General features: G+C 36.1%; 4 protein-coding genes across 7 annotated transcripts in view; 2 read left to right on the plus strand and 2 right to left on the minus strand.

Annotated features, from left to right (window-relative positions):
- The window catches only part of LOC128028810 (WSC domain-containing protein 1-like), a 17,883-nt gene extending 14,722 nt beyond the window's left edge, over nucleotides 1–3,161 (plus strand). Inside the window, exons 3-5 of the mRNA XM_052616145.1 lie at nucleotides 1–118; nucleotides 837–1,037; nucleotides 1,380–3,161. The exon at nucleotides 1–118 is cut by the window's left edge and continues 47 nt beyond it. Of these exons, the coding sequence (XP_052472105.1) occupies nucleotides 1–118; nucleotides 837–1,037; nucleotides 1,380–1,732 (672 nt within the window). The 3' untranslated portion in view covers nucleotides 1,733–3,161. The remainder of the gene's footprint in view (nucleotides 119–836; nucleotides 1,038–1,379) is intronic.
- Nucleotides 3,162–34,953: 31,792 nt separating this feature from the next.
- On the minus strand, nucleotides 34,954–76,472 carry LOC128028910 (arsenite methyltransferase). The gene is made up of 11 exons (XM_052616240.1): nucleotides 76,221–76,472; nucleotides 75,061–75,191; nucleotides 74,850–75,000; nucleotides 74,489–74,625; nucleotides 74,323–74,392; nucleotides 74,120–74,201; nucleotides 73,232–73,363; nucleotides 72,909–73,051; nucleotides 72,703–72,825; nucleotides 72,539–72,617; nucleotides 34,954–35,234 (listed from the first exon to the last, which is right to left on the minus strand). The coding sequence occupies exons 1-10, from the start codon at nucleotides 76,248–76,250 to the stop codon at nucleotides 72,540–72,542; spliced, it is 1,077 nt and encodes a 358-aa protein (XP_052472200.1). The 5' UTR covers nucleotides 76,251–76,472; the 3' UTR covers nucleotides 34,954–35,234; nucleotide 72,539.
- A 3,283-nt stretch (nucleotides 76,473–79,755) lies between these two features.
- LOC128028912 (nuclear receptor-interacting protein 1-like) lies at nucleotides 79,756–113,247 on the minus strand. 4 transcript variants are annotated; one of them, XM_052616242.1, is made up of 3 exons: nucleotides 112,960–113,247; nucleotides 98,550–98,610; nucleotides 79,756–85,231 (listed from the first exon to the last, which is right to left on the minus strand). In XM_052616242.1, the coding sequence occupies exon 3, from the start codon at nucleotides 84,882–84,884 to the stop codon at nucleotides 81,648–81,650; it is 3,237 nt and encodes a 1,078-aa protein (XP_052472202.1). In that variant the 5' UTR covers nucleotides 84,885–85,231; nucleotides 98,550–98,610; nucleotides 112,960–113,247; the 3' UTR covers nucleotides 79,756–81,647. The 4 variants fall into 4 exon arrangements, with proteins under 4 accessions (XP_052472202.1, XP_052472201.1, XP_052472204.1 ...); XM_052616241.1 differs by lacking the exon at nucleotides 98,550–98,610; XM_052616244.1 differs by lacking the exons at nucleotides 98,550–98,610; nucleotides 112,960–113,247 and adding an exon at nucleotides 89,585–92,182.
- Nucleotides 113,248–138,267: 25,020 nt separating this feature from the next.
- Nucleotides 138,268–139,766, plus strand: LOC128029538 (lymphocyte antigen 6D-like). Its single transcript, XM_052617372.1, has 3 exons — nucleotides 138,268–138,419; nucleotides 138,836–138,931; nucleotides 139,438–139,766. The coding sequence occupies exons 1-3, from the start codon at nucleotides 138,347–138,349 to the stop codon at nucleotides 139,518–139,520; spliced, it is 252 nt and encodes an 83-aa protein (XP_052473332.1). The 5' UTR covers nucleotides 138,268–138,346; the 3' UTR covers nucleotides 139,521–139,766.
- Nucleotides 139,767–144,179: the final 4,413 nt, after the last annotated feature.

Here is a 144,179-nt window from a genome sequence, read left to right on the forward strand (position 1 = left end):
CTTGTGGCTTTGTCCAGTTTTCCTGGTGCAGGAAACACCTGGGTCAGGCATCTGATCGAGCTTGCCACAGGCTTCTACACAGGCAGTTACTACTTTGACGGCACGCTCTACAATAGAGGTAACAGTATCACCACTCTACCAGTGATCATAAATATTAACGTTTTTAAAGCTTGCAAGCATCGTCACAAATCAAGCCTCTGAAAAATGTTATTGCACTGACATTGGATGTAATCATAATTTCTATCTTTTTGCACATAAACAGGTTGATGTCTTTAATGGAAAGTGGGCATTTAACCAAAATTCAATCTGCTACCACAATTTCATGGGATTATTTGCTTTACTAAGCACAAACTGCATAAAATTCCATTATTAAATTGCCATTATCATTAGGACTGGCTTAGGACTACTTTACTTTTTTTTTAAAGAAGTTTGGACTGATCTAAACAGTAACTAAGTTTAGTGAGTTTTTGGAATGATTTCTCAACATTTTTCATATTTTTCTTCAGCTCCTTCCATGCAGCTATTTGAGACCGCTTAATAAAATGCATTGGGCACAGCTGACCTTCTCTTTTCTTTCAAATGCCAAACTTTATTGAGGATATATTTTTTTCTATCATTAAAGAACTTGACTTGCCTTGAAAGTCACTGTGCCTTTTCAAATCCATCACAGAACCTGACACATTTGCCTGAGGGGGGCCGTGGAGCCCATGCCTGGACTAACACCGTTTTTGATGCAGTTTTTGGAACATATGTGTTTGGATTGAGAGGCGGCACTGAGCGGTCGCCACATGCAGTTGTCTGTATAATCAAATCCTTTTCTCCTCCCAACTGTGCAGGCTTCAAGGGTGAGAAAGATTATTGGAAGAGTGGAAGAACCATCTGTGTGAAGACCCATGAGAGCGGCCAGCGGGATATCGAGGTGTATGACTCAGCAATACTGTTGATAAGAAACCCCTACCGCTCGCTCATGGCTGAGTTCAACCGCAAGTGCGCCGGGCATCTTGGTTACGCTTCTGATCAGCACTGGAAGAGCAAAGGTATTACGAGTACAGTATAAGTTTAGCTCTATTTCGTTTAGTCCAAGAAACACATACTATGCATGTGTCAGTGTCTTTTTTATTATTCATACACTGATAATTTTTATTAAAATTATACATTTTAATTTAATAATTTATTTTATGTTATTTATGTGTTTTTTTAAAACTATTTAGCTTATATTTTTGTTTCAGTTGTAGTTTTAGCTCATATTTAGTTTTCATTTCTTTTCAGTTAGTCTGTCTATCAATCTGTTTATCTATGGTAATGGGATTATTTACGTAACATATAGTGCAAATCCTTTACGTAATGTTTCTTACCGTCCTACTTTCTCCTCCCTCTAGAGTGGCCAGAATTTGTGGGTAGTTATGCCTCGTGGTGGGCTTCGCACGTATTGGACTGGCTGCGTTATGGAAAGAACCTTCTGGTGGTGCATTATGAGGAGCTGCAGGAGTCACTGGTGCCCACGTTACGATCCATCACTTCCTTCCTCAATACCAGTGTCAGCGAAGATCGGCTCCTCTGTGCTGAGTGCAACAAGGATGGCCACTTCAAGCGCTCAGGTGCACGACGGCCCAGCTTTGACCCCTTCACCCTAGATATGAAACGGCTGATTGATGGCTACATCAGCACTGTGGACCAGGCCCTCAGAGCCAGCAACCTTTCTAGCTTGCCAAAGGAGTATCTCCCTAGATGATAAGTCCAGAACTAGAGTACAGGGCTGGTTGTCTCGCTCAAACTCCAGTGCTACAAACTATGATGTCTTGGAGCTATTTTGATATGTTATTTCCTCACATTTTGAGGCAGAAAATAGTGCCATTATGATGCTGTTGTGCTTTGAGATCGTCATGTTTTAACGGCGGTCCGTGGACCAGTCTGCGAAAGGAAACAAAGTTCAACTTTGTTGCCATACCATGGTGGATAATTATAAAGATTAGGTTTGATGACTGCAGACTTGACCTTGAGGCTCTAGTCAGAGGCTAATAAGTTCTCCTTGCTCTTTTGGGAAGAAACCTGAGTGCTTAATAACATTAGTCAACTACAAGTCACAAAAAGCCTAAATAAGCAACAGATAATCTGACATGTACTGTAGATGATAATGAAATGTCCACATGACCACAAAAACAACATCATTTTATTACTGTATTGTGACATTTTTGTTTGTTCACTTCGTAGAGAAAAATGTGGACTGTTTACAAAGATAATGCTATGATGTAATCTATTAACAACAGGCGATAACCACAGCAAAAATTATTTTAGTATTTTTGTCTTTTTTCCAGTAAAATATCTCAACATTCTTAAAACAAGATACTTTGAGAAGCAAAACTACTTTTTATTATCTGAAAAAAAAAAAGTTTTATCAAAGTTTAAAATTAAAAAAGAACAAATAGGGGAAGAAAAATAAAACCTTCTAATTAAGTTAATTTTTCTTACCCAATTGGCAGATATTTTTTCTTGTTTTAAGCATCAACTTTTTCTCTAGAAAATAAGACAATACAAAAACAAGAATTTTGCTTCTCAGATAAATGTATAGTGATTTTAAGAATATTTACATATTTTTACTGTAAAACAAGTCCAAAAATACTGAACAAGAAAATAATTTTTGTAGTGTGTTGAGGACAAGGTTGAGGACAATGTTATCAAGTATTGAAAAAGTCTCATTGACCACAAAACTGAATATGAAGTGTAATATTATATTGTTGGAAAACAGAATAACAAACACGCTTCCCTTCCAAACCTTCAAGATCAAGAAAAATGATATGGCAAACAGACGTAGAATATATCAGTGAAACAAAAGGTGACTGTCCCCATCCCGCTAGATTCTCTCAGAACGAAACCAAAGCTTTCAACTAGACTAGACAAGACTTGCCTTGCAGAATGACGCTAGCATGATGCTAATCCTCCCAGAGCTGATTAGCACGCCGCCAACATGCTCCAGATATGTCTGGATAAGCGCTGGTGTAATACTCTTTTGCACATTGCCAAACTGGGATCAGCTTCAGATTCAGACAATGTCACTGTAGTGCTAGTGGCAGGAATCCCTACGGGAGTCATTCAACGAGACGCGGAAAATCTATCATTCAAGGAATAGCATTATTCGGACTAAATAAAAAAATTGCACTGTTTGAGTTTGGTCCATAATTTAGTGAGTAGGTTGACGCAAAAGCCGAAGTGTGTGACTATAAACAAATGCACCCCACATCAGAAACTGGTCTGAAAAAAATGATAATAACACACCCAAAATTTCATCATTGGTTGAGTCAGTGTTGCTATGCTGGACTGATTGTTCAAAGACAAAGGATAATGTTTAATACTGTTTACACTTTTTGGATGAATCAGCTGAGCTGGGATGTGTTTTTAACACAGGAAAAAAAAAATGTTCACCAGAGATTGAAACATCTGTCATCATTTGCTTAACCTCATGCTGTTCTAACCAGTGTTATTTTAGTATTATTTATATACTAATTTAATATTTAGAATTTGCGATTTCTCCCCCCAACATTTTTCAGAATTCATTTTAGTTGAAGTAATATTGGTATATGCTTTTATTATATATATATATATATATATATATATATATATATATATATATATATATATATATATATATATATATATATATATATATACAGTATAGCTTTATTTTTTCTTCTCTTCTAGTTTTAGTACTTATTTCACAAAATATGTATAATTTTTGGTTAAATATTTTTTTGTTTAAGTTTTTCATCTAATATTGATATTTTATTTCAGCTTTAATTAGCCTAAATTAGCAAAAAATATTTTTACTAGATTTAGTTTAGGTTAACAGTCAGTGGGGTCCAAAAATAACACTGGACCTGATTGGTTTTCATTATACACACACATGCACACACACACATACACACACAGTTCTTTAAAATACCATCTTTAAAAAAAAAAGTGTGTGTATGTGTGTGTGTGTTCGATAAACTAAAAAAGGTTATACAATGACATGATTTTCATTTATAGGTGAACTATCCCTTTAAGCCTTAATTAACTATAAATTGTTACATTTCTTTGGCACCCATGACATTTGGCCCTAAGGATTCCTGAAAAGAGATATACATCAGAGCGCTTAACAGGGGTATAAATAATGAGCCCTATAAGGTTTAATGAAATATATCAGATTTCGCTTTAGGTTGGTTATATAAGCCTCTGCTTTGGAGAATAAAATGCTGTGCACCCCGTATGAATTATAAATGAAATCCTTCGCGCCCCCACTGTGATTTCCTGCAGGCTTGGTGCTGAGGTCGTTGTGTCTTGCCTGGAGAACTGTGACAGATTAATGTCTAAATGAAGCAGAATTTTATTTCCGTGCATATCTAGATCGCTGCAGTATACAGCACACGTGTAAAGTAGTGTGCAGGTGCCAATATCTTGTGTGTGTGTGTGTGTTTGCACGCACAGTCGTGTTCATGTTCTGATGCCTCATTCCGAATCCATGGACAAAAAAATCAGATTCATTCATGAATTACGTTTGCTGAACTGTCAACAGCAGCAAATAGGTTATTTTCCTGCCGTCCTTGGGCAAAGGAACAAGAGGCATAATGAGCTCAAAACAATTTTTTGGGGATTTTCATGAACTCTCTTGACATTGGTCAGACCCGTTGACTGCAATTCACTTGCGCAGATGCTATTGTGAGGGGCTGGCCCCCAAGGTTTTACTGCTATCGTGAAAACACAATGAATAAAATTCATGATGCAAGCAGGTGTCTTTTTTCATCTTCTCTGTAGTGGTGACAAAAAAATGTTTGATAGCATTAAGTCACTTGAATGTTTCAAAGACTCCTAAGATATTCAGAAAACTAAAATATCTTGAATTACTACTTCATCGTTTGCTGAGCAAGGCGAGCACATCATTTGCTGTCAGAATGAGAGTTCAAACAACTGATCACAATAATCCACAAGAAATCCACTCAACGCCAGTCTAGCAATTAACATGTTTGTAATAAATCCATCAAGATGTTTTTTTTATTTTTTTTTTATAATTTTAAAGTCCTCTATATTCATAATATTGCTTTCTCCAGTGAAAGTCATATTGTCTGAATCAGGAGAGAAATATGCACAGATCAAGCACTGTTAACAGGCAAATACCAATATGTTGATCATTTTTAATGTGAGTGGACATAGGGGATGGGTGTATTTTTTTCACTAGAGGAAGCATTATTATGGATTATGGACTCATATTTAGCTGGAAGCAACAGTTTAAAGTTAAAATCCTTGATGGATTTGTTTTGCACAAACAGGCAGATCTTCACTATACGACGTGTTAATTGTTGGACTGGGGTTGTGTGGATTGCTTGTGTATTATTGATATGTTTTTAATCATTGTTTGAAGTTGAACTCATATTAACTTCACCCATTCACTGCAGAGGTTCCACTGGTGAGCAAGTGACGAAATGTCTCCAAATTTGTTAAAATGAAGAAACCAATTCATCGACATCTGGAATAGCCTGAGGGTAAATACAGTACATCTCAAAATCAGAACATTTTTATTTTTGGATGAACTTTAACTAGCATAATGAAAGTGACATGATGTGTAGCCAAGTATGTTGTCCCATACTCAGAATTTGAGCTCTTTGTTTATCCGCATTCAGTATATAATATCCAAACCTCAGAGTTAACTTGAAAAAAAAAAAAGGTTCTTATAAAGGGAACTTAAAGCTTTCTTTCCTACGTTTTGTCAACTTTTGTATCAGACAGGGTGCCTGCATCTGTCTTGCATCAGCCTTTAATCAGTTTTTTTTCCCCTCTCCTTTATCAATGCTTTGAGCCCCCTTGGAGCACAGCAGTAAAAGGCCTTGCTGTTCATTCCCCTGTGTCATTTGAAGCTGCAGGCAATCTGTCTTTTAAATATGGCGACGTGCTTCTCTCATGGTAGCTGAAGTTCAGTGGGGCTGACTCTTGCTCTAACACATGCATATGTAAAAATCAAACATGTTTGAGATAAGAAGTCTTGCAGGGTGTATTTACTAACGCATGAGGATACAGAATGGTTAGCTGAATTGGCTGGTAGTGGTTATCCTCGCTTATGCTCCAAGGCTACAGTATGTGGCTTCTCTCTCTCTCTCTGTCTGTGTGTGTGTGTGTGTGTGTGTGTGTGTGTGTGTCTCGCTGCTTCATCAACCTTCCCGACCTCCCAGATCTAATCAGCCCAGGTCAAACTCAGCCAGGTGACGTCAGTTTAGATAAACTAATTGCTCTGATTGAACAGATGGACCCTTGATATATGAATTTTCATTCTTTCATCAACGCTGAAACTGAGAGGCATATTGATGCAGCCATAGAGATGGCATTTTAGCCTCAGCACCAGACTTTGCGTCACATTAGCATTGAAATGGCTTTCATTTCCAACATGCCTTATGCATCTTAAAGTGGACAGGCTCACACACACACACACACACACATCACATACACAGAATTCATATGCTGTTCTATCATTACGCTAATGGAATATTTAAAGCTCTAACCCGCATCTGTTTTTAATAACATTTACAAAAGATTTCCTGAATAAGCACAAGGACGTTTCCCTGAAAAGTATAATAATCACTGTGGAGTGGGAAAGGATTTGGTTCTGCTACAGTACATGCCCTTGGTGCTACAACAGTAGACCATGACTAACTCGTAATCTCCTCAGAACTGTAATGGGCACACCAGGCGAAACCCACACTTGTGTGCAGATGTACTGTAGCCTTGAAATGATTTCACAATGAAGTGATATTTTTTACATTTCAGCCTTTCTGAAGGGCATGGAGAGGAAAAAGCATATCCTTATAAATTGGCTTAAAAAAAAAAAAAAAAAAAAAAATATATATATATATATATATATATATATATATATATATATATATATAGTTCAGTGTCACTACACACAACCCAACTATTACACGTAATGCTATTTGACTGATTTTAATCAGGACTGCACTGCAGAGATTTATAGTTTGTTATGCAATACTTTCATTCCCTCATTTCAGAAAAACACACCTGTAACGTACATCAAGTCTGACAGTGATGAACAAATGAACTGCTTTCTAAGGAGGAATGTTTTAATGCATCATTGTTATGGAAATAGCAGCATGCAATCATCGGGCATTGTTCGCAATGACATCTAACCACAATACCTGCAACAATTGTCAAATCAGCTCTATAATCTGTAAAATAACACAGTTTCCACGCTCTCCCTTAAGTCTGATTTTATGCACATTCTAATAAGGTGTTTAAATGTCCTGCAATCCAATGAATAATGATTGCTTAGAAACTTCATTTAAATTCAGAGAGTGCTTGAGAGGTAGCGGTAACATAATGCATAGGGTAGGTCTGAATTGATAATCTCGTGAAGAAGCTTTGCCCTTCACCACCAGTACTGCGAGTTTCAAAGCAGCAGAGGGAAAGAGTGGCAAACGAGAGGCAGGGGAACAGTGCAGTCATAACAAGTTCTCAGTGAACCACTGAAGATCAAGCACAGGCGCCCAAAGGCACCTAAGCAAAGCATACAACCCAAACATCTCAGAAAGAGAGAGAGAAGGGAGCGAGGGTTGTGTGTTTCAGTTCCGCAGTAGATAAGAGATCAAATCCAATGGGGACTCGGTTTCTTTTTACTGTGTGGTAGGTTGTTTACACTTAAGGGGTCAACGTGAACTTGGGTGATCTTACAGATATGAATCATACCAAAAATGCCATATATTATATATCTGGTAATGGGTGGGCTTTTGCACAGCAAAATTTTAGAAACACATTTATCCAGCTGCATTTATATTAGATCATATATAATTAGCATACTGCAGTCATCCAAAGAGTTTTTTGTTTTGTTTTGTTTTTTTATCAAATGTACAGTGGTTTTATAAGAAGTCAGGCTCACGGTCAAAGTTTTATAATGAAGAAAAATGCTCAGGGAATAAAACTTTTAGTCCAAACCCAGGTTTAGTTATGCTAACATCCTTGTTTTGTTGATGCTCATCAGCACCGACACTGACTTTGCAGTTGCCTAAATATTAAACTTACCAGAGTGCTTCTTTGAATCACTATAACATTTTAATAATAGTAATAATAATAACTACCTACAACATAACAAATATGCAGGGGATGTAAAAATTCCCTGATGAGATGAACTGCTGCCTTAGACAAGAAATGTATTAAATCTTCACATCCTACACATTGTGTTGACATAATTATGTGATGAAAAACATCCATGCTTACACACATCTATAAGAGTATACAAGCTCACATCTGTTGAAAGTGAAAAAAAGTAAAAGTGACGTGAATCCAAGTATGATGTCCCATACTCAGAATTTGTGCTCTGATTTTTACCCATCCAAGTGCACACACACAGCATGAACACACACTCAGAGCAGAGGGAGGTTTGGTGCTTTGCTCAAGGGTCTTACCTCAGTTGTGGTATTGAAGGTGGAGGGAGCAATGGTTATTCACTCCCTCTACCCACAATCCCTGCCAGTACAGAGACCCTAACCCAAAACAATTGGAACTTGGTTTACAAGTCTGACTCTCACCGTTAGGCCACGACTGCCCTCTAGGATGAGGTTCCACTAAGATGCAGACAACATAATGCCGCATTATAGAAGGCATTTGGAAGGTTGCAGAATGCACACATATGGAGAGAGACAGAGAGTGAGCAGAGAAGCATCATTTAGCTTTGTCACAGAAAACCATTAAATCACCTGGTAGGGACAAAAAAGTCAACCCATTTTATTCATCCAGACAGTGCCATTTTTCACAGTGTGGACAACTACAGACACAACTTTGACAGGAAAATACTGTTCAGAAGTTGATGGATGTGTAAAATGTCTCTCTTCCCGGTGTATTTTCTCTATTCTCTATGCACAAGTCAAACTGAAAGATATATGGATGGATAAGGATAAATACACTATAAAAAAGACCTTTAACGAAGCAAATTATTGGCAAATCATAAAAAGTACAAATTAAGACATACTACGTAATTATTACAAGCAAAAAAAAAAAAAAAAAGTTGTTACACAAGTCAAAATTATGACAAGACAAAACTAAAAAAAGACAAAATCAAAATTATGACAAAGTCATAATTATGAGGTAAAAATTTAAATGAGCTAAAAAGTATAAAAGTTCTGATAATTACAGAAGTGGAAATTATGACAAAGTATCAGTATCATCAAAGAAATCAAACCATCACGTTATTGTTTTAATTTGTTCACCTTATCAAAGAGACAAGCAGCTCTTAAACTCAAACTGTGAGACCCATTCGGGTTAGAGGGCAAGATTACTGTCAAAAGCTGTTGATATGATGATGATGTCCCTCTGTTCAAACATAGAAGGCACCTGATGTTACTCATTAGGAAGAATCATCAAGCTGTAGACATCCACTGCATCTGACAGACTTCACTTGACTCTCTCAGAAGCTCTCGGCTGCACAAGAGCCCTGTACAGCAAGCGGATCCATACACTAAGATTGAGAGCTTTGCGAATGATAAATAAATACCAGTTTACTGGCATGACGGTTTTTGTGATTTATAGTAAAAATAAATTTTAATCTAAACAAACACATTTGCTTAATAAATAAATGACTCTTCAATTAGGGTGATATATATATATATTTTTTAATTATTATTATTATTTTTTTATTAGGTTTTAAAGGATTGATTGTAATAACTTTTATTGTCTATTTAATATTTTTGGTTAACTCATTTTTAGATTTTTATTTAATACAACATACATTAACAAATTTTTTAATTAGATTTTATGAATTAGATTTTTTTTATCTAATTCCAAAAGCATTGTTTTCTATTATAAGTTCAGTCAACTGACTGCTAGCTTAGTTGTGTAAATCTGTGTAAATTTGATACATTTTGATATACACTGCCAAAAAAGTTTTTTTTATTATTATTATTTTTTTAATAGCACGAAACTGATAAAAAAAATGATCAAATATGATCATGACAATTATTTATCATTCTTTTTTTATTATTTATCAAAGAATCCTGAAAAAAAATCATGATTTCCACAAAATAAATAAATAAATAATTGCAGAATATATTTAATATATTTAATTATAATATATTATATAATTTCCATAATTCAAAAACCATTAAGGATTGTAAGGCTGCATAATTTAGGCCATCTCGAACCGGGAACACATCCTCTAACACCCAATGCTCCAAGAATGGCATCCATGCTTACTATGTCATACTAATTTCGAGTTTACCATGTGATGAATCCCAGTCTTTAAGCAGAAGGAACTGGATGAAAATTCTAAATGCTATCAATCTAAAATTCTGACTTGTGATGCAGGCCTGGAATTCATCTTTGGAATAAAATCTTTATTTGTTAATTTTTGTCACTTATGGAGTTCATGTTCTTTGCCATCGTTGCCTGAACATTAAAAAAATAATAATAATAATTTTGATTGGTTGGGTATAGACATAACACATTATGCTGAAATAGTTAAAAGTGCCCTTAAATGAAGATTCATTCAAACATATTTGATTCAATGCAGAAGAAGCAGAAAGGGAGATGAACAAGCAAATGCCCCCTCAAAATAGTTTGACATGAACTAGTGAGCAGGAAGTGATGCGATGAGCATGCATGCCACTCAGTGGACCTCAATGGAGGGCAATACCCTGAAAAAACACACACTCACTGCTCAGAGAAAGACACTGTACCTTCAAGCCAAACTGTGAATGAAGAAACATTCAAACACTTTCTTGACAGCTTAACTTTGTTGATATCATTGCACTTCTGTGAGGCAGAGGGGAATTTGTGAACAACATATTTCTGTGATCTCAGCACATCTTAGGCCTGTTTCACACGGTACATAAGTGGTGCATAAGCTGCAGTGCACCTACACACTGGATTAAAGGAATAGTTCATCCAAAAATAATAACTGAAAATGTACTCAGCCTCAGGCCATTCAAGGTGTAGATGAGTTTATTTATTCACTGGAACAGATTTGGAGAAAGTTTGTATTACATCATTTGCTTAACAATGGATCCTCTGTAGTAAATGGGTGCCATCAGAAAGAGAGTCCAAACTGCTTATAAAACAAAATAATAATCCAAAAGTAGTCCACATGAATCCAGTCCATCAATTAATGTCTTGTGAAATGGAAAGCTGCATGTTTGTAGTAAACAAATCTATCAAAATGTTGTTTCCAACTAAAATGTTAGTCCTCTATTCATAATATTGCTAGTCCTCTAATATTGCTTCTGAATCAGAAGAGAAATATGCACAGATCAAGCACCAAGCGTTTTGATGTGAAAGGACAACAGCGTATGGAGTTATACACTGGGGGAACCACTGTTATGAATTATGGACTGATATTTTGGCCAAAAGCAAAAGTTTACAGTTAAAATGCCTTAATGATGGACAAAAATGCAGCCTTTAACTTTACTATGTTTACTGATGGACTGCAGTCGTGTGGATAACTTGTTCATTATTGTAATGTTTGCACTGTCATTCTGCCAGCACACATTCACTACAGCTGATCACAATAGAAAACTAAATTAAGAATGATTTCAAACTTCATCATCAATAATACAAATGAAAAAATTACATGGAAAGATGAACCACATTTACATCTAAAAGATGTAATCCACTTTTACATGGTTTGTTCCATCATCCACTGTTTAGTTGGAAACAACGTGGAAACGTAAACCAAAATGCTAAAAATCATCTAGATTCTGTCACATTCACTGAATATTAAAACATACGCTTGCGTTCAGTGGCGAAAGTCTGCGACGCAGCACCTTTCTGCTTGCACAGACTGCAGCACAGTGTGAATGCTGTGACCTGTTATCATGACTGGCAAAATAAACGTGTGCAGAGTGTTAGAGTTCAATTTACTTCACCATCGGTGGATTGAGAGAACTGTTATCTTTAAATCTATTATTGCATAAATAAAAATGGCATGTCTAAATCCCCATCGTTGTTTGAGTGCAGGTGATCCAATATTTAGCAGGTTGTTTCAAACCAAACAAATGCCAGTTTTATCGTTTGAAAATTACAGAATCAAGCTAGCCGGATCTTTTTTTTTTTTTTCAGTCAGCAGTGTTTTTTTTTTTTTTTTTTTTTTTTTTTTTAGCAGAATATGGTGACTGTTATTTAAAAAACACAGCTGCTGCAGTTACATTTCTGTAATTTTTTAATGCAGTTTGGTCATCATGTGTTTCAGGCCGAATCTCTTCTTGAAATCGCTTGTGAGGGAGAACGTAAAAAACTTCTAACATGATTAACCGCCAGGAAGCTCAGGTTGGAGGCATATTACAAGCAATTTTCTATTCTGTCAGAGTGAGTCAGAGCCCCCATGCTGAGCCCGTTTCTTTTCATTCGCTAGCTTTCCACAATGCTGTGTAGTATTTGACCTTGGTTTCCCCTTTTTCTTCTGCCAACTTGGAGGGGTTTGATGGTGGCACGTTGAGGCAGGTGGGAGTAATTATGCCAGACGTCTCCCTGGTGAGCTCTGCAAAGGTGGCCGGCCATTCTTTTCTCTTCAACTAGGCCAGATGACCTGCTTGATTTCCAGAAAAATCCAATTATCTTTGAATATATTACCTATTAGCTGAAAGCAGAAAGATGTAAAAGTTCTGTTGGGATTTTATACAGATATATTGAGACTGTACTTTTCTAGAAAATACATAAATAGTAAGAAAAAAAAAACAGAGTAAATATATTACACCAAAATACTAGAAAGGGTTGATATTATTTGCTAATTAAGTGTATAGTATAGCAATGACAACTCCCACATGAGAGGAGCAGCTGCCAAGAAGTACTGCAAAACTATTCACAGCTCTTTTGCACTCCTGACAAAATCGGACTGAACAGAGCCATATGGGACTGCCAAAGCTGTCGCTCACCTGAGAAACACTTAACAACCAGCTGGCGACAACCCAGAAGAGTTTATCTTACACATACTCTGTTACACACACAAGCAAACACATACAATATACAAAATAAAATATTATAGAAAATAAACCTAATTTATGTTATTATATACACACTGCGGTTCGAAGCTTTGGGGTTGATAAAAAAATAAAAACAAATACAAGATTCGTTCAAGAGGCCTATTATTAAGGCTGCAAACAAATTAAAAATAAAATATTAAACTGAAAATAATTATTTTCTATTTTTATATAAAATATTAATAAAGCTAAATTTTTAGCCATTACTCCAGTTTTTTGTAAAACACTTTGTCTTATTATCAATGTCAAAAAAAATGTATTGCTCCTTAATATTTAGCTTTATATAAATATATATTTGATGCCACCAACTAAGTTCAATATTAACTGGATGCCAATAAAAATGTGTTCTAAAATGTGTCTCTTCATTTTCCAGAGCATGTGACAAAAGAAAGCCCAAACAGCACAAACAAGCAGCGGTTATCTGTGTTATTGTGCAGGGGGAGGTGATCAGAATCTAAATGACTTCACTCCTACAGCTGCCCCCTCTGCTCTAGCTCCTCGGTCACTGATTCTGCTTTAAACTGCCAACGAGGAATTATTAGAAGTTGGATTCAGAGGCTCCCCCGTCGGATTGAACTGGCAGGTCATGAGGATGGGAGAGGAGCCAATAACCTTTCACTGACAAAAGTGCCTGTGTCACTTAGGAAAACACAACCACTCTTTAATTTAGCCCTCCTCCATTCGGGTGAGAGAAACAGCTAATCAATTAAGAAGCAGTGAATATCTGTCAGGGGACTTCAAGATTTGTTTGTCATTGAAAAAGCTTGGAAATGGGCGGCTGTAAACTATGTTTTAAAGGTACCCCATCCATCATGTTGGTCCTTGACCTGTTTCCTTTATGTAAAGGCTGTAGGTTGTTATCTATATTTTTGTTGTTCTTGTTGAAGAGAACAGCAGGAAAGTGATGAATTGGTCACACTGATGAAGCCTGTGCTGGAATTGTTCCCAGCGAGCAACAACATATTGCAGACTTGGAAAATGATTCAGTAATTCAGCTTGTAGCAAAGAAATTTCTAATATCACTTCTAAATCAAGAAGCATGGGTACAAATCGAGATTCGTGGCAGTGCCACAATGAGTTTCTTCATTGCTGGAATACACAAACCACTGTTTCTTTTTGCTGCAATGACAAAATACTTTGTGCCGGGCCACCTGAAATATTTACACAATTAACCTCAATCACCATAATGGCTCTACAACGGACAGAAATGACTGAGTGAGTCAGCCTAAGAGCGGAGACTTCGACCACTTTTTGTAATGAAAAGACTTGGCTGTGTTTCAGTCCCGGAGAAGCTGACCCTCCCCTCCACCTCTCGCAATCAGCGGGATGAGTGGAGGTATAGCTGGGATTCTCGATCGCACCACAAGAGCTTTACGACTCATTAGCCAAGAGACTGATCTGTGGCTGTGTGTGTGGACTGTGGAGAGCAGGAACATGCTCTGAATCTTAGTGGAGTCCTGGATGGGCATGACTGCGGGACCGGAGGAAAAGCATCTTGTTCTTAGGAGAGTTATGGTGACTTTGGTGTCAGTAGGCCTGTTCTGACGTGATTGAGTGCTCCGCTGGGTGCAAAAACTTTCTCATAGCTGACTGAGGATGTGATGTGCCCTGTTGGACTTTGTCAGCACGAGGCCAGACAGGTATAGTTGACAATACTGGCAGTTCTGGGAATCATTATTACATGTTGGCAGCTCTCATAAACTCACAGCACTCTCATCCGTCCCAGTGTGACAAGACAGTGTGAGACAAGACTGACAAAGATATTTGTTACCCTGGACCACAAAACCAAGTGTCATTGTCATTAAGTGTCATTTTTTTCAAAACTGAGATTTATGCATCATCTGAAAGCTGAATAAATAAGCCGTTAATTAATGTATGGTTTGTTAAGATAGGACAATATTTGACAGAGATTCTACTGTTTACAATGCATATTACTTATCAAAAATTAAGTTTTATTATATTTACAGTAGACATTTAAATCTGGTGTATATTCTGGCCAAGAACTTTCTATTCAGATGTATTCAGTGTGAGGGGTTCATATGAGTGACATATACATGAGCCGAAACACAGTCTGTTCATTTTTATGTGACATTTAGGGACAGGTAAATATGAAATTAACTATACGATACGAAAAGAGACTGCCATGCATCACAGAGGTTGTCCTGCAAACGTTCATCAACAAAGTGAGCCACAATGTCTGATTTGAGCACAAAGGACTCAAAGGAGCACAATCTAGTTATTTTCCAGTTAGTCAAAAAGATTCAAAAAACACATTGATATGTTATACTCTGAAATAACATTGCATGTTAAAATAAAGGTTTCCTGCTTTAATAAATTGTAATTTATTTAAAATGTGTTAGTAATTTATTTAATCTTCTTTTGGAAGGAGCTCAAGATTTATTATTATTCTCAATATCAATGTTGAGAATATCTGAGCTGGTTACATTTTTTTTTTTTTTTTTTTTTATGTGGAAACAGGGCATTTTTTGTGTAAATTTTTTCCCTTTAAGATGTTTTGACTATTGCAAAGTTCAAAAGAACAGCAGCTATTAGATTTTTTTTATTATTATTTCATATAAATGTATTTTACTGTTAGTTTTGATCAACTTAATATATCCAGCTGACTAAAATTCTTAATTTCTTTTTTTTTTTTTTATTATAAAACAATTGTACTTACCCCAAACTTTAGAGAACATATTGAAAAAAAAGATTGATTTATAAATCAATATATTTATAATTATAAATATAATTATTCAAAAAACAACATACTTTACAAATTGTTATAATTTATCGTTTTGCAACAAATGTACTCTTAATACAACAACAAGGGGAAAAAGCTGTAGGTGTTTTCCTACCTAAAATAGGCTGGTATTGAATAATTGGCCTATAGAGTATCTGTACATGACTCTAACAAAAGCTAATTATCCTAATAACAGTCAGCATTGATCCCTGTCTCTTCACTGTTTTGTGATCATCACAGGGGACGTTTAGCATGCAGAGCATGGCTCATCTCTCCTGAAACTTTTTGCTAATCTGTTTTGATACAAATATCACCCAGAAATAACCAAACTGTCTCAGTAGGAAGACTACACTGCTCAGATATCAGAAGTGATTCATTGTAATGTGTGGGTTTTATATTCACATTCATCCTTGTCAACAGAGATGTTTGTATTGATCCATCAGCGTGAGCTATTTCACTTGGTGCATCCATCTCCTGACCACAGTCTCACAAACTGAAATACAAAATAAATACGAGATGAATAAGAAGGGTGGGAGTTAAGTCAGGCTCTATAAAATAATGTAAATGGCAATTCTGCCATCAATTATTCAAAAAACAAAAAACATTTTACTTCTTCCATGGAACGCAAACTGGGAAATTTGAAGAATTTTAGTAGAGATTTAGACTCATCGAATGGGGATTTTCAAGCAAAAAGTACAGAAAGGGGAAAAAAGGGGGTTGAAAAATCTATTTAAATGCATATCTGATATTCCATATGTCTTTGGTCAGGGGAAAAGATGAAGTTAAATCATCTGGAAATACTATTTTTCTTTTTAAATGACAGCAGTCAGAATTGGTGAAAAAAACGCAGTCATTTTAGCATGAACTAATTTTAAAAGGGAAAAAAGAGAGGAGAAACAAAACAGTGTGTATACACACACACACACTAAATCAACTCACTAAAATGAGGCACATACTATTTTAAACATATAGAGTCCTGCTTGAAGCACTCATACAGATTTCTTCTCAGAATGCATGTACAATCAGCACAAGGCTGCTGTCTTGATGAAAGCCCTGCTTTGATGGGCTCTTGTGAAATTTTCATGCTTCGAACAAGTTAATCAGTTCTACTGAATGCAATCCATGAAGCCACTATGTGTAGCCATTTATTAAATAATATTTCTTATATTACACTTGTTTCAGTATCTGTATTACAGCTTAATAGTAAATGCATTAATTAGGAATGTTATTATACCTAATTATACCTAATAATATTATATAATTAGGTTGTGGAATTTTATGCAATTACAGGTGGCTGTTATTATTGTAACTCATATTATGTAATATTTATAAGGTGGATACTTTAAGGGAAGTATAACTGAATATATACTGTATATACAGGCCTGATATCATTTATATTCTTGTACACGAGTCCAGCTGAGCCTTCTGGTGCATGAAGTGATCGCAGAAATTATTTGAACTGATAAATAACACTTTGAAATGTCAGAATGTCATTGCAATAGATGCAAAATATCAAACCAAATCCCACAAACAACAAGCTCTTTTCTGTTTCTCAGAACCTTTATTTAATATTTATTTGAGCTGTATGGAAAGAACCTATATGTGGATATATGCGCATATATGAAACCTATATGCGGTGTATATGCACATATATGCTACATATATGCACATATATGATAATATATATACTGCATATATGCGTATATATGCCACACATATGTGCATATACAGGAAATATAGGTCTCCTGTATTGCTTCTTCATATCCACATATAAGCCCTATACATACAAGATATGTTTTCTATATAGCTAATGGCAGGATCTGGTCATTTTGTAGCTCATATCCCATTTCTGACTGTCATACATGATGCCTAGCTCATATTTTCTATTATCAAGGCAAAAACTAAGAATTAACAAAAAAAAATATGCAAGAACTTATGTATGTGCGAACATGTGAAATTGGTATCACATGTAATTGGCATGTTATGGAATTTAACTATGGCAATATATTAACATGATATACAGAGCCGGACCGTAACGGAGTACGTTTACTTGAGTACAGTACTTAAGTACAATTTTGAGGGATCTGTACTTTACTCGAGTATCATTTTTGGGGAGTACTCATGACTTTACTCAAGTACATTTGAGAGGCAAATATTGTACTCTTTACTCCGCTGCATTTCTATCCATAACCGTAAGTACCCATTACTTCTTCGGCCCCGTCCACATGGAGACGGACCCCCGATCTTTTTTTCCCTCCTCGTCTCAAGAAATATCGAGATATCCGCGTCCACATGAAACCAATGTAGTATACATGCCAGACCAGCATGTAGCGCTGTAATTCTGCCACAGATCCACTTAAAATGGAGAAGAAGACATGGATTTGCGGCGCGTGGTACACAAGCGAACATAGAACAATACATTTATTAATCCGTGTTAATGTTAGCGTTCAGTGTTTGTTCATGTTTTTGTTGCTGTCACGTGATGTAGTGGTGTTTGACTAGGGGCGAGACGTGGGCTGATGACGTCATATTTTCAGAAAATGTACGGAATTCGCCGTCAGGGTGAAACGTCATGACAGACCTTCAAAGAATAATATATATATAAAAAAAATCTGTTCATTTTTTTGTCTTATTTTTGTTCTTGTACTATTTGATTGTTCTTGTAAATACATAATGTAGATTTCTATATTTTGGACTTTTATTTCTGTTGCCTAGCAGGTTTTTTGTCTTATTTTTGTTATTGTACTATATTTTTATTATTGTTTATATGGACTACGCTGATGAGAGTGATGTTAACTGTGAAGCTTACACTGTGATGTACCTGAGAGAAAACAGAGATGACCATCTGATCTTCACCAGTAAGAAGAAAGTATTTTAAAGTTTGTTGTTTTACAGAACATCAGTTATATATGACATGATAATAAGGCCTCAAGTTAGGAAGAACATTTTAAGGAAAATATAATTATATTTTCATAATGTTTTTTTTCCTTCTCAAATCTTGTCTGTGGTGTAAAAACACCCCTGGCCAAATGGGGTGCATCTCTTCCCAGTTTGATAATTACTGTAGTTACCATGTTATGAACATCACATCACACACACACACACACACATTTGAACATGCATGAGTTATTTTATTTAATCTGTGTTAGTTTAATGGTGTGTGTGTTTTTTTTACCTAAAACACAGAGACGCTGATTGATGTGCACTTGAGCATTTCAGTGGGCTTAAACAGATCACTCTTTACAGCGGATTTAGTTCCCATACAACTGACAATTTTGACCTAAATATGATTTTAAATTACAATAATTAATCCTAAATTTCGAAATTAATAACTTACTTTTAGCAACATCAGACGCACGCGGCTCACAAGATCTCCCGGTTCTTACTTCTGGAGACTCACACTAAACGGTTCATTTGAATCAGTGAGTGGTCGACTCCAGAACAACTGCAATCGGATAATTCTAATTCATAAACGAATCGTTTGGTGTGATTTGCGATCCGATTTAAAAGTTTATTTTGAAAAGACTCAGTTCATTCATGATGAATCAGACACCGCTTCTGCGTGTCGGAGCACGTGATATATTATAGGGAGTAACGATATGTTTTATGAAATGTAGTGAAGTAAAAAGTACGATTTTATGCTTTGGAATGTAGTGAAGTAAAAGTAAAAGTTACTCAAAATAAAATTACTCCAGTAAAGTACTGATACTTGAACAATTTACTTAAAGGGGGGGTGAAATGCTATTTCATGCATACTGAGTTTTTTACACAGTTAAAGAGTTGGATTCCCAGGCTAAACATGGACAAAGTTTCAAAAATTAAGTTGTACATTTGAAGGAATATTTTTGTTCCCAAAATACTCCTTCCGGTTTGTCACAAGTTTCGGAAAGTTTTTTTCGAGTATGGCTCTGTGTGACATTAGATGGAGCGGAATTTCTTTATATGTGTCCTAAGGCACTTCTGCCGGAAGAGCGCGCGCTCCCGTATAGCGAGGCTCAGCAGCACAGACATTTCACCAAGGGGCAAGGAACTCGACCGGAAGTTGAAGTCGGGTGGGGGCTGCCATCTTTTAGCAGAACTTCACTTGCGTTAGCATTCCCATTGACTCCCATTCATTTTGGCGTCACTTTGACAGCGAATAACTTTACATCTGAGGCGTTTAAAGACTCTGTTTGTCCATTATTTATTTCTTAAGATACACGACAATGTATAAAGGGCTCCATTACCTTCTATGTTACATTATGGCCCCGTATAAACAGTTTTTGTAAAAAATAGGCTAACGATTGCGTCGTACAGACAGGAGGAGAAGCTCGCAGGCAATTAACTTAATATGGCATACTGGCGTTACATTTTAAAATACTATACAAAATAATTAATCAGAATACTTACTCCTGCTCACTCACGACAAAGAACTCCCCGCTCAAGCTCACCGTCTCTGCAAGATTAACGATGGCAGTTTGCACGCACAGCTACTAGAAGATTTACATCTGGCAGACAGGTTGGTGACGTCGTCAAGCTTCGTTTGAGTCTGCGCGTCAGAAACGGAAGTGCTAAAAAACGCTAAAACTGGGCTTCATTTGTCTCAGTTGAGTTCCAATGGGGTCGCTGTGTCCATTTCTTTTACTGTCTATGCATTTCACTGATCAGAGCGATTCACTGATCAGAGCGAGAGCGTCGCGAAATGTCACAAAAGAAGTGTGTTTTTGGTTGCCAGGGCAAGACAACCCTGCACAGATTACCAAAAAAAAAAAAACAGCATTAAGGGACCAATGGATGGAGTTTATTTTTACAGAGCATCAACGGAGTTGTGCAAGTGTTTTTGACTGTTCCCTGCATTTTGAAGATGCTTGTTCACAAGGCCCAGTTTGACGACGGATTTGCGTATCGTTTATTTCTTAAGGATGATGCAATCCCAAGGAAAAAGGGTCACTCACGATCGTGTGTTGGAACCGCAGGCGGTGAGTAAAACTGCTTCAAATATCTCTGCCTCCTTGTTAGTGTGTCCCCTCCCATGCCGAGACCCGGGTTCGAGCCCCGCTCGGAGCGAGTCGTTGCTGTTGCTGCTCTCGTTCAGTTTCAGCCTCTGGATCTGATTCTGGATCATAAATAAACGGCTGAATCTGACTGTAAGCCATGGTTTGTTTTGGATGATGGGTTTTCCCTCACGGTAATGTCACAGCTTCCACATGCTCTCAACGCAAAAGCCTACTCGTGCTCGTGATTCTTTGGCTCCGCCCACACGTCACGCCTCCAGTCGGTCGTGTTTTTCCGGGAAAAATCGGTAAAGACTATCTTTCTCTTATGAATATAACAAAACTAAAGACTTTTTGGATTTATGAAGGATGCAGTACTACTCTATATGTACTCAAGATTAACAGGATATTGAGTGAAAACGAGCATTTCACCCCCCCTTTAAGTACAGTAACGAAGTAAAGCTACTCCGTTACTGTCCACCACTGCAAATTTTATATTTGTCACATATATGAAAAACCTACATCTTTTCCATGTGGGATCAATTGTTTCATCACTTGAAATGCCAATTTTCACAATTGTATTTGCTTAAAAAATGTTTTGTGCCACTTGGTTTGATATTTAAGAAAAAAACAATTAGACTTGTTCAAGTGTGGCATGTGTCTAAATACTTTTTGGGGCCACTGTATATTGTATAAGTCAGATGATGTTAGTTGTTTGGTGGATGAATGGAAATTAGTAAGTCAAAAACTAAAAATTAGTTTGATGAATTGGCAGCTGAATAGGTATCAGTCTATGGGAAACCCCTTTTTAATATATCATCTTTATATGACTGTCATTTGCTGGCTAGTCTCCACATTCCCATGTCATTGCCCCCAGCTCTTCAACTTTATGAATTATTCAAAAATCACAGAAGTAAACAAAATGATAAAACAAGGGGAAGGACCCTGGCTAATGGCAGAAGCATGGTGGATCGAGCTGGAGGCTCTGTGTAGTTTAAACATGCAGACATAAATATGCACTCATGAATATTAAAGCACATGTATACATCCCCTAGAGATAGGAAGTATTACCCATTTATAGGGTATAGTTGTTTGCTTTCCCCTAGCAATGATGGATAAATTATTGTGGCACTAGATCTTCATTGGACAAATGAAATGTGGGTATTAATACAAAGAAGGCAGACACCTTTTCCATAATGATGTAATGCAGCTCAGTACCATTTCATTGAAAGTTAACAAAAGTGGAACTTTTGTGTACAACAGGAAAACAACTCATTGCAAAGATTGTTTATTATTGCGCTTGAATTTCTATATAATTACTATTTTTTTGTTGTATGGCTTCAGCCATAACACCAATTCAGCAAGTGATATTTAAAAAAAATAAAATCACACCTTGACCACATTATGACCATTACAAAAGACTCGCCCAGTAAACTAAATGAATAAATGTATGCTTAAAAAATCAATAAAAATAAATAACCTGAAGTTAATTTTTTTAATTATATATATATATATATATATATATATATATATATATATATATATATATATATATATATATATATATATATATATATATATATATATATATATATATATATATATATATATATTCACAAGAAAAAAACTATTTAAGTCATTCTACTTCAGATGTCATGTTTAATTCAATGTGTTACTTGCCTTTACTTTATGCATTATTATTTATTAATTATTAGGTTTAACGTATTATTACATTATTTGTACAATTTTCTAGCAACTTCTAATTTAAAATTGTTTCAGTTGTTTCATTTTTTTAAGGGCACCAACGATTTGAGTGATAAACAGTGTAACGCTGCTGTTTTGTTTTGTTATAAAAAAAAATAAGCCATGTGTTGTGATTGGACAGATAAAACATGCAATTTTCAAAAAAATAAGACTGCAGGTTAGATGTATGCTTTCAGCTGTTCATGAGGCTTTGGATTTCAGCTCTTTTCCATTGTTCTTCACAGGACTGGTGAAACAGAATGGAAGGTCAGAGAGGTACTGTAAGCCCTGTATATGCATAACACACACAGTCAGTAGCTATTTCTCAATGCTAATTCAGGACTCACTCTGAAAAGCAATTTCTTTCCTGGAGGACTCTTACAATATTTTTTACCTAATTGACCCACTTAAAGCTGGCAAATGATTTTCATTTGGAAATTTCCACTTCAAGAGTTCTATAATTAGCATTCCTTATAGGCCTAATAAAAAAGTTTAAGTGCTAATTGCACTCCTGTTTCCCGGCTCTCACAGTTAGTCTCAGACCATGAACCCTAGATGTGAAAACACCCTCTGGCATGAGCACATTTGAGAAGAAATTCAAACACTTCATTCAAGCATCTCTTTGTCAATAATTCATATCATACAGGAAAAATATTCACTGGTCGAATTAGTAATTCAGGTAAATTATGTATATAAAGGACTACTGTATGTGGAAACAGAACAGTAAGAATTCACAGAGCACATGTTAACCATTGATCAACTGTATTGATACCTGTCCTCAGTTTATCAGCTATATATACAAATGCATCTGAATAAATTAGAATGTCTTTAAAAAAGTTCATTTATTTCAGTAATTCAACTCAAATTGTGAAACTTATGTACAGTATTACATAAATTGAATACACACAGGCTGAAGTAGCTAAAGTCTTTGGTTCTTTTAAGTGTGATGATTTTGTCTCACAATTAAGAAAAAACAAAAAAAATTGTGAAATGCTAATCAGCTAATCAACTCAAAACACCTGCAAAGGTTTCCTGAGCCTTCAGAATGGTCTCTCAGTTTGGTTCACTGGGCTACACAATCACGGGGAAGACTGCTGATCTGACAGTTGTCCAGAAGACAATCATTGACATCCTTCACAAGAAACCACAAACATTCATTGCCAAAGAAGCTGGCTGTTCACAGAGTGCTGTATCCTAGCATGTTAACAGAAAGTTGAGTAGAAGGGAAAAGTGTTGAAGAATAAGATGCACAACCAACCTAGGATTGTCAAGCAAAATCGATTCAAGTATTTGAGTGAACGTCACAAGGAATGGACTGATGCTGGGGTCAAGGCATCAGAGCCACCACACACAGACGTGTCAAGGAATTTGCTGAACCACAGACAATGTCAGAGGCATCTTACCTGGGCTAAGTTGAAGAAGAACTTGACCGTTGCCCAGTGGTCCAAAGTCCTCTTTTCAGATGAGAGCAAGTTTTGTATTTCATTTGGACACCAAGGTCCTAGAGTCTGGAGGAAGGGTGGAGAAGCTCATAGCCCAAGTTGCTTGAAGTCCAGTGTTAAGTTTCCACAGTATGCGATGATTTGGGGTGCAATGTTGTCTGCTGGTGTTGGTCCATTGTGTTTTTTGAAAACCAAAGTCACTGCACCTGTTTACCAAGAAATTTTGGAGCACTACATGCTTCCTTCTGCTGCCCAGCATTTCGAAGATGCTGATTTCATTTTCCAGCAGCATTTGGCACCTGCCCAAAAACACCAAAAGTTGCTTAAACTATTTTCTACTGTGTGTGTGCACTTGGATGGGTTACTGTAAATGCAGAACACAAATTTAGAGTATAGGACACCATTCTTGGCCACATGTCACTTTAAGCTATAAATATTAAAATTGTATCATATTCAGTTGAGTTGTGTAAACTGGGGCAGCTCTTTCTGATTTCTGAGTGGCTTTTCAAAATAAACATTACATTTTTCTTCACAAACAGGTGCTTTTTAATTTTTGGCTCAGTATTTTAGGGATGTCTTCAAATGCGTTCTTTAATCTTTTAAAAGGATCCAGTTCTTTTACAAATCCAGGGCTTTTTTTTTAACACAATCAAGGAAGTAAAATGGGCAGTGTGTGCTAATCTGCAATGCAGGTTTTTCAAATAAAAAGCCATTCTAGCTCACTATTCTTAGACACATTTTGAAGGACCCATTCATTATGATATGCATCAACAACTTAGCTTGAGAGAGGATGAGTGAATACTTCAATTTTGAAAGCACTTTATTACTTAAAGCTGCAGTGTGTAATTTAAAAGACAACAAATGAAAATTATCTTTCCGAATAAGTTTCCTTAAATCTCTTCTTATCCCCGTCTGGGATATGAGAAAGCATTTTTAGTAATCATTTTGAATTGAATTAAGAATGCCTTTAAAATTCCATTTCAACTCCTGAATTTTAAATGAGGTATAAATATGACACATAATTGTAATTTGAATTTCATTCTATAGCAGTAGAATGAAAATATGTAGAAAATCTAAGAATTCATATCTAGAAAGTTTTTCCCGATAAACTGGATGGATGGATAAAACATTGGATAGAATGACAGAAATAATTAGCTAGTTCTATCTAGCGAATTAACAGAGAGTACGAAGGTAGATCAATGGATAAAATGATAGATCTAATGATATAGACAGACATACAGACAAATTTTGATTTAATGTCTAGATCACATTTTAAATGCTATATCATAATGCTGTGCATATGGGAAAGCTTTTAAATCTTGCTTATTGTGTTGTGTTGTTGTGTGCATCTTTGCTTTATCATGTAATTACAGCTTTTGCTGTCATGAGCAGGACTAAAGTGATCGGTTTCTCCACCAGAGTCATTTTTAAAAGCATTCACCAAGGCCATTCAAATCTAGTTCTGCATGCTAGGGCTTTCATCATCTATCAAATGCTCCAAAAAGCTTCTAATTCAGCCAGCATCAGAGCTATATTACCACTGAAAAGCATCCATCTCTGTTTGCTACACATTATATAGCAATGGTTGCAGACGCAGAAAAACAGACTGGAACATACTATCATTTCACTCCTGATCATTGCCTCATAAATACACACTACGGTATACAGAGTAAAGCAGAATGGCTGTAATCGCTTTGGTGCTTACTAGAAAACAAGGAACAGTGCACAATATACTTTCAAGGGCATGTGACTGATTACATTAACTGACATTAATCTTCTGAAAAGAAATCTATTCCTGTAGATATAAAAGATGAACCTAGATTCTTGTTCCAGCTTGTGACTGATATTCTGTATTATTTTGTGCAATGAATCTAAGATGCGTTCTACTCAGGTGCCTTCAAACCGTCAGGGACGCATCAATCTGAATTACAATACCAATAAGCTTATAATTATTTTCATATTGTGGCAGATAAATAGCCAATATTAAAAAATCAATTTTGACTTGAAATAGTTTGAAAAGCTGCAGATGTACGAAATGTAACAACATGTAAAATGGATATAAATTTTAGAAATTCCTTGCGATTAACATTGTGAAATATCATTTCAATTTCAATTTTCAATTTCAATTTAAAATAACAATTTTCTATTAAATTTTTTTTTTAATGCAATTTATTCCACCGGTGAACTTTTAGCCACCATTACACCAGTCTTAAGTGTCACACATCGCTACCATTTTGTTTACTTAAATGGGGAGTCATCTCATTTATCATCAGTAAAATATGGAGTGCCACAAGGATCCGTCCTAGGTCCCCTTCTATTTTCAATATACATGTTGCCCCTTGGTAATATTATTAGAAAATACGGAATTAGCTTCCACTGTTATGTTGATGATACTCAGCTATATATCTCAACGAGACCAGATGAAACTTCCCAATTATCTAAGCTAACAGAGTGTGTTAAAAATGTAAAAGATTGGATGACAAATAATTTTCTCCAATTAAATTCGGATAAGACAGAGATACTAATTATTGGACCAAAAAACACTACACAGAATCTTGTAGATTACAATCTGCAACTAGACGGATGTACTGTTACTTCCTCTACAGTCAGAAATCTGGGTGTTATATTAGACAGCAATTTGTCTTTTGAAAATCATATTTCCAATGTTACAAAAACTGCATTCTTCCATCTTAGAAACATTGCCAAGCTACGAAACATGTTATCTGTTTCTGATGCAGAAAAGCTAGTTCATGCATTCATGACCTCTAGACTGGACTATTGTAATGCTCTTCTAGGTGGTTGTCCTGCTTCGTCAATAAACAAGCTACAGGTAGTCCAAAATGCAGCAGCTAGAGTCCTTACCAGGTCAAGAAAATATGATCATATTACCCCAATTTTACAGTCTCTGCACTGGCTACCTATTAAGTTCCATATCAGTTACAAATTATCATTACTTACCTATAAGGCCCTAAATGGTTTAGCTCCAGCGTACCTAACTAGCCTTCTACCACGTTACAACCCATCACGCACCCTAAGGTCACAAAACGCTGGACTTTTGGTCATTCCTAGGATAGCGAAGTCCTCTAAAGGAGGTAGAGCTTTCTCACATTTGGCTCCCAAACTCTGGAATAGCCTTCCTGATAATGTTCGGGGTTCAGACACACTCTCTCTGTTTAAATCTAGATTAAAAAACACATCTCTTTCGCCAAGCATTCGAATAATGTATCTTTTAAATTGTGAGTGTAGTTGCATCTGATCAAAGGTGCTTTTTTATTCATTAGCTTGGGTTAAACTAATTTTACTTTGTTGGATCAGCAGCTATGCTAATGATGTCTGTATTTTGTTTCTATATTTCGCCACGGGATTTACATCCCGTGGTAACTAGGATTTACACAAGCTCCAGTCTGGATCCAGAACACCTGAGAAGAGATGATGCTGACCCTCAGAGGACCCCAGATGATGCTACCTTGAATCAACAAACAGAACTAACAATTATTGCTAAATGTGTGACTGAATCATATAATAACTTAATTAATAATATTGATAGTTCATCATCTAGCTGACTACGTCTTGTATTATTATTATTTATATTTTTTCTAAAATCCTGTCAAATGTGCACAAACTACTAGCTACTACTAAATATTGTAGAAACATAATTTTCTGTAAAGTTGCTTTGTAACGATTTGTTTTGTAAAAAGCGCTATACAAATAAACTTGAATTGAAAAAAAAAATTGAATCACACGTTCCTTCAGAAATCATTCTAATATGCTGATTTGGTGCTGAAGAAACATTTATTATTATTAACAATGTGTTACAGAATTCTTTGATGAATAAAAAGTTCAAATGACCAGCTTTTATTTGAAATAGAAATCTTTTATAACACTGAAAATGGCTTTACTGTCACTTCTGATTCATTTAATACGTCCTCACTGAATAAAAATATAAACTGCTTTTAATTAAATCTAACTGACTTCAAACTCCAATTCAGTACTTGATACACTGTGCATCACTAATTCTATCTAATTCTACACATCACATCAGCTATAAAAGAAAACAGCTGCTTTATATAAACTCCAGAAAAGTTCTGTCCTTGACAACATGGACATGGTTTCACACTGTGCTTAAAAGCCCAAAACAAAACATCACCCTGACACAGCTTGTCAGCTTGAGGATATCTTCCAGCCTGACCGTAACTGAGAGCCTGGTCTCAGCTCTCCTGGAGACAACAGTAAATGACACAGTAAATGAGTTTGGATGACACTGAGTGACAGTGTCATCTCCTGAGAAGTGCTCTGTGGTTTCTCCACTGCAGACCTGTAAATACATTCCGTATCTTCTCCTCCTCCTTTCTGTCAGATAGGCGAGACACCTGTTATGGAGAGGTCATTAATGACCAAACTGACTGCCTCCAGATCCCTCTTCAATTGTCACTCCGAATCCAATTTTGCCAATATGCACTGGAAGCTGGGCAAACACTGCTGGATCCCGTCCATCAAAAGCAGCTGGTGTTTGTTGACTCTGTAACAGAACAGAAAAGCAGATTATTTTTTACATAGGCTACATATGCATACATAATATGATCCAGTCCCATCTTACCTGTGATCCTGCATATATGTATATAACTTATTTTTTTATAGTATTTTCAAATAGAAGACAATTCTGTTAGGCTATCTAAACTTTGCAAAATTAAGCAAAATTCTGGCACAAATTACATCAACAATATTCACAAATGATGTATGCAACAATAGCCCGTAACACCATAGACTTGCTTTCTGACATCAAATATAGAATCTGTATATATCAGTAGTGAGAGAGGATTTGAAAAAACAAAACAAGACAAAAAGTAATAACAGTCTCGTCTCCTCAGAGAAATATGAATTATTTACACCCCCCTTGTCAACTAACTGTTGGTTCTTCCTGACAGAAAAATACAATAACAGCCAAGGAAAACTGTTCACTTGAGGCACACAAGGTAGAGATCATGTACTTTAACTTAGTATATTAAAAACATTTTACTCCGCTAAAGAAAATTCAGTGCAATATTTCTTTAATTATAAATTATGATACTGTGTTTATTTCATTCATTCATTTATACTGACAATTAAAGTTCTCTTCATTTTTTTTTTACATTTAAATTCTTATACTTTCTTACACAAAAGCGTTCATTTTTTTTCAATGTAAAAGTCGTTACTGTCAACTATGATCACTTCGATGCAGCCTTGCTGAATAAAAGTAATCATTACTTTTAGATTTGGTAAAGATTACATATGTAAGGATTTTTAAAGACAACCTTTGACATCATCAAACGCTCACCTAAGTTCATCTAAATGTAAACAGGGGAATGAGCATGCACAATTAAATAAAACAACAACCAACATTTTTTAATTAAACTACTTTTTAATTATTTAAAAAAATAATTCTATAACTTATAGTGATATGACAGCCATATTTTAAAATATACAAGCTGTGAAGTTAACAAAGGTTTGGCAAAAGGCAGAGAGCTTTTCTAGAAATAAGGGTTAAAACAGACAGAATAATCTAACATGAACATTCAAAGAATAACAAGATTTTGCAGCAACCTTTCAAACAATATCTATCAAATGTGCAGGGGCTGAATCTTTGAGATAAGGACTTCAGAAAAAAAAAAGAAGATAAGGTAGGCTTTGAAACTTCAAACATTAAACACAGCAAAACCTATAGGCTACAATACATCTAAATAGGTGCTATACTATACATACACTATAAAGGCATGAAATGCCACCAAAGAAAAAGCCACAATTGCACAGAATTATTTATAATGCACTCTTCTGAATTGGATATGCCTGATTAACTAGACGAATGAATGGTGAAAGCCACCTACTCTTCACCATTTGCATCTTTTGTGAAGAGGGGCACAGAGGCCATAGCTCCTGGTCAGATTCACAGTGCCAGATGTAGGCAGTGCATGAGAAAGGCAGAAGAGAAAATGCATCTAATATTGTGTGGATGACAGCAGGAGAATTGAAATGGCTCTGTCAATTTGCACTTTAAAATGAGTTGCTGTAAATGACATGGACTTAGAGATGGAAGAAAGCAAATGAAGAAAGCAAAAAGAGGCTGGAGTGGCTCTTTTCCTCCTGGTTCACTTTGATTTTGATAAACAAGCCCCACCAATCTGTATAGCTTGAACAGTTCAGCATTTGCACTTTTGCTGTAAGGCTCTCTATTTGTAGCCCTAGTTTGATCATATCTGCAGGAGAACAGAACACCACAAGGTCTTTAAGGTGGAATCCTGAAGGGGTTTGACAGCATTGTGACTCTTTGTAACCCTGAATCTTATTATAACACGATTCAGCCTCGCAAGGACATGGAGGTGTCAGTGTACAGGAAGCACTTGACAGTATCATGTGTGTTTGTGTGGTGAACACTCTGTTGAACGCTGCTGTGTAAACAGGTTTGAGAGACACTGACTGCACACAATAATATTTCCCTTCAAGAGTGAATTGATCACATAATGTAAAGCGAGAAGATTCATTAGTTAATTATAATATAACACAATATCCCTGTGTTTGACCACACAGAGTGTAAGTGTTTATATATAGCTGTTTTGTTGGTTCTGGAGTAATTTATTTATTTATTATTTTATTCTGGCTTTATTAAAATGGGAAACTTTGAGTCATGAAATTACTGAATGAAATTTGTGTAAATATTTGTGTCATATCAATATGCAAAACAGGATGCCAGAGATAAGTTATTGTGATTATTGTGCCGTTGTTTTTAGTTTTAATCGATTTCTCTCTGCGTGAGTGGCCATCATTAGTTTCAGCTTTTATTCTTAGATCTTTCTCCCACACAAACATCATGCACTATTTTTTTCTGAGACTTTTGTGAGAAATGGGGAACAGACTCAGAGATTCATTACATTTGGACTAATTATCTGTCAAACAGTGAAGTTAGAATCAAAATATATTTCAGTTTGTATTGTAGCCATGTTACACTGTTGACAATGTAAGTGAGTTTTGAATATAGTGCTAGCACAATGATCTATAATATGAGCAAATACTTCCCTCTTGTGGGCAATGGGGTAATGTTTTGGTCGCTATCTATCTATCTATCTATCTATCTATCTATCTATCTATCTATCTATCTATCTATCTATCTATCTATCTATCTATCTATCTATCTATCTATCTATCTATCTATCTATCTATCTATCTATCTGAAATTACTGATCCATTGGGTTTTGCGGAAATAAATATTGTTCAGATTCATATCAATCCTTTAAAAATGTTCAAGTAGGGAGATTAGAGCCCAGTCTGAGAAATACATACATTCATTTCAATGTATTATAATGGATGAACCACAATCAAATGAAATAACAAAATGGAAATGAAGTGAAATGTAAAACTAAATATATATAAATATCCACTTTAGATATTTTATCTAAACTATTGTAAAGGCATAATTATAAGTCTTCTGTTCTTATATAGTTGTAATCATAATAAAATAAGGTTGGTTTATATTAACGGTGTGTCCTTCATTCAAAAGAATTTAGGCAATAAATGATTTAAACCACTAGATGGCAGGCTTTACCTTTACACTGTACCCTACTGCTTTACTTGCACGATATTTTAATGGAATAGCATTTTGATTTATTAATGGCATAAAGTGCAATGGCAAAGTAATTTCAAGTGAAATTCTATTTTTAGGTCTTGCAATAGAAGATTTCAACATAGAGTAATCTACCTGCTTTTTATTATTTAACAATTTCTGCTCAGTAAAGACAAATAACCTGACATAGGCAACATAATTAAACCACAGGTTTGAAAGCTGTTGGTGCATCTCTTAGTCTGCTTTTATTCTCTTCACCCACCTGTTTGGTCACACTGTTGATTCTGTCTGTAGCTATTTTAATCAGTCCATTTGAGAATACGTAAATAAGCATAAACCCCACAAAATGAGACCATTTAGTTGTGACATGGAGAGCAGTTGTCAGCAATACTTTACACCATCCTTAAGTTTGTGTGATATGTAACATTTTATTTCTTACAAAAAAATGCATAACGTTTCATTTCTGTATAAAATGTTCTTTTCTGATATATCCTTGAGCATGAGTAATTTTTTTCTTACATTTAAAGTAGAATGAGCATGAATGCAATGTCTTTTTTGTAAAGCACTCATTGAAAGCACCAGATACAATGTAAGCATTTTTTTTCTTTCTTTCTTTCTTTCTTTTTCTTTTTTCTTTTTTTGTTTATTTGAAAGAGACAGGAATTCTGTTAGTCCTGTTATAGTTCTGTTTTTCTGGACCTACTATGGGGGTTTGGACCACTGCTTTTGTGTTTTTGGCAGGTTTGTGGTTCAGCAATCACAAGTGCTCTTGTTCTTTCTCTGAGCATTAGGTTTGACTTGCACTCCTGTAAAAAAAAAAAAACACACACACACACACACACACACACACACACACACACACACACACACACACACACACACACACACACACACATATATACATATATTTGTGATAACTGAAATTAATTCTGTTTAAATGACTGTATAACTAGCAATAATATTTTCTATTTGTTTATATAATTTATTTATTAAGTTTTTCTCATTTGGGGCTGGTGTACAGTTTGGATAGAAACATGAATTTGCACATGTAGGGATCAGGCCATTTGAGTGGAGATCTCTCAGTGGAATGTATAATTAGACAGAGGCCTGTGAGGGGAGAGAGGTAGGCATCTCTCCAGCCCTTAGGCTACCAGCTTCAAAACATTCATAACTCCATCCAGTATTCAGTACATTCCACATTTATTTTGGTATCTGAGTTAAAAACATTTTGAATGATAATATAAGGAATAATTCACCAAAAAATGAAAAGTTGCAGAAAATTTAACCCCAGGCCATCCAAGATGTAGATACTGGAGAAATTAAAAAATGTATCACTCGCTAACAAATGAATCCTCTGCAGTGAATGGGTGCCGTCAGAATGAGAGTCCAAACAGCTTATAAAAACTTTACACGAAGTAATTCACACGATTCTAGTCTTGTGAAGCAAAATCTGCAACAACCACCAACAACCAAGGTTTTTTAACTTTAAACCATGAACCATACTAACACTTCCTCCGGTGAGAAAACAAACAAACATCCATTTTGTGTCTTGATGGATTTTTTTTCACTTCACAAAACATGAACTGATGGACTGGAGTCGAGTGGATTACTTGTGGATTTTTGAGAAGTTTTTATCAGCTGTTCGGGCTTTCCTTCTGACGGCACCCATTCACTGCAGAGGATCCACTGGTGAGCAAGTGATGTAACGCTACATTTCTCCAAACCTGTTCCAATGAAGAAACAAACTCATCTATATTGGATTGCCTGAGTTTGGATAAACTTTAAACTAATTTTTATTTTTGGTGAACTATTAGAAAACATTATCTTAGCTGAGAAACAATATCAAATTTGGAGCAATATGAGTGTAACTTTATGGCACCATAAATATATCTGTATATCTGATTAGAATACATCAATATATCTGATTAGATGCATAATATAAGATATATTTTTGACCTGCCTATGCTATCTGCTGCTTTGCAGAGTACAAACAGCTATAATTGTGCTTCCAATTGCCTTATATCTCTGCAAAATGCATGACTTAAAACAATGTTTTATGTGGCTGCCTCGACCTTCCGTATAAGCTTAAATCTCACATGTCGGGTTCGTGCCTGATGCAAATCTGATGCATGCAGCCGGAGCAGATGGATAAAACCAACCAATGAATTGACATTCGAGACTCATGATATGGTAATATACACTGGAGACCTGTGGCTGTTACTAAGCCAGTCTGCCAAATCTGAACCAAAAGAAGCACTGCTTCGGTTTAATCTGCCTCATTCATTTTCAGTGGATGTCTCAATAAAGCACTAATGCTTAAAGTGTGGCTTGTGGAAAAAGCTCTTATGGGAAAAAGGAGCTATTCTTTTCATTACCCTTGACAAGAGAACAATAGAGGGGGTATTGTGGATTGGTCAGGTTGTGTAGCAGGTAGTGTCTGTGGCAGGTAAATTGGGTGAAGCATGGGAGTTCTGTTTGCATCTGTTTCTCTGTCTGGTCTCCCACGGTTCACCAACACAGCAGTGACCGGATTCATCCAATCAGAATGCAGCTCTCATTTACTCCCTCAGCTCACTGGTGGAGAGAGGGGGCTATGAAAGAGAGATGGATGATTTTAGCTGAGAGAATGATATGCAGAACACAGTTTTCCTTGATCCCAACCAGGTAAAGCAGACAGGCTTTTGTGTATTCTAGTGGTCAAATTATATGTTTTTTTTTTTTTTTTTTTTATAAATAAAATAATGAAGTGCATTATTCATTGTACAGTAAAATGGCCACCTCTGTAATAAGGCCTATCAGGACAGGCTGGCTCTGATTTCTAAACAGCAGGCCAATATAATGCTCAATTTAAATTAAAATAATGAATAAAAAAGTTTTAATTATTAATTGTTCCTCAAAAAAGAAAAGAAAGAAAGAAAGAAAAAGTTCATTGTAAAATGATCACTTCTAGCCAGTGCTCTTTTGTTCAGTCAGGACAGACTGATGCTGATATCTGAAGAGCAATAAAATGCTGAAAAAAAAAACCTTCAACACTATATTTATTGTTTTATACTATAAATATTTTACACAAAATGTTATTTTATGTTTTTTACAAATGAGTATTAATTTATATTTATTAATATGTTATATCTAATATTTTACATAGTACTTACAAAATTCATAGGATTTTTTATTTATTTAATTTTATTATTAATATTATTAATTTATTTATTGTCATTTATTAATTATAAAATAACAGCCAATAATCAGCTAATCGGGCACAGTGCAATGTTGATAAATGCTTAAAATGTCCAAATGTATTTAGATTAACTGGCCCGAGTGAAATACATTTTACACATTTATACTCAAATGCCATCATATCCTCCTACTGAAACCGCAAGGACAACTTTGACCGTAAAATCTCTTGTTGTATGTCTTGTGTATAAAAGTCTCAGTATGTTTCTTTGAAAAAAAACAAGCAAGAGAATAAAGTTATTCACTTTTTAATCCTTTATTGAAGAAAGTCTGGCCAAAAGCATTTTCAAAGTAACAAAAGAGTGTATTTCTTTTGTATTCGGCATGTGAGAGAGAAGCAGAGCGAGAGAAAGAGACAAAGTTTCAACAGTTTTATAATGCATCTAATAGAGTGTGTCTGGTTGTACTTGGCAGTCGCTGTGGCAGCCCAAAAACTCGTTGACCTCTCAGCTCATCTGTGCAGAGATGTGCTAAGTCTGAGGAGCTTCGCTTGAACACCGCCGGGCCGGCTGCCTGCAAATCAAACACAAAGCACTGTTTCAGCAACAATCGCACATATACATCATTTCAAATGGCCCTCAATCGGTGGTATTTCAATTTGAGCCCAAACCACACATTTAACATCTTATTAAAGGGTTTTAGAGATTGGCACTCGACTCGTCCGTGGTAAACCTCGGCCATCTGCCATAGATAACAGCTACATTTCCATATGAGGCACAATATGCATAGTTTTTTTTTTTTGCGAACAGACATAAACATTCCATGAAAATACCCCTACAATTACAGTGAATTTAAAACTCAGTATATGAGACGCAATGAGGTTTTCCTGCATCGATGGATTATTTAGCCAGCTTCAAGAAAACATGTCAGCAAAATGTGACCTGGTGGCTGAGAAAGTGCAGACAAGCTTAATCATAGGATATCATATATTCAAATCAAATAGCGTCTGTGCACACCGTGTCTGCTCAGTACCTCACGGTGGGGTGGCTAACATGAGGGTCGTCTCCTTTTGGAGACAGACTGCTGAGAGAAGGTGACCTTGGTGGTGCCGATGCAAATACTGTCACAGTGTACCTCACTGTCGCATGCGAAACGAAATAGGGGCACAGATGGGTTGGGTTGTCATGGCAACACCTACTAAGCAAAGTAGAGGGCGCCAAGGAGTTGAAGAGGGACAATGGGAGATTTGGAGCCAGAATTTAATTTGCATCAGTTTACGGACTAGATCTAAATGACAGCACTAAAGAGAATCTCACAGGCGCTAATGGCTGTCTGACAGCACATGGTTAAATTAGGCAACAGAAAAAAAAAAGACCACAAAATATTGATTTGACTTGCAACAGCACATTTTCAAGAGATTATTACAGCTGTGCAAGAAATTGAAATGTGAAAATTAAATGGAAATGTTGTCGTCTATTGAAATGGAGGCTGAAAGCAATGGCGGCAGTGCACTCAAAGATGGAGTGTGTTTTCAGGTGACTGTCTGGAAGCCTGCCGCAGTGTCTGAACGACCCAGACATCAGCCAACTCTGATCACTCCCCAAGTGTGTGCTTGCAAATATGTGTGTGTGTGTGTGTGTGAGAGAGAGAAAGTCATAGAATAGAAGAGAAAGGGAAATGGAAAAAGACAGATAGAAAAGAGCTGCTACAAGCTGTTGTGTCCTTATTTGACACTAATTTAGTAAATGGAGACAATAGCTTCGACAAAGGAATAGCTCTTGCAAAATCTGTCAAGAAATTCACTCACTTTGAGGCCTTCCTTGACCTCAATGGGAGTACATATTTAATGCATCACTTAAATTGGGTAGAAATCATGCCAGCTCTGCACTATAGAAATTACCCACGATGCATGACTCATACTGTTACTGCTCTTGGTGGTAAATCATTGTGTAAATCCACAATCAAGATCTTTTATTCAATTTATAATTCCATTTAAATCAGATTGTGATTTCCCAACAAAAAGGTTCAACAAGCCTCACGATTTACTGCCAATTTCTTTCCCAATTTAATTTGTAATTTTCACAGCACATAGAAAAGTGTCTACTGCACAGTTTCATAAATCACTCACCATCTCATTACCAATATCCAGAAAGCTGTAAACCATCAAGTTGGATGTTTTCAGCTTTGAAACTCTCACTATACTGTACCTCCGAATAGAATCCCAAAGTCACTCAACTCCAAAGTTAAGTTCTCTTTCCAATGTCTTATTTGACTGACAGACAGAGGCTGGTTTTTACTGGGCATGCGCATCCAGCCGAGTCTAGTGGCTTTCAGGATTACTGTGCCATGTCTGACTATTTTGTATTCATGGTGGATGACTATCTCGCTACTGTTGCTGGGGGCTCTGTGGAGCAAGCACCTATTAGCTGGAAAACTGCCATGATTTGGAGTGAAGTTTAATAAATATATAAAAGCTAAACAGTACGTAAGTAGATGGTTAGCGTCAGAGGACAATCAGTTTTGTTGAGGTTGCATTTTTTTTAGATGCTCCTCTATTCTTCTCTAACTCATTCATAAAAGAAAAAAAATACACAAACGGAGCAAGAAATCTATCAAAATGATATAATATATATATTTTTTTCTGTCTTATGAATAGCAAAATCTTACTCACCCAGGGGCTTTATAATTACACATCAACAATAGATGTGGGCTAATGCAAATGGAAAACCAGGTAGTGAAATAGAGAATTATTCATATGAATTCAATATGAAGCAAGCGGGCAAGCACACCGAATGCCATTAGAACTGTGTGCAGAATTATACTATTAATCCATAAATGGTTTGAAGACTCGCTTTTCAGCTGTCATAAACCCAGCGATGACATATTCAAGCAAAGCAATTATCTTCATAACTGGAGTCTTATTGGAAACTCTACAGACGAGTAAGATATTTGAGTGAGGGTAATAAATCCAGCCTTCTCCTAAGATAAAAAATACATTCCTAATCCACCTTCATTGTTCACAGACATCACATGGACAGTAATGGAATATACTGACCTTTTCCACCTTTTATTTCCATTGTACATCTTGCCATGATAATTCCATAATAAAGGAGACAATCTGCTTTTAATTAATCTGCCAGAGAACTTCTTCAAAAATGATTGAAAACAGAATTTGCCCTCCATACACTCTTGACAATATCTGTCCCTGCTAATATACTGTAATAGTATCCATATGCCCAGCAGGATGCAAACCAAATGCATTACCTACACATTAAATTCCCAGTTAATTCTCCTTTTGATACGCATTTTAATGCATTAGCTGTGCTTGTGAAAGAGCCAAAAAATACATGTCGCTTTACCAAAACTACATAAAAGGAACATGTACATTTTGCTGCATTTAATTTGACTTTTACTATAGTATTGTAATAAATTTATGCTCTCATCTGAGAACTTTTTAGATGGAAAACCACCTAATCAGACACCTTAGCTGCCAGATGTGTGGTATTTCCCAATTTACAAACCGGTTGTGCCTAAAGATTAAAATATGAGAAATGTTACGTCAAGTTATGTCATGTTCAGAGTTTAAAATACAGAAATAGCCTGTGGCCTGTTCACACTTGTCATTTCCAATCACTGGTTTAATGTAATCCCAGGTTCACTTGTTTTATGTTTCATACTGTTCCTACTTCATTCTTGGGTAGTTGCTCATATTTTTAAGCTTTAAGAAAGTATATTTAGAAAATAAAGGTTACCATTCGTATTTGCAAAGTCAAATCAATCATTTGTGACGCAGTCAGTATGTGAACCTGTGGAACCTGGAACCTATGTTTATCTGTGAAAATGCATTTAGTCATTAGGAAATGCCAGGTAAAATGCTATCAAATCTTTTCAAATGATATAAACTACAAGAATATACAATAATTTGTAGTACAATAGTAGGCTTATACATTTTTCCCCTCAGATGCTAAAACAACAGTGTGGGAAAGTTTCTGTGACTCTTTAAAGCTCATGAATATTTAATTAGGTAAGCAGTGCAGCAATGTATGATTGGTTGTGTAATTATAAATAAATCTCAATACATTTTTACCACTGCATCGTTTGCACAACAATTAGAGGGTTAGCATCACAAAATCCTTGGTTAACCCTAACTCTCTTTTTAAAATAGAAGTGTGAAATACTTCACCCAGGGTTAAAAATGGCATTAACCTGGGATTTAAAGGCTCACCCAGGGTTAAGCGCGGTGTGAAATCCCCACATATACAACATTATATGATTAGCATGTGTTAAGCAGACAAACAGACTGTTGCACAAAGCTCGATTGAGTTTGTGAGAGAGGATTTTTTGGAGAGGTGCTAAAGCCCTCCACCTGTCTCCCAAGCTCCTGACTCGTGATTTTGAAGGAAGAACTCACGAGTTAGGGTCTCAGGGAGCAAGAGGAGGGCAGCCATAACCAGCTAAGCCTATCTCTTTTCTTTCATCAGTGCTGAGCTCAGCAGCTCCTACACTGCCAAAAGTTTGTGTCTGGCTGCACATCTGCTTTTTGTCCTACAGCAATCACTGTGAAAAGACATTTGGAGGGGAATTTTCCCTGCCATTATTAATTGCACAAGCTGGAAAATGTTGTTGAGTAAAATACAAATACATTTGCAAAAATATGCATGCAATGGAAGGCAAAATAACAATTGGATGATGGGATGGAAAAGAAGAAAGGAAAAATGACAGCTTGTGAGACTTGTTTCCTCTTTGTCGGATTGGACTTTCGATAGACAAATGCCCTCTGCTCTGCAGTCTTTGGGTGTGGAGAGGAAACACATCCCCTCCCCACCTCCATCTCAGAGCCAGACAGTCAGTCCTTCCTCTTTGTTGTCTTCTCTAAGTCATGACAGACTTGCAATCCCACAGAAAGCCGGCAGAGACTCAAGATCCCTTGTCCACTTCACAGGTAGGACAAAACGACCTAGCATTGCAGTTCGATACATCAGACATTAGCTTTAGACACAGAAAAGACAGAAAAATCCCCAGCGAAAGTCTGCGATAGTTTCAAACAGGCTGCAGCGGACACTCAAACCCGACTGCGACTATGGTGCATGCACCAAACTGCCTCAAGACAAAGCTGTCAATTGGTTATTTGGAGGAGCGACTAGTTGTCAACTGCATACAGATGTGGCAAACATCCGAACGGCGAACCCCACCCCCTCTTTTACCTCTGCCGCCACTATTCAGTACGCTTAATGAAATCTCTCCCATCTGTGGTGACAATTCAGTCGCTCACCCCAACCAAAACATGAGTGATGTTATTCCCTTCACCTCTCCCGGCTCCTCCCCCAGTCTCCTCCCGCCCCCCACACCTCTGGCCCCTGTCCTCCCTCGAGGCAGACGAAGGGGGGAGTGGACCGAGGTGATGCTCCTGGGAATGAGTAGATTATTATCAGCATTCACAATTTACCTCTGGCTTTCCGAACAAACGAGACTCCATCGCTGCCACCATCCATCTCTGAAGAAGAGGGGAAAAAATATGATTTGGAGGTGAAGAAGAGAGTGGCTGTATGCTGAATCAGACGCAGACTGGTCTTAGGAGGGGGGCGGTGGCAGACTAGAAGGCGCAGGTTATTCCCGCCCCGGCGTTTGCTGCCATTGGCTTGTGGGAGACATCCATCACCCTGTCCCGCAGTGGCATGAGGCTGCGGCGCATGAGTGAGGCGACCACTTCTCTTCAGGCACAAGGCAAATGGACGGTGGCAGAAAAGTGAAGCTAAAGATCCAAGGAAAGACTTCACAAACTCAATATCTTCCTGACAGTCATCAACCCCCTCCCAGCTCAGGGGACGCTAACCTTAATCGACCGAGGAGAGCAATAAACCATTCGCACAAACTATTCTGCGGTTGATCTGGATCAGCCACTGACATATTCTTTGAGAAATTAACTAATAAGCAATAATTTACACTACTGCTGATAGCATGTTATGGATAAATCTGTGCCTAATTCATCATTAAGTCTAACGTTATAGTGCAAACATTGAGAATGGCGGAGAGGGTGCATGTAACGATATAATGACTTGCAGAACAGCATATCCTGTGGTTCAGTTCATTCCCCATTTCATTAACACTCCTGCCCTATGCAGGCATCCTCAGAGGAGCGCAGCGCTCTGAATGTCAGTATATAATCTCCACTGCACCACAAGGAACACAGCCATTTCTACACCAACACATAATTCAAGTCCAAGTCCGGTTGGACTCCAGACTGCAGACACTGGAGACTCTACATGGCCGAGGGACTTTTAAAGCAAATGAAATCAATGCGGGCCCTAAACTAGTGCCTGTAATCAATCAACTCTATTACAGCCTTTGCCTCAGTGTCTGGATGCTGCTGACCCCCACTTTCACCTTTGGACATGCAGTCACTGAGGATGCAGTGAATACATTTCCAGCTCCACAAAGCTTGTTAGTCCTTGTGCAGTTGAGTGTTATGGTTCTGCAGTGGCCCTACACAACCATAAAATTAATGTGCTCTCTAAACACTGTATTGGGATTGTGCAATATTCAGAATTAAAGAACTGGTTCTCTTTTAATTCGTAAGTGTATCTATGTTTATATGTATTAAAATAAATCAAATTAATTTATATTTATGAAATATATATAATTTATTTAAATTGTTATTGCAATTCTGTACCCTGTTTGCTACCTAAATTCAAATTTAAAAGGCATTCTCAGTTCAAATCAAAATAGTGCACAATCCTGGATTCTACTAAGATTTCTTCTCTGCTCTGCTAACTTCAAGAACATAAAATCTGTCTAGCAAAATTTCACTGAGTTGAGAACGACTGTACTGGCTGACAGTGTAGAGTGAGCAAACATTAATAACTATCATGTCTTGTCACACCAAAGGACAGCCGCTCAATGCTATCGATTTTTCTTAGGGGTCAAAGGGCGAGCCGGCATTGATCCATGAGACTCTCTGACAGCACTGAAAGGTCCAGCTCCAGACAAATCAATGACACCTCAGCTCACCACATATACATTATGGTTATTTACTGGACATGAAGCAAAAGCAAGCTTTATTACTTGTCTGCCAGGTACAGCAAAGCTAAGCAAAACTCATATTAGAGCTTTAGAGAAAAATCTGTTAGGCTTATTAACCAGTTAAAGGGTGAACAGATGAGTAAAAATTTCCCCTCATGGAAACTAGTTGGGTTACCACTGAAATTATGAGAAATATGGACTGAGATGCAGACAAATACAGAATCAATTCGGTTCACCCTGTAGTAGAAATATGGGTCTCATTCTAGCACAGCATTCACCAAAGATGGATGCATGAAATGAACTGTAAAAACAGAGACATCAAGGAAGCTAACAATAGGCCTTGGTTCTGAAAGTATTTGTAAGAGTTCAATTTCAGAATATTTTATCGATTTCAAGTGTGATTGAAGTGACTGGCTGCAGCTTCTAACAGACATAATCCTCAATGACTTAATTCCATTCAATACTAGTGAAAGGATATATAGAAATCCATATCTCAGAAACACACTCAATTGATTCAAATACTCATTCCAGATAAAAATGCAATACATCACAGTACTTAATTTGCCTTAAGATATTTATAAAAGCAGTCTCAAAGTTTTCTTTTAGTTTAGTTTTGGTATCTGTAATGCTGATTGGTGGCTTGTGAGCTCCAAGGAAAGCTAGAAGGTTGTATAGTTAACTCCCAGTGCAAAATTCTAAACCATACAACCTACTACCTCAACCTGAATGCACACAGTCTCGGTTACTTTCATCCTTTTAGAAGTTATTTACATAAACGCCAGTCGATAATAAATTATAATAGACGAGTCTGAACAACTTCGATGCCTGGCAAGCAAGGAAAAGAGTGCAATATGCACAGAAAATCAAAAGCAGGCTTGCCTTACATGTTGGACGATTTTCTACCACAGAGACAGAGACCCATAGAAACGAGCTTGTGCTATCAAACTTATCACAAGATCGGATCTACGGGTTAATGACAAGTGGCTGCTCATTTAACCAAGGACTTGGAAAAAGACTCCAGTGATTGTCCTACACTATTGAAAGACATAAAGATTTATGCTAATATCCAGCACATCAATGTATGACCTCCATAAAAATCTCCATTGTAAAGAATTTTCCTTTTATTTGGGCCTTCGGTGTAAACACGCAGCACAATGCAGTGTATAGATAAATATACAAACTACTCTTTTGTGATGGAAGCAAAGGTCTGAGTCACTACGAGAAAAGGTCTTTCAGTTTTCCTACACCATTATTAAGAATTAACTCCAATATCAGCTTATTACATGCATTCCTAACCTGTACAAACTGATGAAAGTCAAATCCACCCACAAACCTGTAACTTTTAAGCAGTTATGATGGTTATGGTTGGGGAGTTTGATGCAAGAGCTCAACTTTGTTCAAAGAAATGGCTTCACTGAAAAAAAAAAAAAAAGTAGGTAGCTCAACAGATCATGTTTCCCCACTAAAATCTTTGACAAGTTCAGTGATTGATAACACAAAACTCTTGCCTAGTCCAAAACCTCAACAGCCTTTCCCACTCATGAGTCACTGAGGTAATGTTGCTTTTTCAAAAATGATGCCAACATTTTAAATACCGGCACACCCTGGCCTGTCAAACTCAGTTCTGTTAGGAAAATAGTGGATCTCTCTTGCTAAACTGAGAGCAAAGCTGCATCTTAGCATTCCTTTTAGTAACTCTAACTAAACCACCGTTAGCTACTAATCCTAAACATCAAACAGCATTATAATGGTAGTCTAAAGACTCGCTAAGTACAGTATCAGTTTCATTACCTCTTGACCTCTCACTTGACTCTCACTTTTGAAGAGCCAAGATTGTATAGGCTCACAGTGGTAGACAATGTTGGACTTGGAGTGAGAAATTTACAACCACCGTCTGAGCACTTTATTGCTTTCCATAACAAAACATGATGAACTGAAAGCATCTTCCACTGAAATGGCCATGTAAGGTCAAACGTGGCTCTTTGATTTTGTGGTCAGCTTCCAAGTTTAACCTTGCCCATAAGCTGGTTCACATTACCAGTAAATTTAAATGGAGCATGGTGAATAGGAACCAAGCTATGAGGCTTTACAAATAAAGAATGTGGACATGTCAGGATATGCAGGTCATAAAATAACATTTCATGCCCACACCAAAGAAAAACTCAGGTATCTTTAATAGTCAACATGTATATATATCTAAAATGTAGAATACAATAACATCTGTTTACCTTTTAAAAGTGAGGATGCTTTGATCATTCTTCTGTGAGAGTAGTATTTTACAGTTTTGGCAGTTAAAAAAAGTTAACTCAAACACATACAGGTGCATCTCAATAAATTAGAATGTCGTTCAGTTTATTTCAGTAATTAAACTTGTGTATTAAGTGAGTGAAGTGACATTCAGTCAAGTATGGTGACCCATACTCAGAATTTGTGCTCTGCATTTAACCCATCCGAAATGCACACACACAGAGCAGTAAACACACACACACACACACACTGTGAGCACACACCCGGAGCAGTGGGCAGCCATTTATGCTGCAGCGCCCGGGGAGCAGTTGGGGGTTCAATGCCTTGCTCAAGGCCACCTCATTCGTGGTATTGAAGGTGGAGAGAGAACTGTACATTCACTCCCCCCACCCACAATTCCGTCCGGCCCGAGACTAGAACCCACAACCCTTCGATTGGGAGTCCAACCCTTTAACCATTAGGCCACGACTTCCCTAATTAAATAAATTCAATGCAAACAGATAATTGTGATTTTGGCTCACATTTAACAAAAACCCAAGAATTCACTATCTCAACAAAAATGTAAATATGGAATATCAGCTAATCAACTCAAAACACCTGCAAAGGTTTCCTGAGCCTTCAGAATGGCCTCTCAGTTTGGTTCACTGGGCTACACAATCATGGGGAAGACTGCTGATCTGACAGTTGTCCAGAAGACAATCATGGACACCCTTCACAAGGAGGGTATGCCACAAACATTAATTGCCAAAGAAGCTGGCTGTTCACAGAGTGCTGTATCCAAGCATGCAAACAGAAAGTTGAGTGTAAGGAAAAATTGTGGAAGAAAAATATGCACAACCAACTTCACAAGGAATGGACTGAGGGTGGGGTCAAGGCATCAAGAACCACCACACACAGACGTGTCAAGGAATTGGTGTGATTGGCTGGCCAGCAAACTCACCAGACCTGAACCCCATAGAGAATCTATGGGGTATTGTCAAGAGGAAAATTAGAAACAAGAGACCAAAAAATGAAGATGAGCTGAAGGCCACTGTCATAGAAACCTGGGCTTCCATACCACCTCTGCTGTGCCACAAACTGATCACTTCCATAGCACGCCGAACTGAGGCAGTAATTAAAGCAAAAGGAGCTCCTTCCAAGTATTGAGTACATGTACAGTAAATGAACATACTTTCCAGAAGGCCAACAATTCACTAAAAATTCTAATTTATTGAGATGCACCTGTAGTCTATCATCATTTACTAATGATGCCATTCCACACCATATGAGTTTCTTTCTTCTTGAGAACACACATACTGTGAAAGTGAGTGGTGAACAGGGCCTGTCAAGCTTTAAAAATGACAATATGTTCTATTTATTTATTAGCATTCATGTCAAACAAGCATGACAAAATATAAACCTTGAAAACAATGCAAGTTGTTTTAGATAAAAGCCAAATTCAAAAATGTTAATACATTAAAAAAAAAGTTAATTTTTACTCTGAAATTGCTAGTAAATTCACAAATAATTTCAAAATTATCAAGAAATCTGGAAATTGCAAGGTAACTGAATTAAACATAACATTTTAATAATAACAACATATTACAATAATCTTTGTAATTTCCAAAAATATTTTTTACAGTGTAGAACAGATGACAATTTAAGTCATTATGAATTAATGAATTAATGAATGAATGTGATTCATTTGTGGTCTTTTCCTCACTCAAAGCTAACTTATGGCTTCAGAAGACTTGGAACATTTGTCAAGCTCAAAGAAATGGCTAAAAGCACCATAATATGGGCCCATCATGGTCTTTTTTGTCATTTTTAGAGCTGGAAAGCCCCATGGTCAACATTTGCTTTGATTACAAGAAAATTAACAATGTGAACATTTTGCAAAACAACTTTTTTTTTTTCCTGTGTGTCACACATGATTACATTACACTTTGATTGACATGGAATGATGGCAGAATTTCATGGTTGGGTAAACTAATCTTTCGAAATGTACTTGCATAAAAGTTTATTTCACCTCGCCAGTTCCATTCCTTGTAAACAAAGATTAGCCTAGAATATGAGAAATCCTTGTTCATTTATGAAGAATATTTCCATGTATTATAAACTCCATTCTTTAGCGGATTTGTACTTTCTGACATGTGAGAATGGAAACCTTGACCGATCGATTAGTTTTATACCGAGCATTAACAAAAGTAATGAAAGCAAGGACAGATGGGGAGTGCTGTGGCACTTTATCTGAAAAAGAAAGATATTTTTTTGGCTACAGCCTGACTGTTTGTGCACATGTGAAGTGAACTCAATGGTGCCATTAGTCTTAAACAAGAAAATTCGAGCAGCAGCTGAGTGGGGCCCCTCACGTGCCATTTGGCTACAAGGCAGTGTTACATGCATCGAGGAGTCACTCGGTTCATAGCAATTACTCAAACATATGACAGGACTCATGACTCACACACTGCTCCGCATTTTGCTGAGTGAAAACAAGACTCGTCTGAATCTTATTAAAGTCATGGAGAAAACTCTTGACAGATCCATCACACTTCTTTCTCACTGCAACTCTTCAGACCTGACCTAAAAAGGTTTACAAAGAGAACCCTTGCCAAAGTGTGATTCAATTCTCCAGCTGTTCGGAGAAAATATTTCAACCGAAAGCAATTATTTAATTAAAGCTCGTTTGCATCAATAAAGTTATTTATGATCCATAGTGGTCAATATCTAGTTAGTATTTCGCAGCAATATGTATTTTGCCTTCACCGGTATCATCAAACTTGTTTTATTGAATATTCATGTTTGCCAATTTGTAAATAATTCACCACAAAACTTATAAACTGAATCATAAAAAAATTATGACAAAAACAGGTCCTATGCCAGTTTGAAATTTAGCCAACCACACTGAGCCAACCCAGTCTACACAAATTAAAGATTGGTTATGGGCAGTGCCTCTTTGTAATAATTTATAGGCAATTTTAACAGCGTAATGCACCTGTGGTTGTCCAGGAGTAAGTTGTTGCCTGCGGCATATAAAGACCACTGACAAATGGTGCACTTCTCCAGATGTAAAGATGTCAGAGAGTAAATCCCTCTCTTGCTTGATAAGTAGTCAAATCTTAACCCAGACTCGATGTACAGCAACAGGAAGTAAATATCCATCACATGCTATCTATCTATCTATCTATCTATCTATCTATCTATCTATCTATCTATCTATCTATCTATCTATCTATCTATCAAAACATCTTATTTGATAGGTTTGTATACTTTATTTTTGACAAAACATCCTATGTTTTGGTAGTGACTGCACATTTCTGGTGACAGTAATGCTTTCACTACTGAAACTCCACCCAATATTTCGGTATGACAAGTGACAATTTTAGGTACTTTTGAACCTATGTCAAAGATGCTAATCAGCATGTGGTTAGCTAGTAGATTTCTGAACAGTTGCACAAACATAAATATTAAATGATATGGAATAACTGCCAAAAAAGTGTGCTTAATTGCAGAAAAAAAGGTGGTCTGTAGTGACATTCCTTAGAGTTGCACTCAGATTTTTCAGGCTTTTGAACACATTTGTCTCAAAATTATGGGCCTATCTACTCACCCTGGAGCTATAAGAGAGACACCCACATAAATAATTCCTGATCATAATGTAAGGGTTTAGTTAATTTCAGTCTCAGCCAATGGACCAAAACATACACTGTTTCGGTAGTGACATGAACATTATTTACAAAGATAATATAAAATACATAAAAAAAATTACTTCACTTTTTAAAAGAATAATATATATATATATATATATATATATATATATATATATATATATATATATATATATATATATATATATATATATATATATATATGATTTTCAAAGTTGTAAATAAAGCAAAGATTTGTATTGGCGTACAAGAAAATACTGTTTCAGTCTTTCAATTTCGACATTTAACTTTAAATTCAATGAGTTACTTGCTGTTTCTTTGTATTTCTAAAATTTACTAGCAGTTTCTAAGTAATATTGTTTTTTGTCTCACTACCCTTCACTCATCCATCCATTTGTGTCAGTTTTAAGCAATTATTGTTTTGGTGGATGACTGGATGAGCTGAGGCTAGGAGCCTGAGGCGTGCAGGGTAAGGTCTTTTGTCAGCCCCTGTGGAAAGGGACCTGATAGCGATAGTTTGAATAAAGTAGAGATTTGCTGGGAGAGGCGCCAAGAAAATGACTTTGTTTGACCCAGCTGCCAATCAATCTTCCCACACAGTGCCAGACTAAACACAGTTAGTGTTTTAGCAGGACTTGTTGGCTTCAGTTGCCGGATAATTGAGGGGAAAACTGGGGTCCTGTTCGGGGAGAGATACACGAAGTACCAGTAAACACACACTCATCCCAGGGTCTGTGGATTCATGGCTGCAAAATAGTAGGAAGTCTGCAAAAGTTATATTTTGGTATTATATTACAGTCATGAGATTAAAAGTAAGGCAGAGTAGTTAATTTACTAAATAACAAATCCATAAAATTTCCATTTATTGGTCAAAATACCACAGAAATTATTATGTTTTTAAACCTGAGCTGGACAGCTTTCCTTTATTTTATTAAAATATATATATATCTCAAAAGTGTTGAGGCCAATATGATGCAGGTATATATTGATAATTTTTCACCATGTAAAAGACTATTGCCAAGCACAACATTAGATGATTATGAAAAACATCAATACTTGATGAGATTCAAATGATTTAGGCTTGAAAATAACCATAAGCATCAATATGGCTATATATAAAGCATTAGATCAATGCAAGCAAAAAGCTTGTGAAAGCATTCATTAGAATTCCCTTCAAAAAATAAAATCAAATGGCATTTCAGTTTAATTACTTACTTTGTTAATTACTTTCCTTGTCTGCAGATCAACTATGCTTAACATTAATTTCTTACCATAGAAGAGTGTATGTTATCCATTAGAAGCCGAATCCCAGTTAAATGAGGATGGTGAAAGGCAAATGAAATAATATGATACCAACTGCAATCTGTACTGAAATTGTGGTCCTCTCTCTCTCTCTCTCCCCCTCTCTCTTTCTCTCTCTTAAGGTCTTTCACTTCATGACAGAGTGAGCAATATTGGTCTTCATCTTGAAATGATATCAATTTAATAAAGAAAACTGACTCTTCGTTTCTAAATATTTAACGTTGTTGATGTTGCAAAAGTCTGGAAATTTCTTAAGATTGAGCCAGACTAATGCTCACAACTCAGTTTCAACAGCTAGCATGTAAAACTGAAAATTCCCTCCATTTCATACAATTTCTATATGCAATCCAGGAGCCAGAGAATGTCTCATGATCCAGTAATGATGAATCAGTATTGAACAATATCAAACAGACTAGCCAAAAAAACTAAACCAAAGCTGATCAAACACTAAAAACTCAAAAGGTTCAAATGTTGTTACATTCAAAAATATATATTTCTTTATTAAATAAAAAAAAAACACTTGATTTTCAAAAAATAACAAAACTTTGACAAAAGTTCCACTAAAGTAGCAAATATGTCAAACAAATATTAATAATAATAATACAAATAAAATGCATTATTATTATCAGCATAAACTGCATACGCCAAACAACATGCTAAATGGTTAACATGACAGGCTGAATATAAATATTTTCAATTTTGGAAACTCAGATATGTGCAGCAGATATGTGATTTGCATGAAACACCTCCAAAGATCATTTACATAGAGGGTTCTGAACCTAAGGTCCTGCAGAACCACTTAAGAACCTTCATACTTTAATGTAATGCAACCTGTGCACTTACCAAGTTTCTAAAAAGTCCAATGACTCATGAACACCATTATCCCTAGGCCTCTAGATCCATTCAAGTTCAAAGCAGATGAAAATATCCATTCATTCAGATTCTGAACAGCACTGCTGTTATTGCCGCAGGCTGCTCTCACTAAAGAGCACCTTGGTGCAAGACTGTAATAAAGAATAATGACCACATTACCAAACGTGCTGGTGGCACCATCGTAACAGCACTGGCGAGCAAAAATGAGGACAGAAATAAAACGGTGAACCCCATTTTCAAAACCGCAGAAAATTCATTGGGTTCAGGACATCAATGGAAACTGTAAATGCATTCAGGAAACTCAGGCTCATATTTTGGACTCTGCCTGGACCACAAACACAGACACTATATACTTAAGTACGTACCTTAATTCACAGATTTCTGAAAGCATTTACCACAGCACCACAATGGGTGAGACTAAAATTTCTCGTGGCATAGTAATGCGTGGAACTTAAATGCCATTTAGAAGGTCATTATGAGAATGGGGTTTTTAAAAAGAAAAGAAAAATAAGGATCTGACCAGCCATGCATTGACTAGATCGACAACAGTTGTTGTTGTTTTTTTACAATGGTTGGGAAAATAATTTATTCTATCTCAGAAAAAAAAAACAAAAAAAAAAACATAGTGAGTCATTTATCTAACCAATCTAATGATTTTCACTCAATGTTCAATATCCTAGGCTAACTTTCATCATAAATTCTGAATATATTATTACTTTCCTCTTTAAAATGTTTTGTTGATTTGTTCCTCTTTTCTAAAACTTTGTATGTATATGTAATGTTGTATAATGTATGTATAATGTTGTATTTTTACACGTCAGTTTGCAAAGACAAAACTTATTGATTAACTTAATCAAAATAAAGAAACTTCCTATAACATCGGATTATTAAAAATATATATTGTTGGCATTTATGGTAAATTATTTGAGATGGTCCTCATTTGCAAAAAAGTGTGACTGACTGATTATAAAAATATACTGAGTTTTCCACTGTGTATTTTTAGTTGCAGAATTTTTTTTCTAGATTTGTTAAAGATAAAACAATTATAGCATGCTATTTTTTTTAAGAAATATTATTTTGTATTTTGCAAATGTAGAAATAAAAAAAATAAGAAATGTAAATGATGAATGTTTCATGTCTTTGTTAAAACTCACAGTTGCATTGATAAGCTTGTAGGAATCTGTGCACACCACAGGCTCTGTGGCAGGCAAAGGCAATGCAAAGTGGGATCCCTCAACACTAGCTAATGGAAACAGAGTCATAATGAAAGCTGGGGTCAAACGAGGAAAACGAATCCTCAGGCGTGGAATCAAAACAACGAGCCGCATGAAACCGAGACTCAGATTTCACTGCTGCACAATTTGATTGTGTGATACCACTCAGTGCTACTATAATATTCATAATTACGGTAACACATTGAGAAAGGAGTACATTTTCTTCATATGATATAATGTGATCAATGCGTGTCACAAACAAACAAGATTCTGAAATTACAGTGCACTGAGATCATGAATTATATGGGAAACATGGATCTTAATATTTATCTTCTGCTTTGCTATTCAAGCATTTAATGAAACTCAGTGTGGAGTTTGATACATGCATGAAATTGCATTTGCTTTAATTAAATAAAATGATGTTGATTAATAACTGAATGGACATTTGCATTATAGTTTAGTATGGTTCATAATTTTTTAAGCTCTTTATTGATGGTGCGCAAAGGTGTGATTACATTTGTTTCTAACAAACAAATTTCTATAGCAACAAACCTTCTGAAATGAAATCAATCTCAGGGCAGGTTTAAGCTTTATTCTCTTCCTCCATTGATGCCGGAGCAGACTCCAAAACTGAAATCACTCCAGGGAGAATGGGAATAAATGGTTAATGTCCACTTTTATGAAAAGCAAACCAAAGAAACTTGCAAATCAGTTTCAAGTTTCAAAACTTTTCAAAATAAGAGCCATTAGAGCAAAGAGCAAATCTACAATTATAAATATTTGCCAAAACCTAATCAGAGTGCAGCAGAAAAGCAAACCTTGTCTAAATCATTTTCCAGGTCAAGTATACTACTTGAGGACACTGAATGTTCAACACGGGAGGCTTTTTTGTATAACTAAACAAATTGGGGGTATTTTTTGCATTGCTCACAGAAGCAAACTTGCAGCTTCCACATAACGCAGGGGAAAAAAGAACTCAAAATGTATGGAAAATATGCAAAAGCCAGAGTTAAATGAAGGCCAACTGTTAGAGAAGTAGAGCATGTAGATTCCTGCTGTTTCTGACGTTCTATCCCTGCTGTGTTACATGTCCTCAACCCCTTTTGTGTAGAGTTAACCCGTTAAATCCCACCAAAGTGGCTTTTCAGAGGAGTGCCATCCACCCCAGGGGTTATTGTGACTGGCCTTTGTGAAGGACAATAGACGTAAAGAGGATAAGACACCAGCAGCACTTCCTAACTTGCCTCAAAGTCTTCTCACTTTCTCTACACTGGTATACGGCTAGTGCCTAGAGCGACTGATCCCCCCCTTTCCTGCTTAACGTTAGGGATATCATTTGTTTGATCCCAAGTGCATTGAAATTACATTAAATATCTTTTCATTTGTCATAGAAACGAAAACAGTCTGGAGCTTATGTTTTAGTCAAAGGGTTTATTACAGAAAAACTGCAACAACAACAAAAAAATTTGACAAAAAAATGCCTGTCTAGAGGAAATTGAGCATATTTAATAAACTTTGTACTTGCCTGGCCAGAGCCACAAATGAAGGAAAACCAATGCAACCTCCGAATCCAAAATAAATAATCAAAATGCATCTTATACTTGTAGCATCAAATTATGTTTTCCTTCATCATTTTTAACCGTTTTTATTATCAAAAAAAGAAAAAGAAAAAAAAAGACGATATAATAACTTATTTTAATCCTTATTTTAAATCCATGGGAAATTAAAAACAGTCTGTCTGTAAATAACAGATTTAAAATAAGTTGAGTGTTTGGACAGTTTGAGCCGTCCCTTTAATCATGGGTCACTGGTTAGAAAATATATTCGTGCTCTTGCCTCCCTCTAAGCAGGTGAACTGAGCTCAGGACTTTCCCACGATCCCTCACTAAATCTCTCTTTGCTCTGCCCCTTTCTTCTGTCCCAGCCATCTGTCTATTTTTTAGAGTGTGTCTGGTAGAGCAAGTGTCAGCCGCTGAGACAAGTCCAGCATTCCAAAACCGATTTCACCACAACATATCGCCAGAAATACAAATATTTTGATCCAAAACATTAAAATGCATCACTAAAAACGTAGGAATACCTAATGATCTCGCTTTCTTTCTGTCCGTCTCTCTCATTAGAAAGAAACCCATGGTGTTCTGACAAGTGAATTTATGTTTTTCACAGTCTCTGTGCTTATTTAAAAAGACTCACTATCAAGCATCAACCTCTTTTAATATTATTTCCTTAAATAGAAATTTGACTAATTAAAGCAGCGCATAATACATCCAATGAGAGAAATAAATAAAAAAAAAACAATCCACATCTGAGCCAAAAGATTGAACCAAAATTGTCAAGAATGTGATTAAGTAGGCTACTGAACACAATAGCACAACATCTGCGATATATCCAACAATATTTTTACCACGCTTATCTTAAAGATTTTTATATGGCTCTTTTTAAATGAAACTTGACCTGTCAAAACAATAGCTTAAATAATGCCTTGCTTTAATTTTATTTTATAAATAATAACACAGCTATGTTACGCAGTCATGTGACATAAAGTCGCCCTTCTGTCCTCCCTCATTTCTCCTTTCTCTGGTGAGCAGCCCATGCACGTATCATTAGAGCGTTACAAGAAGCACTCCTGGTGCCGCGGGTCTCCTCCTGTGCTGCCTTCCTTCTAAACGTGTGACACTGGCTGGCTGAGAGCATGAGAACGGAGCCTTTTGAATAGCAGGATCCTCATACTTGGACAGTATCCATGGAAGCAGATGCCTACTCTCTTTGCCCTCCTTACCTCCTTGCTCCCTCAATGAAAAGAGGGCACGCCTCGCTTTCTTCTTCCTGACCGAACTTGCCTGGCCCTCAAAGGGAGCGATTGAGCAGGTCACTGGTCTAGACTTGTTTGCATGGTCCACGGAACATCCTTGAGGTAACCCTTGCTCCCTGTGCGTCGCACCAGCGCAGACTGCAGGGGGGGACATCGGAGATGTGAATTTGAAAAGGAGCTCCGTCCGATTTTGCCTTTGTGCCTCTTCCCTCATCGATCGGCTAAATATCGAACCCTCTGTCTGTGCACATGTGAAATGGATAGCTTAGTAAGCATTTTTTTCTAATCAAGCTCACGTTGTGGGCCAACTCTCTCAGTTTTTCTCTCTCGTACTCAGCCAGCAGTCACACTCGCTCTCGAACCCTCCCTCTCTCTCTCTCTCTCTCTCTTCCCTCTTCTCCATTTCACTGTTTTCTTTCTCCATTTCTCTCTCTTTTTCTTTTCCTCTTTCTGTTCTTTCAGCTTTCTCTTCTTCTTCACTTCTCTGTTATGATTATCTGGGACATCTGGATGAGCATGTCGCATACTTCTTAATAATGTCATTTTTTGAACTCTGTTAATGATCTTGTAAGTGATTTCAGCTGTGGTACCCTGGATTCTGCATGCTGCTATACAACTGGTTGCTTTTTCAGTTTCAACTGGGATGACCACTAACCACAGAGGGACTTTTTAGACTATTTAAAAAAATATAGATATATATTTGGCACTTGCACTGCTTGTGTTTCCATTCCTTCTTAAACCATGCATGGATGGCAAATGGATGAATTTCTTTAAAAAATATAAAAATATATATATTTAATGTGAATTAACGAAGACTCATAAGGTGAGTATCATTATGTTCTCATAAAATTATATTTAGTATAACTGAATTTCTTAATTCAGCTGATGTACAAAATTAAATGAAAGAACTAATATTTTTTTTTTCTGCTGTTTAATGTATGTACTTGAAACATTTATGTTGCGTATGCTGACATTAAAGCTGTGAGTCGTTGAAGTTATCTGTGCCTCTCGGTGTTGCAATTAATTGTGGGATTATTGGGCTTTCACTGTGTATATATAGTGATGAAATTTCTTGAGTGCTGAATTTTGTTAAACACCAATGAAATATTATTAGAGTTCTTAAAAACTAATGAATACAATGTATTCTTAACCACATTTTTTTTTTTAAAGATTTTAGGCTGTTTCTGTTTAGAGACAGAGAAAGGCAGGTAGTAAAAACACGTATGATAATTTTAGTGATACTAAATGTCATTCTTTGATAAAAATAGATTCTTCATATATGATTCTTAATTATGTTTTGAAATGATGTATATATAGAATTGTGAATATGAAAATAACAAAGAAGAATCTGCTATAAACTCATCAATATAATATCATGCAAATTATATACATTTCAAAAGCATACTACATAGCACAAAAAAAATCATATTTTTCAAAAAATATATGACAACACAAATGTAGTATATGCTGACACATTCTAAAAAAAAGAATATGACAAACATTAAAACTGACACAACTCAAATTATTATATATTATTATGGTGCAATTTAACTTAAAATTATGGGATGGACTGGATTTAAGTAATGTTAAAATATTTGTTAGCTGTACATTTCTGGTTTGTTAAATATATATTTAAATAGTAAAAAAAAATGTAATTCATTTTAAAATAGTAACTTTAAAATACCTAATATACAAGGTTCATTAAATGAGCTGGAAAAAATATTTACTGAAATTACATATTATTTTATGTATTTATATATATTAGATACATATAATTTCAAAATGTTATTTAAAAGATTAATACAATGTTGTCATGTAAAAATAAAAAGAATATATTCCTGTATACTGGAAGTTTACATAAATGACAACTTTAAGGTCCATGCAATTTCATAAAAAAGGAATAGTTTTGTATTTTATCAACTATTGTGAACATATGTTTTTTGTCTGCTCAATTAAGTTTCGGTGAAACATTAAGAATGCACCAAACTGGTTGTTTAAGGGTGCTGAAGAGGGATTTTTTATTTTTTTATTTTGGAGAGATTTGATTGGACGGAGCCTCACGCAGTGTACCACACATGCCATGTCAGGAGCTGGCGGTGAGGTCACAGAAAATGGAAGCTCAAGGTCTGAGTTCAGTCTGGAAATTACCCACTGTCTGATTCCATTTACTGCCTATTGTCATAAAAATATAGGCCTTAAATAAACAAACATTAAAAAGTAATTGGAAAATTATTTCCAGTCTTTGCATTTTGAACAGCTACTCAGAAGGCAGAGCATTTGTTTTAATTATGGAGCTTTGGAATGTATGATTTTCACTCAATCACTTCATTTCTTTTTTTTCATATATGTGAGTGAGTGTATAAAATACAACTTTATTGAACATTTTAACCATAAAACAGAATGTTGTAATAAAGCCAAATCCATTAAAACACTGTGGTGCTTGTTTAAACAGTGTACATTTGTAAAGAAAGCTATTAGAAAATAGCATTATTTCTCTAAATACAGAGAAAGAGAGAGACAATTGCATTCTCTGTCTGCCATTCAAAATCAGTATAAGGAAAGGTCTTACCAGCATTTGATTTGTTTAGTGATTTATAATCAAATCTCATACACAAATTTAATGTAAAGAGAGAAACGTAAATTTAAAAGATACTAATAATTTACAGAAAGAAACTGAAATTCTAATGCAATAAACTCAAAGAAGACAAGATTTGGTCAGCTTGTCTCCAAAAGTCAATGAGACCCAGCCAGTGACTTATCCATAATGCATTTATATTACTTGTGGTATGCATTAAATGGATGTGTCCAAAAGTGTCATTTGTGATGTACATTTTTGAGACAGCCTTTCAATTTGTTTTTTTGTTTTTTGGCTCGCACGAACATTTGACTCAAAACAGACAATGAAGCCAAGACCAGCTGTGATTTTCTGTTGTGCTCACTCTATGCATTATTTATAGTCACATCAGTAGATTAGGCAGAAAGCTTGACCCTACTGCACGACATTGTCTCCAGCCCATTCCAGTTCTGGTCACTGCTGACAAACGTTAAGCCCCTCTATCTGCCAATAATCCGACTGCTTTTCTGTCCTCATAGACATTTTAATAGAGCTGAGTCTAAGTCGCTACGTCCATTTCACATTTCCAAATGACGATTTTTATAAAGATGTTACCAAACTAAACCTGGTCCAATATTGTACCTCAATTACCCTGTGGCTCTTAAAACAAACAAGAAATGGGACAGATCCCCCTCAGTACACAACACAAAAAGATACCCTCTGCATTACACAGGCTAACAAAACACCATTATCTGTTTAATTGTCTGAGAACTGTTAAATGCCCTCTATTTACATGACAAGATGCAGCTTAATTGTTGTGAAGTGTGACACAAACGAGTCCCCACACAAAAGATGACGGCGGTCACCACCGCCCCTGCAACCCCCAAAGGCAACAGTCCAGCTCATGAATGACAGTGCTGCAGCTGCAACAAGCACCCTGAGCAAACACACACACACACACACACACACACACACCTAATTGGTTTTTAAATAGGTTAAAGGAGCTTTAGCAGCACACTTCACTGTACAGATGTGAAAGAAACAACTAAGTGCCAGTGTGATAGTGGGTGTATATAACAAAACTTTAAAGATGAAAAATGAATATATTTGGATATACAAATATTGTGTATATATATACTTTTTTTTTCATTTTAAACATGAAAATTCTATGGATAATTTTTTTTTTATTTTCAAAATTTTTATGTCATTAAAACATTTTTTTCATTTTTTTTAATTACTAAAATTCTTTAATAATTTGGTTTGGTAAATTCTGACATGCAGTGGGGTCAAAACATCTGAGATCACTACAAAAAAAGATATTTCTACTCTGTATCACTCTAATCCAATTAAATGTTTCATTACAAATTAATTCATACAGTGATATTTATGTCAGGATTACAAATAGAGTAAAAATTTGAACTAAAGCAGCACACATCTTACAATTTGTTCTTACTTTCAATTTGATTTGATAACAGCAATTTAGTGTAAAATCAGATTTAAGACCTGAATTATGATTTAAGAATATTTCAAAGAGTTCAGTTGGTCAATTTAAAAAATGTGCTTATTTGAATAGTAAATATCTCATTGTAAATATTTATTTTCCAATTCACAGATGATATTGTTTTGTACTTTTTATTTTATTTTTTAAACCCAATAAATAAATATATCTTAGATGTTCCATATAGATCAAATATATGATTATTGATCTTAGATGAAAATAAAACAGCGGAGAGAAAGTTTGAGCAGAGGATGAATGACCTGAAGGCAGGGTGACTTGGACAAAATGCTGGTATCACACTGTGAGAGAAAAAAAAGGGAGAGGGAGAGAGATGGGGTTCATTCGGTCTTTTCTCCGTCTCTCTCTCCCTTTCTCCTGCTGCCTTTGTGCGTCGTGCAAGAATGTGCTTGCTTTTCATTTCTTTCTTTGTGTCTGCCCCTCAGGCCCTAGCAGGCAGTGTCTTATGCCACAGCAGGGTCATGGCAGACACAGAGACACATTCATGGCCACATCAAGTTTATGTGAGAATCTGGTCCTTCCTTGCCCCTCATTTCCATATGAATTGTAAATAAAATAGCAGTCCTGAGGGGAAGATCGCTCCAGGAGGGGAAGTCAAGCAAAGCAAACTTGGTTTTAAAAGGGCCTCATCCCTTCTGTTCCTTTGGTGCCAAAACGGTCCAGTTAAAGCCATCGCGAGCATATGTCATCATTACTGAATGTTCAGTGTTTACTTTAGCTCAGCCACCTGTGAACTACTTCACAACACGCCAGTGGAAACTTTGGATTTAGATTAATGGCCAATGCAAATAATGTTCCTAAATAATCAATTGATTTGAGAAGTAACCATACACATTTCATGTTTTGTTGTGTATAATGGTTACAGCAATATCCCACTGAAGTTTCTCACATATAGATGAAAAGCAACACTCTTTGTTTCAAAATTTTAGCCAGCATAAAAAAAAAAACATATCAACATTTTTAGTTTGGGAAAACAAGCTGTTCTCAAGCCAGTCACAGTTTTGGCCTTCTGGACAGGGAGCAGGATACATCTTCAAGGGCTGGCCAGTTGATTGACTATTCTTTGGGTTCAACACACGTGTCCAGTGACCCCGCCACACTTTCCCATGCCCTCGGATGCCCCGTCTATTCTAACAGACATCCCTAATTCCCCCCATCCTCTAGAGACAGATCTGCCTCCGCCATCACACTTGACAGCAGCCGTGTGCATGACTTCCTTGTGTGATGTCATAGAGGTCTGCTGTCCAATAATTAGAGGACGGGTCAGGAAGGTCAGGAAGAGAAGACGGTTGGTGACTGGACCAAATCAACCTGCTGCGACTTTTTATTCAGGACATCTGCGTCAGTGATGTTTCACTAAATCTGTAGTGAATATGAAATCTTTAAGGACAAAATTGATACTCGAATGATAACCTTAGCGAGATGCGTTAATTAAAATTTTAATATTAATATATAGTAAATACATATATATATTCAGGTGCTGTCAAATCGATTAATAATATTTGTATCAATATTATTTTATATATATTATTCATATTAAGACTATTTTGAAGTTATTAAAATATGTAAAATTATCAAATTATTTCTATTTACTTTTTTCTCTTTAAATCAGAGATTGCAAGTTCATAAAATGTTCCCATCACCAATGTTTATATTACTTAATGTATTTGTTGGTTGTAAATAAAACAAAAATAATTAGAGAATGTTTTACAAGAAAATATAGTTTCTACACCAAAATTATAAATTTAATTTAATGTATTGCTTGCATATATACTAGCATACACACACACACACACACACACACACACACACACACATATATTTATATATATATATATATATATATATATATATATATATATATATATATATCTATATAGATAGATATAGATATAGATATAGATATATATATATATATATATATATATATATATATATATATATATCACTTTAAAAAACTATAAAAATCTTTGACATCTTGATTAAATCCTATAAATCTCCATTTCACAGGATGTCAAATCTCATAATCTCCCTCTTATTAACATGTGTTATCATCTCTAACGTGCATCTGAATGAAGGGCTCTTCTTCGCCTCAATGCTGCTTTGTGGTTCTGTACATCTGTTATTCATACAGCACTCTTCTCGTGATTAAGTCGTCTCTTTATGGACATGGATGTCCTCACTCTTCAGTGTTTTTGGACTTGTGGACAGATCGTGCTGTGAATCGCGGGTACGTCTGCCAGTTTGACACACACGGAAGGAGAGCATGACATCAGGGCTTTGTCATTTGGAAGATGTATTCAAGGATTACAGTGGAGTATGAGCCCCTGCCTGGAGGAGGCTTATTCCACCGAAACCCTAGCTGTTCTCACTACCAATGTTTTAATAAGAGATCTTCTGGAAGTACGTAGCCTGAGAGAGTACTATAGTTGACATGACGAATACCTCCTATTTAAAATCTGAGATTTTTAACCCTTGGGCACCACTTCAAAATACAAAAGAGGCTCTGTGGGTGCATAATAATATCACATGAACTCCCTCAAATATTATAAAAATGACAAACACTGATACTATGAACTGTTTCTATTTAAAACTAAACTATAATACATGGTACTATAAACTGTTTAGACCAATAATTCAAGTCTTAATTTTAAGTCGAGGATCTAAAATTTAGTTCAAATAAGCCATATATTTGGCTATCAAACAGATGAAGCAGACCATATTATGCATAACTTTTATACACATTACATGGAATGGTACACTTTACTATTTTATTTCCTTTTATATATATATATATATATATATATATATATATATACATTCTTTGCATTTTTCCTCTTGTACAAAATGTCAACTGAATATATTTAAGAAATCCATATTTCTGTAGATTTTTACTGCAGTAAGAAATAAAAGAAATAAAAGAGAAATAAATGGTTGTTTTGGCAGGCAGAATGTCACATATAAAATCATGTTAAATTGTTAATTAGAAAAGAAAAGAAAAGAAAGGAAAAGAAAAACTGCTGTTTTTCTTCACCGTAAAAACACAGACTCTAATGGTGGTAAGTCTGACATTAAAACGAGTAAAAAGACCCAAGTAAAACTCTCTCGCTGTCTCTGCAACGCAGCAGAAGACATTTCCTGTGGATATCAGTGAGCCATTCTACACACATACTGTTTCTTTTGTCCTGTCATTTCCCCAAACAAGTGTCCTGTGACTGGAAAAAAAAGGAAAGAAAGAAAATTTGTTTTTTGGAAATGTTATGCTTCCTTTGTGTTCATCCCAGGTGTTTGTACAGCTTAATTGTAAAGGAGACGATACAGAAGCAGAAGCATGTTCGGACAATTCCAAGTAAAAAGTCATGTTTCACTTTGACTTTGATATCAGCCAGAAATATGTACAAAAAATAAATGAACATGCCAGGAATTGATTTTGATGTTTCAGCATTTAAGCAGTCACTTTGAATAAATGTTGAAACCATCTTTTCTATGGCATGTAATAATTATTTTCTTTTCTTAATTACCGATTTCAAATTTTCAGAGGAAAGCTTCTTTTCCTCAGCAGGTATCGGATTTTCTTATATTACAAATTAATCTACAAAGCAAATAACTCATCTATAATTCAGAGTTACAATTCTTAATATATGTTATGTATTATCCCTGCATTTACTTTAAAATAAATGAATGTAACAAAAATAAATCTCATCAACACAAAATATATTATGTCTGACATTTTCACTGTCGGTTAAAAAGTAAATAACTACAATACAAAAATACAAAAGCACCATTAATGTGGTCCTTACAAGTAAATATGCATTATATTCAGATCTCTGCTACAGCTCCCAAATCTCAATCAAAAACCAAAATGTCAAAATATACCACCTCCATGATCGATGTTTGATGTCAGTGTTGTGAAAGGTTATTATTTTATGAGATTTGAAAGCCAATTTTAGAGAGGGTGATATGAAGAGTATAACAAATTAAATGTAGCTCTTTTCTTCACACAAAACTAGAATATGGTTTTAGAGGACTAGAATGTAATGCATAAAAATGATTTATTGTTTTATATTCACTTATTTAATTTTTTTTTATTATTATTATTCTTTGTATTAAAATGTATATATTATAAAACAGGCAGCTAAATGTAATTTGTTATGCAGTGGTTAATGACAAGGGTGGGGTTATGAGTTCAGACATATTGATATTGTATAATAATCTAATAAAAATTCTATTTTATAATAGAATATAAATATAAATAGCATAATTCTAATATAAAAAAAGACTGCAGTTAAAGCTACTTACATGTTTTGCATGTGATATCAGTCGATTGTGAAGGCTTGCTTTTTGTGAAATCCTCTGATCTGAGGTGAAAATGTCACAAAAGCGACATTTAGGTGATGGACCTACAGTAAATCACTACAAAAAAAAAAATCCCTCAAACAATGCTCTCTCAATACCTGCCAAAAACAGCTCTTTTCTTTTTGCCAGTTCAAAGTAAAAGTCAGAGTAATTTATTGAAATGCCTACAGAAATGAGCTATAAATTTGAACAAATCACACATAATTTGCAAACATCTGTCCCACTAATTTTTTCCTCATTAAATGGCTCATAGAAGGCCGTTGGAATACCTACAAATACATTCAGCAGTATTACGTGTGAGCAGGATTCAAGGAATTCCACATTCACCAGAGAACTTTGAACAAGATGGAGCTGATCTGTATTAATCCTCTGTGAACTCGCTTTTTTTTTATCTACACTTGACCTGCTACTCCCATGCATGGCACCTCAGACCAATAACCTTAACTTGGCTAATTGGGCCATCTTGCCGACTCAATGAATGCAGGTCTTCAAACAGCATTCCCAGCAGGGTTGTTCCGTGAACTCACCAAAAGCCTGAATAGGAAAACGGCTTTTCCGCACCCGAAGGAATGTCAATCATCACTGACATAATTTAACAGCAGTGTAATGTAATATACCTGTTTAATGGTTAGTAACTTCAAAACTTGTTTGACAGAAGCACTGGATGTACTGAAGAATTATTGACAGCGAAACAAATATAAATGATTTTACCTTTCTTTTTTTTTTCTTTTTTTTTATCATTCACATAAAACTTTAAACTGGATGACTAAGCAGGTATAAACAGCATGCCGCGATGAACGGTACACAGATAAATACTGAAAGCTATTCCCAGAAAGTCCTTGAAAGTGACGGAGCCTGCTGGTTAGTGTCTGCTCTCGCCAAAGAAAAACTGGACTAGACACCAGCTAAAAGCGTACTTTACTAAACACATTTATAAAAAAAAAACAGATATTATTTAGCATAGGGAATCTACTAAAGAGATAGAATACTGAGCTATTATTTAATAATAATAATAATGATACACAATATTCATATATATATATATTATTAAATTCACCATATAAATAGTATTATAATATATGATCTCTTATACATCTATATTCCAAATATACAAAAAATAAATAAATAAATGAAGAATACGGAACCACGAACTGCCGAAAGTAACTTCAGCCTCTTGTTTTCACTTGTTTCCAACTAAGACTGAAAATCCAGACCAGACCGTGAACTTGTCTGGAATTTAAGCACAAAGCTTGGCTTTTTGCCTCGGTTCTCAGTTTCAGCTGATAAGGCACACAGAGCTTGTTTGAAAAGTCAATACAAGAGCACAGAAGGGGGGAAAATCCCCATTTATTAAGGGAAAAATATTATGGAAATATAAAGTCCATGTCCATTCACATGTGCGCACGTAATGGCACAAATACACTTTACTCTCTCTAAATCTCAAAAATGTGCAGACGAAGAAGGCAGAATGCACTTACCATGTTTTAAGCCTCTGAGTATCATACAGAAAGTAAAGCATCCTCCTTTATCACAGTCTATTCCATTTAAGGTTTAGAAATAACTGCTGTCTAGACCACGCAGAAACTTGCAGCTAAAGAAGTGAAACAACCTTCCCCCTTCCTGCGAACGATCTGTTACCCCCTCCCCACCCGGCACCCCCTACCTCATCCATGAGTGGAATCGCTTTAAGTGCCTGTCAGGCAGAAAACCGGCTTCAGTATTGTGCAGCTGTAACGTTTCCCCGCTTCGTTCACCAATGAGATTGGCCCATCCTTCACCACATGACCCACAGAATAAAAAAAAAAGGAAAAAAAAAAAGGCTAAAACGTGAAGAGCCGAAAACGATACAGCAAATGTGAGGACAGCATAATCCTGTCTGCAGGGTCGTGTACCTGAGGAGTAGGTTTCAGTTTCTAGTGGTTTTCTGACATGGTTTATGGAGCACCAGGAGAGTGCAAATAGGAGGGGGAGGAAACTGTGCATAATCCCTTCCCTGCAGAAACTTCCTCCGTCTCGCTTTCTCATAGGAGCTGCTGGCCCTTGTCTGGGCGCTGGAATGCAAAGGCCATGCTTCAAGACAGAGGCCCAGTCAGACAAGCCCAAGTCAGTCACTCCTCTGTGACCTCAAGCTTAACACTAACACGTGTGCATGGATGCACATTTAACCAAATTAGAGTCCTGTTATCTCTTTAACACTTTTTAAAATGAGTTGAAAGCAAAAACTTGTGGTCAGGGTTGGGAAGGAACTAACTAAAAGTAGAGGGGGACCGGTGGGACAATTATAATTTAATGTCACTATTTTATTGTTGTATTGTCTAGTGGTATATACTCCTTTGTTCAAAAGTTTGAGACCTGTAAGATTTTGTAACATTTTTGTAAGATAAAAAAAAAAAAAAAAAATATATATATATATATATATATATATATATATATATATATTTATATATATATATATATATATATATATATATAATAATTTTGTAAATGTCTTTACTGTCACTTTCTGTCACAAACACAAAAATATAAATGTATTTCCCCCAATAATAATAATTAAAAAAGGGAAAAATATCTTACTACTCTAAACTTTTAAACAGTAGAATATATTCACTTATTTTAAAAGAAAAAGATGAAGCAGGATACACATTTAAAATGGCATTTCTCTGCAAAGTTTTTATTTTCTCCCTTACAACCTCAAACAACCAAATGAGCCCAGGACGGAATTGTAGTAATACAATTTGTAATTTTGTCTAGCCATTTTTCCCCATGAGAAGCAATTTTTGCTCCTAGCAAACTCAGAAACACACATTTCTTTACTTTTGTAAACTCCAGAACTCTAGCATCTTTTATATCACATGGCTCAATTCCATTCACTTTTATTTAAGTGTATGTTTTGGATGTCAAACGAGACAAGGATCATTTTCCATGTCCAGCTGTAGCAGTGAAAATGAGTTACCGTGCCTCGAGGCAGGTTGTGAACCCGGGCAGACTTTTCCATCTGGTTTCACGGCCGCTCAGTGAACAGAACATCACTGTTTCACCATAAACACAAACTCCATGCTCATATGACCAGGGTACGTTTCCTGTGGCCTTTGCCTTCCTCACACTGTCTTAAGGCAATCACAAGACACAAATATCCATCTGAGCCAGTCTCTCAAGAAAGAAATACTATTTCTAGCAAGGCTGCTTGAACTAACACTTTCACTTAGAGTCAAAGCTGGAGATATGCACAACTTAAGTGGGTTTTAGAGCACTATCAACTGCTCATGTCTGTTCCAGACCACACACTTGCTCCTGTGCTGCTGTTTAGAACCTAAATTAGAATCAACCTTGTCTTCCCTGTGCCCTTTTCGAGAATTATTCTTGAGACTAATCAGACCCTGGGGATCTAGACCACAGTGCTGAGGGCCTAGAATAGGGTCTATTAGGCGTTCATTTGGACTCAAGCCAACACAGCACACATGACAAGTGGAGTAAGTGTTTGCTCCACCCATGAGGCCTTTATGAAGTATGACACAGAACTGCCTGCACTCATGTCTGACACTTAAAAAAAAAAAAAAAAAAAAAAATTATTTCAAATAGTATTAATGAATAAGAAGCCAAAGAGCTAACATACTAGTTAACAGTAAACAAATACCTTACTAGCAGCTGAATTTGTTCAGCTGTGGACCAAGTGACCCTCTGTTAAACTCCGCCCCCCTCGGTTATTGTTGCTTGCTCAGACAAGCTTTACAGAAGGTCCCATAGGAAAGAATCAGATTTTTTTTTTATCTGCTGGCTTTCTTTAAAGCAAACACTAGATTACTTAGTAACTGAATATGCCTAAAAATGAAACACATCTTATGTTGTTTCATATAATTCAATTTCTGACTACATTTTCAGATTTTAATTTCTAATCTATTTCAATTATGTTAATTATTTTTGGAACGGGAATTATTAAGCTTTTCCCTGTATATTGTACTGCTTAATGGTTTCGTGTGTGATCAATAAAAGTAAAAAATTAAAATAAAGGCAAACAAAGTGAAAAAAATCTCATTTGAAAGTGATTACAATACCAATGGTGTAAGTGAACAGAACAGTTCTTCTACAGCATACTCCGTTCTCATATACTATTTCTGGACCATTTCTGTAAAAGTTATTTTAAGATTCTACCCAAACACACCAGACTTCCACAGTCTCTGACTTCAAAGAGCAGAATACACAGGGAATTGTCATTTTCTTAGCCTGTGTATCCTCAGTCTTGAGATGTTTATATAAGGAAGTGCTGAAATATAAATCTTTGAGTGCTCTACCCTCAAACTGACACAGTAACGCTCGCATGTAACTCTAGAGGATGATGAATTTGGTCCCCACACACCAGGTGTGCATGGAAAGTCAATATCATGAAATACAGAATTTTTAAAAGCTTTAACATTATTACCACATTGACTCACGAGATCCATTCTGTCGTACTGTACACTAATTTTCAATCAGCTGGTCTTGGCTTTTTGTGTCCGTTTTTCAATCTAATTCAATTTGCATGCGCTCTATTGCAGTGGGGTAATATTTCATTTCAATTTTTTCAGGTGAGGTTCACCTCATAATATTTGCAACCTGCTTACTGCCAAATAAATCAAAAGTATAGGTAAAATGTATGCAAAATTCATACATGATTCGAAATGATTCACTTGTCAATAACACTTCTCAATAAGCCTTTCTATTTCTAATGTCAGTAACAGAACTAATTTCAGCAGACTAAAAAAATAAACAGTCTGTGCGAGCCTATTTCAAAAATCTATAAATAGTCAATAGAAAAAAAAAGAAAAAACAATGTTAGACTGCAGTGAGCGCAGACAGTCGTCTGACATTTGACAAGTATTACTACCTACTGACAGTCTATAATAAAACTGTCTTGTTCTTCAATTGGTCACATTATACTAGCGTTCAAAGACTATAAAACCAAACAAAGGTAGTTAGGCCACAACACATTTATGAGCAGCTCAACAATAACATCTCATTGGCTGGCAGACTATATTGTGAAGGCGGTGAATGTGATTGGATGTTTCTTTGACAGTAAACAGCCTGTCTGTGTAAGAGAAGGATTTGTGGGTTAATTGGGAGGTGCAGTTTTGCAATAAAGCTCCCTCACCTCGGGTGTGACCCCTGTGATAATGAGCAGTATGACCTATCTTCGTTGATGCTCCTTTAAAAGTTTTTATCATTCCTAGGTTGTCATCCACTTCTATATCTTTATTAACAGAGAAAAGAATTGAACGAAAACATCAGTACTATAGTATCTAGAACATCACAGAACACCTAGACAGTGGAACAATAAAAGTTTTTTTTTTTTGGTGCATTGTGCATAAGCATTGGGATGGCTGTATCTGGAAGCAGTCATGTTTAACCAAGACATTCTGTCTGCAGGGTCCTTGACCATTAAAAAAATAAAAAATAAAATAACAAAAGGAACAGGAAAACCTGTTTTTCCACTCTCCAGCTTAACTTACAAAATTGGGATTCCCCTTATTAACCAACACTTGCACTGATATGAAATGGAATATGTAGAACTACAAATTCAGATGTACTATCAAGCCAGTGACCAAATTGCAAGCGATCAAATGTAAATAATGAAATCATTCAAACCCAACACTGTTGTTTCTCCTCCATTTCTCCTTCATCTGCTTTTTGCTTGAGAGATCAAAGGCGAGGGCTTTAGCATTTAGATCAATTTAGATCTCTCGCCGGTCAAGACAAAAGCTTCCATGGATCTGTTAGCTGATATTCTAGTGTCTATTGTTGCCCTTGAACCTGATAAATTTGACAGGGCCCAAGAGAATGGACATTGTTATTCCACAAAGCTCTCCCTCAATCTCCTCGCCTGATACCGTATTAATAGCCTTTTTAATTAAAAAAGAAAGCCACATTGAACAAGAACTAAGCTGCCCCATGCTTGGAAGTATAATAAGAATCAATACGTATACTTAAGACTGTACGATAGGACGTCTGAGGAAAAAGAGGCCTATGTGAAGTGAACAATGTCACAAAAGGCAGATAGTGAGGAACAAAAATATTTGCTTATCAAAGGATCCGAAAAGATCAAAGCTAAATCAATGCATCAAAGTGTTTATTAGTGTGAAACCTTTGTAATGATAGTTGCACAGACATCACAGACTTAAGTAAGGTTTTTCCTTTTCTTTAACCAAATCAAAATAATTTAATCAATTTCAACTTCTCTCAGTCCCCCCCCCCCCCCAAAAAACAAAAAAACAAAAAAAACAATAATGATTATAATTGCCTTTACGAACTGCAAAATGGCATAATTTAAATCTCCAAAATATTTTGGACTGGATTTAAAGACTAAAATTAACAAATGTAAATTAGAATAAAGTAAAATACAGTGATTAATAAAGATGAATATATACTGTAACAAATGTATTGCTCTTTGTTAATGTTAGTTAATTTATTGAGGACATACTGAGAAGTGCATCTTGATTTAAACATCAGACTATGTAAATGGGTTGCAAATACGGTTTCATGTTGACTTCATGACTGAGATTTCATTTGCCACACAACAGAACTTAAAACAAATAGCAAAAACAGTTGAACGAAAAAGGAAACCGCGTGATTTATAGCCAGGAAATGTGTAATGCTCCGATAAAGATGTGGTTGCTTCAGTTTGAGCCTGCAAAACCTGCTTAGGAAAGCTGCTTGTCTGTCCTCAGCAGTGCCTGGCATCCAGGGGTCGTGACCTGGTCATGAATCGCTTCAATCAGCTCCTGGCTGGGTCGGGAGGGGAGGGGAGCCGCAAGCGCTTTTGATCTCAGTTGGCTAGTCAAGCAGCACGGGTAAGATATCCCTCAGCCTCTCCTGCAGGTCAGGCTCTGTGGGAGCGGGGCTGAGGGCAGGTCAAGAGCACTGTTCTATTTTTCCTCTTCACTTCCATTCTGACCGGGTTGAGCTCCTTTAGCTTCCAGTATCACCTCACACATGTTGGGTTAGAGGCATGCTCTGATATGAGGTGGAAGATTTGGAAAGCATCCGATTATGGATCTAGACCAGAGGTGTCAAACTCAGCTCCTGGAGGGCCATTGTCCTGCAGAGTTCAGATCCAACACACACGCCTGGAGATTTCTAGCGCTTCTAAATACCTTGATTAGCTGGATCAGGTGTGTTTAATTAGGGCTGAAGCTAAACTCTGCAGGAAAGTGGCCCTAATACTTCGTCAGTGTAATGCCTAGGAAAGACCCCATGGAATTGCTTGATGAAGGCAATTTTACTTGCTACTGTTCAAGAAAGCAGGTGGTATAAGGAGTGGACGTTCTTATTCTAACTTGTTTTTGATTGAAAAAAAAAAAAAAAAACGTCAATGCCAATGAGTCAGCAATATTTCAGTCTGTTTCCCAAGAATAGAAAGACTGTACTGTACATAAAATTGTGTAAAAAGTTAGATTTGCTAACCTTTATCCTGCATGTAGATAATATTTCATATAAATACACACACCTCGTTGTTCAAAAGTTTGGGGAAATTTTGAAGCAATTAATGCTTTTATTCAGGAAGGATCAATTAAATCGATCAAAAGTAATATTAAAGACATTCATTTTATAAAAGATCTCTATTTCAAATAAATGCTTTTCTTTTGAATTTTGTATTCATCAAAAGAATCATGAAAAAAAAATGTATTACAGTTTCCACAAAACAGTAAGTAATACAACATTGTACAATGTTTTTAATAAGAAACCCTTCTTGAGAACCAAATCAGCATATAATAAATGATTTCTGAAGTATCATGTGACACTGAAGACTGAAATAATGGCTGCTAAAAATTCAGCTTTGCCATCACAGGAAAAAATATATCAAAATAGAAAACATTTGCTTTAACATGTATGTAAATTGCAATATGTTGTAATATATATTGTTTTTGGCTGTATTTCTGATCAAATACATGCAGTCTTGTGAGCATAAGAGACTTTTTCATAAACATAAAAAACTTTACCAACACCAAACTTTTGAACAGTAGTGTATCTAGGATTAGTATAGCGAGAACTATCATCCACAAACCTCATATTTTGAAATCACAGGTTCTTTCATCTGTAAAGGAAGTTGGTCATGTAAGATTCACTTCTGAAAACATAACTGGCACCGTTCCTATTTATCAATCCTCTAGTACAATACGCCGGCTTACGTCATTGAAATCTAATACATGAACAAGCTCAGAGGATGAACATCATATTGGAATCAGTGTGTGGTCTTACACTGAAGCTTACTCTCCCATTCACGTCTCTTGACAGTAGAGGCTTTTTAGCCCTGGATATCGTCAAGCATTAAGTGGCTGAGAGTAATGGGATACATTCTGGGCACACAGTAGAAGTCCGGCACTTTAGCAGAGGTGAAATCAGGACAATGAGAGCCGTTCCTCTGTGCTGTGTTTACATTTACACCACACCTGCTTCCTCCGCACAACTCAGAATATCACAGCACTCCCTCTCAGAGCCCCGAGGAGAAGTCCAAGAGTTCGTTTCTTTGATGGGATAGTCCAATATAAGCATTTTCTAGAGATACATGCCTGAGAATGCAAGTGAAATAAACCTTTGCACACTCAGTTTGTCATGTGCCAATGTTTAATATAACGCAGCTCAGTTTATAAGGCACGGATCAGATCTATCTAAAGGAAGACCATTTTTCTTTATTCTTGTATATTCTTGTTATTAGCAAACTTCAAGTAAATTGCGATTCAGAAACACTGATTGCTTGGGATAAATTGTTGTGCAGGTAATTTGCGAGTTCATATTATTAGACTGCTTTATGTCGTTATCATTGTCTAAACATATTAGTTCTGCACTGCAGGCTGCAAAACCATAAAAATGCAATAACATCGCGAGCACAGGCAACAGAGCTAATGTGGGAACACTTTGAGGATTTGGCGCCACCTACAGTCCAATGACAGATTCAAATCAGGACCTTTTCATTGTTAAACCAAATGACACCAAAAATATAAACCAAGAAATGAACCAGAAAATTGAGACAAAGAACAAGAATACTAAAATTACACATACTTAAGTTCCATCTTACTCATGTATTTAAAGCTGGTTAAATGCAGCCTGTAATACAGAGTATGAGGAAAAGTATGATGAAATTCCTATTACTGGCAAAGCCTTTCTCAAGAGACTTCAGGGAAAGTGACTGATCTGTCTACATCCTGCTATTAAAAATATCACATGATTCTTAGGAATAAGAAAAATCAAAAAGAGAAGTTAATTCTATCCCTTCTGGTCTACTAACACTGTCCAGAATTTGAGGGGAGAAAAAAAAAAATACAAATGATAAAATGTATTCTTGTGTTGGATTGTCTATCCAACGAAATAATTAATTTTGCATTTGCTATTTTTTTTTTTTTTCTAAAATGTAATTTCCACCACATTTCAAATTATGTATTTTGAATAAATTTATGGTGGAAATGACATTTTAAACATCTTTAAAGGACAATTTATATATATATATATATATATATATATATATATGATAATGTTAACTTCAAAGGTAGTATTTTATTTAAACTAAATACACAGAATTTAATATTTTCACACTTTTTTTGACAAAATTACAGCTTGAAATGATACACAATAAAAATATTCTCTTACATAGATTTTGTTCTACATATCATGTCTCAAACAGTATGTCATCTTAAGAATGTACCGAGGAAATGACAACACAACAGTGATAACTTTTATATATCCAACGGTAAGGATTTAAAAAGAGGATAATGAAAAATGGTGAACAACTATGCTTATGTAGCATCAAGTGGAATACTTAAATGAACTGAAATAAGCAGCCATCTAGAAAACTGCAAAAATCATTTGAGCAGCAGAGATTAATTTAACAGAGTAACAAGAGATCATGCATATCAATATCAATATCAGCACTGCCTTATTTCATACAGAATCAGAAACATGGAGTTGGTTTACTAATCTTATAATGGAAAAACAAGTACAGGCCTGTAAATATTGCTTTAGAAATATTTAACAAATACTGCACAAAAAGAAGAAGAAGAAAAGATGTTGGAATTATGTTGGAATAAAAAAAAAGTGTCAAAATATAAGTAGACAGTCTTTTTTTTATCAAAAGTGGATAACTTTTGTATTCTGTAATTAATATCTTAATTATTACCACTGTTTTATTGTTTAGTAATTTTGTTTTACCAAAATTCATTTACAAATTTAAAAAAGCAAATAGCTTCTGCAAGTCTAAAGAAAACATACACAATGATCACTTGAGCACTAGACACCCAATTCTGTCTCTTCCCATACCATTTTCTCAAGATGATCTAGACATCACATGATCCATCAGACCCTCCACATTTACCTTAGTGTCCTGTCTTTGAGCACTGTTTGACTGAGGACCCCAGTTTATCCGCCAGATGGAACGGGCTAAGGTGGCAATACTGGAAAAATTAAAAATGAGTGAAGTACACCTTATATATACCAAAAGATAGTGAATAAGATATGCATCCAGTACATCACATTCACCTGCGGAGAACTGCTCTGGTCTGTATCTGGAGTGTCTAACATTGTAATATTGAAGTCATTAGAGAAACGGGTGTTCTGGAGGATGGCGGCCATCTCTGCACCCACCTCCACTGGGACACTTGTCTGGAATAGAATAAACAGATCTGACCACCGAATAAGTCATATGAACATTTTTTTAACGAATTACTAAATAAAAATACGTTTACCTTAAAGGAATGAGAGGCATCAAACTCAAAACATTCAGCACAGTCAGGCACGGTGCCTTTATATGTGACCAGCGCTCTGGTCTTGATGGAGTTCTGCGGCAGTTTAAAGATCCGGTAAGTTCCAGATGCATATTTAACATCACCTATAGTGGCATATTGTAGATCAAATCACCACTAGATAAACTTGAATGCATCTGCCAGCCTCCAAATCACAGAAAAGCATAAACGCACAAGAAAACAAACGTGGTTCAGCTATAATGCTGTTACCATATACAGATCTGAGTGCTATTTTTTATGTATTTTTTTAATAACAAATAAGTTACCAGTCTTTCTTTGAATTTCTGGGTTGTGAACAACAATGTGACTGCCTGCAACCAGGTGTGGAGTGCTGAAGCCAATGTCATTCATCAGAGAGATGAGATCTCGCCAGTAGAGGGCACCAGCCATTCCCTCACCTGATAGGAACAAGCACTCATTTAAATCCACCAAATCAAATTCACTATTGCATGGATGAGAAACAATTTATATGCTATTGATGGGTGCAATTAAATTTCAATGACAACATTTTTGTTTGGAAACAATAGCTTCTGTGTGATGGTGAAATTCATTTTAATAACAGAATTTCAGTATGGTATCCTCACCATACCATATCCAACGGCAGCTATTTATGCACTCATCCAACTTGCACAGTATTTACACATTGCCCTTTTCTATACTTCACTACTGTACATTCCACTGTTTGTGCATTTGTAATTATATGTTCCATCTTATCTATTAACACTTTATTAGTTTTCTGCTATGGAATTCAGAATGGAAAGCATAGTAAGAATTTAAGTTATTATAAAATATTTTAAATAAATGTTTATTTAAAATATGTATTTTATTTCAGCTAGTTGCAAAAAAAAGGAATAATTCTCGTTTTTATTAAAAACTATAAAAACAAATTATATAATGCAATTTGAAAACATTAAAAAAATGTATGCAAAATAAGACAAACTTACTAAGATACTAAAAATGTGCATTAAAATAGAAGATATAAAAATAAAGACAACTGTTTTATGTTTTATTATTAATTTAGAGCATTAATTCTGAGAATGGGTCACCATACTGTACGTCACGACACTTTATAAAGAAAAGAGGCATGGTCAACAGTACTAAAATGTATTAAATGAAAAAAAAAACATCAGAAAAGAAAAAGAAAACAAGTTTACCCCACAGAACTGGATCCTCCTTGAAAGAGTCTGGAACTAGTTTGCTTGCATACATGTCACTATAGTACAACTCTCCACCCTCCTATGAGATCATTCACATATGAAACAGTGTTTGCAAAGTGCACAACTCTGTAAAGGTTTTTCATGCATGAACACAACAATGAGGGGAAATGATCAGTAGGTATGTGATGGAAATATCTCACCTTCAGAACTTTGTAAGCTTCACTTATCACGGTCCTCTTATCTGGGCACAGACATATCACACAATTTGACCTAGAAAAATAATTGGCCTTTTTACAACTTTTGCCAAGGCAGATCAAAGGTTATATTTTATAGAAAACATCATAAATGATTTAAGAATGTGCATACACAACTACATCCACAGAGCTGTTCTGCATCCCTGCATCACTGAGCTTCTCCATGTATCCTTTCACAAACTCGGTGTTTGGTTTTGAGTATCCAAATTTCTCCTGATGGTACTCAACATATTTTTGCGAGGCAACTATCTAATTTTGGAGCAAACTCAAAGGTTACATTTTGCACTTACTTTCATATATATAATGTATTAAATGAAAAAAGGTGGTTATATATATATCTATATTATATAATATAGTTATTCTACTTATACAGTGGTTAACAATTCTTTACATGGTTATTTAAGATCATTTAACATTTATCAGGTCTTTTGTTGCTTAACTTTCACAAAATATGTTCAAATCAATCTTTGTACCATCTCGTCAGTCATATCCAGCCCGATGACTCGACCTCTCTCTCCCACCAGTTTGCTGAGGACGTAGCAGTCTCTGCCCGATCCACTGCCCAGATCAAGAACCGTACATCCTTCCAGCTTCTCTGGAATCACCAGCCCACAGCCGAAATACCTGCAGGTTATATCATTTCATTCACTGCTTACACAAACACACATCTCAATAAAGTTTTACCTCTTGCAAACATCTGGGTGGACTTGTTTCAGGGCTTCACATGCACTCTTGAGCAGAGGTCTGGAGGGCATGACACATGCAGCATTGGTCTGCAAGTCATCCGAAGTCTCCAGCCGTGAGCCATAATAATTCTGTAATAGAGAGTGAGCTTTGCATGTTTTGGTGGTCTAAAAGAAATGCTAAAGCTCCTGTTTATAGAAAGCTTATAAGTAAATGTGACCAAAGTAGAACAATCCAATGAAGGGACATTACTGCAGTGTACACTAAGGGGTTACGTTTTTGGTAGATGAAACATTTAAATACATGCAAATGTTTAGTAATAACATGAAATAATGAATAATATTTATAAATATGCAACGATATGTCTTATTCTTCTAATCCGAGGGGAAAACTACAGAGTCCAATACTTCTCAACTGGTCATCAAGAATGAAATAACATAAATAAACTAAAAAAGTCAGGGTCAATCCATCTCAAGTGGTCCAATGGAGTTAGCTTGCTCTCCTTTAATTTTCCTCACTGCTTAATTTTAATATTATTAGTTTTAGTATTAGTAGTATTAGTATTATAACTTACATAAAAAATATAATGGTGGTTTGCCATACAAGTAGAACATACACTGATGTAATTTTATTAGTAACGTTACAAAGAAGAAATTTCAAAATGGTCAAACAACTTTATACTGCATATGAGAATTAAACAGATATTTGTTTTTGACATTCATCATTTAATATTATTAATACTTTGATATCTAGTTTAAAAAAATGAATCCTTCATTACGAATATGATTCATATTGCAAAAAGGTTTGTTAAAATAAATAAATAAATATCACATGCAACAAATATGTAATGAGGAACATTAGAAATCATTCAGAAAGATAAAGTGCATCAAACATTTCTGGTCTTAAGTCTATCATGGAAAAACGTTCACATGAAATCAAAACAATCAGAAATATTAAGTTATGGTGTACAACTATACATAAATAATACAACAACAACAACAACTCTTATCGGATTCCTCAAATCCTAAAGTACATTTTAATCACAGGTGCAAACAAAGCGATTAACGAAAATGGAAAAATAGTTTGTCGTCGTCGTTGGTCGCGTCGCGTCGCGTTCAGTGAACTTATTTATGGTGTTAAAGCGTGCTAAGACCGCTTACCTTCACGTTTTCATGAACAGCAGAAGACATGTTTTGTTTGTACTTTACGCCGAACAGGCAGACTCCGGAGAAAAGTGGTAAGTTAGCTTAGTTCATGAATATCAACCGAGCGGAATGTAGCTGTAGGTTTGTGCTGTTGAGGAAATAACCTAAAATCGAAAGTATTATATTGTGCGGAGTAAGGCAGGCTACAGTTTTATTTGTATCTAACTTCAGGGGGTAAAGTCCATAACTGTTTCTGCAGAAACGAACGATCAACATATATCATTGCTGACCACTGGAGGGCGCAACGCGTCCATTTTCATTGCACACCTTTCTGAAATGACCATCACAGGTCTTTTGCCTTTAACATAACTTAATAAATAAGTAAAGTATACTGACCAATGGGACAGACATCTTCCCACCTTGCAAGAGAAGATGTATGTCCGACATTCTATGTATATTGGCTGATTCCTTTAATTATCTTCCAGACCAATAGTGGAATAATTTATCTTTAGAGTAAGACTAGGAATTTTAACCCTCAATGATGATTTGTAAAATGTAATGTCCTTAAAAATATCTAGATATGTGCGTATCTAGAGTAAAGTATGGATGGGGGTGGTAGCAGCTATGTCTTGGCACAGTTAAGAGACAGTAGTGTGAAGAAGAGGACTGACATGCTGTGATGAATACAGACATTGTTGCTCTCCTGTGTGTGCGCATGGAACTGGAAAACTCTTCTCAATGTCCTGCTTGACATTAAGCAGAATCAGTCAGCTGTGACCTTGCTCTGACCTCAGAGTCCTGGGTCTTTTACCAAACAACAGCCTGTACTTTGATTAAAGGGTGGTCCAAGTATGTCTGATCTCACCCTCTTGTAAGCAAATATCTGTAGGACGAGTCTAAAAGGCCTTTGTTGTCAAAGACAAGACATTTTCTGTCGCAGAGATGTGTCTCCAATTCATTTCAATGTTTGCATAGTATTTCGACCTTAAAAAAAGCAATAAAATAAATGGCGCAGTCTATAAGTGACGCATACAGAATACATAAATAAGGTACAGAACATAGAAAGGAACAGAAAAACCTTTAGATAGATAGATAAATAAATAAAAATAATGCACATAAATTAATTTATTAAAAAAAACACATTCTTTTTATGCTCATAAATAATCATTAAGAATGATTAATCGTTTTTAAAAACATTTATTAAAAATCAGTTCAAATTTTTTCTCTTATTCACTTATGTTCTCGAACTATTGTTCTCTCTCATTATGCTAATATAAAGCACTATGGATTACCACTGTGTATGAAATGTTCTAAATAAATGAACTTGCCTACATATGCATAGATCCAGATTATTTCAAGCCACTATTATCATTCATTCATATGACCCATATGCATGGCTTCCAATTTGATTAGTAAGTTACACTGTACCGCAGACTGAGACATCAAAGCCAGTGTTCTCTGTGCGGCATTTCCACCCCCCTCTGTGTCCTCTGACAAACGAATAGTTGTCAAGCTCCAAAACTTGACCTCGGTCTTGGTCCCAGACTTATTTGTTTAATTTCTGTTCCTTTTTTTGTAGTCAAGACAAGCATGAGGTTATTGTCAGTTCAAGCCTGACAAACATCTATGCTGGGAAGGGTTCACTGCCAGACTAAAGGTTATGAGAAGTTGAAGGAAAGGGTAATCTTTGGAAGATCAAATAAAGTGGAAGTCAGAAGAGGGGAATTTGTACAGTGTCACGCAGTCGGCCTTCTCCTTGGCAAACAAAACCCCACTGTTCTCCTTTCTGTCATACGCACATGCACACAGTCTCTGAGGTCTTTTTTAACCTCTGCTGCCCTTTTGAACCTGTCAAACCATTTAGTTAAAGCAAGCTATTACAACACAGGTTAGTTATTTCCCTTTCACCGCAAGAACAATGTATAACAGGATAGCATCAGATGCTTCTGTGTTGACGCACTAGGGACGTTCAGATGGATTATTCAATGTGTCCATGAAAAGAAGAGAAAAACCTTTAGACCTTTAGATCAGATAGATACATAGATTTATCACTGCACTCTCTGTCCCTGTAGTAATCTGGCATATGTAATGGGAATTAATACGGTATATTCATGTAATTTTCATAGGCATAACTGGGTCACATGAAATCTCTTTTATGACTTTTCTGTTTGATCATACTTGGAATATGCATGTTTTCCATCTCTCACACACACACATTTCCTTGTTATGAATGATGAAATAGGCCACATGATAAAAGACAGTCATCAAGGACATGATTTATATTTCATTGCTAAATTCGTAGTAAAACACACGTGGGCGCCTCTAGGTGTGTACATGCATACTGTGAAGTCCCGTGCTTAAGGTTACAGTGCCTGTTAGAGTGGAGACTTCAACGATAGGAGTGCATGCATGGGCTGTAAGGGAGCCAAAAAGTCATATTTCATGTGAGGAGTACAAAGATCCATAAATCAGAGGTATGATTTAGATGATTTAAGCATACAGACAATTAGCTATCATCAGCCAAGCAGAGCATCCTTTTATGTATTGTTCCACATCAGCGTATTCATGCCAACTGTGCAGCTTTCATTGATCCATCAAAAATGCACGCAAGCTCTTGTCCAATTAGGGAGAGGATCTGTAAAAGAAACTCAGCAGGAATGTGAAGAGTGTCCTCCACTTAATCAGTGGTGCCACTGCTTAACCGACCCTCCCGACAGCACTTTACAGTTGTTTGGAGGTTTATCATTCCTTCCTTTACAAGTTGTTTATTACAATTTTTAACATTCAAAGCACTTCAGAGGATGATGTGTTCTGTTAGCATACCCTGAAACTCCCAAACATTTTTGATTCACACTCATGTACGACTCAAACCTGCTTTAGCTTTAAGTTAATCCCATCAGCTCTCACTTCAGCCACCCCCACTTTAACACAGACACATAAAAGGAGATGTAGGTCTACATATGACCTAGTTTTGAAGGAAAACATAAAAGAAAGCTCATGTTCAAAAACTGGCTTGCGTGCTTCTCCCAGGGTTGATTATTAAAACTCCCAATGCTCTGCTGTCTGTCACCAAAATGTGTCTTCATGTCAGTTTTGAGCTTTTAAAAACTTTAGTATTTAGATGCGAGTGAGCAAAAGGTGAGGGAATTGCATTTCTCTCCTCCGTTTCGTGATAAAAGCAACCATGTGGGCCCGAGGCAGGTTGTTCTTTGTTGCAGCGTGTCCCTTTCTTCCAGAATACCTTTTTACAGGCCACTGATCTGTCTTGATGTTGGCCCCAGTGATGCACGAGGTCATCTCTGTCCTATCACTTCCTCTTACATCTATGTCACCACCACCAACAGGAATTAAGGTCACGACTCAGGGCACAGCAGATAAAATTTAGGTCAACGGCAAAGTTTAGTCAGCCAAAGACAAGGGTTTCATGTACAAAAACATATCTTAAAAGATTCCTTTTTGCATGTAAGATCAGTGTTTTTATGCAGACAGGAGTCAAGCATGTCATGCACTACAGGAATATAGTGGAATATAAGGAAGAAAAAAAAAACCATTGCAAGACATAAACGACAGGTTTTATTCTGATTGTGCATTTCAGAACTTTATTCAAAATATGTGCAAGTAAACACCCAAATGAAATGTATTTTTAGAAATAATGATACACAATTATACTCAAATGCATCGCAGTTAGCCTGCATCAAAACAATATTTCAAAACCAATAGAAGACTTTGAAATGTCAGTGTACTCCATCTTTTTACTGTACAATACGGAACATGATTGTTTAACCTGTTTGGTTTTCTCCTTGTAAAAAATTAAATTGAGTAAAAACTAAATAAATATCTCCATATGCACATTTGTTTCAAAAGTTGTAACATTTTGCCCAGCGGTCGATTTCTCATGACAAACATACAGATCACATTTTTATGTACTGGGCTCCATGACAAAATATAGATATATATACTTAAGACTTTGAATTTCCCCATGTTCAGTAATACATAGGAACCTCCTCATGCATCTACATGCAACAGGCAGCAGTGTACTCCTAAATATCTGACATAACACAAGATATTACAGAACAGATTATCATAGTTTAATCAGGAGACATGCAAAAGAAGGACAAAAATCATCCTATAGAGTACATATCCACATGGCATTTACTTTGAAGTCTCTTTAAGAAATTTCAAAACTAAAATGCTTTTCATTCCTACAAAATAGCTGTTTTTCATAAAGATTATGATATGTACATAAATATAGTTTATAACGAGTCTTTCAGATTGATGAAAAACAACATGTCAAACGTAAGACTGTAAAACATCACATAAGCAAAGATATTTTTGTGGGAATGGCCTTATTACCACAAACACTCCTTTTATTTAGATCAACGTGTCCATTAACATGACAGACAGCTGAGACTGGGCTGATTTGTCTCAAGTCGATGCAACAATCTCTTGCATAATAGAACAAACATCTTATGGCATGCTGATACCAAGACCTGTTCATAAAATACACAAATACAAAACATATGAGCAAAAAGCAGACATTTGTAGTAACTCTTGTGATTTTCATTCATCTTCTACAGTATTGTAAAAATCCATTTCTGTCTTGACAGTTAAATGCTGAGAATGCAGAATAAAGAATATAACACATCACAACTTTGTTTTCAAAGGGAGAGAGAGAAATTAAATAGGGTACTGATAACATAAAAGTATACACACCTCACATACTATAAAGATATCATGTTGTAATACTGATGGATTCATATTCCATACCCAAACATGATAATGAATTTATAGCTTTAATGTTGTTGTTAGTTAATCTGAACAATACAGAACCAATAATCTTTTAAAAAAGGCAACCAATTTAATTTATTTGAATGTATAAATATTGTGACATTTAATGCCTTTATGGCATAGACAAAGTAACAACACATCGTTATTTCCTCATTTCAGCATGGTAAATTGAAGAATATTCACCAACAACTGCTGAGGCACAATCTGTTTATACAGATTATCATGTGCATTGGTGCATCATAACTCACTGCCTGAGGCCAAAAGTCTACCCATGTGTGGAAAACAGAGTGGGAACTGATATTGTTACAAATACATAAGGGCAAATCTGTTACACACCTTCTGTAGAAAACTTTTATTTTCTCTGCAGCCTAGAACATATGAAAGAAATCAGCCAGAAAGTAATGCTTATAAATATTTAAATGAACTTTGGTTTCCTGGTCTTTTTGTGAACTAAATGACATGTAATTCAAGTGAAAAATGCAAAATGCCTCTATAGAAACAAAAGTAGATAAGGAGCAGAGAATAAAAAGAAGCAATTTTCTAGTTCAAGCACAGATGCTGGTTCACAGTCTCAGAACTTGTATTTCTTCAATGACCCGTTTAGCCATGGTGAGTCACAACTAAGTGTTCCATTGTAATTCTGTGAATTTTGTTTCAAAGTTCAAAGGCCTCAGTATCACCTGATGACTCATTTTTGACATTAGTCTGCATTTGTCCTGAGCCCACCTCCAGCCTCTCCCCCTCTTTAACCAGTTGTGCATTGCTCCTCTGGAGCATATAGTACAAAATAGGGTTAGTCTTTGTAAACCGAGGTGAGTCTGGCCCATACATTTGTGTTTGATCGTTCGCATTAACCATCTTTGCAGGGGCCTTCAAATCTTTTGTGGTGCTGTAACTGATTTTTGACCTTGCAGGCTCCTGCTGTGTAACATGGGGAGTTTCTTGCCTGTGACTACTTGCTTTTTTAGAAGATGCATTGCTGGGACTCAGACTCTGGTGAAAGTTTTGAATTTCTCCATTACATGATTGCTTGATTGTGTTCCCATTTAGCACAGTATGTGATGGTAAACTGAATGTACCCCTTGGCTGAGACAATTCCTTCAAGCAGTTGTCTGAAAGAAGCAGCTGCTTTAGAACATTGAAACTTCGGTTTTCGTCAGACTCATATGGTGGAAACCTAGCTGGAGGACTGTCTGTCTCTGGGGGGCTAGATGAATCTCTGGCCACTCTTGTCTCTAGATCTCTGGAGGCAAAACAACCACTGTTGTCTTCTTTTGTGTTACCAGAAGGTACCAAATCCCCAATCTGCTGAGTCGACGAGTTATAATATTCTAGTTCTATTGAAAATTTCCGCTTCTTTGGGATTGTTGGTCCCTGGGTTTCAACTGATTCTTCTTTGACACAACTCTTGTTTAGGTTCTCTAATTTGTTTGGCTTAAGGGTGTTGTTGGGTCGTTTCTTTAGGAGATGACAGAGAAGACCATTTCTGATGGGAACCTCTGGGGACAATGGTTCTTGTTTGATGTTTTCATGAGAATCATAACTGGAGCATTTTCTAGGCTCCAATTCTGGATTCTGGCAATGCTTTGACATTTTGTTATAGTCATATGTATGACTCTCTTCAACAGGTTCAGTTTTAATTGTAATATCCAAAGCAGAACCATTTGTTTGGCCAGTTGCCTGATGTGTTGGTTTTTCCACAGAATTGTTCTTGCCATGTTCTCGTTTTCGTTTACTGCCTACCTTTTCTTTCTGAGGAGCATTTCCTAAAAGAAGTTGTAGAACTGTACGTCTTTCAAGCAGATTCTCTATCTCCGAGACATTCAGTGTTGCTTCAGGCACAGCTGATGTTTTTGCTTTGGCCTCTTCCCACAGTGTGTTATTTCTCTGAATTGGTGCATTGAGTTTCCCAAGTAAAGTTGGAGGATGGTTAACATTTAGCTCTTGGGTAATGAGTTTGATGGGGGGTAAAGGTGCCTTTGCTGGAGGAGAGATGTCAGGGTTTTGTTTTCCACACTGAGCTAAATTCTGTAACAATTTACTAGCACTAAAGGCAGGTTCTTTTACTCCTACATCACTTGCAGGTTGTTTTATTTTACAGAGATCCAATGGGACAGATTGAGAATGGGGAGACCCATATGGTGTATATGGAGATGTACTGCTGTTGGAGTCTCTGCTTTGGGAGTAAGGTGGCAAGAGTTTGGGACTCCTACAAATCAATCCAGAATGTCCGCTAAGGTCACTTATGTCCCTACACCTAACTGTACTGAAAACACTCTGGCTACTTGTAGATGAACTTGTGACCTTAGGGATTACATCTTGCTGCAAATCTGGATTATCCAGACCTTTGTTTACTCTCTCGTTATTTTTGTGATCCAAGAGCAACTGCAAAAGAGTGACCTTGTGATTAGATTTAATCTCTGAACAGGTGTTTACCTCCCTGCGATCTGAGATAACTTTGACAGGTGGACTCTCATACTTCCACCTGTTTAACAAAGACTCTGGTACTCTGTCCCGTACAGGTGAGGATGAAGTAGATACTGGTGTTTGTACATTTGTTCTTGTCTTCAGAGAAAGGTCGATAGGAGAACAACCAGAGTAAGAGCTCTCAGCATCACTGCTGTCTTTTGTAAGACTGCTGTCGGGGTTTGAGTGCTCGCTGTCTGAAAAAAGCGGAGAGGCCAGAGTGCCAAAGGTACTGAAGTCATCTTTCAAGTGACCTTGTCCATTAATTCGCTGTGAGGTGTTGTGACTGTTTAGAAGCTGAAGTAGAAGACTACTGCAGTTCTGTGCTGGTCGTCCTTGTTTCTCGAAAGGTCGTCGCTCTCTAAAGCAATGTCCTGTCCGTATGGAACCTTCTGTCCTTTGCCCTGAAGTTAGGCTTGGACTCTGTCTACTGGAGCTTGTTGACATTTCTGAAAGTATTCCATTCTTTGTGTGTAAGAGGCTTAGTCCATGAGTCAGGCCAGATGTTGTAGGTTGTTTATCTTGTGTCTGCTGTGTGGCCATGGCTGATAATCTTTCACTGGCTGATCGTCCAGAGAGTTGGGCTTTCAGGGCATGTTCTCGAGAGTACTCTTGCAGGTGGGCCTCACTGGAGAGCAACAGAGCCAGTTGACTGCAAGCCACACTTGGTTTAGGAGATGGAGCAGGGCTTGATCTGATATTTACCAGGTTTGCCACAGCCTTTAGGCGCTCAGTACAAGACAGAGACTCAGGAGATGGGGAGGGAGTACTGCTCTGCAGTGCCTTGGGAGATTCTGAAAAACTTTCCTGGCTAGGCCGTTGACGTTGATAAGGCACACTGTTGCTGTGATTATGCATTTTGCTCTTGCTCACTAACCCTTTGAGGTGGCTCGAGGCAGGTCTGTGGCAAGGCACATCTGCCCTCTCCTCTTGTGCAGGCTTGCTTATCTGGCAGGGGGCATCCAGTGGCCTCAAACCTTGGATAATCTGCTGTGGCAGGGTCACATTTTGAAGTCGAGAACTGAAAGACTGCAGCAAACTAGCTAGAAGCGTACTCTCTCCTTTATCCTGGGAGGTACCGTTGTGGCCACTGTGGTGTTCTTCGCTTTGCCCGTTGATTGCAATGGAGGGTGCTGACCTCCGTTGAGTCTCACTCTCTACCCAGGTCTCAGAGTTGAGGAGACGAGCCTTTCTAAGATGTTGTGAGGCTCCACAGTGGGAATTTGTTCGATTCTGCTCATGTCGAGTGCCATGACTAGGCTGTGCATGCCCTGTCCCATCCTTATTCCTCTGCTCTTGGTTTCCACTTTGTGTTGCTGCCGCACCCTGTCCTCCTGCTACCTGATGCATTAGTAAGCCTTCCAGATATGTTAATACAGCAGAATCCTGGTGTGTTTCAGGGCCAGGCTCTTCCCCATGAGTCATGTTCAATATTATAATCTCTTGTATGGTTGGCCACCACAATAGAGGGGAAAAACGTTCTGTTATGTTCTGCTAATAAACCTTGCAGTTTTTAACTTCCAAACCTTATTTTAGGTAAAAGAAAAGTCTAATGTAGCTTCACAAGCCATTCTCTCATACAGGAGGCAAGAGCCAAGCATGAATTTTATTTAAAATCATGTATGCCATTGTTAAGATAAGTACAGGATCGTAATGCAGTCAGTCTTGTGGATTTCCATGGCACAGGATGTGTACTTCAAAGCTCTAAGTTTGTGAGTGTATTCACTGCTTTCATCCAGTAATTCTGTCCACAAGGTCAGCGGATGATGGACCTGTACAAGATAGAGAAACAGGAATTATGAAAATCATTAGCATAGCATACATTATTGTATTCAACAAAGCAAATTCAGCATGCATTTTTTACATTTCATATGTTTATCAATTTTAGAGGAAAAACTGTAAACATGTAAACACACTGTAAAACATGATCAAAAATGCATTTTTGAAGATTAAACAGCAGGTTATTTATGATGATAAATGAAAATGATGTGTAAGATAGCAAGGCCAAAAAGTCTTCTGCTACAACTGCCAGTTAAGAACTTAATTGTTTGTAAAACAAACAACCACACAAAACTTTAACAGGTACTGGGAATTTTTTTTCCTATTATCTATAATGACTTTCAGGTTCAGAAATTAAAAGGGCTTAGAGCAAAAATGCCATAGAAAGTGACAAAAATGGCTCAGTTATTATGAAACAATATTTCTGTTTTATATTATCTTACATTTAATACATTTTATATAAAAACGAATGTGTTAAATATAAATTTAGATATTTATTCAGGGTGCAAAAACAACCTTTTTCGGACTTACAACAAACATTTACTCATTTACTATGTTTCTGGCTGGTTTGACAGACATGGGTATCTTTCGCTCACCCTTTCTGCAATCAGTGTCAGTGCCTGGAGAATGAACACCCACATGATGCAGCCTAGTCCTTCAGTTCTATGTTACCGTAGTTGCTCTGAGTACATTATCTCAAAATATAACAACTATGGATCACACAGTGCAATTGGCTCTGCAGAATGACACATTTATTATGTATATGCACAAGCCTGCAAACGCTATTCTCACCACACAACTCAAGCATCTTGGTACAGCTGTACCAATGTCTACACTTCATAGGAAAATGAAAACCTAAATAAGATGGAATTGTAAGTACTTAATCATGGAATACACACAAGGCTGACCTTGTCAGTGTTCTATGGTCAAAGTGAAAGTCAATGGCTATGGTTGATTTGTTCTGCTGATAATTGGCACCTCTGGTTGTTCTACATTGCTGGGGCTGACAGAGAGTGGACAGTATGGGATGACCTTATCAAGATATCGGTCACAGAGGTGTCAAAGTGAAAGGCCTGAGAAACTCATTGTATAACACTATACAATCAAAATTTTCTCTAAACACAAATCAATATATAAACAGACTTCTAAACAATGATGAAACTGTAAAAAAAATATTACTAAAATGTATATTGCCTAACCCTACTGAATGTATATTTCGACTCTGTATGGATGTTGTAATGATATGAAAAAATTATATTTGTCAATAAAAGGAAGTTGAACAAGACTGTGAAAATTTAAGATTTGTCTGAGCAAGCATTATATCTATTGTGTCAAAAAGTGGGAGAAGGAAATTGATTTGGGCAAACAACAAGACTTCATCCTATCAATAGGCCACTGTAGCTTGTTGTCCTAAATGTCCTAATCCAATGAAAAGAGGAAACGCAATACTGACAACGCCTTACCCTGTTAAACAGATAAACAAGTACTTTAACACACTTATCTCATGTCTGAAGAGATATTCAGTATCCTAAGTTACAAAAGAAAAAAATTCAGTTTTAATAATGTATTCAGTCAATATAAGAAACCATGCCATTTTCTGACAGTTATGAGCTAGCCTATATCTTTGACAAAACCTAGTTATATAGGAGTTCATTCACTCGGTTCTATTCAGGGTTTTGTTGCACAATATTACCACCATCAGTGCAGGGTGACAACATTCCAGAATGAGTTAGCTGAGAAATAAAAATTCCCTGTAAAATGACTGGCTTGATATAAATGGAGAGGATCAGATCAGATCAGATCTGGACTGGATCCCTCATTTCTCAACTGCGAGGCTGGAAGATTAATTGACCCACCCAAAAAATACCAGATCATAAATTACCTCCACCGTCCAGAAACTGTAATCCATTTAGGCTATTTAAAATGCATGATGAGGCAAAAGGAGCAAAACCTGGTGCATGCCCTGTTTGAAGTCAAGGTCACTCACTCTGCCTGGGCCGTTTAAGTTGATGCAACAGCTGGCGTCCATACAAAGCATTAGGTTCTAATAAAAAGAGACAAAGCTGCCCTTGCGATGTGCATTCATCCCCGCCATCAAGCTGATGTGTTCTGGAAACAAAAATGAATTTCGCCCATAGTTGTGCCACTTCGACGAAGTTGTTGTTATCCTTTTGTTGCACACGTAGGCATAAAAGCCAGTAGAACTACAACAACACATTCCTAAGATAGCGTTAGGTGACTCAGTCAATCAGGGCCATGCACCACTCAAACTAGGTCACTGTGACCTACTTCCAAACAAGCATTATGGGCATCACGCACTGACATTTCCCAGCTGGAGCACACCCCTTTAGTTAGGGCTTTGCAAAGTGCAATCTCTGACTCTTAGTAAAAGCATAGTCTGACCTACATTATGATGACCCTAAGATGAGTTAACCTTTTACATGGACAAGCACAGGGTGATACCAGAGTGTTTTAGCCAAGCAGAAGGGATCCTTTCCCAAGTAGATGGCAGAAATATAACGGGGCCCCCTGCATGTACCGTCACAAGACTCCAAACATAATTCCAGCATCCTGCCACAAGTAACAGTCTTGACTTGGAGATTTATGATGGCAGCTTAATGTTAACAGGAATGCTCAGAGAAGACCAAGCTAGTTCATATTCAGCTACAGAATAACATGAATCTTTGATGGTTCGCTTTCAGCCAAGAAACAAATAACGTACTGAAGTGATACTGAGCATCTTCAAGGAAAAAAATGTATTACTTCCTACAACCAGGAAATGGGAACGGACTAAATATTTGTACTTCTATTTGACTATGGTAAATGGCTAAATTTCAAGGGTAGGAAATGACTTGTGAAACGTGAGCATGGGAATCATTCCATGCCCAGTAAAAAACAGATTATGAAAATGCCAAATAAAAAAAAAACACTTTAAGTACTTGAGTGGAAGTTTTTGGCTTTTGTAACTAGGACGCAACCTTCAGAAAACAAGTGCTGTGACCTTTTTTTAGGCTCCACATGGGGGGGGGGGGTTGTATTAGAAGACTTTTCGTGAGAGAGAGGCTGATAAAAATTAATAGTAATACAAGGAGAGCCCATGGCTCTTTAAAAGTCACCCTTCGCCCTAACTCAAGTGATCACGTATATCAGGATCATAGTTTATGCCAGTCATTATGTAAAAAGCTCGGACCAAGAATAGCAGATCGAATGCCAGCACTGCAAAGTGCAATCATACTTGCAAAACCAAACACAAGGAGTGCAGGACAAAATAAACACCCAGACTAATGGGCAATATACCACTGGTTAAATCTCCAACTGCTTGAGAGGGAACCAATGACCACTTTTATTATTTATAAAACAAATAAACATACACTGCACCATTGCCTTAAGGGTCAAGTGAAGGGTCAACATGTGCGTCATGATGAACCTCATGTCATTGGCTCAAGTCTTTAGAGATAGCTAAGCAACGTCCTCATACAAAAAAGACAAGCTTTTAACTTTTTCCAGGATGTGAGATCATTACAAGTTATGCACAATGAGCCTAGGCCAGTGGATCTCAGCCATTTGACTCCATGGACCCCTATTGTCCATGATAATATTCAAAGGCCCCATGACTTTTCCAGATGTTCCTGATTTACTGGATGAGGATTAAGAAAATATATAAATCAATCAATCAATAAATAAATATTTGGACTACAGAGGCTGTCAGGACCTACTCCACTTTAGCTGTTTTTATAACTCATACAGAACCTATTATAATAACTCCAACATTCCAACTTGTAGATTTTACTTTAAATATTCAAAGAGTTTTCAGAGGCTTAATGGGAGTTATGTTGAAGTCATGTGACCGTGGTGTAGATTGCTTATAGCCTAACTTCAGTGTTTTACTTCTGCTGACTATATTCAGGCTTTAAAATCTATAACTTTATGGTCACTGGTGAAGATTATCTTGACAAAATTTTTTTGTGAGAATCTCAAACCTTTGTTGGTCACCAAACCTATTTTCTGCAGTTATTCTTAAATAAAATTACAACTGAGTTTTCTTCAAGGGTACCAGAGGAATCATGCTAACTTTCAGGCTGGCCTTAAATAAGTCATCCCAGCAGCTCTCTGAAGCTACTGATTTCTTTATCTAAAACGTTTTCAATGAGGGAAAAAAAATACTAAACGCACCAAAGTTAAATTTCAACAATCAAAACCCACCGAAACCTGACAAACCATTCAAACAAATCAGACAGTAATCCGACTCAGTCACAACTTCAGAAAGCTAAAATTCATAATGGTCCCAACAATGTTGAAGAGATTTTTCTGTCATGCCCACACTGATATACAATATAAGATCTTACCGTCTTACAAAGCTGTGACACTAAGAACAGGTACAGTGTAGTAATCAATTTGCTCTGCAGGCTGTAAGGCTCTGTCTGAATACTAATACACCTCAACAACATCCTGCCCCTTTCTTCTCTCTCCTTCTGTCTCTTTCTTCTTATTTCTTTGGGGTTGACACCCTTCAGTGCCCTAGCCCTAACCAGTGAAGGAGGGGGCAGTGGCTTGTCCTCAAGGCAGATAACCAAGGCCACTAATCAAGTGTGTGAGCACCCGGGTGGGGGATCAGACACTCGCTCTGAGCAACTCAACACTGAAAGCAGCTAAGTGTGAGCACAACAAGGTCACCATTAAACCTGTAGTAACCCCGTGGCTGGTCTCTCTCACTTTTTCTCACCCACACACTCTTATGTGTGCCGCAACCAGGCTTTCAGTGCTCAGTCACACAAAACAGACTCACACACAGGCATAGCCTTTCTTCATACACTCTCACGTACTTTCGCGTACACACAGAGAGCCACACGCCCACAGACGGCCCACTCTCTGCTGAATAGGGATAATTCATCATATTTTACAACTGATGGCTTTCTACCTCAGCTGAGTGATATTGCTTTCTGGCAGCGTGACAGGAACAAGGCTCCGCCAGCCTTTCTGACAACCTGTATTTTGTGTCTTAGAAGATGCTCTGCTCTGTCGCCGCACACTCGCTCTTATAATGCGAGAATGGTGTGTGTGTGTGTGTGTGTGTGGGTGAAGTGGAGCAGAGACTGGTCATGGCATCATGACTACAACAGCCGGCTAAGAAAGCTAAGCCAAGCTGAAATGCTTCAGCAGACAAGACCTTTATGGCTTGAACTTGCCTTGCAGCGGTTAGTGATAGAATTTCTCCTTTTTTCCTCCTCTTTATTAACGTAGAAAGCCTAACAAATGTCTTTCCAATGTGTGCAGCAAATGATCTGGAGAGAAAAGGGCTCATTTGGATCATTAGTCTGCTGCACATATGCTGTGAAATTCTGAAGGTGCTGGCATTAAGAAAAATACAGTCATTAGCCTAGCCCCTTTAAATACCAGCTGCTGTTTTGGTATTTATACACACTCGTAACTATTTTAACTTTTGGAAATAGACGTTATATTTTAAGAGTTTTGCTTGAGCCAAGTGCACAGAAAAATACAGCTGCATCAGCAATGTGTAGGCAATACAGAAAAAATAAGTCAATAAACAATAAAAATAAGATCTGATGACCAGAAGTGATAACCAAAATTTTTTTATGTTATGGCCGGAAAGATTATGATATATTTTATAAGTCTATTTCTATAATGTTCTGCCTGGTTTTGTATGGTATTGTTTGATCCGTTTCAAATATTAGCCAAAGAAAAAATGCCAATATTGGAGGATATGGACACTGATATATTGTGTACCCATAATCTAGTGTTAAGTTAACTAAAATTCTATACTAAATAATATTCAAAATAATTTTGGTCCATTTAAATAAACCTGAAATAAAATAGAATAAAACAGTTCTCGGTTCAGTGTACTGGTGATCCCAAAACAGATGGAACCAGTTCTTGACTCGAGAATGGGCGTTTATGCTCGTTATCTGCTCTGTGTTCATCTTCAGTTGTCACGTCGCAGCAGTTCAATCAGTGTACTGTTCGAGTAAATGAATTACTCCGGGATATTGGTTTATTCTGACTCAGAGGGAATCTCAGTCACGTTAAAAAAGTTAACAGCTTAAGTCTTTTGTGGATTAATGCTTATTGGAGACGCGAACAGTTTCAAACGATTCAGTTCGATTTGGTGAACTGGTTCAACCGCTTCAGTAAGAAGAACAGGTTAAAAATCGAACGATTCGTTCGCGAATCGGACATCACTCAAACGGACAGATCTGGTTCCAAAAAGCCATACTTTATAAAACGTTCATGCTACAAATGGTTTACTCGTAGTAACATTAAAGTAGGATTGTCACCTTTAATTTTTAAATGGTAAATAAACACTGATTTTATGTTACATGTGTAACTGAAACAAATCAGATTTAACCATTTACAGCATTAGAATGTGCAAATATTAGAAATATTAAAATTATTTAATATATCAGTCTGCTGTATATAATTAATTTACCAAACCCAGAAAACCGTTATGAGCATAATGAGCATCATTAGAATTCCAGCAAAAGAAAAATCACAAGTAAATGAGATAAAAATAAATAGGACTGCCTCTCCTTCTGATGTTTTTGATCGCTTTGAGAGCTGGGGATTACAGCAAAAGCTACCGTGCACGTGTGCATCCGTGCAAGTATTTTTAAGGATGCAGTGCCACCAGTCTACCCTTGACACATTGACATCAAGCTACTGTCATGTGACACTCTGTCATTGGCCACCTGGCAGATCCTCCACCTTCTCACGACCTCATCCTCTAGTGACCTGAGGCTCTGGGCCCGGGCCCGGCCCGTCAGGCCCCTCCCTCTGCTCCTCCTGCTGCTGGAAGGTCAAACGGGTCATTGTGTCCTCATCTGTAATCCGCTGCCATTCGTCAGCAGTCGAGGCCGGAGGAGGCAGCCTCACTACGAGGGGAGAATGCCCAATTAGGCAGCTGTCACACAAAGCAGAGGCTGCAAAAAGAGAGTGAGAGAGAGAAGGGGGAGAAAGTGGGGGGTGGGGGGGTCATCCCCTCCTGTTTGTGGAGAGGACAAGCAGCTGCGGGTGCCAATTACAGTGATATGTTAACCATTTCCACCCTAGAGCAGAGGGAGAGGGGAACGAGGCTCTCTAACCCTTGCTTTGTCTCCCGGTGGAATTCCTCTCATGGGGTCTATGTTTACAACCGCCGTCGCATTCGGCTGAGGAACTTGACTCGAATTATAGCACCTCAACTGTTAATAGTGCTGATCTGGAAACGTATCCCTGTATATCTTTTGTCTGTCTGATACAGCAATGCATTTTGCAGTAGTTCAAAGAGGTGCTGTTATGCATAAACAATGCAGACAAATCTGTCAATCAAAGAGTCATGCCCATTCAAACTCATGCTATATATATATATATATATATATATATATATATATATATATATATATATATAAACCTTTCATATTTTTCCACAAAACGAGTTTTCCCCATGTTTATTCATACAGTGAAAATTGAGAGGTTTAAATTTTAGATGCCATTTTAAACATGTTCTGTCAAATTAAGGTTGTAGGTAAAAATTCTACATTTCATAACACAGTCACAAACATGATAATAAAAAAATAATAGTCCACACAAATGATTCAAATTTTTTGTTCAGCTTTTTTTAAATATATTTTGATGTGTTTTTTGAAAGACGTCCCTTATGCTCATCAAGGCTGCATTTTTGCAGTAAAAACTTATATTGTGAAATATTGTTGCAATTTAAAATAACCTTTCTGTTTTAATATATATTATAAAATCCTGTGATGCAAAGCAGAATTTTCAGCATCATTACTCCAGTCTTCAGAGTCACATGACCTTCAAGAAATCATTCTTATATGAAGATTTGCTGCTCAAGAAACATTTATTATTATGAATGTTAAAAACGGTACTGCTTGATATTTTTGTGGAAACTGATGTTTTCAGGTTTATTTGATAAAGCTCAAAAAAAGGCATTTATTTTTAATATTTTCTAACATTATAAAATGCATTTTCTTTTGCTTGATAAATGTAGAGTTGTTCCTAGACAAAGGTAATCATTTCTTAATAAAAATCTTACTGTCCTCAAACTTTTTAAATGGTAGTGTAAATAAAGTATTAATGTTTTGTCAACATTTTGTATTATCTACTGCCCTCTCAGATAATTGCTTCTATTCTGCACCAGGTGAAAACAACCTTGTACATAAACTTGTTAGCTAACTTTTTGATTAATGAAATTACTGAAAAGACCCCAACCTTTTATTGTGAATTCCCATGAGGGGTCAGCCCTTAATTAGTGGGGTTAAATCTCAGACAGGTTATGCGGCCCAAAAAGAGATAACCCTAACTTAAAAGCAAAAAGAGATAGCACAGCTGCAAGCATGGCCTTTATAAAGTTGAAGAGACCAAAGGGGACCATTTTCTTATCCTGCAACTCACTCAAAGACCTCAGGTTCCTCTTTTCTCTACGGTCACAATCTCCTCCTGTTTCACATGCCCTAGAAAGTGCAGGCAAGAACAGTTACCGCACGCTACAAGTTTAATCAGAGATGAATGAGGCGCTGGAAGGGAGAAGGAGCTGACTCGAGGCTGAATAATCACACTTTTTCTTAATTAAATGATTGAAGAAAAGCCAGCACATTAAAAGGAAGACAGTGCCTGGGTCCCCAGCCTTTTCCCTAGATGAGAGAGAAGTTATTAACACAGTAAAGTCTCTGCAGTCATCAGAGCCAAATGTATGAGTCCAGAGGAAGGGGAAGAGAGTTTTCAAGGATGTGACCAGAAAGAGACAACTGTTAACTTAAGACAAGGCGACTCGTTATGAAACCAAAACTGCAGCTTTATTGCAAAGCTTCAAAATGACTTAATTATGTATGCAACCAACACAGTGAAACAATGCAGTGCCAATGCTGCAGTATTTCTGGTCTAAGCAGTTCATTTAAAACCTTATGACCATATGTTTAAAAACTTGTCAACAAATCATGTTACATACGACTAAATAGAAACCTGATACAGGCATTTCCACCAACATAAAAACACCAATCCCTGTCTGCGATTTCATGGGATTTTGATCAGATTTCTAAATATCCAGGGGTTTATCATATATAGGTCTTGTTGTATAGGAAATGGACTACAGGCTGGCACTGCAGTAAAACTGCATGAAGATATGTTGACAAGTTACATAAGCAGGTTTATTTCCTTTCCGTGTCATGTAAGTGCCATGAATAATACACTACCAACCATCTGCTAGCATTCTTCAAGACATTCTTCATGCAATTATATCAAACACTAATACATTTGAGTAAACCGCCATAATATTACTGCACGCAAAATACAAATATGTAGTATGTTAAACTTTTTTATAAAGTAATTTATTGCTGTGGTGGCAAAAATGAATATTCATTACTTCAGTGTCCGAAATTATGATCCTTCAGAAATCATACTAATATGCTGATTTGCTGTTTTAGAAAACCTTTTTAATATTATCAATGTTGAAAACAGTTGTGCTGATAAATATTTTTGTATTTGTATGCAAAATGTTTTATTGTGGACTCTTTGATGAATAGAAAGCTCAAAAGAACAGCATTTATTTGAAATAGAACATATAGCTTTTTTAACTTTAGATCTTCTACTTAATTTAATAACTGAAAAAAGCATTAATTTCTTACAAAAAAACACTGTTGACATATCTTTATGCAGTTTTACTGCAGTGCCAACCTGTAGTCCTCACATAATTCCCTATACAACAAGACCTATATTGTATTGTAACATTAGTTATGTTTCATGAAAATATTTATATGTAAACACATTTGTTTTTATTAGTATTTGTTGTGTCATTTTATGTCAACATATTTAAAATGCTCAATGGTTTTGTGCCAAATAAATGTACAAATAATAATAAAAATAATAACATCATCCAACATTTCAATAACAGGTAAATAAAAAAAAAATTACATTAAATTCAGTTTAGCTACTTCTTACTAGCTTGTAATATAGATAAATAATAATAATAATAATAAAAAACTTAAATCTTGACTATACCAACAGTAGTAATAACTTCGTATTCTTTAAAGTGCTTTGGAGTACTATAGAAAAACAATGGTATATGAATATGATAATAGTTCTGTACCCTTGTATATAATATATACCAAAGTACCACAGTACCATCATAAAGCCTCAGGAAGCAGCGGTACTATTTCTGATCATCATGGTAACCCAGCATCTAAAATGTGCAGTGGCTACCCACAGAGCAGCTAACGGTAGGCCTCCACCACACATGGGCTTTTTATGTACCTCCAACTGTCCCTCGTGGGTTCCAGGCCTGCGCTCTGTACTACGGCCCACTCTCAAAAGAGCTGACAGTACACTTTCCGTCAGGTTGACTCAAATAATAATAAGCACTTCTGAAGGACTTGAAAAAGATAAAAGTAATGAACACAACTCAGGAGAGGCAAATCGCTGTCCTGACACAGATGGATGGACATGGCGAAGCCTTTCAGTCCTACAGTCGCTAATTAGCAGAAATTAAGCCGAATTAAAAACGTAATAATAACAGTGGAAGACGCAAAGCTAAACGAGTCAGCAAACCTTTGACAGGCCTGTCTCTTTAAAAGCAGCATTTACACAGTTGTTCTCTCTCCCTCTATCCTCTTGTCCTATTTTCTGTTTTGTTATTTATTAATGAGCGTCAAAACAGTAGCAGAAACACTTTCAAATGATAACATGGCCTTTGGTCATGCTTGCCACCTATTCATCTTTTGCTGGTAGTTTTAACAATGGCACCATAAATGGGACACATCCTTCTTGAGAGGAGTTTTAAAGTGCTAAAGCGTGCTTTCCTTTAGCATGCTAATGATCAGGGGTGTAGGAATGATCTGAAAAGAGGTGGGATTTTAATATAAACACTGGGCTTTCTTTATGAATATTAATTAGGTGACAAAGATCGCTAAGTTAACACATTTTCTGAAAGGCAATTATGTTGTTGCTAGCCATGATATGATTACCATTTACCATTTGCTCATTGGCTTAATCCACTGCCGGCTCCGCTTGGTACCAGAAGCTTCCATTTGTTTTTAAAGGGGGGGTACAATGGTGATTCGTGTATTCAGAGTTGTTCACTGTGTTAAAGAGATGGATTCTCATGCTAAACATGGCCAAAGTTTAAAAAAATAATTTAGAAGAATGACTTCCGGGTTGCTACAAGTTTCGGCTGTTTTTTTTTTCCGATCGAGGATCTAATGACGTAGACGAGAACAGAAGTCCTTATATGAGTATTTCTCCCAGAAAATATATGTTAATGGAAACAACACGAAACATCAGTATTATAGCTCCTCTCACGGCCAGCCTCCAGGAGCTCAACTTTTTCCAGAAAGAATCAGCAAAGCTGTATTTTTCGATTATAAATATGATAAAACTAAAGACTTTTTGGATATATGAAGGATTCAGTACTACTCTATAGTTACTCAAGATTAAAATGAGAGTCTTCAGTGCCACGTTACCAGGGCTGCAACAACTAATCGATAAAATTGATAATGAAAATCATCGACAACGATTTTCATTATCGCTTAGTAAGGTCTGCCTACAGTGCACGTCCCACTTCAGCCTGTCACATCAAATTACAGCAGTGAATAACGCATTTATATGGACAAAAATAAAAAAAAAAAAAGTGTAAGAAACAGCTTTTTTAGCTTTCTGTATTGGTTAGTCCTCCAATATGCGCAAGCTCTTTAGATGCAGTAGTTGGCTAATTCTAATGCTATAATATAGTTATTGCTGTTATCTATGCAAGACAGAACAAAATAGTCAAGTGCTTTGTTTTTTTTAATTCAGATACCCAATTAGTCAAAAAGTACATAAACAATGTCTGCAAGCTGTTATCAAAGCAAAGGAGGCCATTTTTGTTATTATATGAATAAATACGATTTAGTTGTTTCAGTTTGTTATTTGGCGAATAAATTACAATAATATTTTTAGATTTACTTTTTTTGGTTTTTAGATTCCTAAAATGTTTTGTTTTCTGTAATATGACAGGTGGTCTAATAAATATTTGAGCACCGTATGTTTTCATAGTATTCAGGTGGTACATTTGTTTGAAGGACATTGGGCAGAATGTGGAATAGTGTGTTTTTGTCAATAAAATAAGAATAAAGAAAACTGTTTGGGGGGGGGGGGGGGGTTGTTGTTATCTGATTAATTTATTAATCAAAAAAATAATCGATCAACGAATCATCAAAATAATTGTTAGTTGCAGCCCTACACACCCTTCAGAAATCACCTGAATATTCTGATTTGCTAAAGAAACAGTTCTTAATGTCAATGTTGAAAACAGCTGTGCTGATTAATATTTTTGTACTCGAATGCAAGCATGTTCATGTTAAATGTTTAATGTGAATGGCTACAATTTTAAATCAAACTATTAAAATGATTATTTTCCAATTCATTGTTAAAGCATTGCTATCATTAACTAAAAATTATCGAATTATCGAATAGCTCATAATTTAAATATTAGATGAAAAGCTTAAAAAACGTAAAAATATATTATAGCTAAATAGTAGACTTTTTTACAAATAGAAATTATGAAAGCGCATAACAAAATTACTAAAACTAAAATAAAATCAAAACTGAAAATACAAAATTAAAAGCTTATTCAAAATATTAATATATTAGTATAGAAATAATACTTCAATAACACAACAACTGCAATTATACTGATTGCTCAATGTATACATATGAATGTCTCTTAAGAAAAGCATGTAGTGAACATGCTAAACCAGGCTATTAACACAAATCTTTACTCTGACTAGTCGATTATGAAAAAAATCAAAATAATAATAATTGCAGTTTTGCCCATCTCTATTTTGGGTACAATATCAGTATATCATCTGTGGTATTGTATGTACATCACAATGGCATCTGTTTAGCAGAGAATGTAAGCACATGCCATTTCAATATCCTGAGTGCTCAGCACTGACCACATAAAATAACTATAAAGGCATGAAACAGCACAGAATTTAAAGGTGCATTAATTTAGCAGCCGGGTTTGAGATAACTCATACTTAAGTAAAATAAAGCCCCCTGACGTGACAAACGGTCCTACAGAGAGGCAGCCAGAGAACAGCATGTCTCAAGTTGTCAGCAAATGAGAGAGATGAGTAAAAACGGCTGAGCAAATGAGGCCCTGGCTGCGCTCACACAGAGCAAAGTGAACTGTTTACTCAGAGCACACAGGGGAAGATGACTTTTACTGCAACCCCATCCTCGCTCTCCCTTCCCCCACTCACTCTCTCAGTAACACACACTCTCTGTAGTGAGTGCAGTGAATGTCAGAGGGTGAGTGTGCATGACCTTGAATCGCGTCAGAAGCACAGTGAGGGTCGTGCTGCCTGCAGGAGTCCTTGAACTGCATCTGCAAGACAAAAAAAAACCTTCACGGTACCCTGATAGATATCTCAAATATCCTGCCTTTCTTTAACGGGCCGCCTGCACTATCGGTCCCCGTGATGAAACATTTCTTAGAGCCTGTGTACCTCCAACCTCGCACCACGGTGGAATCGCAGAGTTATCTGCTTGTCTAGCCAAAGATACAGTTTGCAATATAAAGGCAGAGATGACACATGGCAGAGGGAAATCGAAGTATAAGAGAGCTTAAAAGGAGGTCAGATAGCTTATACACACTGATGTAGTGTTGCACCAATTTGAAGGCCATCCATTTACATAAAGGAGGCACTGAAATGTCCCGTGTGCATCCCTTTTTGCCACAGCGTTTTGGAAATTTTAAAAATATAATTTGTTTGATTAATTAAAACCATTACCTGGATTAAAATTGTATTTATAATAAGAATTTTGTAATGTAATGAAATTTAATTTTGTGAAATTACACCCAATTTGACTGCTAACCATAAAAGTGAAATTATATAATTACATAAATGGATTTGATGGCCAAAATATTATTTCTGGTTCTCAACTAAAAAAAGAAAAAGCACTTATTGAATTGACTGGCTTTGCAAATTTGAAGGAATTAAATTAAATATACAAAGTTATATTCAATTGTTAATAATTTATTACAATATTTATATATTTAATATATTATAATAATAATTAAAAAAAATGTCAGCCCCAAAATTGACTTCTTAATAACTTTTACTAATTAAAATGTATACAATTTTCATAACTCCACCCTGCCACCTCAAAGAATGGTATGAACTACTCTGAACGCCATTGCATTAACACTTCGTAGATGCTCACCCTAGATAGGAAGCTTTTTCTGGGAGGTCAAAAACAGATATATGCAGAGCTTTTTACAATGTGAACGATGACAGATTCTCAGAGGCCCAGGCCCCCTTTCGAGGAAGTAGAATTGACCCCCTCTGCAGAGGAAACCCTACACGCTGCCAACCGTGGCCACACTGGTACCCAGCTGTTCTTGTCCTGCACTTGGGTGTGCTTTAGCCTGCATAGAGCGGTTTTTAGTTTAACCTCAGGAGGGTGATCAGGAGGGGACGGAATTTAGCGTTGTTCATCATCCCAGCCTGGTATGGCTCAAAACATGTTGCCAGATATCTTATCTGAAAATACTATGCATGCAGGTTGGCCGGTGGAGCTAAGTTTACACAAGTCACTGGAATGCTAGGACACATTTGCCTTTCACAACACTCAAGTCCGAGTACATACCGTGACAAGAAATAAAAAACAGAGCTCGTTAATGCTGAAATTGGCAAGAATCCTTTTTCTTAACAGGAATATGCTGTAAGGATATTTGAGCATAGTGGATCCATTTCTATATCCATTTCCATATCCATTTCTCATGTGCCAACAGGCTAAACAACTGCCAGGGGTCCTGATAAGGAACCGAGACAGGGTGACACTGTGATCAGAGGTCATGTTCATGGACAAAATGGAAATGGCTGATTAGTTAGTCTGTCTTCCGATTTAAGACTAAGGCCAACATCACAGACCATAAGAGGAGGCCCAAAAAGCTGAACGACAAAGCTTGAATAAAAAATTAAAATAATGAAAATAAAAAAATGAAACGATAAAACTCAAACACATCAGTCTTACAGTATTAAAACATCTATCTTAACTTTCTTGCTCGATAGGAAACTTTAGGTCATAATAAAGGATATTAAAATCACTATCCTATTTTGCATCTCTAGCAAAATCATAAATTGAAAAAAAAAAAGAGTGAATATTTAACATCGCCCAGCCAGTGTGGTTATATAAATATTTCCTATAGACAGTACTGAATCAATGCCATATTTTTATATTTGTAATAACCTTTCAGATAAATGTAATAATATCTCCACAAGATTCCAAATTCCATTCCAAGACCTTTAAACTTATTTTACTGGGACTCTTTGCTTTGAAAATAGGTCACAGAGTCTTCCTTTTTTTTTTTTGATTGGACAAAAAAAAGTTTAGTTGAGTTTTATCACATAACTCAGCCGAGACCACCTTCATTAACCCCACCGAAGAGAGATCAACCTCTCATATTGGCAGATGTGCTGTGGAGCCCTTATCAGCCAGCATGTATGTGAGACAGGCTGATCTTAATTAAATACTGCTCCTATCCAAAGACTATGCAGTGCACTCATTTTCACTCCCTTCACCGCTGCTTTTCCCCATTCAGAGAGGAGATTATTTCAGCGGCTAATGGCGGAGGACTCTAAAAATCCCTTGCCTTATTAAGTAACATATTGTGCCTCATGCTATCTTAAGCAAATGGTTTCGCTAGAACTCACTAGAATTAAAAACCGAGACCTAACACCATGGCTTTGGTCGTGACAGGTTGCCTCATTTTGGAGCCACATGTTTACTCACTTGTTGGGTAGCAAATGGTGCTTGTTGTTACAATTTCAATTCATCAACATTACTAGTCACCTATATGTTAATGCGGTCCATTTTAATTCACATTAAAATATAGTGTAAAGAGTATGGCTGTGGTTTTGGAACTGTAATTGTTTTTAAACATAAAAACAAAAACCAGCGAACATTTTTCTTCTTGCATTCAAAAATAGCTGGATGGAGTGCCGCAGAACGTAACGCAAGAGCAATAAGATGATTTTTCCAAAGTTGAACTACTTTAAACCTCAAAACGTTGTTTTAAATGGGAACCAAATGGCATGAGACGCTGACAAACAACCAAAGACGGTACTTTACATAGACCATCTATTTTAAAACAGCAGACAGAATACAGAAAAAAAGTCTAGTGTAAACAGCCCAAGTCAAGCATGGGCAGGACAAATCAATTGCAAAACATTACAGTGAACTGTCAGCCAGTGATTGGTTTATGTTTACTGATATGGAAAAAGAAAAAAACAAAATATTGACTTCTAACACTTTATGTAATATCTATTCAGTGCTTTCACTTCCAAAACAATGGTATTGAATTACATTGACATTTTTTTTTTTTTTAGCATAGTATATTGATATGTGTGATTAATTGTCAAGTAATTCATGTGATTAAAAATTACATACTGATCTGTTCACTTGACTTACCATATAATTCTTAAAGGCCTTTTATTTACAATAAGATTTCACTACAATACATAATTCCTTCAGTTACAGTACTTCAGTTAGATCACTTATTAATTTATTTTGGTTTTATAATTATAAAGAGTGTGGAATATTGGTACTCAATTTTCTAACATAGTCCGGCCCGACGGAGCTCAGTGTAAATAACAAGCAAGTGTAAAAATAGACTTTTTGTGCTCCGGAAAATGTTCTTGTGTTGGCCTACAGACTGTGTTTTGTTTCTTCCACATACCTTCCAGTCTGCAAACTGCTTGTCTAACCCTCGTCCGACCTTCAGCCGAGAGAGAGGCAAACATGGTTGACCTGCCACTAAACTTTCCCCGGCTGGATGATAAGCGCTTGTTTAATTATATTCATCTACATGGATCTGACATTGTTCCAGGATGATGTCAGAGCTCAGCAAGGTTAGCGGGAGCTGAAAGTGGATGGGAATGTTAAAGCCACCCACTGCAGCGCTTTGCAGGCAGTAACTTTATTTTCTGCTTTGTTCCACGAGCTCAGAGGGCAGCTTTCCTATCCGCTGTTACTGAGGGCATACAAGGGCATCTGCCAAATACAGGCAAAACGATTGGGAAACATTGGAAGTTTGCATTAAAGAGAAATAAATATCACTCAAAAAGGAAAGCTCTGTGTGCTAAAAGCCGGTTGGATGCTAGCTCATGATAAAATGTTTGTTTTATACACTATAACAGTATAATTTTTTGAAGATGTAGCTTTCAAGTGCCACATTAGTTCAAAGATTTAAAATTTGAAGAATTGCAATCATATTTTAAGGAAGTATATTTTTTGAAATTACACACTTTTTTACCCCAAACTAGGGGTGTGGGCGTCTACATGGAGGACATGTGCATGTTTTCATGACAACAGCAGGTCTTGTGAAGTGATCACTCAAAGACAGGTCAATTCCCTTTGATAGATAGGTTTACGTGTGTGCACCTCGGGGTGGGGAAGAGTACGCAGGGCTGCTATAAAGCATCTTTAATGGCTGAACCCAGTGCTGTTCCAGTCTTCATCTCATTTACAGGCAACTTGGATGTTTTATCACCTTCAGCTCTCCTTGCTAGCCTCGCCACCCACACGAATGGGTGGATGGTGGATGAGAAGACCCGAGCACCAATTATATCATTGCACTTATTTACACCATTCAAATGTTTTCAGGTCAGCTCTTATCTCCTAATCAGCGAGGTCAAACCACAAAAAAAGAGCATATAATAAAAAAAAAAACAGGCCAGCTAAATCAGAGACATCTAGCTACTAATGTCAGGTGAACCACAATTGCATAAGCAACAAAATGGCACATAAAAGCTGAAAATTGTCAGCCTGCTGTGCATAAAATGGAGGTTAACGGAAGCATGTGTGAAACTGAGATCTTGAGGTCTGGTTTACGCAGGGTCACATCAACAAAACCTATTAAGGTCATAACTGGCGTTTTAGATTATCTCAAATCCCCTTAGATTTACATTGAAAAGAAATCAATTTGCGTGTAAGTGGACTCCTAATACAAGGTATCCTATCTTATGTAACACTGTGCTAGTGAGACCAGAACTTAGTCAATAGTGTGTCAAAATGTAGATGGTTACACCTACAAAAAAAAATCTTTGTGCAGATTAAAACAATAAGGTTCTGCTATCAGCAAAATTTAACAATCCAACAAGTGGCCTCCATTTTTTTGCACTTTGGCCCAAATAATTCTACTCTAAAGTAACAGTTCCGATTCTGTGTTCTTGTTCCTTTCTGCTGATGCCACAATTGAACACAACACAGCAAAAAATATTACCTAAGAACAATCTCATCAGTCTGCCCATCTAACATTGGGAAGAAAGGATCAAATCCATCATTTTTTAGAAAATGCTTCCTTTCGTAATGACATTAAAGAACGAAACTTTAATGGTGGGATACGTCATAAACACTTAAAGTCATGTTAATCTGTCTCAGAGCAGGGGAATTAAAATAGCCAGACTTTCATCATTTACAGAGGACAGATGAACAAATATTTCACGTCTTTAACTGCAAATATAGGCTTTTTGACAGCTGATTCATAAATGATTACAATTGATCATACCCAACCCTGAATGTGTGGTTACAGTCTTTTAAGGAACCCAATGATATACATAAATAAAATTAATGGAAATGTCTAAATTAGATTATATAGAGGATTAAACAAAATATAACAACTCTTACTCCACATGCAAAATAATTAGGTCACTAGCGTATCAAAAATGATATTATGAGATGGTTTTATAATATCTAATCTATAATATCTGTTAATCTAAAAACATAGCCTACGTATGAATAATGTTATTTTTATATATAATAACATAGTTATTATCTCCCACCCTAATAATAAACCAAATAATGATACTTTCACCTCGGTTTAAACTTAATTTTCCTGTCATAATACCTTACTTGAGGCTGTTCCCTTCCACAAATAACAAATCATGTGTTCAGGTGATCTGACACACACACATAGCTTTCTTCCTGGAGCCTTGTTTTCACCTCAGCTCCAGCGAGATCATTGTTCATAATTTACCCACTGGTCGAGGGAAGATCATGTGTCCTGACCTGACAAAACAGCTTATTAAACCGTGCTTGACCTTGGTGTGACACCTAAAGTGGATGTCAACCTTGAACTCCGGATGACACACTACCACCAAGCGGCCTTAATCCACTCAACAAATCAAGCTGGATCAGGTTTCGGCCCCCATTATTGGAGACGGCCACTAAAAATACACCAACGAACCATGAAGTGCTGTTCCAAAGCAGCCTGTATGATAATTATCTCAGCCTGGTGAGAAACAATCTGGCCCTCTGGGTCAGTTCTAAGGCCGTGCTTGAGGGAGACGATAGCGTCATCCTCAACTGTGTGACCAGGACATGTCGGCCACCAAGATCTCACAGAGCTGCTCTATTAAGTATGCACTTCTTGGGGGAAGGGTAATGTTCTGATTTACTGATGACTATCAAATGGAAAAACAGATGCTCCTTTGTGATGAATGAGGTGACACTTTTTTTTCAAAAGCGCAAAGGCACCAATAAAACCTTTAAACAAAACAAAACAGAAAAAGAACAAATGACCACAACAAAAAGACTACACCTCTCTAGCAATGCCAAAGCACCAATAATTAACATATCAAAGTGGCATGTCGAAAACACAGGACTGTAATGTTTACCCAGCTGTCCCTTGTGTTTCTGTCTCTCCACAGATTCCTTCCACAGTCCAAACACTACGCCAAAAAAATGTGCCACAAGCTGAACTCAACAAAACCGCATCCCCCGGGTAACGGCATGAACTACACACCCACAAAGTGTTGTGAATGGGTGCCTGCTGTTGCTCGGTAACAGATTGGCCCGGTTTATGCTTTAGTGCAATGAATACACTGCCCACCACCGCTCGCTCTCTGCCAAATCATGGCCAGAGGACTTTCCTGAAACTCGGGCTAAACAGCCCTTGACCATGAACTGTCTGACTTTTCAAACATTTTCAAAAACCTTGAACACGTCTCTGTGATGCCTATACCACCACAGAACTTGTTTGTAACATTTCTTGACAACAGCAAAATATATTTTTGGTTTTCAGCCCCTTTTGGAAATAACAGCCATGGTACTTGACTCTAAAAATGAGCGAGGCATTCAAGAAATTATTGCATGCCTTTTAAAATGTACTATAATGTTCCCTCTTTTTCCCAGAGCCTTTGGCCATAAGAAGTTAATTTACTAGCTGTGGAGAGTCCCATTTGATAAAACTGAGAGTGACTGTCAGGAATATAGTAACTATTAGGAAATAAAGCATTAAGAAAATGTGTTCCCCTCAAAGGAATTGTTCACCCAAAAATGAAAATTCTGTCATCATTTACTCACACTCATGTCGTTCTAAACCTACAGTATATGAGTTGCTTTCTTATGTTGAACATAAAAGAAGATATTTTGAAGATTGCTGGTAATCTGGGAAGTCGTGGCCTAGTGGTTAGGGAGTTTGACTCCTAACCCTAAGGATGTGGGTTTGAGTCTCGGGCCAGCAATACCACGACTGAGGTGCCCTTGAACAAGGCACCGAACCCCCAACTGCTCCCTGGGCATAAATGGCTGCCCACTGCTCCGTGTGTGTGTGTTCATGGTGTTTGTGTGTTCACTGCTGTGTGTGTGCACTTTGGATGGGTTAAATGCAGAGCATGAATTCTGAGTATGGGTCACCATACTTGGCTGTATGTCACGTCACTTAATCAAACAGTTGGTGGTTGTCATTGACTTCCTTAGTATTTTTTTTTCCTACTATGGAAGTCAATGGCAACCACCAACTGTTTGATTACCAGCAATCTTATATACATACTCAACCTTAGACAATGTATAGTTTATCTGTTTTCTTCAAGCCATCTATTTTCATAATAGTTAAATATATTTGAAATATACACATTGTGGCATCCCTTATTTACATATATACACATACATACATAATGTTATATATATATATATATATATATATATATATATATATATATATATATATATATATATACACACATATACACATATGTATATAGCCACATTTGGAGTCTTTAAATAACTTTAAGCACACACATATACACACACATATTATATATATATATATATATATATATATATATATATATATATATATATATATATATATATATATATATATATATCTTTTTTTTTTTTTTTTTTTTTTTATCAAGCAGGATATTGTTTGGATATTAAGTTATAAACATGCCATAATTACAAAATCAGTTTCACATGATGTAGACTAACACTTGAGCGAAAAAGATTATAATAAATATGACTTGAAGTCATAAAAATAATTAAAGAAAATACATATGCACCTATATTTGATTCAAATCAGGCTATATATAAGCGCAGTATAAACAGTACAGCATAATATCTACCAACTAACACATTGCCACCGTGGCACATACTATATCATCAAATCATCCTTCCCTAATCCAAACTCCAAAAGAGCCAATACTCGGTGTGAGCAGACGGTAATACCCAGCGTTTGTATTCAAAGTGGTCACACAATCTTTTCTCACCATATGTTGTAGATTACCAGGTAATGAACTCTGTTTAATTAATTCTTAAGAAACACTTCGATGGTCTAAATTCAAGCCGTGATCTGCTCGCCACAGAGCTGTCTTTGTCTCGGCAGGCAACCGTTGGATTAGATTTACCTAACGGCATCTTGCAAGCATGACCTCATATCTTATCGAACTGGGTACATAAAAATGCAGACAGTGAAATCACTCGTGTCGTAATTTTACCACAGAGCTCCTTGGAGAGACTTTACTTTCACAGTACCTGGCAGAAACCAGTCTCGAAGACAAAGACAATGCCATAGGAGTCTGATCATGAGATCTTCAGGGTCTTAAAATGTGGGTATGGCGATAACATGGCGGTAAATCCATTACCTCTGCCTCACGACCATCTCACATGCTGCTGTCCTCTCTCACCATATATCAATCTTTTCACTCATAAATTCTAAAAATCCCCTTTTAAATAATTGCCGAACCAATTTAATTTCTAAAAAAGCTCTCTGAACAGCAAGTCATAATGATGCAGTGATACATCCACCGACTCTCTCTGACAACACCGCTCTTTTTGCGCTTGAATGGATGAACATTGAAAGATGCTTGCATTAAAGCCATATAATTATGTGAGGTTGAAGCACTCCACAGCTCAGCTTATTGTAGCAGACACAATGACCTTGCCTGAGCTTTGTAGGCTCCAAAAAGGACAGGCGGCTAAGAAGTTGTGAAGGACAATACCCCCTAATAGGACAGCCCTGTGGCGGCCTTGGACTCTGAATTCTCTGCTCGACAGGGGACATACATCAATTCGTCAGCCCAGCCACAGACAGCCCTGTAACCTTGAAAAGTTTCAGGATCTTTGAAGAATGATTGGCATTCCAGTGAGCCACTTTTCTCAGTGGGCTTTGCTTCATATAACCCAGGGTGGTTAAATTAAGACACCATTGAATAACAGACTTAAGTCCAATTTAAATGTCGCTCCTGCTGCGTCCTCTCAAGCCTTCAATTATGCTGATCCTGCCACATGGTGACCTGCGAAAACCTTTATCCCCATGGCCATTAAAGCTGTCTAGAGACCTAGACGCAGGAGCCAGGACAATACATGTTGGAAATGATCGGCTCAACCCGCTGCCCTTATTCAAAACTGACCTAGAACACAATGATTACAGAACCCAAATATAGTGGTTTTGGTGAATATTTCAGAAAAATATCTGCAGAATCAGCCAACATCCAAAACAAGTTACAAAGTTGGTTTGAAAGTAACAAAAGTCACTATGACATTTACTTATAAGCAGGCCCAGATGGAATCTGCAGGTACTTTTCACATTTTCTATGCTGAGTTTGGAAGAAAATGGCCAAAATAAAGTGCTGTAGATTTGAATATAGCAAAAATGTGTTTAATGGAGCTTATATTGCTACATAAAAGATATGTGTAGCTAATGTGAAATAGGCTACTTCTGGGACACTGATGTCCTACAGTACCTCGACTAAAACTCTAAAAGTCGCAAAGGAACCGTAAGTGGTGATCGTTTCTTATGTATTCTGATGTACATACAATAATTGATTATTATAAAATTTAGGCGCAGAGACTTGGTTCTATGCACTAGTTGTTGACTAGATGTTAAGATGTGGACGTTGCAATCGAAAGTGAGTTTATGCATTTAGTAATATATAGGTTAATCTTTATTTCATGCAGAATTTGAATAGCATTTTGCCAATTATTTTACAACTGAGGGAGAAAATATGTCTAAGTGCTTGGGTCAGACAGAGAACATACAAATAAAATAAAGTAAAATGTTTAACCACCGATGGCGATGGAGAGGCCAGAGTTTTTTTTAGTGCACCTTTAGAAAAAATATTCATGCATTAATATTATATATATTATATATATAAACAAACCTCCATGGGCATGTGACCCAGAAAATATCACAAATATGTAAGGGGTGAGGCATGTGTAGACCTTTATGAATGACCAGCATTCCAATTCTGCAAAATTCTGTGGGTACATATGAGTTTGGCTATAAAACTTAATTGGAACCTGTAAAAATGTACATTATGAGGCAAAAAAAAAAAAGTTCAAATAATCCATAAATCTTAAGGAAATGTTTTCAAACCCAGCCTGTTAAGTTTGGCTCCCGTTTTCTGAGAGTCTTAATGCATGTGAAGTTAAGGATAGTTGCACACATGCCATAAATTGCATACCTAATATTGGCCTACTCTATAAAAACATCACTGATACACATCGCTCGCCTCGGGCTGACATTTCTATACTACAGATGGAAAAATCATTTCTGTGGTGCACTGCTGATAGATGAGCTGGCACATGGAGACATGATTTAAGATGCTTCTTTCCTTTTGCACTCCAATTTTGCTTACGCCATTAGTTTAATACAGGACTCTTTGCTTGCATTTGTCTTTTTTTAACCCCCCCCCCCCATGACAACAACACCAGCCAATTTAAGAGGCACTGTAAATGTATTTTTCTTAAAAGCTGGTGCACTGCTGAGATCACACTGATCCCTGATGTTGACAAGATCACATTCAGCCAGTTGTCTCTTCAACAAGCCGTTGCTTGCATGCGCACCTCTCTTCCTGATTTATCTGATGCCGATGTTGCAGTGGGCTGGCTGTAATTTTTTTCTCACAAACTATAAATAATGTACTTCAATTTCCATTATGGTCAATCAATTATGGGTTATGATTGAGGGGCGTGGTGACCTCCTGTTTGGTAGATGATCCTGTCATTATCTCATGAACAATGAATGCCTTCCAGCAATCTATACGGACGCACACACACACAAACAAACATTTCCTCTCTCCATTTCCTTATACTGCCTTTCATTCCAGATGATCAGATGGCATTTACTGTTCTGCCCTGTGCAAAATGACAGGAGTATTTCTGTCTATCTACACCAACCACATACTCTGTCCTAGTCCAGTTACCTGAGCTTTGAAATTCAATTTGTAACATGATGAACTGACATCGTAACATTATTCAGAACAAGAAAATAGGCAAACATCTCCATAGGACTATGGGAGCATCATTTGGGAGTCCAATCATATGAAGAAAAGACCACAAGCACCTCTATACATATTCAACAACAAAACTAAGCAAAAATTTACTTGTCAGTATTTTAGATATCCAGATCTTTGATTAGACTATAACTATGACTATAACTTTCTATTTACGACTTCACTAACAGGAATGTTAGCAAATCAAGTCATTTTAAATCTGTATTACATATTTTCTTCTGTGAGACAAAAATAAGATTTTAAAGAACAGCTTTTGTCCATGCAATGAAGTAAATGGGAGAACAACATCGAAGGCCACTGATTCATTTGTGTTCCACATAAAAAAAGACAGTTTTACAGGTTTGGGATGACATGAGGTTGAATACATGTTGAAAGATTTTCATTTGTGGGTGATCTATCCCTTGAATAACAAGTAACGTTACAAGAAATTATTCATTTACAAATACAGAAAACTTGAGCTGAAATTCAGTGCACACATATTAGTAATAACTGGCTGTTATCACTATCCAAGATATCCACCTCTTTTACTCTAGACTTCAGTGACAAGATCGTTTACAATAGCTTCCCTCACAGCCTTTTAAGAAAGGCTAAGAGCAACATTTTAAACAAAACCACACAACGTAATAAAGTAAGCTTCAACATAATGTGAGTAGGTGGTCAGGTTTTTGGGTTATATGTCATCATGATCTTAAGCAAGCGGTTCCTCCCGAAATGCAAACATTTGGGACTTTTTAAGACCAGAGCAAACAAAGAGTAAGATCTGATGTAAGAAGAGGACCACCTTTGGAGTTTTGATTTAGTCATGCTTTACACAAACATAAAAATGAACACAAACAGTGCTTAAAAAAAAGAAACAGTGTCTCTGCAGATCATTATATACAATAGGTTTCATTATTCAATGCAGCTGTGCTAATGAAACAACACCATGCTTATTCAATACTGTCAAATGGCATATATTTATTCTAAAGTACCTATGAATCAGCACCCTGAACATTATATAATTCAGATACGGTTGTTATTGACAGCTCCACACTGATTTGAAATAATGCAACAAAAGCCAGAGCCCTAAATGTACAATATGAAAAAAAGGTGCACTCGGTAACATTATACTGGCACCTACTGGCCTGGAGGCATGCAGTGTGTTTACTAACTGCTGCTGCTACACTAAATCAGTATGTTTATCTTTCATTTTTCAAACTAACTATACAGACACTTATGATGCATATTCTAGGATTCAGTCACATCGCATGTGCAATATTGTTGGTTCACACTGGAACGTAGCTGATGAACTATTGCGATTTCTTTCTGTGGAACTGTAGCCAAAATAGGCATTTCAGAGTGTTCTTTTTTTAAAGGGGTCATATGAAGCGATTTCAAGATTTCTTTGCTCTTTGGAGTGTTTGTGAATAGATACGAACCCTAAAATTTCTAAAGTTGCATTACAACGCCCAAATGTTCAGGCAAAGAAAAAAGACGTAACTTTGTTTCTCGCTGTAGAATTGTTGATGCCGCCGACATGCTGTGGAGACGCTGTGTGTTTCGTAGCGAATCTACTTTGTTTGGCCTTCCAATAGAGGACACAACTAGAAATCAGTGGTTAAGTTGCATTTACAACAGTTCAAACCAAAAATTCAGATGTGTGCAGTGCATTTTACGGAGGACAAGGACTGTTTCCTGTGAGAGTAGCCTACAATGCTGGTGTTCTGACAAATAATGCTAACTCATAGCCTGTGTGCACGTTTACATATTTAAAGAATTTGCCACTGTTGATTCAAATGCGAGTTTTAAGCAGTGTAGAGTAGCTCTTGTTGTTTGTTGTTCATCTGATCACAAATCCAAACATGGTTTCATGTTTACGCGGCGTGACACAACACAACCCAACGTGTAAGAAAACAGTACATACAATAATTGATTCATTAAGTCATTAAAATCAGTAGGCTAATTATGTCCCAACTCAATGTTACAAATGCCTTATTGTTTTTGTCTCATTGCACCGGGACAGAGCATCACAGTATGGTAAGAGGCATAACATTTCCGTCACACACTTTAAGTAGTGAACCTTAAACCGCATAAACACATTTCATTACACCATTAGATTACACCAATAAACAAAATAATGTTCTTTTATAGCAACTTCATATGACCTTTTTAATGTCTATGTGTTGCAAAACACCTTTAAAAAAAATAAATAATATAAAGTAAACATTATTAATAGCAGAAGTAACTCTACTGAATGAGATGACAGTGGGTCATGTGATATTAACATATTAAATAATACAATAGAACACCTTTTTTAAGACTATAAGGCATATATGACTAGAGTATAATACAAGTGTACATCATTTTGAAGCTATTTCTCAAAATGTAATGTTAATTTGTAAAAATTAGCTAATTAGCAAAATTAAAAAAATTAAATACTCAGTTTACACCTTCAAATCCAAAAATATGAAGTAGCTACTAAGTCCATCCACATGCTCAAAAAATGTAATATGAATCATATGATGATCTTCTTTTTTTCCACATCTCATAAGCCACTAAACACAATATTATTTTCAGAAAGCATTCTGGACGTCATGAGAAAGATATATAGCAGGTGAGATAATTTGATGTTTCTCGATGCAAGATCTTGGAGCACTTGAAATATTTCAAACACACACTTCGAAGGGTCTCGGTTAGACCAAACTTACATTATGAGGTAAGCAAGGTGCCAGAGTCATCCTTTTATCACAACCACAGTAACAATGTATCTAGTGTTTAAACTCAGCTCGGCTACAATTAGCACAACAAGACTCTTTTATATCACATTTCACGTGCTTGCCAGAACCCTCTACAAATGCACTTGAGTAGCTAAAATTCTGATTTAGAATGCTTATAAAGGAAATAAGTATTTGTCACTTTCATTTAATAGTTTGATCGCATGCATTTGATTAAAAAGCGGACATATGATACGCGCATGCCTGCATGTAAACATTCAATGAAATAAATGAAGACTCAAAATGGAAACGTCAGCTCTCACCACCCCATATATCCCCCGCTTATTTTATATACGCACAAGCCATTAAAAACAAAGCGAATTCTGGCTTTGCTGCTACTGCAGGGGTAAAACAAACGAATAAATACACCAGAAATCTTAATTTCACACCCAGCCTTACCTGTTCGGGTGGTGAATAGGAGAATCCCGTTGAAAATTATGCTGCATTCAGGGAATAGTCGGATACGTCTTTTTACGAACAATTCAGATATCAAAAAAATTAATAAAATAATAATAATAATACAGAAACGGAAAGTTGACTGGGGCTGACAGCGTCTAATCCCCACACGTGCGGTTTTCTAGTGCTCTTGAGTCCTGCAGTCAGTCGCCTGACTGAATTGTTTATTCAAGGTATCCCCGGCACTCTGCAATGCCATGTTCACTCCTCCTATCCTCATGGACGCTAGTGAGATCCGATTCGCGTGCGAATCATTCTTGCATTGATTCAGTAGAACCGATTCGTTTGTATCACCTATGTGCATGTTTATGAGGAGAAAAAATCTGTAGGGTGGATGACATGTTAACACGTTAAACAGATAATATACATATAATTAATCATATTTTTTTGCTATTGACAGCTCATTTTTACCCGTATTTAACTATATTTTATAACAACAACGAAACAAATAAGTATAAAATGACTTCTGGGAGTTATGATTCAAAGGAATTATTGAATCATTTTAATCGGCTAACTACAATGAATCAACCGAGCGAACTGAATCACTAAGATGAATTCGGACTTCCCAATGCTAACAGACGCCACCCTTAAAGCCACAGCTATCTATCTATCTATCTATCTATCTATCTATCTATCTATCTATCTATCTATCTATCTATCTATCTATCTATCTATCTATCTATCTATCGCAAATATCAGAAAATGCTTCATTAATTTTTTTTAATGATAATTGGATTAGATTAGATTTTATTGTCATTATGCAGAGTACAAGTACAGAGCTAATGAAATGCAGTTAGCATCTAACCAGAAGTGCAATAATATAGTGTTTTATATACATAAAAGTGCAGAGTAAGTGAAGCTATGATATACAGAATAGAGTGGAGTTGCTATACTATACAGTATTGAGCAGAGTATATACAGAATATAAATTGGAATGCAATTTACGGATTGTATGTACATTCATCGGCAATGTGAGAACAGTGATAATAAATATAGATGGATAAGTGTGCAAAAGTATTGTTAAACAATGTATTCTATTCAAAATAACAGAAGTGCAATGATATTTTATAGAAATTGTTTAGTGTGCTTTGTACAGTAACAACTTTAGACAGTTTACAGTAACAGCTAGAGCAGTGTGCAGTCTGTGCAAAATATGAGTAGTGCAAATGCATGTAAAGTACTGTGACCTGTGCAGGTTAGATAATGATTTTTACAGTAATTAATTTCTACATAGATATTATAAAATCATTATTAATTATGATAAATATAATCTAAAATCAGATTTTGTGTGCCATTGCAAAAAAATAATGTGACAAACATTAGCCTAAACTTTAAAAACCATGTTTTATGTCACAGCCTGCTTAGTTCAGCCTTTCTATGACTTGAGAAGACACAGCTTTTACACCAAGTTCACACCTCTTGGGACCCCATATGACCAGTCAACAGTTCTGGCTGGAGTAAACATGCCCTGCTGGGGTTACAGATGGGCTATATCCTGATGGGACATAATATCAGCCATCAAGTTTTTCACGGTTTTTCTCTTGCATACAAAGAGATGTTAACATCCCAGCTGCCCCTCCTTACTACAATAGATTCCCTCTCCCTCCCAAGACCGTCACATGTTTCACTGCTGTGTGACAAGCTGTGAGGAAAAGACCTTTTGCTCATGTGTGATATTTACACAGTTTCATTTTCTTTGACTAGATGGTTAAAGATATGTTGAATGTGAAATGTTCAGGAACTATCCAAAGTCAAATTCATACAGTGTTTTTCACAATGCACATTGTTTCAAAGTACCTTTATAGAAAATCTTGATGTTAATGCTTAGAATATTTTCTTTATGACTTATAGTCACACAGATTAGAGTTGGGTGATAATATAGTTTATATTTTGTGAAGCTACTAGCAATCAACTAGTTGAGATTTACTATATAGTATATATCGCCAATTATATGTATACTTATATATCCAAGTTTAAATAAACAGCTCGACGGTAAAATAATTTATATTTTGCAATGATACAAGCAATCAAACACTTGAGTTTTGGTATGCAATATACGCATATCACGCATATCATGTATGGATATAAAGTTGGATTTTATATATCCAACTTCATATATGAGAGCTGTCTGGTAATACGTCTTACATTTTGCAGCCGTATAAATGATCCCGCAGCCCACAGATTTGATGTAATTTACTATATGTATGCAGGTAAATAGAATATACCATATCTCCAACTTTTAATATTTCACTAGGCAAGTAATTTTTTTATGAAAAATGTACATAGTACGTTATTGTACCATGTGAGTTTTATTTTTAATTTAGAACATTAAATAATGAGATGCTTAATGCACAACCCCCAGAATTTGCAGCAATGTCATGTTATTTAAAGAAAAAAAAATTGGTTGTACTTCTGATGTGTATATTTATAGAATACTCTACCCACACTCAGAAGCCAAAAACCCCTTTAATCACAGCAAAGTCAAGCAAGTATGCTTCCTTAAAAGTATAAATGTGAATTTAAATAACACATCCATTTCCTCTGTGTGATTCTAGAAACAGCTAGCGGCTCAAACTTTGGTCCCAGACCAGAGAGCAGAGGCAAAAACAAAGAGACTTTGGCCTCAGTGTGTGACGGTCACAAAGGGAAACATTCGGTCTGCCAGGAGACAATGACCTTTGATTCCACTGATTTCCCTTGAACCTTCAATGACCAGGAAGATCAAATGCTCCCTGGGCAGGCAGGTGCAAACAAGGATATAGAGCGAGAAGCGCAAACTGGCATCTCCCCTTTGGACTCAAATACAAAGGTTGCTGGTCTTGCCAAAGAGGCCACCATTGAGAGGAAAATTACTGTTTAACGCAATATTGACACAGTCACTGAAAATAGGCATTGTGAAGTTAGAACGAAAACTGAAATGAAAACTGACTACATATGCAGCTTCATAGCTTCATAAAAATATAAATATGATTGTAGTAGCTGACAAAATATAACCATTTAACCTTAACAACTTGTGTTACTTGATGCTCAGCACAATACCAAGCTGTAAGTCTAGGGTTGTGTTGAACTGCTGATGATGAGCTCTTGTCACTTTATCTTCATATGATACTGTACATTTCCACAAGCAATATGTTTAAACTTCTTGACACATAACTGTTAAACTAATTTAGTGAAGCTGTCAAAAAGTAATTCAGCAGCCTGTTAGTGTCTGTCACAGATGTTTTGCCATGCTAAGCTTTTAATTAAAGGGGTCATGTGATGCTGCTAAAAAAGAAGATTATTTGGTGTTTAATGAAATGTGTTTATGCGGTTTAAGGTTCAAAAACACATTATTTTCCACATACTGTACATTATTGTTTCTCCTCTATGCCCCGCCACCTGAAACGCATAGATTTTTACAAGACTCATCGGTCTGAAAAGCGAGGTGTGCTGTGATTGGCCAGCTATCCAGTGCAATGTGATTGGCCGAATACCTCAAGTGTGCAACGGAAATGTCATGCCCCTTAACATATTGTGATGCCCTGTCCAGGAGGAGCAATGAGACATAAACATTAAAACCCATTATAAACGTGATATAAACATGATTTCTATTTGTGTCCTCTTTTGGAAGCCCAAACAAAGAAGTTTTTCTTTCTCAATGAAGCAGCGTCACACACCGTGGCCTTGAGTGAGTGGAGGCCGGAAGCCTAGCAGATTCTATGAAGGAGAGTCCATTGGGCTTGCAGCAACTATATGACGACCCCGGCTGGGCTCCATGGTTAAAGCATATCCGGCGATCCACAGTGCAAAGCTGATGGAAAAGTTGATGTATTTCCTTAGTGACAAGCACAGATCAGCTCCAGGCATGACAAAGCGGATATCGTCCTCTTTTGGAAGGCCAAACAAAGTAGTTTTCCTTTCACAACCAAACAAACAGCGTCTATACGAAATGGCAGTGGCTTCAACAACAATACTACAATGAAAATAAAAGGTATGCCTTCTTTCTTTGCATTAACATCTGGGCAATGTTATGCAAATCTTCCCACATAGTGATGTAGACATGTGGGGGCGTGTTAAAACAAGCCATTTTGAGGGGTGTAGACGAGTCTTAACTTTTCTAAAGAATATCTCTTTGGATTTGAGACTTTAGTCTTTGCAACTTCACAGAACTTCTTTATTCACCAAGAGCTTGTAGCCCTCCAAAGAGAAAAAAAAATTGAAATCGCATCATATGACCCTTTTAACTATAACTGGGTCAAACGAAGGCTAAAGTTTTGATGGTGCATAGAGGACCCAGGCTAGTTGTCACAATGTCAGCAACTATAAATATTTAAGTAAAAAGAACAATTACACAAATGTTTGTTTTCTCTAGCAGTGGTTTTCAATATTGGTTTCACACACTTAAATTGGCCTTCCTGTAGCTCAAATGCACTAGCACTAGCAAGACTAACATCATTGGTTTGTTTCCCCAGGAAATGCAAGAACTGATAAAATTAATGCAATGGATGCTTCTTCCAATTATGTCAATGTCTTAATAAATTTTAAATTTGATCATATTTTTTGCATTAGCTCTTAGGAAAACAAATGAAGACAATACAACCATTTATACAATTATAGCTAGAATAATGATTTCATATTTGTGCTTGTTACATTTTATATTTTTTCTGTTTCAATAATAATTTTATGCTTCATCATTATTTTAGCATTTACACGATTGCATTACGGTACAACGTGCCCTGCTATTGAACAAGATGTTTTTATGTTCAATAACTTTATTGTACCCAAGACTTTCAGGTTTGTGCCTATATTATATTTATTTTTTAAATGAAACATACCTTGGTAAATATTCAGTGTAGTAAAAAGTGTGATAACTCTCCACCATATCTTCTTGTTCAGTGTGATAGTGATAGTGATAGTGTGTTGCATTTCAACTAATTTGGCAGAGCATTCAGATTGCTCAGAGGGGTTAATTACTTGTTTTGGCCTGTGGTTGGTGTCCATATATACTGGAACATTTCCTGTCTATTAAAGTGTCAATTATTTGTTTTTTATTTGCAGAAGGTCAATATCCTTAGATGGATAATGGGTCATAATACTTGCTGGTTTTTCCATCTTTTGATGTGTTGGCCAGGGGAAATGTTGTGGCTTTTGGGCGCATGCTTATTTGAGGTGGATTTAGGATTGTGTCATAATGTAACCGTCATTATTTCCCTGAACGATGCAGATCAATAACTGCTGTTTATGCATGCGGCCCACATATACTCCACTATATTCTAGAGAAAGTAAGGTTGCTATTATGGATGCTTAAGATCTGGCATGGTTTCAAGGTCCAACGAAGAAGCAGTGAAAATAAAAGACAAACGTCCTAGCAATAGGTCTTAGTGGATAGGGAACCACTATTATGTGGTCTGTTCCTTGCACAAAAGAGAACTTATCAAATAATATCTCAAATAAAACATTTAAAATTCACAACCGAGAGCTATAATCAGATGTTTAAAAGACATCACAGATGCTAGCTAGATGCGGCAGAGGTTAGCGGCATTCATGGCTGGCGATGTCAGTCAAAGATCTAAGGTATGTCAAGAGAGAAAGTGAGAGGGAAGTGGAGGAGAAAGAGATTGAGAAAAAAGGAAATAACCCCATGAGTGTATTATGTGCAGGGTTGTGATACACTGTGGCTTTCTGCGCTTGTGTGGCAGAATGGAGAGCGGGGGCGGAAGACTTGGCGTTTTACAGAGGAAAGGCCTCACTGTGTGAACATTGTGCAGCCATGTGTGGCATCCCACATGTACAGTCTCACAATTTTTCCCAAAGGGACTTCCAATTCTCATTGGCCTTGTTCCCTTTTTATCCGAATGCTTAAGCATGGAAAATCACTGACCTAGCATTGGGGATTCTAAAGGGTTAGGGATTTACCTGCTTCATAGTTTATCAAATGCACCGAATAGTCAAACTATGAAATCCGAAATGCATTTTTAAAAATGTTGATGTTGAATATATTAATAGGTATTGCATTCCACATTTAAAAGATGCTTTGTCTCCTCCTAGCAATAAAATGCCATTTGAGTAAATCTCCTTTGAATCTCGGTGACACAATTGGTTAATATTTCTCCTTTGTCCCGAGGAAGGCATGTGATAATCCTACATTTGAATGGGGTTACCCTATCAAAAGCTGGACTTTTCCAAGACAAATTGCTTAAGTTAATCTCTACATGAGCATACCTCTTATCAATGAGCTGAGATCCCACATTTATTTTGCCTTAGGCAACTGTCTCCTCCATGTGAAGGATCTCACATTATAATTTTCAGATCACGTTGAATGGGGCAAGTATCCCATTTCTCATTGTGCGCTCCTTCCATTTAGGATACAAGCTAAAGGAAAGCCGAGTTGAATAGGACTGCAGGGTAAGGAGCTCAGAGCTAGGGCTGTTAAGTCATCAGGTGCAGGGTCATCTTAACCCTTTGTGTGATTTAACGCTGAGTAAATGTCACCGGGTGAACATCACAGATGTTATTCACTACCAGCCTTTCTATAGTCAGTTCTCATTTCTGTGTTAAAGGGTTTTTGTGGTATTGGATGTTTCCAGTATTTCACTCTAAGCATTTAATTATCGGTTAATATATAATATATTGGTAAATATGACTAGATTACTTAAATTATTATTGTGGCAGAAAAATAAAACATTTAATATTTTGTTTATTTTATTTCCACAGTTGACAGCAATTGATTTTGGTAGTATGGTGCCTTTGAGTCCTCCTGGGAAGTTACAATATCAGATGCATTCAAGTCACTTTGGTCAAAGATGTACCTTTACCCTACAACTACAAAATGATGAATGAAGGATTGTGAATCAGGTGTGTTTTTGCTTTATGCTTTCATTCAAAAGGTGCTGTAAATCGAATTGTCATATGTTCATGATAATAATTAGCATAATTGTTCCATTCTATCATATTTTGTATATTAACCTTAGCTAGTTTTATTGTAAATTAAGAAACAACATTTTTACTCACAGATTACTTCAAATCGGACACTCAGATCAAAGAAATGGTGCATTCAATTCATGTAGGAAAGATCATATTTTACACGTTGAACGCACATGGATGCTAACTCATAGTAATAATTACAAGTGGGAAATTAGGAAATGTAAAAAAAAAAAAATCCTAAGTTTCCTATTTGCGAACGTGTCCGTGATAAAACATGTTGTATGCAGTGGATGCAGAGTCTGTACTGACGGTAAATTTGTTGAAATTAATGATTTTTTAAAAATTCACAATGAAACTATCTCAGCTGCATGTACAAAATATGATAGTATTGTACAATTATGAAAGAATATGTAATAACTCAATTAACTGCAACTTCATAAATTGAATAAAAACAGAATAAGAAAAATCACAGATACTGATTTTTATTTATCATTTTGTAGAAGTTGAGTTTAAAAGACTTGAACACACCTGACACTGTATTAACGAGTTCCCAACTTGTAAATATGAACTTACCAGGAGGACTTGAATGCACCAAAAGTTTAGAGTTTCAATCTTATGATTTTGACTCGGTGGATCATAATCATGAATATAGTGGCTTTCATGTGCGTTCAACTTCTAAATACAATCTTTTCGACATGACTTAAACACACCAGTAGAGTTTGTCTGTCTGATGTTAAACAAAAACTGTTTGTTTGCCACTGTTTCTTGAGCACAGTGAATATGAAATAAATGGAAAAAGATGGAAAATACTAATGAAAACAACAGAAAAAGAATTTGAAGCAACAGAAATTAGATCCATGAGAACTCCAGAAGGTGAACTATGATTATCTGGATTCTGGATTTTTGTTTATATAGGCCTCTTAAATTGTATTCATTACATTTACAGATTAAGATGTCAGCTCTGCAGTTAATATTTGATATGCCCCAAAACCTGAAAGGCAAGTGAAAATCAGTAATCTTACTAGTCTACAATATGAAATGCAAATGACTTAGGCTTTGTGTCCAAGAGATTACTACCACAGTTGGGTCATTTTTTTGTTATTATTTTTTAATGAGTTTCTTTTTCTGGCATGTCCTATATTCTTTCAAAAACACGTCAGAATTGTCCGTCTACGAGATGCTCGCGCAGATGGGGAGCTGAGAAGCAGGTCAGGCGCTGATCCACATGTGTCGTGGTGGATGTGTGCTGATGGGGAGTGGAGCCCTGCCAAAGCGCTGCGGCGATGTGTCAGACCTGCTCGCTCTTTTGTGGCGTGCCATTCATTCTCCTCGCATGCTTTGTTTTCTCATCTTGTTGACCTACTTTGCGCTCTTGGAATAATCCTCCTGGCTCGTTCCACGGGTGGTTGGGGTGGAGCATTTGCTATGCCTGTCCCTCATTAGAATATCAGATAGCAGGAGAAGGTCTCTCCAAAAAAAAAACAAGAGAAAAAAAAAACCAGGAAAATCCTCAAGGACTGTCTGGAAGTGGAGCACAAGGCCGTTACGTGCATTGTCTCAAGGGCCTGGGCTTGAACTCATTTACCAGAGCCTTGGCCTGTAATCGCAAAGACTATTATGAGTCAATGCATTTTTCTTTTGAATAAGGCTATCTATTCTTGGAAGAAAGACTTCAAGTTGGTCCCTAGTGTCAGAGGGTTCAATGAAATATAACCCTTTTTGAAGCTGGGCTGGTTTTATTTGCCTGTCAGACTCACTTAGAGCTCTTTTGTATATTGTGAAGTCATTGTAATCTTATGCTAGTTTGACTAATGCCTACTCAAGTAACGTAATGTTCATTATGTTTAAGATGCAAAGCATTTTTATTTTTTTTTGCTGAAATTCAAGCTTAGTGTGTTTCTTATGTAAAACTTCCTGACAGATCAGAGCGACTTCTTGATGTACATTAGAAGTTTCATCATTTAGATTTTTATGATCGCTCTCAGTCCCTGGTTAATAAACTGGATCTTGCCCAGGCCCTTCCCACTCCAAAGCAACCAGCATAATTACAGAAAGGATCTTTAATTAGGGCAAAGAGAAGAATTATCCAGCTGTGGCCAATGCAGTCGTCTCCTACATCATTTTCTCTTTCAGTGAGCCAAATATCAAAGGAGGGAGAGGACCAAAAAGAAAGGATGGGGAGGGCACCTTGGTGGAATTTACCCAGCAATGTTGTTTTTGCTTCCTCACACAGTTCTCTAGGACTTTACCCTCTGTCCTTTACCACAGATTGGAGATCAGACTTTTATATAAAATATTATATTATACACACACACAATTTTTTTTAAAAGTTTTACACACTGAATCAAATATAAATGCAAATAATTTAATCATAATTCAAATGTAATATTTTAATGTACATTTAAATAGACATAAAAAACATTTAAGGAAAAAATGGCTGGAAATAATTAATTGTACTTGAATATATATATATATATATATATATATATATATATATATATATATATATATATATATATATATATATATATACATACTGTATATATATATATATATATATATATATATATATATATATATTATATATATATATATATATATACAGTATATATATATATATATATATATATATATATATATATATATATATATATATATATATACAGTATATATATATATATATATATATATATATATATATATATATATATATATATATATATATATATATATATATACAGTATATATATATATATATATATATATATATACAGTATATATATATATATATATATATATATATATATATATATATATATATATATATATATATATATTATTATTATTAATTTTTTTTTTTTTTTTTTTGCAATTACACTTCTTAGACATACGTAAATATATTACACAAGAAAAGCAATACATGAAAATAATGAGTTGCACTTGAATTGTGTATTTGAACAAAATGTATTTCATTCTCATGTGTTATTAGATATCTGTCAGACATCTTAGGTCGTTGTTTCACATCTCGCTGTATTTTCAGTGCTTTACATAATGTTTTTAAGACTAATATACACAGAAGGCCAGAGTGGGCCACGTTTGGGGGTCAAGCTGCTTATCAGCTCTTGCTACCAGGGAGAAAATGCAAGCAGGGTCATTCCAGTTCACAGCAAGCTATTGACATGCTGTTGCCCTGATTACACATTACCAAACAGTGGGAGGTAGTCTGGGGCACAGAGTGCTCCCGTGCCCTGGCATACGGGACAGGCCCCACCATTCATAACTAAAATCCCATTACTCTCTATTACAGGTCCAAAGGTTAACAGCCAGTGACCCCTTTCCCACTGCTTGCTTGCAAGACTCTGCATTGATACTGACACCGCTTACAAAGAATCATAGTGCTGAATATTTGTCTGTCTGTAATTCTCCATGTTTAGGGCAACACTACTGATGACTCAGAGTAAGAAGAATATATTTTGTAGAGAATAGTGTGTTTGTGACTTGTGTGCTCATGGACAACCTAGGAATTTTTGTCAGTGTATAGGTGTGAAGGAAAATGGTCTTGAATGAAATGGATCAGCTTCATAAAGTTGCTTTATGAGCTGGAAATAATGGAAGTAGATGTCTTGACTCCAGCTGATTCCAATTATGAAACTATAAAATTGGATTAGAAATCCTGAAAACAACAATGTTGAAATTGGGTGTTTCTTCAGGTATTGGACTGTGGCTGTTTAGAAAAGAAACTCGCTTGCAGCACATTTTTTCACACTGTCACAAGAGAGTTCATTTATTGTGACTTCTACAATATAAAATTTATAATTCTGTGATTTTTTCCCCCTAAAACCTTAATTCTTCTAGACCAACACATTTTCACACCACTTCTCAAATGATTTATTGTGTTTGATAACATTTTGTGATGAAAATTAAATTTTAATAATTTTGTAATAAAATGTCTACCTCTTTAATCTTTAAATAAATTTGTTAAGACAATTTTTCTAGACAATTCTGCTTTTTTTAAGTTAAATGATTTTAAATGCACATCACTACTTTTTTAAATAATTAAAAATATATTTATTATTTATACAAAAAAGAAGTTCATTCCCAATGTAGAAAATCACAAAATCAAGTCGCTCATAAAAATACTGTAGATGATGAAACATCCATGAACAAATTACATTTCTATACTTATGTACAATAAATGAAAGTTATAATTTGGCTATGATTTTTGTTGCACCCGGTTATTTGCCCACATCCCCACTGCTTTGCCTTTCATCACAGATAAATTAAATGATGCCATTTGGGTCGGATGCTCAGTTATGTCTATTTAAGGGTATCTCCCAATTTGTTTGTGATACTAAATAAAACACAGATGATGAAACGACGTTGGTAAACTAAGGAGGCTGACCTTGTCCTGCCTCTGTAACACAACCCGTAGAATGATCTGCAGGTCAGCAACCTTCCCTTGCCCTCCTTTATCAGACCACTCTCTCTCCCTCTCACACCCTTTTCTCCTGCTTCACTTCCACACTTCTCTCTCTCGCTCTCTTTGTCTTACTCGCCCCACATGGGGGTTTCTTTCTTCTTATCTGTGTCAATGCAAAATGTAGACGGGTCAGCTATTATACTCGTGCAGCGGCTTTTTTAAAGCTGTCATCACTTTCCTCACTATTACCAAATAATGCAACATTATAATGTCAACCGAGGTCATGTAGTATTATGTTCCATCTCTCCTCCGCATTGATCAATACACAGCAGAAGCATGTGCAAACTTCTAACTGCTAAATAACTGAGTAAAACTGCTAGTATGCCTTGGTGTGCGGTGAGGGACACGCATTTCCAGGTGACTGAATGATTATGACGCAGAGCGATGTGGAAAGCGCTCAGTTATTGCTGAAAAACGAGACAGCGTCAGCAGCTTCTTGATGTCTTCCATTCAATGAGTAATTACTGCAAATCTCAAAGGCGAGTGCCAGAGAGCCTGAAGACGCCTCATCCATTTTGACGCTCATCTTTGCAATTTAAACCACCGGTGATCTCTCAAAAGGGCCTCCACAATTGCAGCACATTTGCACGCCATGATTTTCACTTGTCCTTGTCTACCGAGCTCCTTATCTACAACACCCTTCGTTATTATTCTCTGAAAATAACTTTGTGTTCAAAGTGAAAGAAGCCTAGTGAAAACCGGCTCACTTTTATAATTATCTTCACAAGTCAGCAACATTTTCAGAGTATTTAGAGATTCACACACCTGCTATACATGTAAGCTAGTACCAAATGAATTCAAGGCTCCATGATATCAACATTGGGGTTTGTGGCTTTTGCGTTTATGCTTTAAGAGCCACAACCTTGGCCATGCTTTACTAGCTAAACTACAGAAACAGGCCTTTCATTTTAGTAAGCTAGCATTGAGGTCATTTTTATGCTAAAGTGCTAAATACGACAACATTTTGGGAAAAATACAAATTGAAAATGCAGTTTTATCTTCAGATCAATAATATTGTCCAATAAAACACTCTCTTGATATAGGTTTATTATAATGAATTAAAACTACAAAACAACATTGCTTATTTACTAAAATAACAAAGTAAAACTGAAATAAAAATTAAAACAGTAATAAAAACTATATACGCATACTAATAAATCTAACATACTAAAATAACTAAATAAAAATGATAAAAAAAATTAAATTAACGCAAAATTAAAAAATACAAATATTAATAAAAACTTTTTTAAATATATATATATTTTTAAATACATTTGATTCACTTTTTTCAAGTCAATTTAAATATTAAATTTTTAAAAACAGCACCAAACCATTAGATATTTCCACCCAAACCTGTTTGCTCTCATCAAGCAATTTAACAGGCTCTAATGTCAAATCACTGCACCACTCTGAACTGTGAGTGCCAACAAAACATGTGACCTGAACTGTGATGCTTGTTTTAAAGTTTTTATGAAACATTAAAGTTCAAAGATCAGATGAAATGTCCATTCCATCCTCTAGGGGGTTAAAACATAAGTCGAACATTAGTAGTGTTTGAAATAGAATTTATGTGAAATCCTCAGTAAACATCATCCTTCAGTGAATCAAACCATAATCCATGTTGCTTTAGCATTTACTGGACACCATTTGCCCAGGCATGCACTCTTGGCTCGTATCTCTCTGTCAATCACAGATGGCATTTACTGGCTTAAACAGGGACTGAAGCAATTCTGTGCCAACACCGACAGTCATCTGCCAAAGACAAATTGGTGCATTGAAAGTCATTTAATAGATAGGCTTATGTGAAATAAACGGGAAAGAGGGAGCACTTCTGGTGTTTGACAGCACTCAAAAATGAACATTTGCTTGGTTTATGACATGTGTTGTCTCATTAAATATTCCTTGTTAACATAGAGCAGTAAATATCTAGCCTTTTTGCTGTACTGCAAAATAATAAGACACCCTAAGCCTTCAGGTATTTATGACACTAACACTAAAATCGTAAGACGTCTTAAAGGGACAGTTCAACAAAAAAATTAAAATTCTGTCGTCATTTACTCACCCTCATGTCATTTGAAAACCTGTGTGACTTTCAAATGTTGTTTTAGACCAAACTGACATGCGCTTTATGCTCAAAGATAGTTGAGTTATTCTTCTTTTGTGTTCCATGGAAGAAAGAAATGCATACAGGTTGGAACAACATGAGGGTGAATACATTTATGTTTTTAGGTGCACAAAGCCTTTATGCAATGAAAAAACACATACACAATAGGTCTAAATGGTGATGTAGTGAAGAACGGTACCAGAGTCAGGTCACTGGAGACTTGAGGACTGACCAAATGATAGATAAAAACAAAGGTTTCAGTGGTCAAGCTTGTTATCCGTGGCCACTCTGTTAGAGCCCTTATTTCCAACAAGACAGAAGATTGGAAAACCAAATACAACAGTATTGATTTTGCAATTGATAGTTGCATGCCTGCTATTGATCAGGATGAAGCATCTGCCATTTGCAGAGGTGAGCATTTTCCATTGGTAGCGGGTTTGCAATTAAGACCCGATTAGCATTCCAAGCCCATGTGTGATTTGTTGTAATGGGTGTTCATTAACTTGCTACTTTGCTTTTGGAGGTCAGAAGACAGATCCCAGAATCCCAAGGGCTGTGGCCTTTTGCATTTATTTTGTGACAATTTGGTTGCACAGAATAGTTTAACTGTTATTTTGAGTAGTATTTAATTACAAAACACATCCATAAGCATCAGCAAGTCTGTTTTTAGTTGCAAATAAGAGAGAAATATGAAGTATGAAAAGCATAAAATAATTATGAGAAATATTATTATAATTAAAAAGTTAGTATTTTGGTTTAATATAGTAGCTATCAAAGTTTTCTGACCCAGGGACCCCCTTCAAGACTCCACCAACCCAGAGACACCCTATTACATAAATACCACATTTTCTTGGAAACACTGTATATTAGCTTTAATAACATTAACAAACATTATTATATTATGCTAAACTAGTGTTGACCTAGTTTCTTTATTAAAATCTTTAATTTGGGATATCCTGGGTTTATTGCACAGCAGAAAGAAATCTGCATGTTGGTATACTCTGTATAGAAGCAATCAAATCAACCAAAGACTATATAAAAGGTTGTTCAGTCTCTATTTTATAATACATATTTTCCATATAACTGTGTATATATGTACGCTTTAAGAGAATTGACTAGCAATTTATGCATAAAAAATACACACACACTGTAAAATAATTTTATGTATGCATACTATAATTGAAAGTGAAGATTGTTTACACACACACACACACAAACACACACACACACACACACACACACACACACAAACACACACAATACGTTTTTTAAAGTTGTCCAATTTATCACAGCTGATTCTGAACCTGCTGGGCTCCTTTATTAAGTTCTTAATTAGAGAATTTGTGTAGCGTTTTCTGGACTGTAAACATGTCTGTGTCTGAATTACAGGACTTACAAACTCAAGGCCAGCTTTATCTCTACCCCCACTTCCATCTCTTGCTGCAAAATCAATGGAGTGATGTAGGTATCAGAAGGGAGGACATGGGGACAGGCTTAAGCAGTCTGCCTGTCTGAGTTCCATTTCATGCATCAGTGGCTACAAGCTCAAACACCATGATCAGCCTTTGCTGTTCAACACCGCACTCCCTCACACTAGTATGAACAGTATGCATATGCGCACACAAAGCCATGCAGACACAAGACACATTCAGAGGGCAACACAACATGTTATTGGATGCCACATTGATCTACTGAATATGAAGTCTCACTGCACCAGCGCTTCTGTGGAAACATTGCAGCATTCTTCTCTGAAAGAATAATTCAGCTTCTGAGAGTTTATACTCCGATAGCTATTTGATAGAACAGGACACAGATATGAACTTATATATACACTTATATAGTTGACAGCTGGTGAGCTGAGACTCAAAAAGAGTTGTGGGTCTGACAGCAGGGGGAAAATAATGATAAATACAATTAGCAAAATGCAACTAATCATATTAATCTAGCAATGTGTTAATGTTATCACATTAGACTCAAACTTACTGACTTCTCACACATGGTAAAACAGCTTCCTCAATTTTTTTGTTTGTTAAATTTTGTAATTTTTTTGGGGAGGGAAATTCTGTACTAATTTGAAAAAATTATTAAAAGGCCAGTCAATGTAAAATCTAGGTCCTAAAGCAAAACTAGAGAGTCTCTAATGGCTGAAGGTTATAGGATTGGATCAAAGTAACTCATCTTTATTGTACCCTTGGGTGAGGTGTTTAACAGGTTGTACTGTCTAAATGTACTGCTAATTTAATAGATGAATAAAATATCCATAAACACAATTGCAGCCATTTTAATCATCTAAATCAGCGAAAAAAAATATTGTATGATATATCTGATTCTTTTTCTGTCAGTGATCGTCTTGTGAACCATTGCAAAGTCAGTAGCCTTTCCCATATTTGTGGTTGCATGTTCTTAATTAGCCAAAGCCTCAAATCACACTTAATCACACTAATCAAGTTCAAAATGGAATATTCTAATGTTTTGAGATACTGAAGTCGTAACCATCAGAATAAAAATATATATATATTGAAATATTTCAGTTGTATGCAGCAGTGAATCTAAAATATAAGAAAGTTTTCTTTTTTATTCAGTTAAAAAAAAATAAAGACCTTTTCCATGACATTCAAATTGTTTGAGATGCATCTGTGTCATTAAAATTTAAAATAACTGTTTTCTATATTAATACATTTTAAAATGTAATTTAATCCTGTGATGACAAAGCTAAAAATATAATAATATATATACATGATAAATAAACAGGCAGTATTTTTACCAAAACTTTGCATTAGTTTTTCAATGGAAGAAAAGTCAACTTAGGGGTTAGTAAATTATAACAGAATTTTAATTTTAGGGTGTATTGTCCCTTTACCTCAAAGAGTTCCTCAATTTGCAAGAAAGAGTTATCCCTTTAACACAAGGAATGATATGGTAGAGAAGTATTTGGGGAAATCAAATTCCTTTTCAACAGGCCCCTGTTAGCCGTTAGCCAGCAATAGTCCCCTTTATCTAATATATGCCAAATATAATTAGGTTATTGCAGCACTGCCTGTTGTTGCTCAGTAATTAGGCTAGTCTCTTATGGATTCACTCCAGGTTACAATGACCTTGAGGAAGAGGGGGGAAAAAATTGCCCATTATTGACATCTAAACTGAGGATAGCAGGTCAATTTCCACAGCCGACAGGTGCACCCCGATCACGTAGCATGCGTTCCAGCAGCAGCGATGCAGAAAACCGTTGGAAGCTGAGGACGCAGAGATGAAAAAGAATGTATGATGAAGTTTATCAAGGTCCTCAAGGAGACAATGAAGGCTCTGTCCCTCCTATGCCTCCTCCTGCATCTCTAGTCCCTGCTCTTGGCCTTACTTTTGAGGTAACTTAAAAAAAAAAGATGCACTTGCAGATGCACTTTTTGTTGTGGTCATGGATTAAAAAGCTGTTCTTTCCTGTTCATTTTTCACAAGGTGAATAAAGCAATAGCAAAACTAAGCTGAATTTCAACAGATTAAACTAGTGTTTTGCCAACCTAATGCCTTTGCTCCACAGAATATGCTTAGCTATTTGCTTTTTCTATTAAAAAATATTTGAATATAATATAAATTATGTTATAATATGATTTGTAATGTCTTTATAACATTGATTATATTTTAAAGACAGATCCCAGTACACACCATTTTTATATACACTGCAAACTCACATTTACTACTCAGGTAAAATATGATATATTTTGTACTTTGTCATTGCAACTTTTCATTCTAAGCAGTGCTTTCCCTGGAAAACATTATAAATGATACTTTAAAGGGTCACCTTGTTAATTTTGTCTGTAATTTTCTACCAAGACAGCACTGTCTGCCAAGTGATCCACACTTTTAAATGTAATTTTTGTAGTGATAAATATGAGATTCCTATATTTTAATATGGTGATAACTGATTTTGTTCATCCGTGCTGTTGTGCAATTTACAAGCCGTTAAAGATCTTCTGTCATTCACATTCTGTCAACATGGCTAGTTACAGTGTGGTAATTGGTCATATGGGATCCTTAATCAAAAAGCTCATTGTTTCTGCTGCCTGAAAAGGAACGATTACAGTTCTATGTGGTGAGATGAAATGAAACAATTAAATGTAATGGAAGCCAAAAAAAAACCTTTAAAGAAAAAATTCTAGTTGTATGCAACACCCATAATGGCACTAATATGTGTCACATACAAATAATCCACACATTTATCTTATTCTTATTTAGAATTGGTTAGTATTTGTTATATGTAAAAGAAAATCTATTTGTAATTAAAATGTACATGCATTACACAAACATTATCATACTCAGTCATGATGACTCATTTATGAGTTGCTTGAGACAGGTTTATCAGTGTGCACCTATTTTTTTTGGCAGTTTAGTCTCATTTAGGCAAGAATCCCAATATATATATATATATATATATATATATATATATATATATATATATAGTCAAAAAGTCAAAACGTTCCAGTTAACCTAAATTGTATTTTTATGCATGGCTTCTGATGAGATGCACTTAGGCATAAACTGGATAGGTGTTAAAAGCAGATAAAAATCAACAAGAGGTCACCCACAAGGGTCATCCAGTCATCAGTATGAAACAGGGGAGGTCATGAAAGGTCAGACTGATAAACACCTTCATTGACGGGTGTGAGCAACCAGCAGGGAAGCAAATAAAGAGCTCCACCCCTCAGGGGTCAGCAGAAGTTAAAGGTCCCAGTGTGGACACTGTTATATGACGCAGGAGAGTGCAGGCTGCTCAGAGATGAGTAGGCAGTATTGATGCAATAAAAGTTGTGAATCACCTCCTTCAAGGCAGGACAGGCTGAGCTGTTAGTATAATGTGTAGTCAAATGTCTATGGAAGGACTACGCCATTTCACAGCTTCAAAAATCTGCATCATTAATACATGAATGAATATATAAATATGCATACGTTAATGAAATTAATAATTAATTCACTTGAATAAATTCAGCGTCTTTCATTTTTCTAATATTGATGCTGCAGATGCCAACATCTAGAATGAATTAATCAATAGTGAAAGTAATTTACATGAGGATGGAGGGGATTTTAGGGTTTTTTCATCTAGCAAGGTGATCAATATTGATGGCCTGTGGACGGCCCATAGCAGCTGAAATTGCATGAAGAATCTAATTAGAAGTGTGACTGACCAATCTAAATGAAAAATGACAAGCCTGACTATCTCTGTGCTTTTTACAAGCCCAATCCAGGACAAAAGTGATCAGGCTGGGCATGAGAGAGTGATTTTCATTCATTTATAGCAATAATAGCAATTCAAACATATGTGTATAAATGAGACAGTTTGGATTAAATTCTATTATTAGATATTGTAAATTAACATATTTAGCAGGCCCTTTTATCCAAAGCAACTAACAGTTTTTTTTACCAGTATGTGTGTTCCCTGGGAATTGAACCCATAACCTTTTGCGCTGTAAACACAATGCCCTACCACTGAACCACATAATAGCTGGATTAAGATTGGGATAGTTTAGTTTGGGCTAGTCTACAGCAGCCAGTCAGTCTCTGCTGGTGGATACTACACAATTTATTTAGAAAAAGCATCTTTCTCCATTGATGGCCATTTAAATGTTATATGTAAAATCAGCATATTAGAATGATTTCTGATACTGACACTGAAGACTTGAGTAATGGCTGCTGAAAATTCAGCTTTGCAATCACTGAAATAAAGAACATTTTGAAACATATTAAAACAGAAAACTGTGTAATAATATTGGGCAATTTTACTGTTTTCGCTGTATTTTGTGATCAAATAAATGCAGCCATGGTAAGCATAAGAGATTTCTTTCAAAAACATTAAGACATTTTTTGATCCCAAACTTCATAATGGCAGTAAAAATAAATTATTATTATTATATTCAGCCTTACATTGTTGCCTTTCACGTCACATCTCGGTAAGACCTTAAATAAACTGGCATAGTGACCAAGAGGATGCAGCTGGACCATCTTTCTGACTCCAGGCACTTGAGCTGAATAGACAGAGAAGGAAAAAGGGGGAGAATAAGAGTGAATGAGTGAAAGAGAAAGAAAGAGAGACGGATGAAGGCAGAAAGGAGTGTTAGACTCAAGAGCACAATCTGTGCACCTGGATAAAGCTCCCCCACATTACTCAGCTCTTATCCGGCCCGGTCCGGATACGCTCATCAAAGACCCCTCCTGTCTGAACACCCCTCCCATCTCGTGCAACTTTCCTTTCAGTTAATAACTCCTCTTCCTGCTCTTTGAATTATTTTTTACAGCATCACGTTCAAGCTTTAAATACTTCCTTGGACTCCGAAAGGTCCTGGAACGGTTTTAAGAGCCTTTTACAGAGGACATTTAGTAACACAGTAACATAGCCATCATTTTAAAGTTAGAAAAGTTTTTTTAAGAAAGCCTGAGATATCAGAGACACTGATTACACTGATATTAACAGTTTTGTAAATTGTTTTGCGTATATCCCCACTTTGCATACATTTTTTTTTATGTCGCAATTGTTGATTTAACTATTCTGAAGAAAAAAAACAAGCCCATTTGTCTCCCAGCATGCTGCTGGGGCAGGCTGCTCTATAAAAGGCAGCTTTAACACAGAGACAGAGAGGCCAATGGCCTCGCATAGCTCTGAGGGACAGGAGTACAGAAGGTCATCTACAGCATGGCTGATGAGGCACTGTCTGTAACCCAACTCACTGAGGGAACAAAAGGCCACAGAGGTCACAACCCCTCACAGTCTCTCAGCTGAGTGCAAAGATAAGAGTTCAGAGAGACAAAGAAAGGGATGTGGATATAGTGAGTCATTAGCAGCTATCCAGAACCGCAAGTGTCATATACCTAAAAAAAAAAAAAAAAAAAAAAACTATTATAAAATATTCAAAAGTCAACAGCACTAGTGAAAAAGCTTTTTTGCATTGGCCACATTTTGCATTGGCAAGTAATTTTTTTGTCCCATTTTTGCATCAAATTTAAGAACTTTCAAAGATCATTTTGTGCTTTTGTGCCAAGAACCTCTGACCGAATAATAATAATAATAATAATAATAATAATAATAATAATAATAATAATAATAGGATTTACAAAACACTTTTTCAATTGAAAATATATAAACAAAAATGAAGGATTTGTATAACAATATAAACAATAGAATATTATTTAATATTATTTATGTAATATAATATAAATTATTATTATACATTACATTATTAAATTTGACAAAGATGGATTACAATATTAGAATTATTTATTATGTTTATTCAATAACTTAAATAATAATGCATGTATATTTATATTTATTTTTATATTATTTCTTGCTATAAATCATTATGTCTAGATTTTACGTTTCTGTTTAGATTTACATTATGTAAATATTAAAATTATTATTGGTATTATTGCTATTACTATCATTGTAAATTATATAATAACACATACTTTATATTTGATGTATTAAATTATATTTGTTATTTTCATTCAAATATTTAATTATACAATTTAAAACTAAAATTTAAAAAAAATATATGTAAAAATAATAATACATATTATTATTTCTTTTTACATAATATTTTAATTATTTATTTTACATCATCATTTTTTTATTTATCTTTTTAGTCAACATTATCCAGCTGCTATAATAATTTCAGGAGTGAAATTTAATGTAAATAAAATTATAATAATTGTTGTTGTTTTTTAACTATACAAGGCAATATTTCAACAGATGAGCACCTGATGGGTCTTCAAGAGCTAATCTGCACTTCTTTCCCCATTATTTATGTATTGTACCTCCCACAATCACAGTAATACCTCTCTCCTAATCGCTGTATAGCACTAGGCCCTCTAGAAGACTTAGACTCCATCACTTAATCCTGTGTCCTGTTTGATTCTGCAAGGCACTCATTACAAGGCTACTGTACATGAACAGAGTGGAATATGGTTTCACACCCGGCTGGTTATTTGATTAGGTATACTGAAGGTTTATGTGATAAAGTGATAAAGGAAGTTCTTGTTCTTCTGAAACAGAGCCACTTATGAAAAAAAAAAAAAAGGATTTTGAAATAAACTCTGTGTTCTTTTTCAGAGAGGTTCTGGTTTAGCTCGAGGAAATAGAGCAATCTTAACCATCTTCCTTCCTCAAACTTGGTGCTATATCATTGATGCAACTTTCTACTGCATTTATTTAAGCCGTCCCTCACATATAGCATTATTGACATACATACTGCCGTTTTCTGGCTCTAAATAAATGTTTGTGGGTTTAGCTTTGGTTGGTAATCTGTTAACCACATCCATTCCTGCATTTGGCCCAAGCTTGTCTGCTGTGTGACATGAGGTGCTGTGGGCAGGCCGATTAGAAAACTGCTTCATTACCCTTTGTCACACTCACATCAGCTCAGATTTATGGCGCCTAATGGAGGACACTCTGTTTTTGCAATTTACTGAGGGAGATGGGAAATCTGCAGCATTTTGCTATCCAGTCCATTTGAAGGAAGAGAGAATTACTTTTTTAAAAACCTGCAAGAAAAGTCTGCTTGCCCTGTCAGACTTTTTTAGCTTGCAAATGGTGTCATTTTTTTTCAGAGATGTACTGGCAAAGCAATGTGTTGAGTTGTTCAAATAAGAAATGCAGATTATTTTGGCCAACTGCATTCTGAAGAGATTTTAGTCATTCAGCTGTGAAACGCAAACAAAACAAGTGTCGCACTCACACAACCGATTGGCTCAAGGGCAGCATCTGCTGGCTGTCAACGGAACTGCAATCATCAAGTTTTTCAAATATTTATTCATTATTATTAAGTAGCCTATTATTACTATTCTCAAGTATAATAATAAACTGCAATCTGTTATTTTGTTTATAAAAAAAAAAATTGATTAAAATTGGTCAGATAAAAATGTCTCTTGTTTGTATCATGACTGACTGTTCTGTTCCAGATGTCTTCCTTTGGACGTCATTGGCACAGATGAAGGAATTATGAAACGCCACTGCAAAGTAGCAGGTTCACCTTTAGAAGGTCACATGATCAACACTTAGTTCAAAACCATAAAATACTCGACTTTTTTTGCTTCAACTCAGCTGTCAGAACATGTGCTTGAAGCTGATGTGCTACAAAGAAGTTTGTAAAATGTGATATTCTAAAGTTCAGAGAGTTCCAAAGCTCATATGAACTGGAAAACCTAAATCACAAATCATGAGCACTGTCACCTATATCCTTAAAGGCTATGCGAATCCCAAAATATTTGACTGAAGTGATTATTGACACAGGAATCAATTGCTTACTAAATGGAACTTTTAGCAATACATTTAATGCATCGGAGAATTACATTAGAAGCCCAAGATTTCATTTTGTTGAGTGGTATCCTAAAGAACTGTAAGCTTTCCAATAAATTGCTTTTATTATTATTAAAAAATGAAATAATGTATTGATAGATGTATTCTAAGGTTAAGTGATTTATGAATAAATAGATGGATGAATGGATGACTAAAGAGAGAGAGACAGATGGGTGTATGTATAGGTTAAGGAATGTTTGGGTTTGTATATCATTGCTCTTTTGTTGATTTCGATTGCTTCCATTGTTCTCATTTGTAAGTCGCTTTGGATAAAAGCATATGCCTAAATGACTAAATGTAATGTAATGTAAGGAATGCTAATGTTCTTCTTCCAACACCTTAATTATCTTAAGTATTATTAATCAATTTAAATTAAAGGTGTCATATGATGCTGATAAAAAGAACATTATTTGGTGTTATGAAATGTTTATGCGGTTTAAGGTAAAAAAAAAACACACATTATTTTGCACGTACATTATTGTTTCTCGTCTATGCCCCACCTCCGTGTTGATTTTTACAAGACATGTCAGTCTGAAAAGCGAGGTGTGTTCTGATTGGCCAGCTATCCAGTGTGTCTTGATTGGCCAAATATCTCAAGCGTGTGATGGAAATGTTACACCCCTTACCAAATTGTGATGCCCTGTCTGGCCGGAGCAACGAGACATAAACATAAAACTCTTATAACGCAATATATCGTGTCCTCTTTTGGAAGACGAAACAAAGTCATTTCGGTTTTTCAACGAAACAGCGTCACACACTGCGGCCTTGAGTGAGCGGATTGGAAACAACAATAAAAGGTACGCCTTCTTTCTTTGCATGAACATCTGGGCAGCGTTATGCAAATCTTCCCACACAGTGATGTAGAGATGTGGGGGCGTGTTAAAACAAGCCATTTTGAGGGGTGAAGAAGAGTCTTAACTTTTCTAAAGAATATCTCTTTGGATTTGAGACTTTAGTCTTTGCAAATTTACATATCTTAAGAGCTTGTAACGCTCCAAAGAGAAAAGACAAATTGAAATTTCATCATATAACCATTTTAATTAATTATATTAATTATGAAATGCTAGGTTTGTATATTAAACTGAAATAGTTTGAAACAACATTCATGATTTATATATAAAAAAAAAAACAATCTGTTATGTCTTAAGTATACTGCATGAAATCTGTATCTTAGTCTACATGCATTGCTTTCCAAATTAAAGCATTAACGGTATATGAAATTAAACATTTAAATTAATCTGTAGAAAACATACATTTTAATTAAATATTAATACAAGTATATTAATAATATATTATACAGTTACTAATAATATATGTTCCAGTGTTGTTATTATTTATATTTTTCTTTATGAAGTATTTTTGCTGAATCCTTGCCATCCAATTACTTCAGATCTTTGTTGCCCCCTGCAGTCTGTGCTTGTTAAACCATTTGTGTTTAGATCTACATGCTACAGCGTTTGTCAAAAAAACAAAACTAACAAAAAACAAAACAAACAAACAACAACAACAACAAAAACACTATTCCTCTCTGTATATTCTCTGATTTTTCTAACAAAGCTGTTAATTTGTTAACCACATTAATGACTATTTCATGTAAAGCTGTGATAAACTTTACTTGTCTGATATTGTATTCTCAAGAGGAAAATATCCATCATATTGCCTCCAGTCCCCAAAGATCTCTCCGCAAACCAGTAAAGTCCCAAACTTCTATAGAAATGCCAGAGTCTAAAAACAATCAAATATTAATCTTTAGACAGATTACCCATGAGGTCTGTCCATGCCCCATGAGATGCAAGCTATTAAAGATCATTTTGCCAGCTGGCCTGTAATTTAAACTTTGAGATGAGATTTGCATTTTTAATAAGAGGTAAGAGGCCATGAGAGGTTATGAAATAACTGAGTGATTTAGTATAGAATGAGAAGTGGTCCAAGTACAGGTCCCAGTGGAACCCCAGAGGATTGTTGTTGTGCAGATTAATTGGATCTTTTCTATCGTACCTGACAAGCTTAGTAATGCAGGAGGAATATGAATTTAAGAGCTCTGCACTTAAGATGCTTATCTCACAGAATCCACAGAATAGTGTGGTTTATGGTTTCAATTATTAAAGAACTACATAATAGAATAGAAGTACACTCATTGTGATATTTTGGAAATGTGTCCTTTAATGGTTTCTTCCTAAGGATGTAATGCATTGTGGTAGAATCTGCTACTGCTGAAAAACAGCAAATTTATCAGAATTAGAGAAATCTGAAACTATGGGCAAATAAGTGAAAAGATTAAGACAAAAATAAGTGATAGATTAAGAAAAGACATTGCTAAGCTAAGGACAGACAATGAGATAACCAGAGAATTACTGAAAAAATAATATTACTTCCTTGTCCAGGAGCTAAGCTGACATATCTGGTTACATGAAACCTGTCATACAGCATTACTGTTATGCTTTAGGAAGAATGTATTTGCTGTAAAAGGTGTTACCGAGGTATATAAAGAAACGTGTTCCTCTGCATGGTCAGACCAGCTTCCATCATGAAGACGCTAGTGTGTGCTCTTATTGTCGTGCTTCTCTGCAGTGCCTCAGGTAAGATAAAAAAAAATTCTCTCTCTCTCTCTCTCTCTCTCTAGCTTTTATCTTGTTATTGAAAATATCTATTTAAATAAACAGGGGTCTAAGGGTAAGAGCTTACTGAATCATACAAATTCACAAATTAATCACTGTAATGCAATTTGTGAAATGATTCAACTGATTAATTCTGAAGAATAGACTGAAACAAATGGTTTGTTCATGAATTACACATTGCTATCATGTCTCGGAGAGGGTCATGATTTCATCACTTCAAAACAATGAGGAATTAATATTTTTTTATGAAATGTAGCGGAGTAAATTGTCAAATAATATGCTTTGGAATGTAGATAAAAGTTTTCAGATCTGCTCTGATGGAGTGCAGATACTTTCACCATTGCTATCTGTCTGTCTAATATGTCATTTCCCATTAGTGCACTCGCTGACCTGCTACACCTGTGTGGATGGGGACTGCAAGACCCCAACCGAATGTCCAGCCTCAAGCAATTTCTGCAAAACGGTTTCAACAGGTAAGCAATCAATATTAAAATAATTGATTTCCTCAATTTTCAAGTCATTAACAATCAGTGTGATTTTACCATCATTGATATACTACCTTTTGTTAATATTTAGAAATAGAGTTTTTTTTTTTTAATTGGAATTTGTTTGTGTTTTGTCATTTGTATTATTATATTTGATTATGTTTAGTTAAGTTTTAGTTTTTAGTATATTTAGTTGTAGTTATTTTAATGTTTAATACTTAGCGAAAATGAAAAATGTTGCCTTGTCAACTAGCTTAAATACGTTTTTTTTTTAAATATTTTATTTATTTTTAGTTTAAGTTTATTTTATTTCAAGTAATAAAAAAATTTATGGTTTCATTTTTTGTTGTTTGTTAACGATAATAACCTTAGTAACATCTTCATATTTATCCCCCCTCCGAAGGTGAAGGAAAATGTTATTTCTTCATTAGAGATGTTTTCTACAAGTTTAGGTAGGATATTGAGCTGTTTTCTTGTTATGCTCTAAACCGTAGCCACTGTGTTCAGCCGGACATGTGAGGAGTTCTGTGTTCCAGGAGTGAACATCTACTGCTGCACTTCTGATCTGTGTGACTGATCTCTCCACGTCACCAGTCCTGCTGATCGACTGTCCTTGAGTCAGTCACTCATGTTCATTGTAATAGTGTAACAGGAAAAATATCACTGGTTTACTCTAGGTATATCATTTTTCTAATGACTTTTTTTTCCATCTGATTCAACATGGTTCGCTTTGCATAGCACTACTTAAAGGAATGTCTAATAATCATGGTTTCTGTCTCAGCTCTGCATGATTTATGAACTGAATAAAATCTACCCAGTAAAAGCTGTGTATGTGTGTGTTCAGTATCAAAGGAATGTAGGTCATTCGAGGGATGTTATGATGCCATACGTGTATGGATTAACTTCTGCTTTTAACAGATGAGAAGTCAAACATGCAGTCCAGGCATTAATATCTTTCATGAAATGCAAAAAAAATTAAATTAAATAAATAAAAAATGCACATCAATTGTTGATTAAAGGTGATTTAAAACATAATTACTTGCTTGTTTCAAACAAGCTTAACTCCTTTAGAGTTGAAGCTCTGTACACTTTATCAACAATTCACAAGTCTTAGTCAATAAGTTTATCGTTCAGTCTAGAAATTATGAAAAAAGCTACTTTACATTTTGCACAGATAACTTATGACTCATTATAATGTGCATAATAATACTAATTATTATTATAATTTTTGAAATGAACATTGCAATTTTCCATATAAATGCATTTATTACACAATATTTAAAAAATTGCTTACGTGTACACAAACTGTTTGGACTCCTTCTAATAATCTGAATTTGAATAACAAGGAAATATGGGTCAGGCATGAATTAATCCTCCTGTCTTTATTTCGGTTTCCATGACTGCAGGGTTTGTTATTAAAGAGATTGAGGATTTTCTTCCTTAAAAATAACCAGATGGAAACCCGCGCACCTTCTTTCACACAGCAACTGGGACAGCAATTTATCTTGTCATGTTCTCTAATGGACAGCAAATGATTAAGAGCTAGAGGCCTCAGCGTGTGAAACTGACATGGCATTTTTGTCAATTTACAAGTTCCAAGAAATAAGCAAGTGAATAAGCTGTCGTTTCTGAGAATCCGAGCTCTTTCGCTGATTAAGGGAGTGTGAGATTTCAAAGATTTGTCAAGAAAGAGAAAGAAAAGGTAGGAACAGGACACATAACAATGATGGATTGAACTTTAACTGAACTGAAGCTGTAGAAAAAGGCTTTGTCAATGGCCATGATCAAAGAGATTTCCAGTTTTCAACCCATTTTAGTTTTTAAATTGTTAAAATGATACCTTAATATCTATTTTGCAATAAATGTTATCAAAACAGGAAAGTTGATTTCTCAGAATAACACCCCCAATGGATTGCACTTGAATTCTGTGCATTAAGAAATTCAATAGGGTTCATTGTGATTTTTTGGTTGACTTTAAAATGGAATCTTCTACTTCAATTACCTTAAAATATGCATTTGTAAATATGCTACTTTACGAGATAATTTGATATGCATCACGTTGATAATTTGAGTGCATTAGTCATGCTAGTGCCAGACCAGCCATCACCTCAAACTGCTCTTTTTACTGCAACATAAAGGAAACAAAAAGATTGCATAACTGGGTAAACCCAAATCAAATGTCTGATGACCTCCATATTCATCTGCTTGCACAGTCAGAGAGAAACCATTAACACTTTGATTTCATACTGACCCATTTTCTGCACCAGTTTAGACTTTCTTTAACCAGATTTACCTCCTGTCCTGAGGTATGAAATGCTATATTGTGCACCACAATCTCCTGGACCTATTTTATTCCAGATATAAGTGACTTAAGGACTGTGGACAAGATATCACATGCACTTTGGCTGAGAAACACTCACTGTGCTAGCAGGTAGTGTCATATGCCAAAGCAGCACATCCTCAGCTGGCCAGATTTCCTCTAGCTGAGAATGGAAGCAAAAAACGTTTCCCAAGTGAATAAAGTTCTTATTACAAGATGTCAATCCACATTCCTCAAAGTTATAGAATGTAAAAAGTGAACTGCACTTAAGGGAAAAACAATTCTACTGCACTTAAGGGAAAAACAATTCTAATGATGGTTGTGAACCTTTTATGTATTGAGGATGATTCGTTCATATTAAATAGAATTTGTGAACTAAAGTTAGTTCAGCTGGTTCCACATAAAATATATATTTTTAGGTAACCCGATGTGTTTTACAGTGCAGTCAAGCTTTTTGAAGGTACTTAAATGATGAATTATCCTAAGGGCTGTGCTTTCATTTCCCTTTCCTTGTGAATAGAGTCAGAACATGGTGCTTGGTTAATAAAATATTTCCCTCTGCCATATGTATATTTCTATGTAACCAGCATGAAATGAGTTACTTGTATAGAGGCTGCAGGTGTTGATTTCCTATATAACTTATTTGTTTTCAGTCTACATTTAATGAAATTAAAGTTACTTTTTAGAGAAAATATGGCAAAATTAAATACTTTTCACAAATATTATATAATAAAACTATTATAAAACAAACACACACACACACACACACTATATATATACTATATATACTAATATATATATATATATTAGTTCAAAAGTTTCTTTTTACTTTAGTTTTAGTTTTCTGGAATATGTAAGTGCAGCATCCAAAAAGAATGTAATGAATTATTTTTTTATCTCTTTTTTTTTTTTACTTTTACATACCTATGTACCATATTTTTAATTTACACTGATGACTGGCATTTACAGTAAATTACACAAATAGCTGTTGTACAACTTTGTCATAGTGCAAACAAAAGCTCTCAACCCAGTTCACTGGTAAGTAAACAGCAGCATTAACAAACTCAGCAGTAGATTGAGGGGCTGTCTGGAGTGGTAATGGTCCTTCACATCTATTGGATTAGAGGAAGGATGTCATTCAGTATTAATCTGTGGAGTATAGGCAGCCTGGAACACTAAGCACTCTGATCTCTGTCCGCCTCTGACTCGTCCTATTGTTCATCCTGTGCTGTGGGCACTGGAAAGAAACCATTCTTTCCAGAATGAATCTCTTCTGCTTCTCTCTGGTAAGATGTGATTCACATTTTCTGCTCTGTGATTTATAGATTGTAGAACGTGACCTGCTGGAGGATGTGAAGGCAACATGTGATGTGAACCATGTGAACCAATGCTTTAGCTGCTCAAGGAGTAATGGAGTAACTGTCTTTTGCAATGCTTTCTGTTAGTTAAGAAGCCATGTCAATATGTTTATTATGGCTTACTTTTGTAGCCCTTGCATGAAATATATATATATATATATATATTCTTTTATCTTAGCTTCACAATATTTAAACAGGTCATGAACTAAGAAATCTAAATTGTCTTAATCTTTTGACATAAATGAGGTCATTGTACTATAAAACGCAACACTATCTAAGTTTTAGAACTCAAAACTGTCTTGTTTGTCTGAAAATATCTTATATTGAAGACAGTCTGCCGAAAAGACAGATTGTGGAATGTGCCACTTTATGACATAATAGTGTGGCTAAGCACTGCCACTGCAGAAGAAGATCAATGCCTGCTACTGCATCACTGCCTGTTTAGCCCCGCCTACTGATTCACGCATGTAGTAACAGAGACCAGAGAACACTCTTAAAGCGACTTTTGTAGTAGGTAAATAATGAGAGTGAAGAACTAATGTCTACACAGAAATCAAATGATAAAGTTCCAGACCACATCAAGGACTTGGTCCTTTGTTCACTTCATTTTACAATGGCTTTGTTTACAAATAAGGCACAGGTTGACGCAGGATTTTCAGAAAGATTTAAACTAAACACGATGCTGTGCTAATGTATATTGGATCCCAAAGTGTGAGTAAGTACAATGTTCTGGCATGAAACTCTAGATGGCGCAGTCCGATAGGTCTAACGCCATCTGACCTAATGACATCATTTTCACATTGCACAGATGATTGGTTCTCACCTGTATCGGTAGCCAATGAGCTCGCTACTCAGCATTCAAATATATGACTAGGGCTTACTGTAGCAGTTGCAGCTGGCATCAGAAACCCTCCACCTTCTCCAGCTCCACCTGTATAGATCTGCTATGAGGTGACTAATGTATGGTATGTGGGGGTTATGTATGTTATATTTGCAGTACAAATATTTCTTACATGCTCACAGCAGCATGTTGTGGATGTATTGGCAGTAGCAAGTCTCGCTACTTGCTCTGCCAAAGCAGCAGCGTAGCAGATCTAGTTTGCCAAGACCAAACACATTAACATTGTCATGTACAGTACCATGCCAATCCCTCCAAGAGTCGTCATGACAGAACTGTTTTTATTATGTGGTAACTATTGCTTTGTCTGTTATTACAGGTCATTTGATGAGTACAGTACTGAGTATTCATGCATTTTTAACCTTAATCACAGCAGTGTCCATCTATATAGGATGTACAGTAGGCTTACAAACATATACAACTGTAAGCCAATCATAGCAGTGGGCATTTACTTCAGAGTCTATAATACGCTTATTCAAACAGAGCGTTCCGATGAGGGGGTCAAAACAGGACAGAAAATAGCCTATTATTTCTAAATTATGATGTTTTTTAATGTAAAAATGTTGTTAACATTCTAAGTGGACCTCGGAAAACAGTATAAAATAATAAAAAAGGTAAATCATTACCCCTTTAAATGATGTTGTGCTGTTTTGTGCAAAT

The sequence above is a fragment of the Carassius gibelio genome, chromosome A15, assembly GCF_023724105.1.
Source record: "Carassius gibelio isolate Cgi1373 ecotype wild population from Czech Republic chromosome A15, carGib1.2-hapl.c, whole genome shotgun sequence".
NCBI classification, from domain to species: domain Eukaryota; kingdom Metazoa; phylum Chordata; class Actinopteri; order Cypriniformes; family Cyprinidae; genus Carassius; species Carassius gibelio.

What these genes read in the sequence shown, in the direction of transcription:
- LOC128028912 (XM_052616241.1), bottom strand. Translation starts at nt 84,884, where the DNA reads ATGACTCATGGGGAAGAGCCTGGCCCTGAAACACACCAGGATTCTGCT.
- LOC128028910 (XM_052616240.1), bottom strand. Translation starts at nt 76,250, where the DNA reads ATGTCTTCTGCTGTTCATGAAAACGTGAAG. An exon ending in AGAAATTCAAAGAAAGACTG is followed by an intron (nt 73,052 to 73,231) that starts GTAACTTATTTG and finishes ATGCCACTATAG; the next exon opens with GTGATGTTAAATATGCATCT. An exon ending in ACCAGAGCAGTTCTCCGCAG is followed by an intron (nt 72,618 to 72,702) that starts GTGAATGTGATG and finishes TAATTTTTCCAG; the next exon opens with TATTGCCACCTTAGCCCGTT.
- LOC128029538 (XM_052617372.1), top strand. Translation starts at nt 138,347, where the DNA reads ATGGTCAGACCAGCTTCCATCATGAAGACGCTAGTGTGTGCTCTTATT. An exon ending in GCTTCTCTGCAGTGCCTCAG is followed by an intron (nt 138,420 to 138,835) that starts GTAAGATAAAAA and finishes ATTTCCCATTAG; the next exon opens with TGCACTCGCTGACCTGCTAC. An exon ending in CTGCAAAACGGTTTCAACAG is followed by an intron (nt 138,932 to 139,437) that starts GTAAGCAATCAA and finishes TCTAAACCGTAG; the next exon opens with CCACTGTGTTCAGCCGGACA.